We start from the raw sequence: 127,858 nt of genomic DNA, 5'->3' as shown, positions 1-127,858 counted from the left end.
TTCTACCCAGGTCCTATCAAATTGAATATTAAAACATATAGCGCTGTTTTTAGATGCTTTCATTTTCTTTAGATACATGGAAATACATGACATTTTGACAGCTATGTACAGTATTTGAGAATAACTCAAATTTATTCAACCATTAGTGTGTGTCTGAATGTTCATGCCACAGTGAGTTGAGTCCCAGAGCACCCACAATTCCATGTGCTACTGATATGCAAAGATTGGGTTTCTTTTCTATCACCTATAAGCCAGTGTTAATCCTCCATAATTAAAATGGCTACAGTTTAACATCTGGGATTATGGTTGTTCAATTGTATGGGATATAACTCTATCAATACCAAGTACAGAACAGCAGTGATTGCTGAAATGCAAACAGTTCATTTGAAAGGGATTTAGGGAGGAAGGGGTAGAGGCGAAAAAGGTTATTTAAGTACTATACGCTTAATAGAAACAGTCTGCTGAAAAAGTACAGGAATGCCAATGTCACAAAACACAATGCCGCTTTCTGAAGGTATGCAAACATCTAAACGCTCAGGATTTATGACCTTCACTGATTGTGTACTGAATGGAAATTGTTAGCTAGGAGGCATTCTGTGTTGTTCTTTCAATGGTCGTTTGTACAGAAAACTGCTATAATAAAGGCCCTTCGAGTGCGCAGAAGAAGAGCCCCATAAAAGTGGCTTCACATTACTTGACGGAAAGGGGCAGTGGGTCCATGGGTAAGTAAGCAATCGATATTAAAATTGATCCAGTCTGGAATTAATTGGAGGAAGGAGCTGGAAGTGGAGAAGCACTGCCGGTGATAGAGGGATCAGAAAAATGAAAGAGTAAATACAAGGGTTTATGGTAATTGGGCAGTAAACGGCAGAAGGTGACAGACTCGTTGACACGTTGCTGCACATTACATACATGCAGGTCCTGGCATTAACGACGAAAAACAGACACGCTAAGCAAACGTACGTAAAAGTAAATAAAGAAATAAATCCACGGTATCCTTTGATCTGTTTAACGACCCGTTGTATACACGATCCCTCCACTCCTCAGAGTTCATCTGGGGATAGAAGCCAGGCCGGCTGTCTCTGGCATTAAACGCTCCGGGCGGATAGTTATGCATTATATACTTACTGCTGCGCCGCAGAGCATTGTATCATTTATTATGTACAGCGATCTGCCATGAAGAAGTGATGGCGGGAAAAAGGCTTCTAGTAATGTGTTAAAAACTGGTTTGACGCAGACCCCAGGAGAACCCCCGCGCCGGCGAGAGGAAGAGCAGTCCTTACGGGCAGCGCAACCCCATTTCAACCGACAGGCCTCATCATATATTTATGGATGATATGAGACAGCCAAGGGCAGGGAGACTGACTGTAACTTACAGCGCACCGTGGACCCGATCCAAATCGTTCATCACACAAATCTGCGCCCGCACCGTTCGTCTTCGCTATGCTTCCGTAGGGTCACGGATACAGAATGACGCAGCGCAATTAACCCTTAGGCTCCTCGCTTTTGTACTCCTGTAGCTGGATGCCTGCAGATGCCTGACTCACTGTTTATCTTCTCCGTCCGCTCTGCAGCCTGCATCACCATTACTGAAGGTATAAAATGCTAATAAAAGACTATCCTTGCTCTGTGCCTGAGAGCTGCAGGGTCTGCTGTCTTTTTCAACCTTTAAATGAGCAACACCCAAATAACCAGATGAGATGAATTCACTGTGTAATCCGCTGCTCTAATTAAGTGCAGAGTAACAATGAAAGCCGGCATGGCCTCTGTCTTTCCAGGACCAGGGTTGCAGACTCCTGCTCTGAGCAGATCTTAAGGTCATTTTTCACACGGTTAGTTATGCAGAACTGAAACAAAGTAAAATGTAGCGGCTGATTATATCTGTTTCCCAACAGCAAAGCAGGCCACCGGATAGGTGAATTATGAGGGTGATGTCAAAGCCCCATATCTGCAGGCATGCAGGACCGTGAAATGGAGGAATGGTTGGAGATTATAGTGTGCGTGTGAGTGTATGTGTGCGTGTGTGTGTTTACAGTATGTGTGTGTGTGTGTGTGTGTGTGTGTGTAGGGGGGCTGGATGGATGAGTGAAGAAACAAATGTGCATTACTGCTCCAGACGGTCATAAATAATAGGCCATTCTGGAATGGATGCGGAATGGCCTTACCTGCCCTCTCTCCCACTCAGACCCACACAGCTAATTTTGCTAATGTAGCCGGCTCTGGAGCTGCAGCCATCATAATGGAGCAAGCGAGCCTCTTGGCACCATCTGGCCCGTGCTGAGCTTTTGTTGAAATTAGATTTCTTGAAGAAACGGGCAAGGCCTTTTCCTGGCAAGTAAAAGGATGAATTACCCAGGTTCATTTAAGTTGAAGTCATGACACCCATCAGCTGCTTTCACATATTTTTACATGTGCACACATGCACACACACACATACACACATGCACGCAGACACACGCACGCAGACACACACACACATGCACACACACATTTAAGCAACTGTTACAGAGGTTAAAAAGTACAGGCCAGGTGAACAAGGGCAGACCTGCGCAGAGCTACCTCAAGCAGGGGCATTGCTCCAGTCTGATGACGTAGTCAACTTTGAGTGGATGCAGGGAGTGTGGAGCCGTATGGGGTGAGCAAGGGAGGAGGGGGCTGCTAATGATGTAATATTGAGCACTGGGCGGATTGAGGTAGGGTGGGGGTGGGGATTCAGAGGGTCCCAGCAGACTAGAGGGAGGGTTTATTCAGGAACTGCAGTTTATCTGCAATGCATCAGCAAACCTCTCTCTCTCTCTTTCTCTCTCTCTCTCGCTCTCCGTCTCTTACTGTCTCGCTACATTAACAAGCCCTCCCCTCTCTCCCTCTCCTTCTGCCCCAGGCTCTCTGTCTTTACTTATCTTACTTCAGTATCACAAATGCAAAATGTTCAAATGGCCATTTCAACAGGAAAAGCAGAAGCAACAACAGAGAGAGAGAGACAAAGGCAAAAATCATTCTGGGTGTTTGTAGAACGTTCCCAAAATTTAAATGGCCAAATATGTCCAGTTCTCACGAATAAACCGATTCTAGTTTTTCATCCTGAGAGTTAGCAAACAAGCACAGTATCCTGGAAGACTTGATAATCCACACAGACCTTAGGTTCTGCATGTGAAATACTACTTATATGCTGTGGTAGGCATTTTCTTCCCATCTGCCTCTAATTAAATGATATCTCTTCTTCGGTGTTTTACAGCACTCCTCTGAGTCATAGCCCTGGACATTGAAGTGAGGTGAGCAGCAGAATAGAGCATCAGTCTGAATCTAGCCATAGGAAAGTGTCACATTCCTAGAGACCAGAAAGCAGGTTTAGATATCTCTAGATAGATATGCGCTTTGAAACTGATCCAGGATTCATTCAGTGATTTATTAATGCAGATCGTAGTCAGCATCTTGCAACAGTCTCTGGCTTTAGCTGAGAAGCGAATCAATCTGCAGTTTCCCCTCATAATGAAGGGAAACCTTTTACGAGCAATTTAAGGTCATTATTTCATCCATTTTCGTGGCTTTTGCCATTACGGCCGCTAAAGCACGTTATCTTGACAAAACGATGATCTCGCCCATACGTGTGCAAAAGCAGTTAGCTTTAATCCGGCTGGAGAATTCTGCGCACTGCCTTTCTTCTGAGGGCTTAACAAAAATGACAGCTTTAAAGACCCATTTACTGACACTGCAGTTCACCCAGCTGCTGTACTCAATGGAGGGATTGTACATTTACAAAGGCAATGACATTTCATCACTGCAGCCCATCAAGGGTACCCTTATCAATCATCGCTAAAATCACCATTTAGCTCGCTTTACGCCGCCCCGGCTCAATGCACACCTAATGTAAATGGCCTGCTTCAACCCGCCCGATTCAGAAGGACAGATCACGCGTCCCTCCAGAGTTAATGTGCAGCCGCCATTATAAAGTATCTCTGATGGCGGCTCGGTTGGACGCTTTCCAAGCAGCAGCTGGGAATGACAGAGCTTCAGGATCACCGAGGGACAGCAAGGATGAGATCAAGAGGGAGGCACGTGCTTCGGGTGAAACGTTATGTGGCGCAAATATTTAAGAATTTAAGATTCGAGGTGACATTTTTTAGCTCAGCACATCACTGCGCCTCCACACAGCGTCTGTTTGACAGTAAAAGTGGAATGGAACTCCAGCAGATACATCATAGCACAGGTATCATAGCACTGAAGACTCATCTCTTCAGGCTGCACCTCTCCCCACCCCTCCCTAGCCTATAGTTCAGCTCATTGTACCTAGCTAGGATAATTTGATTATGTTAGTGTATCTGGCAGGATTGTTTTTGTATGATTAGGTGTGATTCCAGTGCTAGTTTGTACTTTGTACTTGGTAGGATTCTTGCTGCTGAACAAGCTTACTCTACAGGGTTGGAGTCCTGATCGATGTGGTCACTTCTGGCACTACGATCCTTACTTCACTCTAGTGTTTCTTTTGCGCCTCTACATCATGAAACCTATGCACTTGTTGTACGTCGCTCTGGATAAGAGCGTCTGCTAAATGCCTATAATGTAATGTAATGTAATGTATGGTCAAGCCTCATAAAGGTTTACTGGAGGCTTTCTGTGCTATTGTTGGTATGATGTTCGCCATCCATTATACAGCGCAATTTTAAAAACAAAAAGAAAATGTACAGAATATATCATCTTGCCTTTTACTTTACTAGGTGTACAATCAATACAGACACACGCATGCATACAGAGACACACACACATGCTATAAGACTAGAGGTCCCCTGCCCATTCATGAATTTTTCAGCTTATACCCTCAAGACAGCCAGCCCCTCCCCACCCCCCACCCCTCACTCCCATCCCTTCCTAAGCCCAGCCCCCGGCTGTCTTTCCGTCTACTGCACACTCATCCGCTCTTTCTTTTTTCTTGGCCAGTCCATGCTGATCAGCAAGCTGACATCATTGTTTTTCCTGCAGACTCACCCTCATACACATTAGCGTCTGTAAATCACGGCTGGCTGAAACCTTTATGGCTCCAGCGGCGCTCTGCACCAAAGCTTCTCGCCAAACGCCTTTGAGCAGAACGGAAAAGTGAAAAAGCAAAAACACAGGTGCCACTTTAGTATGCGCAACCTTGACTGGCGAAGACAGACTGTCAAATATGTGTGCCTGAATCCAAGGGATAGTGACACTGCTTAATTGAACGTTAAAAAGTTTTTTTTTCCCTCCATTATATTATGCAAAATTGCATGTTAAAAAATTGCTGAAATGTTGAAAAATTGTTTAAATGTTTTTAAAGCAGTTTTGAGGGTACTGGGGGACCAGACACGACCAAGATGATTAGGCAGATTTTCCAGACATAATGCAAAAATGCTTAGTCATCCATTGTCCTGATCAACAAATCCTATGTTTACCTCCTTGATAAAGTATTTGAAAAAATTAGCAAACGTATGCCCTTAAAATGTGTTTGTAGATTCTTGTGGCACCAAACTTTGTACAATAATACATCACCGATAGTGTTCTTCTACATATTTTTTCTGGGTCCTCAAATATGAGAAAGAACAATAACAATTTTGGCCAATTACATAAAGGTCTATATACTAAAAATGCAATCTTCTGCAATACTGCATAGCACCTGTTTTACGGTACCTTGGCACATGCTGACATGCTAAGATGAAAGGATACATAACACTGGCACCCTGTATATACTGCTAAATATTAAGTCATATTTTTCTTGTTGGGTCAATCAATCAAGAATCCTCAGGTGCCACTGGTAACCATGAAGTATATTTTATAAAATATACCAACGAATAAACACATACTATACTGAGGTAAAGTAATAACATGTGATATAGCTGTTCAGGGACTAGCCCACGTCATCAGTGTGAGACGGCTCCTTCCCTCACAGAGTAACTGAGAGACTGCAGCACCACTTTGCTTCAGACCTGCAGAAACACACGGCTTGCATGAGCAAGAGGGCCGTAATTGCATTGTCTGCAGGGGGTGCCTGGCCAGAGGAGGGTGAGGGGTTATACTTTCCTATCGACTGGACCTGTCAAGCAGCAAGCTGCATATAGGGGGAATGTGCTGCCTTTTTCTCTTGTCCACATATGGGGGCAGTCATACAAGCCTCTGTGGTAACCTATTTATGATTTTAAAAGCTGATGGTCAATTCTATTTTTTTTCTTCTAGTTTTAACTACATGCCATGTATGTAATTAATAAAGAATTTAGGCTACTTAATTTTTCAAACAAGTATTACAATTTATTACTAGATCTATTTTCTTTAACTTTATTTGGTTGCACCTACTTCAATGACATGCAAGGGTGGATATAACAGAATCAACACCACGATTCAATATAAGTTCCATTGACATCATAAGGAAGTCCCTCTCTGCAGGAGAATGTAGCCAATTATGTAAAAGTATGATTTAACAAGGCAAGACATTTCCCTCTGAAGTAGTCCATACCTCTCCCTTTCTTGTGTCTCACAGGACAGTTCACACCCCTACATATTGTAAAGACCGATCCCGTCAGACACACCCCGTTTCTCTATCTACACGGTTACTCTGCAGATTGACTTTGGGAAATTAAAAATGCAACTTTAAGTGCTCAAACTCCTGAGTGATATTACGCATAGCTGAGAGATCTTATGCCTTCTTTGGGTTTGAATAGTTAATGCGGCATCTCATTCCTCATGTTTTACAACCACCTTTAATAGCTCAATCCAACCTCCTCCATGAGAGCCCTGGTGGAGGCAGTAAGGGACATAAATCACATTCATTTTGCTTGGAGATGCATCTGGTCTGTAATTGTTCTGTCCAGTGAATCATGGTTTCCACAATTTGGAGGAAGAGCATCGCATATTATTTAGGACTGGACAAGCAAGCAATGCCCTGGTTTAAAATAGTGTAAAAATGGATCTTATGTTTCATTAATGACACAAGTGCATGGACACTCACATACAGGAAACAAAAATATGAAAAATAATATACTTTTTGGGGATGCAGCTAGCTCCCTTGAAACCCTTGATGTAAAAAGACAGGTGCATATTCATATTTGCCACTGAGGATGTCTGTATGTAAGCCAAGCCAATTAGTAAGTGACTGGAAATTAAGAAGTCTCATACAAATTGTGTTAGCTGCAAAATCTCTCAGACTCGAATTTGGTTAGTCTGGTTCAAAGAACCCCTGGAAAAAGTTTACATGACTTTTCTTCATGAGATTTTGTCACATAGAGCCCTCACAGCAGAACTGTTGCTGGGTCATGCCAAATGGGACGACGAGGCTAAACAACAGACTCGGCGATTTTCCATTGAGTGCGCCTCGAGACTGTTCCTCTCCTTTTTCATTAGAAGGGCGGGCACGTATAGCCTATTAAAGGAAGGTTATAAGAACAGCAGCAGAAGGCCAATACACTGCGGACCTCCCTGCAGCATTGACGATCCGGAGGAGGTGCGGTGTTTATCGTTTAAGGATTATGAAATGTGCACCAAAAATAGCTATAGCCACAGATTTACCTTCAGATATGGTTTGGTTTAACGTAGACATAGCAGCCAGTCGCAGACCTTACTTTATAATTATGTCATTTGAAGCGCAATCCTCACAATTTCTTTCAGTAGCTTGTAAGCACATCTGTTTCTCTATAAAGCAGAATTTACACACAGACCCGTTTCACAGCGCGAGGCAGAGAAATTATGTAACCGTAAGAATACGTTGAGCTGTAGTTGCTTTTTAGGAATTGACGCGGTAACGTTAACAAACAATTGAGGTACTTTGGATTGATTCTTGCTGTAGAAAGCTGTAGCCAGTTAGTGTCCTCTGTATTTTTCACTTGAAGCTAAATAGTCAGGTTGGAGATCTACAATGCCCCCTGCTGGACACACTTTCACCTCTGTGCTTCACATAGGAGTGAAATGATGTCGAACGAAGTTTTCTACAGTGACAACCTCGACTAAAATGGCTAACATTTTCTCTGTAAAAACGCAGCCTACCTCTCATTATGGCGCATTAGTAATGGAGGTCAAGAAATACGAAAATGACACTGCAGGCTGCTGTCCCCTCTCTGACATTTAGCTAAACTTAACACATTCTTACATCGACCTGCTGCAGGAAATAACCTTGGTACAATACGTGAAGACCAAGAAGGCAGATGAAGGAGTGCGTGGTGTTGCAAGTGTAACCAATTCAGGAGTTTAAACCCCAGCCTACTACAGCCACTACTTGACCATAGGACTGCATAAAAACAGGAACAGCTGCTCGTAATCTGCGAGATAAGGAGCAGGTGCTCCAGTTGTTATGCAGCAATTTTGTAGTCTAGGGGTTTAAACTTTTCCTAAATTGTTTGGAATTGCCCCGTGGACATTTCGATTTTCAAACTTATGTGCGAAACTTGTTATTTGTGGTGCTGAAACGTGCTGGTAGCCTATTTACTTCAGCAAGAACAGAAACTATTCTTTTGTCAGGGGAGATAGAGTGAGAAACAAGATTTCCTAAATTGTTTGGAATTGCCCCGTAGAAATGTCTGTTTGCAAACGTATTAGCGGAACCTGTTATTTGTTGTGTTGAAACGCGAGGGTAGCCTGTTTATTTCAGCGGCGGTCACTATTCTTTTACCAGGGGAGATTTGGTAAGAAACATAAATACATAAAATTTAGCCAGTTTGCATTCTGTAATCTCAACAGAAGATTGTTTTTGTCCCTGGGGATTTCTTGGCCTACTTTTCTCTGGTTATAACGGTTTCATCACGACACCACGGGAACCTGAATAAAAGCTGTCTAGGTTCCCTAGCCATAAACTCCGTACTTCCATTGTTCGTGACTATAAAACATTACGGAGAGCATCAACGCACTGATTCAACATCAAAAAAGCGCAACAACCTGTTGCTATATAACTGCCCATAGTATATTTCAAGAAATGCAACTTGTATATTATCGCTTAAATCGTTTAAGTGCTAAATGTGCAAAGCTATCATGCTGCAGATATTGGGCTATGTCTTATTGGCAGCACTATTAATGTGTATCATTCAGACTCCAACATTTTTATGATAGTTGTAATGCTGAAAGACTGCAGTCATATTCCCTGCTTCCTTGTAGTTTATTACACCCTTGTCGAGGCTGATAGGCTGGCTGGTCTTTTTAAGCCTGCAGTGCTGAAATTTGAATGGCTGCCTGTTGCCTCCATCCCCATTTCTTCCAATACAATGAGGATACAGTCTGATTGTGTCATTGCTGCAACTACTGTCCAGTGCAGATGCAGAAACACATCCATTCAATAGAGTGAGCCCTGGAGTGCACTCATCTGGCTATTCACTGCAAAGATAAAAAGGCTATACAGCTGGTGTGCTGTTACTTGTGTAACCACATGTCACTGTGGGCTGTGTGCCAGTAAGTTTGTTAGTGTGCCAATCTCTTACCCCAAGTTCTTAGTATATGCATGTTTCAAGCAAAGTTCTTTCCCACTGAAAACGTTTTCCCTCAAATGTACTCTGCTACAAAGCACTTATATTTTAATAATCAGCCCACTAATACTGATATTACTGCTGGTTTTCTCTTCTGCCCAATAATGTCCCTGATTGCCCTGAGATTACAATCACCTGGTGCGTCAGGTTTAAATCAGTTCCTGAGTAGAAGGGTGGAATGAAAACCAGCAGTACTAGGCTACTGGCCTTGAGGGCCACAATTGAGTACCCCTGATTTAAGCATGTACATTTGAAATTTACAATACATTTGAATTTGCAATGATGCATTAATCAGCTCCCTGCTGCTTGCCCTATAAAAAACTTTGCTGCGGTGAGTCTCAGTTCCACTGCAGAGGAGTAGGACGTGGCTGAAGGGAATATGAGAAAGAATCTTTGTATCTGCTGATGGAGTTAGTGGTGATGTTGCCATGTTCCACTGATACTATACGAGTTACAAGCTACATTGGGATAGAACTGCTTGATAAATGCACATTGCTGAGGCTCCAATGCATGCCCCTGGCCTGGATTAGCATGTTTCAAATATTGCAGTACAATCAGGGACTACAGACAGTAAGGATTACTTCTCAAGCAGAAGTGGCAATGATGGTCATATCTGTTTCTGATTTTCATGCCCACCTCTGGCCTTAATCACTTAACTAGCCCTAACAATTATACCATCTGATATTTTAGCTAAATTTATTTGTACATGCATGAATAACAGCCAAAGACTTGTTTCCCTATATGAAACATTTTACTATGATCAAATCTGAGTGACCAAGTGGTTGGACAGTATATTAGCTCATTTAGCCAGGGTATTTGGCAGGGAAAAAAACCTGTATACACACCGGCCCTCCAGGACCAGAATTTCCCACCCCTGCTCTTAAGAGTGGGTGGGGGGTTCATATCAATTTCCCTTGGATCCCACCTTGTTTCCGTTTTTCCATGTAAAATTCCAGAAAGTGAACTAACAGGTTAACCGAAATAACGCCCCACTAAGCTGTTAAATGACCTCATACATATGATTTTGCATTTAAATGATAGTATTCATGATATTTACCTTGTTTTCCATCCATTTTAAATGGGTTTTCAGGTGTTTTCAATGGTACCAATGGCTTCAAATTAGAGTTTAGGGCTCAAATTAGGGTTCAGCTAGGGTTAGGGTTAGGAAAACGGTAAGTCTGAGGGTTGAGGCAAGTTTACGGTTGTGTTCAGCAGCTTGAAGAAAGGTTGGGACATGAGTTTTATTGATTTTGAATGAACCAAAAAAAATTTCTAGTAGCATGTGTACCCATGACCATACAAAATGTCTAATACATGCATGTTTTTCTTAGGGAGAACATTTTTCTTTTTTAAATGACCTCATACATATGATTTTGCATTTAAATGATAGTATTCATGATATTTACCTTGTTTTCCATCCATTTTAAATGGGTTTTCAGGTGTTTTCAATGGTACCAATGGCTTCAAATTAGAGTTTAGGGCTCAAATTAGGGTTCAGCTAGGGTTAGGGTTAGGAAAACGGTAAGTCTGAGGGTTGAGGCAAGTTTACAGTTGTGTTCAGCAAGTTGAAGAAAGGTTGGGACATGAGTTTTATTGATTTTGAATGAAGCAAAAAAAATATCTAACAGCATGTGTACCCATGACCATACAAAATGTCTAATACATGCATGTTTTTCTTAGGGAGAACATTTTTCTTTTTTAAATGACCTCATACATATGATTTTGCATTTAAATGATAGTATTCATGATATTTACCTTGTTTTCCATCCATTTTAAATGGGTTTTCAGGTGTTTTCAATGGTACCAATGGCTTCAAATTAGAGTTAAGGGCTCAAATTAGGGTTCAGCTAGGGTTAGGGTTAGGAAAACGGTAAGTCTGAGGGTTGAGGCAAGTTTACGGTTGTGTTCAGCAGCTTGAAGAAAGGTTGGGACATGAGTTTTATTGATTTTGAATGAACCAAAAAAAATTTCTAGTAGCATGTGTACCCATGACCATACAAAATGTCTAATACATGCATGTTTTTCTTAGGGAGAACATTTTTCTTTTTTAAATGACCTCATACATATGATTTTGCATTTAAATGATAGTATTCATGATATTTACCTTGTTTTCCATCCATTTTAAATGGGTTTTCAGGTGTTTTCAATGGTACCAATGGCTTCAAATTAGAGTTTAGGGCTCAAATTAGGGTTCAGCTAGGGTTAGGGTTAGGAAAACGGTAAGTCTGAGGGTTGAGGCAAGTTTACAGTTGTGTTCAGCAAGTTGAAGAAAGGTTGGGACATGAGTTTTATTGATTTTGAATGAAGCAAAAAAAATATCTAACAGCATGTGTACCCATGACCATACAAAATGTCTAATACATGCATGTTTTTCTTAGGGAGAACATTTTTCTTTTTTAAATGACCTCATACATATGATTTTGCATTTAAATGATAGTATTCATGATATTTACCTTGTTTTCCATCCATTTTAAATGGGTTTTCAGGTGTTTTCAATGGTACCAATGGCTTCAAATTAGAGTTTAGGGCTCAAATTAGGGTTCAGCTAGGGTTAGGGTTAGGAAAACGGTAAGTCTGAGGGTTGAGGCAAGTTTACGGTTGTGTTCAGCAGCTTGAAGAAAGGTTGGGACATGAGTTTTATTGATTTTGAATGAACCAAAAAAAATTTCTAGTAGCATGTGTACCCATGACCATACAAAATGTCTAATACATGCATGTTTTTCTTAGGGAGAACATTTTTCTTTTTAAATGACCTCATACATATGATTTTGCATTTAAATGATAGTATTCATGATATTTACCTTGTTTTCCATCCATTTTAAATGGGTTTTCAGGTGTTTTCAATGGTACCAATGGCTTCAAATTAGAGTTTAGGGCTCAAATTAGGGTTCAGCTAGGGTTAGGGTTAGGAAAACGGTAAGTCTGAGGGTTGAGGCAAGTTTACAGTTGTGTTCAGCAAGTTGAAGAAAGGTTGGGACATGAGTTTTATTGATTTTGAATGAAGCAAAAAAAATATCTAACAGCATGTGTACCCATGACCATACAAAATGTCTAATACATGCATGTTTTTCTTAGGGAGAACATTTTTCTTTTTTAAATGACCTCATACATATGATTTTGCATTTAAATGATAGTATTCATGATATTTACCTTGTTTTCCATCCATTTTAAATGGGTTTTCAGGTGTTTTCAATGGTACCAATGGCTTCAAATTAGAGTTTAGGGCTCAAATTAGGGTTCAGCTAGGGTTAGGAAAACGGTAAGTCTGAGGGTTGAGGCAAGTTTACGGTTGTGTTCAGCAGCTTGAAGAAAGGTTGGGACATGAGTTTTATTGATTTTGAATGAAGCAAAAAAAATGTCTAGCAGCATGTGTACCCATGACCATACAAAATGTCTAATACATGCATGTTTTTCTTAGGGAGAACATTTTTCTTTTTTAAATGACCTCATACATATGATTTTGCATTTAAATGATAGTATTCATGATATTTACCTTGTTTTCCATCCATTTTAAATGGGTTTTCAGGTGTTTTCAATGGTACCAATGGCTTCAAATTAGAGTTAAGGGCTCAAATTAGGGTTCAACTAGGGTTAGGGTTAGGAAAACGGTAAGTCTGAGGGTTGATGCAAGTTTACGGTTGTGTTCAGCAGCTTGAAGAAAGGTTGGGACATGAGTTTTATTGATTTTGAATGAAGCAAAAAAAATGTCTAGTAGCATGTGTACCCATGACCATACAAAATGTCTAATACATGCATGTTTTTCTTAGGGAGAACATTTTTCTTTTTTAAATGACCTCATACATATGATTTTGCATTTAAATGATAGTATTCATGATATTTACCTTGTTTTCCATCCATTTTAAATGGGTTTTCAGGTGTTTTCAATGGTACCAATGGCTTCAAATTAGAGTTTAGGGCTCAAATTAGGGTTCAGCTAGGGTTAGGGTTAGGAAAACGGTAAGTCTGAGGGTTGAGGCAAGTTTACGGTTGTGTTCAGCAGCTTGAAGAAAGGTTGGGACATGAGTTTTATTGATTTTGAATGAAGCAAAAAAATGTCTAGCAGCATGTGTACCCATGACCATACAAAATGTCTAATACATGCATGTTTTTCTTAGGGAGAACATTTTTCTTTTTTAAATGACCTCATACATATGATTTTGCATTTACATTATAGTATTCATGATATTTACCTTGTTTTCCATCCATTTTAAATGGGTTTTCAGGTGTTTTCAATGGTACCAATGGCTTCAAATTAGAGTTTATGTCATGGTCCTGTGTTCCTGTCTGTGTTTCCCTTGTTGGGCCGCCAGATGGCGGCACTTCTGTTTTGTGTCCTGCTCCCCTCCTGTTAATTGTATGATTGTTTCAATTGTCTCGTTATCCCATCATGGTTCCCACCTGTGTCTTGTTATCCCCTCCTTCTGGTTTGATTGTTTTTTGAGTTCACCTGTGTCTTGTTACCCCTTGTCTATTTAAGTTCTCTGTTCCCTTGACTCGGGTGCTGGTTCCTTGCGTGTGTTCTGCCTTGTGTTTGTTACCTGACATACATGTACCTGCCTGCTTGTGTTTGTTTCCCGACTGTATGTACCTGCTTGTTCCCTTGTGCTCTGCCTTCCCGTGTTCTGCCCCGCCTGTGTTTTTGAGTTCTTGTTGTTTTCTGTTTCGTTAGATTATTTTTTGAGTTTGTGTTTCACCTGCCTGTATTTTGTTCCTGACTTGTGTTTTTGTCCTTCCCTTGTGCTCTGCCTTCCCGTGTTCTGCCCTGTCTGTGTTTTTGAGTTCCTGTTTTCTGTTTCATTAGATTATTTTTTGAGTTTGTGTTTTAGCCCATTGTGGCCTTGTCTGTTCCTTGTTTGTTCACCTTGTGTTAGTAAAGTCTTTGTTAATTTTCCCTTTTGAGTTTGTGTTTTTTTTCCCTCTGCGTTTGGGTCCCCCCTACCCGGACCGTCACAGAAGGAACCAGCCCGTGTGGGACCCAGCAGAGGTGTTTTTTTTTTTTTTTTTTTTTTTGTGTTTGTTTATCATGCCACCGGGGTGGTGGAGTGACCCGGAGGACTCGCCACCCAGCGACTGGGAGTCCCTCGCCCTTGAGCTTCCCAGTGCCCGGGGTGGGCGGTCACGGAGGCGCCGTGGTCGGGCTGCCTCCCGGTCGGCCAGACCTCCAGCTGCCCAGCCAGCGGTTCCCGGCCCTGCGTCATTCGAAGGGACTCGACTGGCGATCTTTCCAGGGCCCGGCCCGCGGGGGTCCCGCCGGTCCCGTCCAGCTGCCCAGCCTGGTTCCCTACGGCTGTGGTCTGTGCTCCTGTCCCCTGCCCAGCCCAGTCGGCAGGGCCTTCACGGCCTGCTCCACCCCAAGTCCAGGAAGGGCCTTCACGGCCTGCTCTGCTCCAAGTCCCGGAGGGGCCTTCACGGCCTGCTCTGCCTCAAGTCCCGGAGCGGCCTTCACGGCCTGCTCTGCCTCAAGTCCCGGAGCGGCCCTCACGGCCTGCTCTGCCTCAAGTCCCGGAGCGGCCCTCACGGCCTGCTCTGCCTCAAGTCCCGGAGCGGCCTTCACGGCCTGCTCTGCCTCAAGCCCCGGAGCGGCCTTCATGGCCTGCTCTGCCTCAAGCCCCGGAGCGGCCTTCACGGCCTGCTCTGCCTCAAGCCCCGGAGCGGCCTTCACGGCCTGCTCTGCCTCAAGCCCCGGAGCGGCCTTCACGGCCTGCTCTGCCTCAAGCCCCGGAGCGGCCTTCACGGCCTGCTCTGCCTCAAGTCCCGGAGCGGCCTTCACGGCCTGCTCTGCCTCAAGTCCCGGAGCGGCCTTCACGGCCTGCTCTGCCTCAAGTCCCGGAGCGGCCCCCAGAGCCACCTGGAGCCCCGGAGAGGCTCCCAGATCCGCCTCGAGCCCCGGAGAGGCTCCCAGATCCGCCTCGAGCCCCGGAGAGGCTCCCAGATCCGCCTCGAGCCCTGGAGAGGCTCCCAGATCCGCCTCGAGCCCCGGAGAGGCTCCCAGATCCGCCTCGAGCCCCGGAGAGGCACCCAGAGCCGCCTCGAGCTCCGGAGAGGCCCCCAGAGCCGCCTCGAGCTCTGGAGAGCCCCCCAGAGCCGCCTCGAGCTCCGGAGAGGCCCCCAGAGCCGCCTCGAGCCCCGGAGAGGCCCCCAGAGCCGCCTCGAGCCCCGGAGAGGCCCCCAGAGCCGCCTCGAGCCCCGGAGAGGCCCCCAGAGCCGCCTCCAGCCCCGGAGAGGCTCCCAGAGCCGCCTCCAGCCCCGGAGGTCCCGCCTGCTCTGACCCTTCCGCGGAGGCCGCCTGCTACACCCAAGTTTCGGGCTTTACTTGTGCCTCGAGCCCCGGGGGGGCCTCCGGAGCCGCCTCAAGCCCCAAGGGGGCCTCCGCAGCTGCCTCGAGTCCCGGGGGGGCCTCCGGAGCCGTCCAGAGCTCCGGAGAGGCTTCCGGAGCCGTCCAGAGCTCCGGAGAGGCTTCCAGAGCCGTCCAGAGCCCCGGAGAGGACAACGGTCCCTTCTGTTGTCCCGCAGGGGCCGCCGCAGACTGCTCTGGCCGCCCCGCAGGCTAAGCCACCTGCCTTGCCCCCTAGCGTTCGTGCTCCCCCTGGCGTTCATGCTCCCCCTGGCGTTCGTGCTCCCCCTGGCGTTCGTGCTCCCCCTAGTGTTCTCGCGCCCCCCAGTGTCCGTTCTTTCCCTAGTGTTCTCGCTCCCCCTAGTGTCCACACCTTGCCCCCTGGCGTTCGTGCTCCCCCTGGCGTTCGTGCTCCACCTGGCGTTCGTGCTCCCCCTGGCGTTCGTGCTCCCCCTGGCGTTCGTGCTCCCCCTGGCGTTCGTGCTCCCCCTGGCGTTCGTGCTTCCCCTAGTGTTCTCACGCCCCCCAGTGTCCGTTTTCCCTCTAGTGTTCCCCCGTCCTCCAGGGTTCGTCCTTCCCCTGGTGTCGTCGCTCCCCCGAGTGGTCGTCACTCCCCCGGTGTCCGTGCTCCCCCCAGTGGTCGTCCCTCCCCCGGTCTCGTCGCTCCCCCTGGTGTCCATTCTCCCTTTGGTGTCTGTCCTCCCAACCGTGTGTCCGTGTGTTCCCCGGCCCCCCTGTCTAATTGTCTGCCCGCCTGTTTGTCTGTTAGTCTACCCGTATGTGTGTCAGCCAGTTTGTTGGCCTGTTTGTCTGCCCCCCAGGCCGTCAGCCCATCGGCCAACGTGTTTGCCCGCCTGTCTGCCTGTCTGTCTGTGTGCCAGTCCGCGTGTGTTTTGTCTTGTTTGCCTGTGTGTCAGTCCCTATGTCAGTTGTTGGGTTCCCCCCTCGCCTTCCCTGTCTGCCTGTCCCTTTGTGTGTCCATCGGTGTCGCCGTGTGCCTCCCCGCCTGCTTGTCCCTGTGTCTGTCTTTTTAGGTCTCCCTATTGTGCCAGTATCTGGCAGTCTGTTTCCCCCTCAGTCTTGTCCAACCCAGTCCAGTGTTGTCGTGCCCCGTCTCGTTGCTGTCCTGTGTCCACCTCGCCCCAGTCCAGTCCTGTATGTCTGCCTTGCCTCTGTCCAAGTCCCCCCTGGTTTCCTGAGTTCCCCCTGGTTTCCTGAGTCCCCCTGTCGCCCGAGTACGGGCCCTGAGTTTCCCCCGAGTCGCCCGATGTGCGGGCCCTGAGTTTCCCCCGAGTCGCCCGATGTGCGGGCCCTGAGTTTCCCCCGTGTCGCCCGAGTGCGGGCCAGCCCTGAATTTCCCCGTGTCGCCCGATGTGCGGGCCCTGAGTCTCCCCCGTGTCGCCCGATGTGCGGGCCCTGAGTCTCCCCCGTGTCGCCCGATGTTCGGGCCCTGAGTCTCCCCCGTGTCGCCCGATGTGCGGGCCCTGAGTTTCCCCCGTGTCGCCCGATGTGCGGACCCTGAATTTCCCCGTGTCGCCCGGGTTCTGCCCAGCCCTGAGTCTCCCCGTGTTGCCCGGGTCCTGCCCAGTCCCGAGTCCTGCTCCCCCGTCTGAGTCCAGTCCCGAGTCCTGCGTCCCGTTCTAGTCCTGAGTCCCGTCCTGTTCCTGTCCAGTCCTGTTTCTGCCCTGAGTCCTGTGTCCAGTCCTGTTCCTGTCCAGTCCTGTTCCTGTCGAGTCCTGTTTCCAGCCCCGAGTCCCTCTCCAGCCCCGAGTCCCTCTCCAGCCCCGAGATCCCTTCCTGTCCACTCCAGCCCCGAGTCTTGTCTTGTTCCGTTCCTGTCCAGTCCAGCCCCGAGTCTTGTCTTGTTCCGTTCCTGTCCAGTCCAGCCCCGAGTCTTGTCTTGTTCCGTTCCTGTCCTGTTCCTGCCCCAGTTCTGTGTCCAGTCCCTGTTCCTGTCTGAGTCCTGTTCCCTCGTCAGAGTCCGGTCCAGAGTCTTGTTCATGTGTTCTGTCCCTGTTCTTGTCTTGTCCAGTCCTGAATCCGGTCTCCAGCCCCACCCTCTGTTGACTCCCTCCCCGGGTCGGCCTCCTGGGACGTCAGGAGCCGTCCCTTGGGGGGGGGGTACTGTCATGGTCCTGTGTTCCTGTCTGTGTTTCCCTTGTTGGGCCGCCAGATGGCGGCACTTCTGTTTTGTGTCCTGCTCCCCTCCTGTTAATTGTATGATTGTTTCAATTGTCTCGTTATCCCATCATGGTTCCCACCTGTGTCTTGTTATCCCCTCCTTCTGGTTTGATTGTTTTTTGAGTTCACCTGTGTCTTGTTACCCCTTGTCTATTTAAGTTCTCTGTTCCCTTGACTCGGGTGCTGGTTCCTTGCGTGTGTTCTGCCTTGTGTTTGTTACCTGACATACATGTACCTGCCTGCTTGTGTTTGTTTCCCGACTGTATGTACCTGCTTGTTCCCTTGTGCTCTGCCTTCCCGTGTTCTGCCCCGCCTGTGTTTTTGAGTTCTTGTTGTTTTCTGTTTCGTTAGATTATTTTTTGAGTTTGTGTTTCACCTGCCTGTATTTTGTTCCTGACTTGTGTTTTTGTCCTTCCCTTGTGCTCTGCCTTCCCGTGTTCTGCCCTGTCTGTGTTTTTGAGTTCCTGTTTTCTGTTTCATTAGATTATTTTTTGAGTTTGTGTTTTAGCCCATTGTGGCCTTGTCTGTTCCTTGTTTGTTCACCTTGTGTTAGTAAAGTCTTTGTTAATTTTCCCTTTTGAGTTTGTGTTTTTTTTCCCTCTGCGTTTGGGTCCCCCCTACCCGGACCGTCACAGTTTAGGGCTCAAATTAGGGTTCAGCTAGGGTTAGGGTTAGGAAAACGGTAAGTCTGAGGGTTGAGGCAAGTTTACGGTTGTGTTCAGCAGCTTGAAGAAAGGTTGGGACATGAGTTTTATTGATTTTGAATGAACCAAAAAAAATGTCTAGCAGCATGTGTACCCATGACCATACAAAATGTCTAATACATGCATGTTTTTCTTAGGGAGAACATTTTTCTTTTTTTAAATGACCTCATACATATGATTTTGCATTTAAATGATAGTATTCATGATATTTACCTTGTTTTCCATCCATTTTAAATGGGTTTTCAGGTGTTTTCAATTGTACCAATGGCTTCAAATTAGAGTTTAGGGCTCAAATTAGGGTTCAGCTAGGGTTAGGGTTAGGAAAACGGTAAGTCTGAGGGCTGAGGCAAGTTTACGGTTGTGTTCAGCAGCTTGAAGAAAGGTTGGGCCATGAGTTTTATTGATTTTGAATGAAGCAAAAAAAATGTCTAGCAGCATGTGTACCCATGACCATACAAAATGTCTAATACATGCATGTTTTTCTTAGGGAGAACATTTTTCTTTTTTAAATGACCTCATACATATGATTTTGCATTTAAATTATAGTATTCATGATATTTACCTTGTTTTCCATCCATTTTAAATGGGTTTTCAGGTGTTTTCAATGGTACCAATGGCTTCAAATTAGAGTTTAGGGCTCAAATTAGGGTTCAGCTAGGGTTAGGGTTAGGAAAACGGTAAGTCTGAGGGTTGAGGCAAGTTTACGGTTGTGTTCAGCAGCTTGAAGAAAGGTTGGGACATGAGTTTTATTGATTTTGAATGAAGCAAAAATAATGTCTAACAGCATGTTTACCCATGACCATACAAAATGTCTAATACATGCATGTTTTTCTTAGGGAGAACATTTTTCTTTTTTAAATGACCTCATACATATGATTTTGCATTTAAATGATAGTATTCATGATATTTACCTTGTTTTCCATCCATTTTAAATGGGTTTTCAGGTGTTTTCAATGGTACCAATGGCTTCAAATTAGAGTTTAGGGCTCAAATTAGGGTTCAGCTAGGGTTAGGGTTAGGAAAACGGTAAGTCTGAGGGTTGAGGCAAGTTTACGGTTGTGTTCAGCAGCTTGAAGAAAGGTTGGGACATGAGTTTTATTGATTTTGAATTAAGCAAAAATAATGTCTAACAGCATGTGTACCCATGACCATACAAAATGTCTAATACATGCATGTTTTTCTTAGGGAGAACATTTTTCTTTTTTAAATGACCTCATACATATGATTTTGCATTTAAATTATAGTATTCATGATATTTACCTTGTTTTCCATCCATTTTAAATGGGTTTTCAGGTGTTTTCAATGGTACCAATGGCTTCAAATTAGAGTTTAGGGCTCAAATTAGGGTTCAGCTAGGGTTAGGGTTAGGAAAACGGTAAGTCTGAGGGTTGAGGCAAGTTTACGGTTGTGTTCAGCAGCTTGAAGAAAGGTTGGGACATGAGTTTTATTGATTTTGAATGAAGCAAAAATAATGTCTAACAGCATGTGTACCCATGACCATACAAAATGTCTAATACATGCATGTTTTTCTTAGGGAGAACATTTTTCTTTTTTAAATGACCTCATACATATGATTTTGCATTTAAATTATAGTATTCATGATATTTACCTTGTTTTCCATCCATTTTAAATGGGTTTTCAGGTGTTTTCAATGGTACCAATGGCTTCAAATTAGAGTTTAGGGCTCAAATTAGGGTTCAGCTAGGGTTAGGGTTAGGAAAACGGTAAGTCTGAGGGTTGAGGCAAGTTTACGGTTGTGTTCAGCAGCTTGAAGAAAGGTTGGGACATGAGTTTTATTGATTTTGAATGAAGCAAAAAAAATGTCTAGCAGCATGTGTACCCATGACCATACAAAATGTCTAATACATGCATGTTTTTCTTAGGGAGAACATTTTTCTTTTTTAAATGACCTCATACATATGATTTTGCATTTAAATTATAGTATTCATGATATTTACCTTGTTTTCCATCCATTTTAAATGGGTTTTCAGGTGTTTTCAATGGTACCAATGGCTTCAAATGAGAGTTTAGGGCTCAAATTAGGGTTCAGCTAGGGTTAGGGTTAGGAAAACGGTAAGTCTGAGGGTTGAGGCAAGTTTACGGTTGTGTTCAGCAGCTTGAAGAAAGGTTGGGACATGAGTTTTATTGATTTTGAATGAACCAAAAAAAATTTCTAGCAGCATGTGTACCCATGACCATACAAAATGTCTAATACATGCATGTTTTTCTTAGGGAGAACATTTTTCTTTTTTAAATGACCTCATACATATGATTTTGCATTTACATTATAGTATTAATGATATTTACCTTGTTTTCCATCCATTTTAAATGGGTTTTCAGGTGTTTTCAATGGTACCAATGGCTTCAAATTAGAGTTTAGGGCTCAAATTAGGGTTCAGCTAGGGTTAGGGTTAGGAAAACGGTAAGTCTGAGGGTTGAGGCAAGTTTACAGTTGTGTTCAGCAAGTTGAAGAAAGGTTGGGACATGAGTTTTATTGATTTTGAATGAAGCAAAAAAAATATCTAACCGCATGTGTACCCATGACCATACAAAATGTCTAATACATGCATGTTTTTCTTAGGGAGAACATTTTTCTTTTTTAAATGACCTCATACATATGATTTTGCATTTAAATGATAGTATTCATGATATTTACCTTGTTTTCCATCCATTTTAAATGGGTTTTCAGGTGTTTTCAATGGTACCAATGGCTTCAAATTAGAGTTTAGGGCTCAAATTAGGGTTCAGCTAGGGTTAGGGTTAGGAAAACGGTAAGTCTGAGGGTTGAGGCAAGTTTACGGTTGTGTTCAGCAGCTTGAAGAAAGGTTGGGACATGAGTTTTATTGATTTTGAATGAAGCAAAAAAAATGTCTAGCAGCATGTGTACCCATGACCATACAAAATGTCTAATACATGCATGTTTTTCTTAGGGAGAACATTTTTCTTTTTTAAATGACCTCATACATATGATTTTGCATTTAAATGATAGTATTCATGATATTTACCTTGTTTTCCATCCATTTTAAATGGGTTTTCAGGTGTTTTCAATGGTACCAATGGCTTCAAATTAGAGTTTAGGGCTCAAATTAGGGTTCAGCTAGGGTTAGGGTTAGGAAAACGGTAAGTCTGAGGGTTGAGGCAAGTTTACGGTTGTGTTCAGCAGCTTGAAGAAAGGTTGGGACATGAGTTTTATTGATTTTGAATGAAGCAAAAAAAATGTCTAGCAGCATGTGTACCCATGACCATACAAATTGTCTAATACATGCATGTTTTTCTTAGGGAGAACATTTTTCTTTTTTAAATGACCTCATACATATGATTTTGCATTTAAATGATAGTATTCATGATATTTACCTTGTTTTCCATCCATTTTAAATGGGTTTTCAGGTGTTTTCAATGGTACCAATGGCTTCAAATTAGAGTTTAGGGCTCAAATTAGGGTTCAGCTAGGGTTAGGAAAACGGTAAGTCTGAGGGTTGAGGCAAGTTTACGGTTGTGTTCAGCAGCTTGAAGAAAGGTTGGGACATGAGTTTTATTGATTTTGAATGAAGCAAAAAAAAATGTCTAGCAGCATGTGTACCCATGACCATACAAATTGTCTAATACATGCATGTTTTTCTTAGGGAGAACATTTTTCTTTTTTAAATGACCTCATACATATGATTTTGCATTTAAATGATAGTATTCATGATATTTACCTTGTTTTCCATCCATTTTAAATGGGTTTTCAGGTGTTTTCAATGGTACCAATGGCTTCAAATTAGAGTTTAGGGCTCAAATTAGGGTTCAGCTAGGGTTAGGGTTAGGAAAACGGTAAGTCTGAGGGTTGAGGCAAGTTTACGGTTGTGTTCAGCAGCTTGAAGAAAGGTTGGGACATGAGTTTTATTGATTTTGAATGAAGCAAAAAAATGTCTAGCAGCATGTGTACCCATGACCATACAAAATGTCTAATACATGCATGTTTTTCTTAGGGAGAACATTTTTCTTTTTAAATGACCTCATACATATGATTTTGCATTTACATTATAGTATTCATGATATTTACCTTGTTTTACATCCATTTTAAATGGGTTTTCAGGTGTTTTCAATGGTACCAATGGCTTGAAATTAGAGTTTAGGGCTCAAATTAGGGTTCAGCTAGGGTTAGGGTTAGGAAAACGGTAAGTCTGAGGGTTGAGGCAAGTTTACGGTTGTGTTCAGCAGCTTGAAGAAAGGTTGGGACATGAGTTTTATTGATTTTGAATGAACCAAAAAAAAATGTCTAGCAGCATGTGTACCCATGACCATACAAAATGTCTAATACATGCATGTTTTTCTTAGGGAGAACATTTTTCTTTTTTAAATGACCTCATACATATGATTTTGCATTTAAATGATAGTATTCATGATATTTACCTTGTTTTCCATCCATTTTAAATGGGTTTTCTGGTGTTTTCAATGGTACCAATGGCTTCAAATTAGAGTTTAGGGCTCAAATTAGGGTTCAGCTAGGGTTAGGGTTAGGAAAACGGTAAGTCTGAGGGTTGAGGCAAGTTTACGGTTGTGTTCAGCAGCTTGAAGAAAGGTTGGGACATGAGTTTTATTGATTTTGAATGAACCAAAAAAAATGTCTAGCAGCATGTGTACCCATGACCATACAAAATGTCTAATACATGCATGTTTTTCTTAGGGAGAACATTTTTCTTTTTTAAATGACCTCATACATATGATTTTGCATTTAAATTATAGTATTCATGATATTTACCTTGTTTTCCATCCATTTTAAATGGGTTTTCAGGTGTTTTCAATGGTACCAATGGCTTCAAATTAGAGTTTAGGGCTCAAATTAGGGTTCAGCTAGGGTTAGGGTTAGGAAAACGGTAAGTCTGAGGGTTGAGGCAAGTTTACGGTTGTGTTCAGCAGCTTGAAGAAAGGTTGGGACATGAGTTTTATTGATTTTGAATGAAGCAAAAAAATGTCTAGCAGCATGTGTACCCATGACCATACAAAATGTCTAATACATGCATGTTTTTCTTAGGGAGAACATTTTTCTTTTTTAAATGACCTCATACATATGATTTTGCATTTACATTATAGTATTCATGATATTTACCTTGTTTTCCATCCATTTTAAATGGGTTTTCAGGTGTTTTCAATGGTACCAATGGCTTCAAATTAGAGTTTAGGGCTCAAATTAGGGTTCAGCTAGGGTTAGGGTTAGGAAAACGGTAAGTCTGAGGGTTGAGGCAAGTTTACGGTTGTGTTCAGCAGCTTGAAGAAAGGTTGGGACATGAGTTTTATTGATTTTGAATGAACCAAAAAAAATGTCTAGCAGCATGTGTACCCATGACCATACAAAATGTCTAATACATGCATGTTTTTCTTAGGGAGAACATTTTTCTTTTTTAAATGACCTCATACATATGATTTTGCATTTAAATGATAGTATTCATGATATTTACCTTGTTTTCCATCCATTTTAAATGGGTTTTCAGGTGTTTTCAATTGTACCAATGGCTTCAAATTAGAGTTTAGGGCTCAAATTAGGGTTCAGCTAGGGTTAGGGTTAGGAAAACGGTAAGTCTGAGGGCTGAGGCAAGTTTACGGTTGTGTTCAGCAGCTTGAAGAAAGGTTGGGCCATGAGTTTTATTGATTTTGAATGAAGCAAAAAAAATGTCTAGCAGCATGTGTACCCATGACCATACAAAATGTCTAATACATGCATGTTTTTCTTAGGGAGAACATTTTTCTTTTTTAAATGACCTCATACATATGATTTTGCATTTAAATGATAGTATTCATGATATTTACCTTGTTTTCCATCCATTTTAAATGGGTTTTCAGGTGTTTTCAATGGTACCAATGGCTTCAAATTAGAGTTTAGGGCTCAAATTAGGGTTCAGCTAGGGTTAGGGTTAGGAAAACGGTAAGTCTGAGGGTTGATGCAAGTTTACGGTTGTGTTCAGCAGCTTGAAGAAAGGTTGGGACATGAGTTTTATTGATTTTGAATGAACCAAAAAAAATGTCTAGCAGCATGTGTACCCATGACCATACAAAATGTCTAATACATGCATGTTTTTCTTAGGGAGAACATTTTTCTTTTTAAATGACCTCATACATATGATTTTGCATTTAAATTATAGTATTCATGATATTTACCTTGTTTTCCATCCATTTTAAATGGGTTTTCAGGTGTTTTCAATGGTACCAATGGCTTCAAATTAGAGTTTAGGGCTCAAATTAGGGTTCAGCTAGGGTTAGGGTTAGGAAAACGGTAAGTCTGAGGGTTGAGGCAAGTTTACGGTTGTGTTCAGCAGCTTGAAGAAAGGTTGGGACATGAGTTTTATTGATTTTGAATGAAGCAAAAATAATGTCTAACAGCATGTGTACCCATGACCATACAAAATGTCTAATACATGCATGTTTTTCTTAGGGAGAACATTTTTCTTTTTTAAATGACCTCATACATATGATTTTGCATTTAAATGATAGTATTCATGATATTTACCTTGTTTTCCATCCATTTTAAATGGGTTTTCAGGTGTTTTCAATGGTACCAATGGCTTCAAATTAGAGTTTAGGGCTCAAATTAGGGTTCAGCTAGGGTTAGGGTTAGGAAAACGGTAAGTCTGAGGGTTGAGGCAAGTTTACGGTTGTGTTCAGCAGCTTGAAGAAAGGTTGGGACATGAGTTTTATTGATTTTGAATGAAGCAAAAATAATGTCTAACAGCATGTGTACCCATGACCATACAAAATGTCTAATACATGCATGTTTTTCTTAGGGAGAACATTTTTCTTTTTTAAATGACCTCATACATATGATTTTGCATTTAAATTATAGTATTCATGATATTTACCTTGTTTTCCATCCATTTTAAATGGGTTTTCAGGTGTTTTCAATGGTACCAATGGCTTCAAATTAGAGTTTAGGGCTCAAATTAGGGTTCAGCTAGGGTTAGGGTTAGGAAAACGGTAAGTCTGAGGGTTGAGGCAAGTTTACGGTTGTGTTCAGCAGCTTGAAGAAAGGTTGGGACATGAGTTTTATTGATTTTGAATGAAGCAAAAATAATGTCTAACAGCATGTGTACCCATGACCATACAAAATGTCTAATACATGCATGTTTTTCTTAGGGAGAACATTTTTCTTTTTTAAATGACCTCATACATATGATTTTGCATTTAAATGATAGTATTCATGATATTTACCTTGTTTTCCATCCATTTTAAATGGGTTTTCAGGTGTTTTCAATGGTACCAATGGCTTCAAATTAGAGTTTAGGGCTCAAATTAGGGTTCAGCTAGGGTTTGGGTTAGGAAAACGGTAAGTCTGAGGGTTGAGGCAAGTTTACGGTTGTGTTCAGCAGCTTGAAGAAAGGTTGGGACATGAGTTTTATTGATTTTGAATGAAGCAAAAAAATGTCTAGCAGCATGTGTACCCATGACCATACAAAATGTCTAATACATGCATGTTTTTCTTAGGGAGAACATTTTTCTTTTTTAAATGACCTCATACATATGATTTTGCATTTACATTATAGTATTCATGATATTTACCTTGTTTTACATCCATTTTAAATGGGTTTTCAGGTGTTTTCAATGGTACCAATGGCTTGAAATTAGAGTTTAGGGCTCAAATTAAGGTTCAGCTAGGGTTAGGGTTAGGAAAACGGTAAGTCTGAGGGTTGAGGCAAGTTTACGGTTGTGTTCAGCAGCTTGAAGAAAGGTTGGGACATGAGTTTTATTGATTTTGAATGAAGCAAAAAAAAATGTCTAGCAGCATGTGTACCCATGACCATACAAAATGTCTAATACATGCATGTTTTTCTTAGGGAGAACATTTTTCTTTTTTAAATGACCTTATACATATGATTTTGCATTTAAATGATAGTATTCATGATATTTACCTTGTTTTCCATCCATTTTAAATGGGTTTTCTGGTGTTTTCAATGGTACCAATGGCTTCAAATTAGAGTTTAGGGCTCAAATTAGGGTTCAGCTAGGGTTAGGGTTAGGAAAACGGTAAGTCTGAGGGTTGAGGCAAGTTTACGGTTGTGTTCAGCAGCTTGAAGAAAGGTTGGGACATGAGTTGTATTGATTTTGAATGAACCAAAAAAAATGTCTAGCAGCATGTGTACCCATGACCATACAAAATGTCTAATACATGCATGTTTTTCTTAGGGAGAACATTTTTCTTTTTTAAATGACCTCATACATATGATTTTGCATTTAAATTATAGTATTCATGATATTTACCTTGTTTTCCATCCATTTAAAATGGGTTTTCAGGTGTTTTCAATGGTACCAATGGCTTCAAATTAGAGTTTAGGGCTCAAATTAGGGTTCAGCTAGGGTTAGGGTTAGGAAAACGGTAAGTCTGAGGGTTGAGGCAAGTTTACGGTTGTGTTCAGCAGCTTGAAGAAAGGTTGGGACATGAGTTTTATTGATTTTGAATGAACCAAAAAAATGTCTAGCAGCATGTGTACCCATGACCATACAAAATGTCTAATACATGCATGTTTTTCTTAGGGAGAACATTTTTCTTTTTAAATGACCTCATACATATGATTTTGCATTTACATTATAGTATTCATGATATTTACCTTGTTTTCCATCCATTTTAAATGGGTTTTCAGGTGTTTTCAATGGTACCAATGGCTTCAAATTAGAGTTTAGGGCTCAAATTAGGGTTCAGCTAGGGTTAGGGTTAGGAAAACGGTAAGTCTGAGGGTTGAGGCAAGTTTACGGTTGTGTTCAGCAGCTTGAAGAAAGGTTGGGACATGAGTTTTATTGATTTTGAATGAACCAAAAAAAATGTCTAGCAGCATGTGTACCCATGACCATACAAAATGTCTAATACATGCATGTTTTTCTTAGGGAGAACATTTTTCTTTTTTAAATGACCTCATACATATGATTTTGCATTTAAATGATAGTATTCATGATATTTACCTTGTTTTCCATCCATTTTAAATGGGTTTTCAGGTGTTTTCAATTTTACCAATGGCTTCAAATTAGAGTTTAGGGCTCAAATTAGGGTTCAGCTAGGGTTAGGGTTAGGAAAACGGTAAGTCTGAGGGCTGAGGCAAGTTTACGGTTGTGTTCAGCAGCTTGAAGAAAGGTTGGGCCATGAGTTTCATTGATTTTGAATGAAGCAAAAAAAATGTCTAGCAGCATGTGTACCCATGACCATACAAAATGTCTAATACATGCATGTTTTTCTTAGGGAGAACATTTTTCTTTTTTAAATGACCTCATACATATGATTTTGCATTTAAATGATAGTATTCATGATATTTACCTTGTTTTCCATCCATTTTAAATGGGTTTTCAGGTGTTTTCAATGGTACCAATGGCTTCAAATTAGAGTTTAGGGCTCAAATTAGGGTTCAGCTAGGGTTAGGGTTAGGAAAACGGTAAGTCTGAGGGTTGATGCAAGTTTACGGTTGTGTTCAGCAGCTTGAAGAAAGGTTGGGACATGAGTTTTATTGATTTTGAATGAACCAAAAAAAATGTCTAGCAGCATGTGTACCCATGACCATACAAAATGTCTAATACATGCATGTTTTTCTTAGGGAGAACATTTTTCTTTTTTAAATGACCTCATACATATGATTTTGCATTTAAATTATAGTATTCATGATATTTACCTTGTTTTCCATCCATTTTAAATGGGTTTTCAGGTGTTTTCAATGGTACCAATGGCTTCAAATGAGAGTTTAGGGCTCAAATTAGGGTTCAGCTAGGGTTAGGGTTAGGAAAACGGTAAGTCTGAGGGTTGAGGCAAGTTTACGGTTGTGTTCAGCAGCTTGAAGAAAGGTTGGGACATGAGTTTTATTGATTTTGAATGAAGCAAAAATAATGTCTAACAGCATGTGTACCCATGACCATACAAAATGTCTAATACATGCATGTTTTTCTTAGGGAGAACATTTTTCTTTTTTAAATGACCTCATACGTATGATTTTGCATTTAAATTATAGTATTCATGATATTTACCTTGTTTTCCATCCATTTTAAATGGGTTTTCAGGTGTTTTCAATGGTACCAATGGCTTCAAATTAGAGTTTAGGGCTCAAATTAGGGTTCAGCTAGGGTTAGGGTTAGGAAAACGGTAAGTCTGAGGGTTGAGGCAAGTTTACGGTTGTGTTCAGCAGCTTGAAGAAAGGTTGGGACATGAGTTTTATTGATTTTGAATGAAGCAAAAAAAATGTCTAGCAGCATGTGTACCCATGACCATACAAAATGTCTAATACATGCATGTTTTTCTTAGGGAGAACATTTTTCTTTTTTAAATGACCTCATACATATGATTTTGCATTTAAATTATAGTATTCATGATATTTACCTTGTTTTCCATCCATTTTAAATGGGTTTTCAGGTGTTTTCAATGGTACCAATGGCTTCAAATTAGAGTTTAGGGCTCAAATTAGGGTTCAGCTAGGGTTAGGGTTAGGAAAACGGTAAGTCTGAGGGTTGAGGCAAGTTTACGGTTGTGTTCAGCAGCTTGAAGAAAGGTTGGGACATGAGTTTTATTGATTTTGAATGAAGCAAAAATAATGTCTAACAGCATGTGTACCCATGACCATACAAAATGTCTAATACATGCTTGTTTTTCTTAGGGAGAACATTTTTCTTTTTTAAATGACCTCATACATATGATTTTGCATTTAAATTATAGTATTCATGATATTTACCTTGTTTTCCATCCATTTTAAATGGGTTTTCAGGTGTTTTCAATGGTACCAATGGCTTCAAATTAGAGTTTAGGGCTCAAATTAGGGTTCAGCTAGGGTTAGGGTTAGGAAAACGGTAAGTCTGAGGGTTGAGGCAAGTTTACGGTTGTGTTCAGCAGCTTGAAGAAAGGTTGGGACATGAGTTTTATTGATTTTGAATGAAGCAAAAATAATGTCTAACAGCATGTGTACCCATGACCATACAAAATGTCTAATACATGCATGTTTTTCTTAGGGAGAACATTTTTCTTTTTTAAATGACCTCATACATATGATTTTGCATTTAAATTATAGTATTCATGATATTTACCTTGTTTTCCATCCATTTTAAATGGGTTTTCAGGTGTTTTCAATGGTACCAATGGCTTCAAATTAGAGTTTAGGGCTCAAATTAGGGTTCAGCTAGGGTTAGGGTTAGGAAAACGGTAAGTCTGAGGGTTGAGGCAAGTTTACGGTTGTGTTCAGCAGCTTGAAGAAAGGTTGGGACATGAGTTTTATTGATTTTGAATGAACCAAAAAAAATGTCTAGCAGCATGTGTACCCATGACCATACAAAATGTCTAATACATGCATGTTTTTCTTAGGGAGAACATTTTTCTTTTTTAAATGACCTCATACATATGATTTTGCATTTAAATGATAGTATTCATGATATTTACCTTGTTTTCCATCCATTTTAAATGGGTTTTCAGGTGTTTTCAATGGTACCAATGGCTTCAAATTAGAGTTTAGGGCTCAAATTAGGGTTCAGCTAGGGTTAGGGTTAGGAAAACGGTAAGTCTGAGGGTTGAGGCAAGTTTACGGTTGTGTTCAGCAGCTTGAAGAAAGGTTGGGACATGAGTTTTATTGATTTTGAATGAACCAAAAAAAATGTCTAACAGCATGTGTACCCATGACCATACAAAATGTCTAATACATGCATGTTTTTCTTAGGGAGAACATTTTTCTTTTTTAAATGACCTCATACATATGATTTTGCATTTAAATTATAGTATTCATGATATTTACCTTGTTTTCCATCCATTTTAAATGGGTTTTCAGGTGTTTTCAATGGTACCAATGGCTTCAAATTAGAGTTTAGGGCTCAAATTAGGGTTCAGCTAGGGTTAGGGTTAGGAAAACGGTAAGTCTGAGGGTTGAGGCAAGTTTACGGTTGTGTTCAGCAGCTTGAAGAAAGGTTGGGACATGAGTTTTATTGATTTTGAATGAAGCAAAAATAATGTCTAGCAGCATGTGTACCCATGACCATACAAAATGTCTAATACATGCATGTTTTTCTTAGGGAGAACATTTTTCTTTTTTAAATGACCTCATACATATGATTTTGCATTTAAATGATAGTATTCATGATATTTACCTTGTTTTCCATCCATTTTAAATGGGTTTTCAGGTGTTTTCAATGGTACCAATGGCTTCAAATTAGAGTTAAGGGCTCAAATTAGGGTTCAGCTAGGGTTAGGGTTAGGAAAACGGTAAGTCTGAGGGTTGAGGCAAGTTTACGGTTGTGTTCAGCAGCTTGAAGAAAGGTTGGGACATGAGTTTTATTGATTTTGAATGAAGCAAAAATAATGTCTAACAGCATGTGTACCCATGACCATACAAAATGTCTAATACATGCATGTTTTTCTTAGGGAGAACATTTTTCTTTTTTAAATGACCTCATACATATGATTTTGCATTTAAATTATAGTATTCATGATATTTACCTTGTTTTCCATCCATTTTAAATGGGTTTTCAGGTGTTTTCAATGGTACCAATGGCTTCAAATTAGAGTTTAGGGCTCAAATTAGGGTTCAGCTAGGGTTAGGGTTAGGAAAACGGTAAGTCTGAGGGTTGAGGCAAGTTTACGGTTGTGTTCAGCAGCTTGAAGAAAGGTTGGGACATGAGTTTTATTGATTTTGAATGAAGCAAAAATAATGTCTAACAGCATGTGTACCCATGACCATACAAAATGTCTAATACATGCATGTTTTTCTTAGGGAGAACATTTTTCTTTTTAAATGACCTCATACATATGATTTTGCATTTAAATTATAGTATTCATGATATTTACCTTGTTTTCCATCCATTTTAAATGGGTTTTCAGGTGTTTTCAATGGTACCAATGGCTTCAAATTAGAGTTTAGGGCTCAAATTAGGGTTCAGCTAGGGTTAGGGTTAGGAAAACGGTAAGTCTGAGGGTTGAGGCAAGTTTACGGTTGTGTTCAGCAGCTTGAAGAAAGGTTGGGACATGAGTTTTATTGATTTTGAATGAAGCAAAAATAATGTCTAACAGCATGTGTACCCATGACCATACAAAATGTCTAATACATGCATGTTTTTCTTAGGGAGAACATTTTTCTTTTTTAAATGACCTCATACATATGATTTTGCATTTAAATTATAGTATTCATGATATTTACCTTGTTTTCCATCCATTTTAAATGGGTTTTCAGGTGTTTTCAATGGTACCAATGGCTTCAAATGAGAGTTTAGGGCTCAAATTAGGGTTCAGCTAGGGTTAGGGTTAGGAAAACGGTAAGTCTGAGGGTTGAGGCAAGTTTACGGTTGTGTTCAGCAGCTTGAAGAAAGGTTGGGACATGAGTTTTATTGATTTTGAATGAACCAAAAAAAATGTCTAGCAGCATGTGTACCCATGACCATACAAAATGTCTAATACATGCATGTTTTTCTTAGGGAGAACATTTTTCTTTTTTAAATGACCTCATACATATGATTTTGCATTTACATTATAGTATTAATGATATTTACCTTGTTTTCCATCCATTTTAAATGGGTTTTCAGGTGTTTTCAATGGTACCAATGGCTTCAAATTAGAGTTTAGGGCTCAAATTAGGGTTCAGCTAGGGTTAGGGTTAGGAAAACGGTAAGTCTGAGGGTTGAGGCAAGTTTACGGTTGTGTTCAGCAGCTTGAAGAAAGGTTGGGACATGAGTTTTGTTGATTTTGAATGAACCAAAAAAAAATGTCTAGCAGCATGTGTACCCATGACCATACAAAATGTCTAATACATGCATGTTTTTCTTAGGGAGAACATTTTTCTTTTTTAAATGACCTCATACATATGATTTTGCATTTAAATTATAGTATTCATGATATTTACCTTGTTTTCCATCCATTTTAAATGGGTTTTCAGGTGTTTTCAATGGTACCAATGGCTTCAAATTAGAGTTTAGGGCTCAAATTAGGGTTCAGCTAGGGTTAGGGTTAGGAAAACGGTAAGTCTGAGGGTTGAGGCAAGTTTATGGTTGTGTTCAGCAGCTTGAAGAAAGGTTGGGACATGAGTTTTATTGATTTTGAATGAAGCAAAAAAAAATGTCTAGTAGCATGTGTACCCATGACCATACAAAATGTTTAATACATGCATGTTTTTCTTAGGGAGAACATTTTTCTTTTTTAATGACCTGCTGCAAAATCAATCAAGTTGGGCATCTGTCCTTTGTTCAGTTTGTGTTGTTTAGCTTTAAGGATGCTCTTGTTTATTGGTAATATACAGGAGTTGGCTGGAAATTACAGATTGTCTGTTGCTTGCAGCCATGATGCTAGTTTTATTGTCCAGTCCAGGATTACAGTGAATCTTTTTAATTATAGCAAAGGGAATACACAGAGCCAGCCTGATGAGATAATACACATCTCTCTCCTTTCTCTTTAGCAGTCATAATCTATCCCTCCTTCTCTACCCTCTCTTCTACTTTCAGTTTAATCATCCATATCTTACACACAGTCAGCCATTGTTAATTTTCCAGGGATAAATGCAGACTGTGATGCAACATAGTGATTCAGAATGTGCATGCACTAACCTCTGTACTGTGAGTGAAACAGCTGAAAATATGACAATTAATCTTTATTTGTACAGGGTAGGTTGACTGAGCACACATGCTATTTTACAGCAACGCCCTTTTAACACTGAGAAAAGCCCCTGGCTAGAATTCAAACCCAGGACCTTCTTGCTGTGAGGTGACAGTGCTATCCACTGCACCATTTTAGTAATAACATACTTGCTGTACTATTCAAACAAAAGGCCAAAACTCCGCTGATCATAGACTGAATATCCTGTATTGTCCTCCCTAACAGTGTTGATTAGATTATGTTCACTAGAGATCACTGAGTACCCACAGCAACTGAAGAATGGAAAGATAATTGAATACTTAATAGATCTGTTGCTTATTTTAAATGCATGTCCAATATTGAAGCAAATATAATTTTCTTTTCCTCAATCTTATTTGGATCATCCCCCCCCCCCCCCCCCCACTAGCTGAATATGTTAAAGCTTGCTATTTTGCCACACAAATTATTGTCAAAAATGTGATCTTCAATGCAGAAAAAAAATGTCGAAAGTGATTCAGAGGGTATATTTGAGTTGTAGATTTTTCTCAGTTACTTTTATGTTGGTATCTTCACTGAAACAAGTTTGTCTTTCTTCCATTCCCAGAGCACAGCCAACGCCCAATTTCCGCAGCACTGCGCTCTCTCCCTCTCTTCACTCCAAATCTACCCTGCACTCGTCTTTGTAATGCTTCCCTTCCTCACCCTCCCTCTCTCCCTCTCTGCCTGCACTGAGTAGGAGGAGGAGGAGGAGGAGGGTGGAAGGATGAGGAGATGTGTCCTCATCAGTGACGTCTGTCAGCAACTGCACTGCACCTAGCCACCCACCTGGGCACCAGCACAAACATAACCACAGACAGACAGACGCACCCATGCACGCACACGCACGCACACACCCACACACACACACAAATCTAGCTACAGTACACCCACGGACCAACCAAAACACATTAATTTAAACTGCAGACCTTAGATAACCTTGCCACCGTACAAGATGTGTGTGTATATCCTGCTGCGTGCAGTGCCCACACACAGTCAGGTCAATGACAGTTGAATATATAATAACCTTATCCGACCTTGCAGCCATTTTCACAATCCCACAATTTTCTACTTGCAAAGTAAAACCAAACGCTTGATATATTGAGCAGTTTATAAAAAGAAACAATACAGTGCATGATTCACAAGTGATGCAGCCCCCTGTACAAATTTGACCTACCACCAATCACGCAGGTTTAATAACCAACTTGTCAAACACAAAAATGGCTAGGCACCACAGGAGACCAAATTTAATTTTGAACTGCTGAGCAGGACAAAATCGTCAAGGGTAGAGAATGTATCAGAGAGGAGATTTAATGAAATGATTGCGATAAACAGCCTATACAGTCTGCTTAAGAAATAATTCATACTAAAAGTACAGCAAAGATTATGAAATATGTCAGCTGGAAAATAAGCCTACAATTAGTGCTCAAAGCCTGTAAAGACCAGATATAGCTATAGCCTACATAGAGGTTCAGGCCTTTTCAAAGAAAAACGGAATACGATCAAAGTTGGAGTAAATATTTAGATTCTTCTCAGCGAGGTCACACTGCTGTTATAAATGAAGCAGCTGCCTACAACGAATCGCAATTTCCCCATGTTTTGGCCTACCCTGTTACTGTAGGTAGGCTATTGATACAAATATTACTAGCCGCGTTCAGCAAATTGCGATGAAGACACTAAACGATAATGCAATTTGAATTTGCATATTTACATTTTTTAAACGCCGTCCACCTTCAGACTGAGGTGGGTACTGGGTCGAACTGCCGACTAATGCAAAACAGCAGCCAAGGACGATTTTAAAGAGTGAGACAAAGGCAGTATAATCTATGTCTCATACAGCACTGCAGCATTCCCTCCATCAGCATTTCAGACAAAAAGCGTCTGCATTTCCTCCTCGTGACATGATTTAATGCTACTGTACCATATTGAGCCATTGGCTTCAGTGTATAATTTCTGAAAGCGACTCGGCGCTGCGGCCAAATGCATTCATCCAGAAAACAGTGCGGTACGTTCGGACGATATCGATGCAGTCTAATGGACACAATGCCGTTCTCCAGAATAGCATCCAACTGATATTGCTACTGTTGTGCCACATTAGTCGCCTATACGTATGAAAGGATTTCGGGGATTCAATTTAGAACTTTTGGAAGTGACAACAAATAGGCTACATGAAGCAGCCTGCACTGTCAGTTAGAATCAGGATTAAAATAGCTGTAGCGCTCATGTAAACCCAATGAAAACAATCGTTAACCAAATTTTAAGATAATCTTTTAATAGTAGGCTAGGCTACCGTCCAGTTAAATATATTTGGCTACCACTAGGAAGCAATTTGACTACATAGTTCAATAGTCATAATGCCGTTTGCATGCACGATAAAGACTGTCCATTTTCAGACATTTCCCCGAAGGAGTTATTTTACTAGGGCAACAGACACCTCGAAGAAGTTGTAGCTGCCCGAACCTTCAAGAAAGTGGATATCTTCTCTAGCACTAATGCAGTGCAACCTAGTGGTCGCACAGCGCCATTGGCACGTCCAATGGCATTTTTGAATAACCCCCTCAGCGTCAGAAAAAAGCGATTTGCTTTGTTGATCAAGGCTGAATTTAATCATTTAATTTTTTCATAAATATGTGTATGTCTCCTGGTTGTAATTGTAAAAGCATGCACACATTTTTGGCCAGGGGTGTAGCATGAAATTCTGGGCCATGGAAAAATGCAAGACCACCTTCCCCTTTTAAGTCTAGGGCTTTTAAGACCCCCCCCCCCCCCTCGCCCCACCCCATCCATCCTCCCTGCCTGAGCCCGGGGTAATCAATTCTGCTATTTCACCCACTGTGACGCCCTTGCTTGCTTGTGGCCCAAGAATGAGTATTTAGAATTTGGCCAGCACTGATCTCCATTGTCATTGAAAGATAAAACCTTTTTTTATTTTAAAAGAAGCGACTCAGAAATTAAGTAGGAACAGATTGCTTTACATGTATAATTGTGAGTAGAAATTATCATATTGATGAGCTAAAACGAGTCATAATAATGATTAAAGAAATGAAACAATAGCACCATCTCATGGAAGTAGTTTCCGGTCTAAAAAACCACCAATACCTGTCACTCAAGATTTGCCATTTATTTTGGGGAGGTAATTTTGCATAATTCATCAGTTGAAGCAAAGAATAAGGGTGAGATAGGGTGCCAGTTAAGCAGTCAGGATAAATGGACGGACATAAGAAAACTTGAGGATAAGACCAGGCCATATGTTAAACCTGGTCTTGAGCACTCCAAAGGTTTGCTTCCATGTGACATCTAACGTCTTAGATCTGCTGAATTAGATGTCCTGCCAATAATTACAGAAATCACACAGTTTTGATGATCTTATGGAAGGATCTCCACAAATGTTATTTTTACTGAAAATGAATCTGAGATGCTATTCAATCAAAACAGTACCTCTAACATAGTTATTTTCAGAGGTAATGCTTTTATTAAATAAGGTCTCAGACACATTTCTTTTGAACAATTTAAATTCCAGAGCCTAAACCTACAGTGCATTCAACAGCTCATTCTGTGTAGTTCAACTGTCATTCAATACATGGACTTCTTTTTGTTCTTCTTGTTGACTCACTGTGAAGAAGTATGACAAATACAATTCATCACACTTTATTTGACTGAGGGAGAACAGCACTGCACTGAAGTGTATATAATAGCTCTATTTTAACTTCCCAAGTGGTGATCAGAACAATGAGTGCCTATTTAGAGCTGGTGAAAAAAATGTGGTTTCCTTACCAACATGAAGTCTGAATAAAATGCATTTTAAAAAGTGTGGAATTACGATGTTAACATACTGTTTGGCACTATTTTAGAAAAATAGGTTTCACAAAATGCTCAGTTTTTTTATCTGCCACGCACAGTGGTGGGATGGATGTCACACAAGTCCTTCCACTGTTCGGCCACTCTCCTGTGGGGCAGCAAGACATTGTGGGAAAGAGGATGTTCTCCATCACCTTCCGTGGACACCTCCCAGTAGTATAACCCTTTAATTAAGAACAAGGTGTGGTGGGAGTAGGAGTAGTATGCAGCATCCAAGTTACCTGTAAGGATCAATTCATTTTGTTCACTTTAGTATACAGTATCTCATGGAACCTGCTTTCATAAATTAAAAATCTAAAAGAAAGAAATGCATGCAGCAATTGCAACAATAGCACCATCTCATAGAAAACTGCGTGAAATCTACATTACTTTCGAAACAGTAAAAACAAATTTTACACAGATACAATTATTTTCCTTTGCATGATTTATAAAAAAAAATATATCAAGTATCAAGGTGTAGAGAAGAAGGAATACAAACTATAAATAGATTAAAAAATATTCTGTTGACCTTTTGGATGATCATTCAAAACAAGGGCGGGAAAAACATCCTCTAAACTTTCAGGGAATCCTTGCTGCACTTGATGACTTGACACATTGTATCCCCACACCTAAAACAAAGTATGCAAAAAAAGGTCTGAGTCTTTTGGGCTGGGCTGCTTCCATGCAAGCATTTCTCTTGCAGCATTAATAAAACATTTACCATCCTGAGCAAACGGGCTGGTGTAATGTAAGCCTTTTATCACAGAGGCTGAAATTAAATGAAAACTTTCACAGGCATGCTAATTGCGTATTAATGGTGATGCTTTTCCCCTCTGAAAGAACTTAATGGTGGTAATAGCGGATCAAGGCATCTCTGTGGTTGCAGGAATAGAAAGTTTTCTGCATGGACTTAGCAAATAGAAATAGTCAGAGCTGTTGGAGGGCTTAGCATCAGGCACAGTGGAACTTGATTCTTGAAACCTGCACCATGGAGAGAGTGATTGGCTTCCTTCTTTTGGCTAAAGGAAGCATTGACATGTTGTACAGAAAATCTATCTCTGCCAGAAGATGATAGAATGAGGCTCAAGTCACAAAGAGATTACAGCATAGTTTGTTAACACATGTCCAGTTTGTTAAACCTTGTCCTGATATATTTCTTGGTGACCTGCATTGGCTGCTCAATCACAGTTCTGATCATGGCCACGAATGCCTGCTTGTACTTCATTTGAAGTGGGCCTGGAGGGTGATGCCATAATTAACTTCCAGGGCCGAAAACAGCAAAATGTTCCCGTTTCACTTGCATAATCACTGCTCTCAAGAGGGTGGCAAAATTCAGTCGTGAGCCTGATCAGCAATTGGTGCTAATCCCATTGTAAGTCGTTCCTTAAGTTCTCTGAATGAATACGTAAGTTGCATGCATATAAGCCTCTGATTATGCTTTCTATTTCATGGCTACACTAGTGATTCTGAAGCCCAATATCTTCAATATGACCTGATATAACTTTAGGCGGGTTGTGTATATAGGGGAATTTGGCTTCTTCATTTGAGACACCAGTGAAAGCACTGACCTGGGCACCCTTGAAAAAGTAGACAAGGCCAAGTTGCCATAAAAATGCCGCGGTGTCCAGGGGGCCGGCAATGCCTGGGAAGCCATCAGAGATGCGCCTTGGGTACGCCAGGCCCTCGGCATCCTGGGAAAAAGTCTGGTCGGCGCCGTTGTCATAGCGCCAGTATTGAATGCCTACAAAAAGCGCAATGAGAAAGCCTTTATTATCTCAGAGATATGATTAATGTGCCTGCTTAGAATAGTAGAAAATAATACTCCTCTGTGTGGGAAGGCCAGCATTCAAAACTCGAGAATGGTTATAGCTACGGCTGAGGAGTATTTTCAGGACATGCAGGTTGGTTAGGATTGTACTATTATACATTATTATGGGGTCATTTCCAGAACACAAGAAAGCCCCCAAGAATCCCAGTGCAAGCGACTCTAATACTCTTGCTGCTCTTATATATATTTGCTTTGGTCTGTGTGTGCTTTTCGAAGGTTACCTTTAAAGAAGTAGGTCCTGTCCATGTCGGTGGTCCAGACGTGGAGGAAGGCATCTATGCCAGCAGGCAGCCCCCTCCAGCCCTGCTCCAGGCCCCGAGGGTCTCCTCGACGAGGTCGCCCCCGGCGATTCTCGTACAGCCAGTACTGACTGCCGCGCAGGAAATAAGTGTTGAACCAGATCACCGGCTCCCCCTGCTGTGCCTCAGGCCCTTTCCTCACCCAGTCGAACACAGTGTCGAAGGGGCCCTCACACTGCCCTGACAAACAAATATAAAACTGAAGCCAGGGCAGTACTGATAAACAAACAGAGCTCATGTTCTCAGTTACAATTACAGTATCTGCTCCCTCTTGCCATTATTTTCTTATGTAACACATATGATATACATGTACATGATGTAGTATATATTACATGTACAGTAACACTAAAATCTGGAAATTCTATTATAAATTGGCTTTTTTCATATTGCTAAAAATTCAATGCAATCTCAGAAAATGAGGCTTAAATAATGCTGTAAAATTTTATGCATGAGTGTAATTTGAAGAAATGAAATCAATAACGGCCATTATCAATGGCTAGGATGATCATTTTGCAGATGAAATTAAATCTGGTTTATATTCACTGAGTAGCAGCATGATACAAGACTGGGGCTGACCTCCATGGTATATCCTCAAGAGACCCAACAGAAAAGGTTTCAGTAAAATGTTTTTGACGTAACACAGATGTCTTGGATGATGTGTTGCAGTGAAAACATTATTTTAATTTTTTTTATTGAATGTCCCTTGTAGTGCAGGTTTCAGCTTAGTAGAATATATAGTTCTTTATTAAGATCAGACACTCATGTCCCCTACAGGGCACAAAAATCAATTGGCAGGCTTTAGGAGGATAATGCTTACCATACAGCTCCTGGATGGCTCTCTTGTCCTGCCAGTCTAGTTCCAGAGTGCCCCCGGCGGTGGGGTATAGAGGGTTCATGACTGAGTCCGGAGACGGCGAGTGGGGCAGTCCTAGGACGTGTCCTATCTCATGCAGTGCCACCTGCAATATGGTACACATCTACATGTCATTATTAATATTACCCAGGAGGCATAGATACATGGCATGTGCTAGCAAAGGAACAGCCATACTTTTCAGCAGCACTGTGGGAGATGCTGAATGCTCCATCTGTGCTTGTGTCCACTGACATGCGCTGATGTGCTGTGCGTGTATGTGTGTGCACCTGCAGCAGATTAACTCCGTGGTCAGACGGGGGGATGCTAAAGGGCTCATCGTCATCCAGGTGTATCTCTCCCGGCTGGTAGGTGTGTGCCAGCTCCCCACCGGGCCCATCAAATGACCAGGGGCAGCCAAAGTGACGCCCTACAGAGTGGCAGACACATACAAGCACAAGCAAATGTCAGCGCTGTCTGTACACTGCTTCACCGAGCGAGCGACTACAGGTGGCCAGTAGAATTCCAATTACTTTGATGAAGAACGCATGAAACATGCAGGGCAAAAATCATTTACAGTATTCTGAAATATTAACGCCATATATTAAAATACAACTGTATGACACTATGGTATCTTTCCAAATATAGACCATATTGAAATGTCTGGGGAGGAAGGAAAGTGAACGTGCATGGAAGGTTAAATGCTATGAAGCATGCATTTGAGCCGGTGGTGTTCACTCCTGGTCCTGGAGAACCGCAGGGTCTTTCGTTATTACTCAGCACTTGAACAGCACAGCAATTAATCAAGTAAAGCAGTTGATTATGCAGTTAATTTAGGTCACCTGGTTTCATGGATCTGAATCAGTTGCTGATCTTAAGGGAAAAACAAAAACCAGCAGACTCTGTGGCTCTCTGGGACCAGGATTGAGTATCACTGCAGCAAAAAGAAAAATGCATCCATATAAAGCAGGTTTTGTTTTAGCCCAGAAATAAGACACCTGCTTCTACTTAAGATCTTGATTAAATACTATGATTAGTTAAGTTGAATCTAGAATTAATTTTTTTGTGCAAGTTAAATGTTACATAACTGCTCTAATTTTTTTTGGCATTTGGGAATTTTCTGCTTCAAACAAAACCTAACATGTCCCTGTCCAATATTTAAAAATTGTATAGCATGTTCATGGTAGTGTGTAATGGACCTGAATTTAACACATGAAAGTGGCTTGTAAAGCTGTCAATCGTCATCTGTGAGCTTAGATGACTAAGGTGGTACAAATGGGATAATTGTTAGGAAAGTGGCTTGACAAAGAGTCTATCGTGACCTCAAACTAGCGGAGGACTGCAGTACCATGTGAGAAAACAAAGGGAGACAAACTGGTGGCCCTATTTATGAATGATTCTGAGCTCTCCACTGAATTGCTTCACCGTGGGATATGTATTACAAATGGAGCCTTTTTCAACAGAGAATACATGGGAAGCGGCACCTGCATTTTCAGCTGGAGCAAAAAAAAAATTGGCTTGTGACTGGGATTCTGGGATCTAATTCCTAAGATCAACACCTTTGCAGTCAAACATCTCATACGTAATAAAGGAAAGAAGACACAAATGGAGACTAATCTTCTAAAATAAGTGCTAGCCACATGCCTCATTGTCTAATAATTGCCTACACCATAATTCAGCTGTGCTTTGTATCAAAGCTAGCGGTAGGGTTTTTGTGCAGTACCTGTGCCGAATCCCAGGCGGATGTCAATCTCGGTCCCCGGGGAGCTGGAGTCCTCCTGGAAGGTCAGCGGGGTCACCTCGGCCCAGCGTCGGAAGGCCAGAGCGACGACCCGTCTCTGCTGCCGGGCGGGAAGGCGGGCGCTGTAGCCCTCGGCGAGCAAGCGCCACCTAAGGCTCTTTTTGGCGAATGCCATCCCCGGCATGGGACCCCGAGCCCCGTCGGGCCCCCGCGAGCGCTTGCACCTGTGCGCTCCGGAGCCCAGGACCGGGTCCGTCTCTAGACCACGGGCCGCTGCTCTCTTGTCAGCTCCGGCCTGGTGATGGAGTGCATACGGAGCTCGAAGGTCAGGGTAGGATGGCGGCGTGCCCTTGAGCATACGGAGAGGAAACAGGCCCTTGCACTGAGTGCTTTCTGATGAAGCCCTTCCTTCGATCGCTTCTATTTCACGACGTGAAGGACTTGGAATGAAAGGGCTGCCGTTCCGATCCCCAGTGATTGGGTTTCCAAGGCGTTCCTGAGATTTGAATTCAGATATGAATGTGTGCTCAAGCTTCGGTCTCTGAAATTAAAAGAGCAAAGAGCAGAGTCATGTGGCAGTCCAGACGCCATAGCAACAGACACTCATTTGCAACCTGAGCACAAATTTGTACAAGGAATGAGCCACATATAATTTAAGATACATATATACATCATGAATACCGATCAGGTATGCCAAGAGAGAACATTTGATAAATACAACACAGACATTAAGGGTCAATTGAGGTGTGCTTAGCTGCAGATTTAAATCTGTAGACCATTGAACTGCATTACAACTGGAACAATTATTTGAAGCTGTGGAACAACGATTATTTGGTCCAGTTGTAATGCAGTTCTGTGGTCTAGAGGTGTAAACCTGGTCTTTAAACTCCAGCTAAGCAGACACAAATTGACCCCAAAGGTAATGGTACATATTAAAGTTTGATTCATTACCAGGCCTGAACCCGTCCTAGGGGTAGATATATACCCCCTAGTGGTGATGGGGTAGAAGGCAGACAGAACCATCAGCAGAGATGATACAGCCGGCCGCATCTCTCTGAAGCTCTACGCTGTTACCCACTATCCTGGCTGTCTCTCCCCTGAGATGGGCCTTGAATACTGGGAGAAGAGCTGGTCTTTATGCCCTACCATCCTGGCAGGGTCTGCACCTGTACACCTGTTTCTGTCACCCTTGTACAGGCAAACACCTGGTCATTGCCTCTAAGACAAGACAACTATCTCCCTCGTGCTGAGGCCAGCCATTGTTGTTCTCCACTCTGGCAAAGAAGGAGCATTACTCATCTTTCGATCTGTATATTTCATTTTCTAATCATCATAAAGGGCGTCCTGTTGCCGAATGCGATGGAGGAAGAGCCCCTAATGAGCCATGCTTTTCTCTCCAGGAGCTTTTAATAAAATTGTATTCTCTGAGTGATGCAATCCGATCTAAATGAGACCGATGAGCAGGGGGGTGGAAGGGCTAGTGCTAATCAGACCTTGACCGGAAAAAAAATAATGGACACCTGCCTTACACTGGACTGACTCATTCACTTAAGCCATCTTTTTTTTGTGTCAGACAGACTAGTCCAACATCTGCACACTGGATAGGCAGAGCAACAGGAGAACAGGAGACAATAAGGCTAGAGAAGGAGCACTGAACTGGAAAAGAGGCACACACGTCCCAACTCATTGCAGTAATGACTGGCACACAGCTTTAAGCTGCTTTAGATTTTAATTTTGAAGTCAGTTTCAAGAAAAAAAAAAAACCATTTTGACTGAAGTTTGAAGCACTGACTGAAGTTAGAAGGATTTTCAAGAAAAGTTTCAGTCCGTGCTACGGGTAGATTGTTCACTTTTAAGTCCTCTCGTTGACTTACAGTAGAAAATAATGTATTCATCACGTACAACTTCCACAAAAAGATGTTACATTATTCCCTCTCGCATGTACTGTAATGACATGATTTGAACACATGATGGCATTAGTGTGATTCACCTTTTTCCCCAGCCGAAAGGCTTTGCTTGAAACGAATCACTGCGTCATGCTTTAGACAGCTGGGCGAATTGTTAACTTAAAATTACTTTTAATGACTAACCATTATCGACAAATGAAGACAAATGACTTCTAGCAATAAATTCTGTTGCCCATCAGACATATCATTAATAGTAAGATAGTCTTCATATACCCAGTTTGACTAGAAATTTGCCAAAAGAGATGGGCTAATTATATGGACCATTTCAATTTTAAATATATGTTCACACACAAGGGATTAAGAATGATGACAGCTAAAGGAAAAATGTGTGAGGTTTAACACATTCATGATTCAACCGTCGAAGAGAACATCAGGGATTGTGAGTTAACAACTGTACTGTAAATTAGATGACTGGGTAGAGTGCATCCCAAATTCAAAATAACAGTGCTTTCAAATAAAGTATATGTATTAAGTATATGAACTGGCTTAGACGATATACAATATAATATAAAAAAGTACCTTCAATTATTTATTTGTACTCCCTCTTTGCAACCTTGCTGGCTCAATACAAGGCTGCCATCAGTAAGTTATGCTAATAACAGTGGACACATGCTTGTGTGAGGCAGATAATGATTCTTTCATGCACCAAGATCTATTGCAAAACATGTAAAACTAATCTCCAATGTCAACCCATTGTGAATATACAAATTGGCTTCTCCAGCACTGTACACTATTTTAGTCTATGCCAGTCTGCATGATGGCAGACATTTAGCACAAACATGATGCTTTCATGTCTCTCTTCTCTAACTATATCTGCCTAATTGACTTTTTTCCCCCACCAAAAAATGCTCTTGCAACAATCTCCCTCTAAGGCAGGCTAAGCTGGGACAGTCCCTATGGGAATAGATCACTTGTGTTTGGGAGGTGGCCTCTTTTACACAGATCTAGCGATTTCCACATCCTTCCCACTCCAGAGTCTAGATTAAAGTTCCCCTGGGCACACTCTGCATAGGCTGGAAGAAGCACTCACCAGTCAGGGGGGATGCACATGGCGTCTGCCCCCGAGTAAATGGTCAACTCTGAAACTAAATCTCCAAACACAACTATCCAGAGAATGTAATTAAGAGCACCAGCTGAATGAACATTGCAAGGTGCTCATGGGAAACCACATGACAGACGATATGAGGTAGACTCTAATGCTCTGCAGCGGTTTGCCTGTCAGAGGACATCAGTGACGCCAGAGGAACAAAAGGCAAATTAGAGCAACAGACCAGCCACACACTTTAACAGCTGCAGAGTGCTATGCAGGAGAGGGGGGAGGGCCATTATGAGGCTTTACAATAACACCCAAAAATAAAACGCATTGTCCCTAATATGAGTGCAGGCTCTGCTAACATGCAACAAAATGTTAAAATTCAGTAGGCTACAATGAAGAATGTTTATAACTTTATATATTTCATAGGTACATTTTTTAAATAAAAGAAAACATATTATATTCAATTATTAAATGTACAACAAAAGGTTAAAATATTAGCTATTACACAAAGAGGCATATTTTCATACTACTGTGCGTGCTGTAATTAAAATGCTTTTTGTAAATGTTATCTATTTAAAAAATAAAGAAGTGGTATGCAATCACTTTTACATTTTATTGCACAAAGGAACAAAAAACACAAAGGTTTTGGCTGGAGACTTCTTCAGTCTATCTTTCATACAGTTCGTTATATAGCGTCCACCGGTTTTGAGACCCCTTAAAACCCAGCTCGGGTCTTGTTATAAAGTCAATACAGTCGTTGCTTTGTGGTTTTATTTTGTCAATACAATAAGCTGCAGTGATGTAACGACAAAGTCACCTTGAAGTCATCGGCGCCCTCAAGTGGTAACAATAACAGCAATAAATATAGAAAATGAATACAAAGTTCAGAAGCTCTTTTATGAGCAAAGACGGGTGGGAACTTGTTTCCATACATTAAAATATAGCCTAACTACACGGTTGAACTGTAGCCTACTTAGCACGCATTGTCTAACAGAATCAATATCTAATTGGCAATTTCCCCCACCATACACTCCAGGACATGCTTTGTGTTGGAGAGCTAGCTGCCCTTAAATGGTTCAAAATCTTCCAGCACATGGATTGCCATGCATGCATTTTAATTAAAGTACATTAGTTTGAATAGTGTTCGACTACAAATCCGATTCAATGGATCAATTTACCAATTAAAACAGAACTTTGCCTAGAAATTTTATGTGCGTCTGCTTTGATCTCCTCCTCTTCCCAATTCGCCATTTACTGTATCGACAGTCCTCTATAGCAACGTAGAGAAGTTAGTAGCGGGACTATTGAGCTCCAAATGCTTCAGTACACAGCCAGCGCCAAATAGTTTCACAGAGCTCAATCGTATTGCACACTTTGCTCCCACCCCTCCCCCTTCTGTTAGTCATCATGGCGGAACTGTAATGTCCAGGACGAGAAAACTGTACCACCCGCCCCTGGAGTTCATTTATTTATTTATTTATTTATTTTTATCACAAACCTCTCTACAATGACCAGGTGGATTCCAACTAAAAAAGAGAAATATGGAGTGGGTAAGTAAGGAGGGCCATGTTGCAGTTTTGTAGTCGTTAGCTATGATTTATTATTATCATATCGTACTCCCTCCTCACTCCTAGCTAACTAGCTATGCTACCTAATAAACTCTATAGAACTGTTCAAAGTTAGGAAGTTGAAAGTGTAGCTACCTGTCCCCGTTGGTTGTGTGTTACAGACGGGTACTTTTGACAGTTTTGTGGAAAATACATTGATTGTGCGTTCTGTTTAGGAACAGCATTAGCAGGATGACTTGTGCGAGTGTTTGGGATATGATGGGAAAGCGATGTGCCGTTTGTTTGGGAAAGTTGTATCGTACCAAATAAACTTTTTTGTTTACTTTGCAACATCGTATTTCCATTTTCCAAAGTTAGTTAGTTTACTAAACACAGAACATTGAATCGTGTTAGGAGAAAGAAAAACGTGTTATGATGAGGCTACATACCAATGTGCAGATTAGCTACGTGGGTTTGCGAAGTTGCGTGGAGTGTGGTCAAATAACACACCCATAAGGTAAATGCAGCCATAAAAACGGACGGGCGCACCTAGCCGTTTTGTCTGTCAGTTTACAACAAACAGCATTGCCTGGCTACATGTCAAAGAGTAAGTTGCATTATTGTTCCTGCACTAAGTAGTAGCAATTCTAAACCGTTGACTCTGAAAAGGACCAAGAGAGGGTGGAATTCCAATGCAAATGTAACTAAATAGGCGTCATTCCAAATTGCCAGATTTGTTTAAGCTGAATCTACAGTGCAAACACTAAAGTACCATTGCTGTAGGCTGGTGTGTTATGCAAGTATACCACTACAAAAAAAACCTTTAACACATTGTGCGAAGGTAATGAAGTTTAAATGTGAATACTTTGCCAGAGTGAACGACTGTGGATTTCACAAACCACACACTATGTCATGAAGAGATTAGACTACAGTAACTAATACTACTAAATTGAAAAAAGCATAATAAAAATAAAAGTTATGGCATGTTTTATATCATAACTCATTACTTGGATCAGATATTGTGCACATACTGCAGTGAAAGCTACTTTTTACATGTCAGTGGTACTAACACATTCAGTAAATGAGGTGATTGGAATGTTACAATGCAAAGTGTGGAATGCAAAATTGCAGCCACATATTTTATTACATTTTACAGTCGTAGAAGGCCTATGGAATTTGCTGGTCAGTTTCACTTTTTGTTTAGGCTTAAATTATGTGAGCTGTAGGTCAGGCATTGGGGGGACTCAATGCAGCTCTGCCTTGTGTGGGCAACTGGACAAAACTAGCAAGCTTCTGTGGAATTCTTTACTTGTGTTTATATGCATCATGATCCAGGTATGGACAGAAGTCAGGCTTGCAGGTTTTTTTTCTTTTCCGAAGCAACTGTATTTGTGTCCTATTTTGAGTAATCAAAAGACTCCTAAGAGGCCACTGATTTATTTTCTTAAAGCCTGGATAAAAAGAAAAAGCCCTGTTAAAGCATAGGCGTACAATAACTGTCGCATCACAACGTGCCTTGAATGGGTTAAGGTGTAGATTTGTTTATTTTTTGGCTGTGTTTCATTTCAAGTTCATCACAGGGGAATGGAATAGGCCCTAATACACAATTATTTGAACATTCTTTTTTTACCTGAAATATTCAATACTAAGTGTTATTTTAGAGTACCTCTTACCCCTGGGTGGTAAATAATTCCTGTCATATATTGGTCCCCTTATTTAGGACTTGCTAAAGGACTGATGGGAGTTTGAGTCAAAAGTGCTGACTGTGTTTATTCCTTCATTTTCTGTTAACTGTTCACTGAGATTACATCTGACCAACTGCACTATGACAGAAAATGTGGTTCATTACCCAACACCGGTGTGTACAAGCATTTCTCTCTCTCTCTCTCACACACACATACACACACACACACACTCATATGTGCTTCTGCTTGGCAGCCAACAGACTGTGCAACTATAAAACCTGCAATTAATTTTTTTATTGGCCTGTGATTCCTTTTGCCTCTTCTAAATATATTTGGACCCCACATACAACCAGCAGAACTGGCTCGTGACTGATACTTCCAGGCCAAAATGATGAGAGCAGGGCAGACAGAGAGGCCAGTGACAAGCCTATGAGGAAGTACTGTGCAAACTGACGTGCAGTCTGCCAGGCAGTGATGTCACAGGTTAAGGTGAACAATAGGCAGAGTGAGGCAAACCCACCAGCGGTGACTTGGCGAAAGCAGAGCTGTCTGTCCCTCCGACAGACAGAGGCACTTCTGCATCTCGACACACTCGTCATTATTGCAGCCACAGAGCCGAGCCTCTGTTACCAGGCGCATGCCCAGTCCAGGGAGCAGTGGGGCCCTGAAACAGTCCATTGTCAGTGCCTGCAAGTGGCATGGGAGATGGCTGCTCTTTACTTTTTTGTATGGCCTTAATAAAGGGCATTGTTTTCTGGGCGGGGAGAAAAAGGCAACTTGGCCTTTATTGGTTTTTGGCAGAAGTGTGGAGTGCAGATGAGGATGCAGGTTCCAAAGCCCCGCCCCCTCCTGCAGTAAGTCAAAATGGGCAAACCCTTCAGTGCATTCTTTTTTTTATATCTTCCCTTCTTGTATTTAAAGGGGCCCAATGGCTTAGTGTCACTGTGTAGAGCTATACAGCTATAGCTTTGCGGTTAATCGTGCAGGCTAATGCCTCACTGAAGCTTAAGTTGAAACTGATTTAAAAGATTTTTGGCAGTGCAGTGAGCATTTGAAGAAGAGCCAAAGGTTGGGAAGTGTTGAAGTGTTAAATACTGTCCCCAGAGCTATTGCAAGGTAGATTTGTAAAAGCCTTGTCTGTCCAACCAGATGCTTTCGCTGAGTTTTAATCGCTTTGGGAATCACCCTAGCTGCCTTGAAGTTAATTTTTTGACACCCAACTTTGCACATAATGGACAACACTCTTGTCTCATGAATATAGTATCTGCATATTTTATATTGACTAAAAATAGTTCAGTTCCATAATGAAGTCTCCGGCTCATTTTTCAAACAATGGCGAAGGACGCCGAGAGCACAGCAGTATCGCTGGCGGAACTCCAATCCTTTTATTTGCATGAGTGAAGTGGGTATTCTGAGAACTTGTGTGCTTTGCAGAGAGCGTCCCCTTTTTTTAAAAAATGTCGTACTGTCTTGGAGGCGTTGGACGCAGCGTGTAACAAACAGACAGATGCGAGGCGTTCAGAAAATGTGCAGCTTAACGCAGTGCCGCCGAAGGCGTCGGAATTCTCCCGTCTCACTTCCTGCACCCTAAAACCATTTCTGGCGCAGTGTGATAAACCACTCACTCTGTAGAGATAAAGGCCTACAGCTTTGTAAGTATCAGTGGTCCACAAAGTTTTTTTGGACGTGTAGCCTACCTCTAAACATGACCTACAGTACCAATTTTGTATGGGAGGCGTAAATATGGAAATTCTGGGCTGATGTCAATACTGTTTGGCAGTGGCCATCTTAGCTGATTTTTTACATTATAGCCACTGTTACCCAGTTTATGCATGCTTGGAAGGAGTAGATGAGCTCAGGCATCAACTTGCAAAGGAATACTTTGAACAAAATCTATTCATATAGGAAAACTTTGCAACTTGTTTACTGTATTCTTTAGCAGAGAGTCTAGAGTAGGAATGTCATGGTATGAGTTTTTGATGGTATGATAACTGCTCTAAAAATAGTGAGGTAACCACGGTGTCACAGTTTCAAAAAATAATATAAATGCACTGCTATAAGTAAATGGAATTCATTAAAATTACCCTGTTTATGCTATCACCCTTTAAATCATATGCCCCATCATTTCCTGGATATTGAGAACAAATTTGTGTATTCACAGATTTATACATTCAACTGGGAATTGAATTGGCATGGCTCAGTTATCCTAATTGCTACTGCAGCACTGTTAATTTTAGTATGCAAGTTTGTCACGATTTGTTATTTGACTCATGTCTCAAGGATTCAGGATTCAGAGCATCAGAAATAAGAGGCATCAGCAGAAATATCTCTGCTTAATTAAAAAACTGCCTGCCGAAATATATGTAGCCTATGGAAATTCATCCAAGAGCCGTTTGACTGCAGCCTAATTGTGACTACTGCTAATTTAAGCATGCAGTGTTATTTCTGTTTTGTTAAACAATTGTGTACGCGTAATCAAACACGTAGTATTAACTAGTGTTTATCGTATTATGTCAAATACCGTGTTATTAGGCCAGCATGGTTATCAGGCTGGCAAAAATGTTGTTGGTATGATATGCAGCAATTCTGGTATAGCCTACATGGTATACTGTTAACCCAGTAGGCTATACTGTGACAGTCTAAAAATCTACTGAATCTCTGCAAAGCTTTGTTTGTGAGTTTGGCTGGTAAAAAATAGATTAAAAATCGATGAGAAGTGAAAGAAGTTCAGATCTCTATGACTAGACTTCTTTCTGAGCTTGACATTTTAATTTAATTTACAGCATCAACAACAAATCTAATGTATTAGCTATCACTTCTGTTGTGTCATATAAGTCTGTCACATACGCCATTATCTTATTGTCAGGCAATACCTATAATTTCATTTGAAGCTGTTATTGTAATACCACACGCACAATTAACAAAATTAGGATGAATTAATGTGAACGACCTTAGCAGGACTGTTTTGTAAGGCTGAACATTATGGTGTCTGGATAAGTGAGTAGGCGAATCTGTGTCCAGTTTTTTGTGCCTTGTCGAGTCGCATCTTATCCCAGTTGTGTGGTGTGCAGCAGATTGGTGTAGAAGTACACCCCCAGGACAAGTCACAAATCTATTACAATGCCATTACCCACAGTCCCTTTTTATGTAATGGGCCTGAGGCACCATTTTTAAAACCTCTGGTACAGTATGATGCAACTGGCGCTTGAACTCACAACCCTCTGGGGTTTAGAACAGTCACTGTAAGCACAATGTCTTTATAGGCTACACGTAAGTACATGTACTTATGAGAAGTCATATAGTAGCCTAGATTGAAAAGAAAGATTGATTAAGAGTCCACAAATGATTTAATGAAGACTTAACAGTCAATAGATAAACCAATGAAGGAATTATATTTGACTTAAAATCCACTGGCGACATTGCATAGATAACTTTGCTTCGGCGCTAGCCTACATTATTGAATAATTAGTTCTGTACTTCCCAAGATTTTGATGCAAACCATCAAACTAGCCTATGTTTTATAGCAGCAAAGTCTCACCTTATTAATACAGTATATGTCATAAAAGTCATCGGGCGGTACACCTCTCAATTCAAGCTTTATTGGGTTCAGGTTCAATTTAATGAAATATCTTTTTTTTCTTGTGATGTGTCTCTGTGAATATGAATTTCTCACACAATGGTAAAACTATGAGTTGAAAGTCACGTATGTCTGCTTCTGTGAATTGTAAATGGGACACATGGATCTTAAAGCATTTACTTCCCCCTGTATTGTAGAGTGAGTGGTAATAACCAAAGCCAGTCCAAGCCTGCAGTGAAATTCTGAAATTCTCTGGCAGCTAGGATTATCATGAAGCAAGTCAGGACAGGGGTTTGCACACTGGGCTTCTGAAGACGGGGGCGGGGGGGTTGGGGGAGGTGGAGGAGTGGAACGCACTCGGAGATGATGCAGAGGCAGGCGTCCTGTACCGTGGCTCAGACTACCACACATGATTTTTGGAAAAGAAGGAAAGAATGGGGGCGTGGGGGGCCAGAATTGGCTGGATTTTTTTTTTATCCGGGAAGACCCACTGGTTCACAAAAGGGGAGAAAGGCTTTTGCATCCCGGACAAACCGCTGAGCGTGCTAACTAGAGTATGGTTTTAACTGCCTCTGTGGCTGATAGTTAGAATCTCCTGGTGTCTTTCATAGCCTCCCACTTGATGACTAAATGCTGGATTCCCTGATCCACCCAAATCAAACCCCATGGTCCAATTACACCAACCAGCACTTCACCAGAGGGTGCTAATGAGCTATGAAGTATTCTGAGTGAAAAGAAGACCGTAGTTCAGCTGTGAAGCTAATCACAATGTGTTTCGCCTCAGATGTCATTTTTGACAGTCATCCATACTTGACATAGCCTTCTGTCGTATTTATTTTTAAATACCACAATTTCCAGGGTTGTGTGAAAACTTGAGTTTAGTGTCACGTCGCTCATGGAAAAAGAGATAAATAGCCCAAGTGCGATTTCATTGTTTGGAGCGTTTGCCAGTTATTTTCGCGATGAAGCCTTCGTTGCACTTTTCCAGGCCGCATCCAGCTGAAACAATATCATCAAAAGGGCTTGACAGCCTCTCCCCTTCCTCCGCTGAGGCGTTTCAGCCAACAATGCGGGCCTTATCTGATGGAAGTGGAGGCTCCGTTTATTAAAACCCAGTGCGAAAATTAAACTGTATCTGAGTGAATGTCACAAAACGCAACCCATCCAAAAATACTGTCAGAACAATTTCACACTTTTTTTCTTATTTTTAGGGGGGGGGGGGGGGGGGGGCGGGGGGGAACTGTTGTTTAGGCTGTCCAGTAGGTCTGTCTTCTGGCGAGATTGTTGGATGGGAAAGCAAAAAGGAAAGAGCTGATAGGTTGATTCACACAGAAATATATCACTGCACAATGTAACATTACGTCCCTTCTCTTTCTGTCTGGCTGGCCTCCTTCGCCAGTTTTGCTGTGTTTGTCTCGCTATTTTATTGTGTCGAATTTAATATCTACAGTCTCCCACTTACTCTTACTGAATCTCACTTTCTATCTTTCATTTTTTTTCCACTTTCTTTTTCTGCAGCTTACATTTGTTTCAGTGTGCCGTATTGGACTCAAATGTAACATTGCCTCGCAATACCATCGCATGCAACTGTTAGTGTTCTAAAACAAGCGTGCATTTTAAATGAATGGAAATTGTAATTATACTAATTATTACTGTAAAATGTATGTTGTTAACAGCTCGCGAATGAAATTTTGTGCAAATGACTATTTCTCTTTCTCTCTCTTTCTGTCTTTTTCTAGCGGTATATAATTATGATGCCAGAGGACAGCAAGAGCTGTGTCTGCAGGTGGGGGACACGGTGCACATACTGGAGACGTTTGAGGGTGAGCCTGAACCTCAAGCGGGCCTAGACTCGTCGGTGTGCTCCCGCTCCGAGCAGGCTGCTACACGTTCAGGCAAAAAAAAAGAAGAAGAAAAGAACGTAGCGCATTCTGGACCTATTCCGTAATATTTAACCCAGAGCTGCAGAGAAGCCGCGATGCGCTTTGTGGTGCATCGGCAAAAAATGTCGAACGTGATTTTTTTCAAATTCAATAACTGTGATATTTATGGCTGGGCCTCTCTCATCCCGTCTTTCTGTCTCTCTGTCATTTACCCAGGGTGGTACAGAGGATACACGTTACGGAACAAATCACAAAAGGTGCGGTCAACAATATGACTCCTCTTGCGGTTCTGTTGATATATAAGAAATGATTGCTAGCTGAGATTTTGTCTGTTCTCTCCCATAGGGAATTTTCCCGGCTTCCTACATCCACCTGAAAGAGGCTAAAGTCGAAGGGACAGGGTAAGTCAGCAGCACAACAGAGTTCTTACACTGCATTAAATTGGCTGACTCCCTGAATCCCTCAGCGAACTGTTAAATGTTCAGAAAAAGCAAGGCGGAGGCTAGGTGTGCTGCACTAGCAGCTCTACATTTGAACGTTTTTGTGGAAAGTTAATAAATCCAGGAATGCTCCCATGTAATCATGTTGTAAAAAAACTATCGATCCGCTGGAGAGCTGCTTGTAGAGAACGTACTCAACCCCAGGTAAATCTGGCAGACCATTTGTTTGGCATCCCAGGCCGTGATGGTGTGTCAGGACAGTTTAGGTGGTCCTAACGCTCTCCTGCTCCCTCTATCCTCCAAATGCCCCTTGAAGCCAGCAGGAGATTGTTATCCCAGCGGATCTTCCCCTGGTAATGGAACTGGGCGCCACCCTCAGGGAATGGGCACAGATATGGCACAAGCTGTATGTGGTAAGCAGGCAGCTCTTGCATTTTTCCCCTTTTTGTTTTTTGTTATTTATCCCTCTGTGCTTTAAATGATCACATAATGTATTAACCAAGCAATTAACTTCACAGGCATAATAAAAAGGCCTGAAAAGGCTAGTTAAAACAGATGGTTTACAATATACAGGCCCACATTTGAGCGCACAAACATGTAAGATATTTGCGTTTGCGTGTCTTTGTTACAGAGCAACAAGACCACCCTGTTCCGGAGCGTTCAGCAGATGGCTTACAGCCTGATAGAGTATCGATCACAGATAGTGTCCGGGACGCTGCCAAAAGATGACCTGGTGGAGCTCAGGAAGAAAGTCACGGCTAAAATTGATTATGGAAACCGGTCAGAGACTTAAGATTTCTTTCATATTGTTCTCAAGAGCCTTCGGATTTGTGCATTGTCCTATGTCGTAATATTTCCTTGGCAGCCAACGGCTTCTTTGATGTTTTTCGTGCGGCCCTTCTTGCATTAAAAATGGCTTTATCATATCCTTATGAACCGCTGTTGAGGCTGAATAACGCTGGATTTTGTGAAGGATCCTGGGTCTGGACCTGGTGGTGCGGGATGAAGCGGGGAACACGCTGGATCCGGATTTCACCAGCACCGTCAGTCTGTACCGCGCTCACGAGACGGCGTCCCGCAGCGTCGACGAGAGGATACAGGAGGAGAAGGTGAAGGAAGTGGTCATCGGCGTCCGTCCCACGCATTTGTAGTCCGCCACGGTCCCTCTAATCCCCCCCCCCCCCAGGCCAGTAGCTGTTACACTGCCCCTGCCGGTTGATTTAAAGCCCCTTTTGAGTCAACCTCCCTGCTGTTTATTGAGATTGAACGATAAGGCTTCGCTTCATATGGGTCTGGTTTTCTTAAGGTGGAGTAGCCTAATCTGGCCCCCTTAAATGGATTTCTTATGAAAAAAGCTTCTAAAGCCTTCAAAAACTGAAAACCACTCACATTGGTTATAACAGTGTGTGATATATAGCTCTGAAATGTGACACTACAGGGGATTGCCAATATGAAACACAAAACACCACCAATCAGGACTGTCATCAACAGAGGCATTTATTAGCTTGAAGGGCCCCTTAAGTGGAAGCAGATCGTTGGGTTCTTTATCATAACCATGGAAATCGCATTTATATCTGTGTAACTGGCTGTGTCTGTTGGGTACTAAGCCTTTATATACATACTGAACAGATAAAGCATTCAACATCACTTTATCACTGGCAAATTAAATATCAATGGTGTTCTCATTATCTGTGCATTTTGAAAAATTTGAAAAACATAATGACTATTTCCAAGTAATGTTCTTATACAAGGGCAGAACCAACACGAGCCCCTGGTGTTTTAGTATTGAAGAAAGCAGATTAAAGATACAGATTTGCACAGTCAACCTTTGTTTTCCTAATTTCTTTTAATACTGACTAGTCAGTCACATTGAAGAATGTAAAGCAGTCGGCAGTCGTGAAAGAACATTTATGCACCACCGTTTCCTGTTTACGCAATGCCAGTATAACATTATGGACATTGTGTGCGCAGCCAAAGCCCCGCACCCCCCCCCCCCCGCCCAGCCAAGACCATTTCTTAGCTACCTTATTGAAGGCAATGGAACAGAACATTGAAGCACTGTAATGAATACTTATCACCCAGGAACTGTCATATAAGGCCAGTGAGAACTGAGAAGCAACATAGCTGATTGTTACCGCTCTCCACCCTACCACAGACCCGGCTCCAGAACTTGGAGATGAGGCGACAGTCCCTCTTCAGCACGGTCCACACCTACAGCCTCTTCATGAACCTGAAGAACTTTGTGTGCAACATCGGAGAGGACGCCGAGCTGCTCATGTCCCTCTATGACCCCGACCAGTCAGATTTCATCAGGTCAGCGGTCGCCCGCTTTCTCCATGGTTACAGCCACCCACAATAGAGAAGTGCAGAGAAGGCTGCGGGTGCTGTAGACGTGATTGTGTAGTGCTGAACCTATAGAAGGCCTAGGGTTGAACGTGCTATAAAATAGAAAGTCTGAGTTACTGGACCGTCAGGGCAAAAGTTTGGAGATATATTACAGTGCCTTACTGTTGGCATGCCTATTGCGCCAGAGAAAATGTAGCCAATTTGTCATTACCGGCCAGAGTTTGACCGTGTGGCGTGTTGCAGTGAGAACTTCCTGGTACGATGGGGCAGCACGGGCATGCCCAAGGAAATCGAGAAGCTGAACAACCTGCCGGCTCTCTTCACGGTAAACTCCCCGTGAGACGTGGTCACTCCTTTCTTAGTACTTCCTTCCCCTTTCTACTTTCTTATCAGCTGTGCTCATTCGCCCTGCTGATGTGCTTACTGAAAACATTAGCTATATTTTTACTTCCTCTTATGAACTTCCCATTTTGGTTATTTTGGTTTGGTTGTCATTACCTTAGTATTATAGGTGGTAAATCCACCTAGAACAATGAATGATTTTGTTAGCTGTTATTACTTGCTCAGTGTACTGTATGTACACGGCGGCGGTGTCTCGGGAACTGGGCCTGTCATGCAGGGATTGCAGGCTCAGTTCTGAGGTAGGGCATTGCCGTTGTTCCCTTTGCGCAAGGTATTTATCTGGAATTTTTAAAAAATGTGGACATTTGCATGTCGCCCTCATCAAATAAAGCATCTGCTCAACAAATAGTGTGTGATAGTAATTGCAATCGTGCATGTAGTAGCTCAGCCGATTGATTGTATGGATTTCTGCGGTCAAGGTCATCTCTTGTCCTTGACCTCCGTCCTTCCTCTCCTCGCAGGACCTGAGCAGCAGCGATCTGATCAGGCCGCGGGTGTTCCTGGTGTGTCAGATAATCCGGGTGGGGTGCATGGAGCTGAAGGAGGGCAAGAAGCACACGGGCGGTTTGAGGAGACCCTTCGGAGTGGCGGGTGAGGGTTCGGGGTCTGCGACGGGGAGGCGCGCCCGTGAAAGGGTGTCGCCTCCCGCTCGGACGCGGCGGCGGCGTCGAGCCACAATGTCCTCCGCGATGGAAATGAGCGGCGCAGACGACGCAGCTTCGGTGGTTCCCCGGGAAGGCGTCGCGCTAAGCGGCGCAAATCATTCTAATTTACGCGGCCTCTTACCCGTTATCCCCCTCGAATCGCACCATAAGTTCCGCGACGATATTGTCTGGCAAATCCCTCGCAGTGAAACTATAAATAACGAACGGATTGAAAGTGAATAAACAAATTTAGAAGAGAATCCCGCTGCTAAACTGTCTCTGGCGACCCGTGAAAGCACAAACCCCCTGCGCCCTGTAAAAGAAACGACTGGAAAGGTAATTAATTGCTCCCGTGTTTCGGGAGGAGGATTGAATTTCTTTGCTGGATGAGGAGTGGTCATTACTTGTGCCACCTGCACAGGGAGTAAATGGGCTGAATCCAAGATAGGGGAAGTGAGCAAGGCTCGCCCCTCCCCCATCCACCTCCTCTCAATTTCTTTCTCTCTCGCTCGCTCTCTTTCTCTCTTTCTCTCTCTCTCTCTCTCCCCCTCTCCCCCTCTCCCCCTGTCTTTTCGCACCCTCAGTGCAACGACGGTCAAATGCTTTATTAGCATGAAATACAATCCAGTAAATACTGCTGAAGCATAGAAATTTATGACAGAAAGATATACAGTCATAATCTAAAATAAGCACAACATTAAGAATCATATGTGTAGTCAGGGGAGGAAAAAAGACTAGAGGACTACAGTATGGAAATTTTGTAGCCATTTTTTCTTGAATGTTGCATCGGTTACTGTCTCTTAGTCTCTGTTTCTCTCACTCTTTCTCTTGCTCTCTCTTGCTCTGTATCCCTCTCTCAGTGCAATTACATTCAGAGTGTGTTATTGGCATAGATGTGCTCATATGTGAATTCTACTGAAGCATAGACATTTGTGACAGAAAGACCTGCAGTAATAACAGGAAATGTCTAGTTGGTTCTCAAGCAGATTCTCACATGCAGTTACTTGTGAAAAAAAGTATTATAGTTTCAAGGCCTGCAGTCTGGAAATAGCCCATGTCCTTTTTCAACTGGGCCATCAGTCACCAGTGTCTCTCTCTCGCGCTCGCTCTGTCCCTCACTCATCCTTGCTCAGAATGAACTCCGAAAGGCAGGAAACAAAAGGGGGAAAGCTTTTGTCCCCTGAGATTGGATCTACCTTGATATCTGGGCCCAAGGTCATGTGCGCCGTGTGAGAAATCGGCCCTTTTGTCTTTTATTCATCTCCTGTCCCCCCGCCACATAGTCCCTGGCAGGCGGCGCGACAAGGCCCATAACAACAGCTGGCACACAAAGGGCATTATGGGTCCTCTGTTTCTCGATCGGAGCCGCGGGCCCTCGCGTGTGAGGGAGCCAAGGCTGGGAAACGTGACACCGCGGGCCGTCAGCGTCACACATGGCGGCCTGGCTGTGCACTTCGAGCCAGTGTTAACAACTTCAAGTGGCCATATAAAAACAAACACACACACACAAAAAAAAGAACCAAAATGGCGGGGACCCCTTTCAGAGGGTCACGGTTTCATCTGATTCCTGCTGTTTTCTCTCTGCAGTAATGGATATCACAGACATCGCGCACGGGAAATCGGACGACGAGGACAAGCAGCACTTCATCCCCTTTCAGCAGTGAGTCACGTGACCTGGGCCGCCGGTCGAGGCGGCGGTATTAGAGATCGGCTGTGAATTAGACACCCTTACGCACGTCTCCCCCGTAGCTGGACGCCTCGAGGAGTGCGAAGCGTATTCGGCTGCGGGCCTCCGCGGGACCGCCAGTTCTGCTTTTGGCGAGATGCGCGGCGCCAATATTACTGTTGGGTCACACATGACCGAGGGACGGGCTTCCTGTGAACCTCGTCTGAGTGCTTCATGACACGATCGAAAACGCTGCAACTAGCACTATGCCTGACAGAGAAAAATGTTTCTAGCTGAACCCGTCCTCGTATCTGCCTGATTTGACACGTTCAGGACTACATTTCTGGTCTGCATAGAAAGAGCAAAATGGTCACAGCCTATCTTACACCTTCAGCCTGGAGGAGCAGCTCAGTCTGTTGAAATAGTTTGAATATTTGCCTTTTCCATGGAGTACAGTCCTTGGTTCCAGACCTCCATTTCTTTCTCATTCCTTTTCCAGTCTGCATTTTTCATAAACATCCTTCTGTGCCTTTCATCCTTCCCCGCAATGTTTTTCCACTTTCGCTCTTTGCCCTACATCTCTTTCCATCTTCCACTCTTTTTTCCCCTGCAATCTTTCACATTCTAACCACTCACTTCTTCCCCCACTTCTCATTTTTTTCATTCCTTTTTCACTCTCAATTTCATTTCAGTTTCCTTCAGTTCTCGATTGAAATGCTTTATTGGCGTGACATATTTTACAATGTTTTGCCGAATACTCCCCCCTCTCTTTCTCTCTTTCCCTCCCTCTCTTTCTCTCTCGACCTCTCTGCCTCGCTCACTCTTTCTTCCCCTCTTTCTCTCTCAGAATTGCAATGGAGACTTATATACGTCAGAGGCAGCTGATCATGTCCCCGCTGATCCCGTCTAGGGTCATCGGGGAGAACGAGCCACTCACCGCCGTCTTCAACAAGGTCATCGCCACCCGTGAGGTCAACCACAAGGGTCAAGGTGAGGATAGCGCTAGCGCAGACAGTAACCACGTCCTGACATTAGCGCCTCCCTAGCAACTGGACAGCAAGAGCTGTGTCATGTGAGTGACATGTGCTGACTAGCCTAGGTCTTTGTCTGTCCAATGTCACATCCGTGATTGCATTCTCTGTTTATCTGCCTGTTTTTTTTCATGTTGGCTATTCCCATATCTGCTCCCCTGACCCTTGCTTAACTCGTGTGACCACGCCCGCAGGACTGTTCGTGACCCTGAAGCTGCTCCCGGGGGATCTGGCCCAGGTCCAGAAGGACTACCCGCACTTTGTGGACCGAAGCACGCCCATCGTCAGGAAAATGGGATTCCCCGAGATCATCCTCCCAGGTTCTTTTGTTATGGAAGTTGTAGAGTGTGTTTTTCTCTCTACCCTCGCAGAAAAGGGGGGGTGGGTCGGGGGTTCCGTTGCCCGCGGAGACGGATAGCTCGCGTGCGAGACGCTCGGAATCCCGGGCGAGATGCGAACTCGAAAGGCCTTTTGGTGTCTGTCTTCCTTCAGGAAACGTGAGGAACGACATATATGTGACGCTGCTGCAGGGAGAATTCGATCGAGGGAAAAAGAAGACGCCCAAAAATGTGGAGGTGATGATGAGTGTGCTGGATGATGAAGGCACACCAATGGAGGTAATAAATCAAGTTTAAACTCAGACCAAATGGCTTTAATCAAGTTAAATCATAATAAATAATAAATAATAAATAAATAATAAATAATAAATCCTCTTTCCTTCAACCTCTCACCCCATGTAATACTCTCTCTGCTGTTGTAACAGAGGTTCTCTACAATGTGGCAATTGTATCCTTTGATAAATGTATCGCCCTTTTGCAAAATCTGTATTATAGTCTCCCCTTCAATTAAGATTTTTACAACCAGACGAATGTAGTTGAGTTGATAAGATTTTTATCGCGATGTAAGGATGGTGGAATACGTTGCTAAAAAAAAAAAACTGCATATCTGGGAGAAAAATCTAATTCTTATCAGCAGGATTTTGTAATGCGATTGTCCGCTCTGCTCCTCTGAAAGCTCAGATAAGGATTTACATGTGACTGAAATCTAAACACAATCTTTGTCATGGTACCCAACCTTCTCCCCCGTTGCAGAAAGCAATATTCCCTGGAGCTGGCAATGACGGAATCACGGAGTATAAGTCCGTCATCTACTACCAGGTCAAACAGCCCTGCTGGAATGAAACGGTCAAGGTACGAGGTGCTGTTCTACTGGGCACGCTCAAGGACAGGGACCAGCCTGCTGTCAGCTACTGAAACGCTGGTTTATAATGGATAGTATAAAATCGTTTTAAAATGGGAGGGTATGTATTCATGAAATAAAATAGAATCAAAAATGTACTCTTCTCTAGATTGTATTATTCCTTTAATCTGTTTCTAGTGGTCATGTGTTCCAGTGCATTGCACAGTTTAGGCATTTAGCGGGTACTCTTATCCGGAACGACTTGGACAGCGTTGTTTTATTTATTTATTTTACACGCAATCAATTTATATAGCTGGATATTTACTGAAGCAATTCAGATTAAGTGCCTTGCTCAAGGGTAGAAACGGCAGTGCTCCACCTGGGAATTGATTCCACAGCCTTGGATTTGCAGGCCCTGTTCCCTAACCGTCGTGCTACGCTGCCAGCCGAATGAGTGACCCTCGTTTCTTTCTTTGCTCGGGTCTCTTCCTGTCTCCGTCCCTCTCTTGCTCCGCCCCCCCACGCAGGTGGCCATTCCCATCGAAGACGTGGGCCGCTGCCACCTCAGGTTGATGTTTCGCCACAGGTCTTCCCAGGACTGTGAGTATTCCCCTGCCCCCCAAAGCGTGCCCCGCCCCGTGCCTTCCCATGCCGTCCATCCCTTATAAAACCTGCTGGTGGCGCTCCTGGGGCGGCGTGCGGCGACCGCCCTGACACGCCCTTTTGTGTCTTCCAGCCAGGGACAAATCGGAGAAGCCCTTCGGCATGGCGTTCGTGCGCCTGATGAAGTCCGACGGGACCACGCTGCGGGACGGGAAGCACGACCTGATCGTCTACAAGGTGAGACGCGGAGCGGTGCGCGTGAGGTCAGGGTGCGGCCCTCGGCCCCATCAGGGTGCGGTCCTCGGCCCCATCAGGGTGTGGCCCTCAGCCCAGATTAGGCTAGCGTGTGTCAGCAGTGAGAAATCGGGCGTCAAGGCTGCGGGAAGTTAGAAGCAGATAGATGACTCATCTTAGCCTCCTGCTCCGCCGTCATGCTAACAATGCTTTGCACTCCTGGCCCTGTAACCTGTCATGAGGTGCACTGAACTGAGCGTCTTGAATTCCTGATAACAACTCCATGAATGGGGAGTAGAATCTCTAAGATGTAGATTTGTGAGCTTTATGTAACATGTCTGGTTTATAATGGTCTAAAACATAGCCTTTAACTGTTTTCTTGGCTCAAAATGTTTTTGTGTGAATAATCGTTGATACATCTAATGAGCTGTGTCTCCAGTATGTCTGCATGTTATGTGGCTTTTGCCGTGGGGCTGGATAACTGTTAGGGTGTATTTCAGGTCGACGTGAAGAAGACGGAGGACGCTAAAACCTATCTGACCTTGCCTGGGTCATGGGCAGAGGTGGAGGAGAAGGAGAAGCAGACGGGGAAGGCTTTCCACCATTCGGGCGTGATCCCCGTAACCAAAGACAGCTTTCAGATCGCCACTCTCACCTGCTCCACAAAGCTCACTCAGAACGGTAAAAGTCTAGCCTCACCCCTTGTGCATACCATCCAGTGCATTTGTAGTTCACATAACACCTTTGATGATACACCTTTGCTTGATATGCATGGATATAAAAACATGGAAATGTGGGCCAAACTTTGCCACGTGTACCTAGAGACAAACACACACGCACACCAAAAATACGGGCCTGCTCATGCAGATGCACATATTCACAAACACACATGCACACATGCATTGATGCATACACACACTCACACATATGCACATATGCCCAGGCATGCACGCATGCTCGCTTGCACGCAACAAGCACAACCCCCAGGCGCGCACATCAACTTGCTCATGCACACGCACCCATGTAAACACCTGCACCAATACATACAGTAAGCAGTGTTTGTGTTGGTCACATACACCATACATAAACCATACGCCATTCACAAAAAAAACTTGTCGAGCCATGCGAACAGTGAGAGGCTATGTAAGCAATGTTTGTGGTGGTCACACGTCAAACACAAACAGGATGTGGCTGCGCACATTGCATATTTCCAAACACACAGATGTACACAACTGACTTGTCATTGCTGCGATGTGTTGCATTGTTCTTCCCTTAATTGAGACCGTGTGAACATGCGTTAGGCGAGCGTACTTAGATCCATAGTTCAGTTCCAATGTAAACTGTAATAAAGCACGCCGTCAGCAAGGACGAGCGTGGGCATTACACTGGTCTGTGACGCACGGGGTCTGTGGAATGCTTTTTGCTGATGGGTTTCTGAAAGTTCTTTTTGATGCTCTTTTTTGATGTGGCGTGCGACAGTCGATCTGCTGGGCCTACTGAACTGGAGATCCAACCCCGGCGAGCTGGACCAGAACCTGCAGCGACTAATGGAGGTGGAGGGAGGGGAGATTGTGAAGGTGAGGCAGGAGTTTAGCAGGGGGGGAGTTGAACAGGGTTGCCAAGGTGTGGGGGGTTTGAATCCGCATCAGCAAGGCGAGACAGGTGAGGGTGATTTGAATCAGCCCTGTGTCCCTGCTTCCTGTGCTGAACTGTGCTCAACCTCTTCCTTGCATTTTCAGTTCCTTCAGGACACCCTCGATGCCCTCTTCAACATCATGATGGAGACCTCTGAAAAGGACACCTATGACACCCTGGTCTTCAATGCCCTGGTGAGCCCTCAAGCGCTAGGGAACTATATAACCCAGCACCATGGCAGCAGATTGCATCATAAACATGGTTGGGTGTTTGTCACGGTGTCACAGATTCCTTTATTTTCACAATTTATTTGGTAGTTCTGTGACCTTTTTCCCCCCAATTTCTGTGATTTAAAAAATCTAACTAAAATATGAATGAACCTTTACAAATTTTACCCAAATGAATGAAAAGACAATTCCATTCATTTCTAAGATGAGCTAAGCGCAAATGCTGATGGAATCCAAGCCTAAGAGTAATATGAGAGAGCATTTCCAGATACGTTGCAGATGCACCGTAAGCCTTCCTTCCGTCTGTTGCTACGTTTCGACCGCATGGTCACGTGAAGGGCACTTCAGCCTCACACCTGCGCCCCTCGCCCCTTCTGACAGGTGTTCATCATCTCGCTGATCGGCGACATCAAGTTTCAGCACTTCAACCCAGTCCTGGAGACGTACATCTACAAGCACTTCAGTGCCACGCTGGCGTACACGTGAGTCTCTCTCTCTCCTCCCCCTGCACTCGGACACAAGAGCCTCTCGCACGAGCGAGACGTTGCCCTCCCCCCCCTCACTCAGTTTCCCTGTCTCCCACTCCCACCCACTTCGCTTCTGAAGATGCTTTCCTCTCGAGTTCAAATGCTCCATTGGCATGGAATAAAATGCAGGAATTGTTGCCAAAGCACTTATGTTTGCAGTACACTGTATAATGACTGCTCAGAATTTCAGCTGGTGCCTTTCATGATATGATACTAAAAACAACAGTATTTCAAGGTGGGCAGGATATGAATTTTTAACTGCTTTCTTTTCAGATAACGAATGGCCTTTGTCTCTCTCGCCGGTGCATTGTGGGTCACGGTCCCTTAGGCTATAACAGACAGCCGTGTTTTTGGCTTCCAGTGAAATGCAGCTCCTGTACTCCCCAAGGAGAATGGGCAGTTGTTTTTTGATGTGTATCGCATTAGGAAAAGTTGAGGAGAACAGAGTGACTGTTTGGAAGAAGTTTGCTCCCGTGTGGCTGTGCTTGTCACGCGTGTGAAGGTGCAGAGCTGTTTCAGCCTGCTGAAGTTGACAGCGTGCGCACCGCGACTGTCCTCTGTGGACAGTCATGCCTGCCTGTGTTGGCTAGCATCTGGCTATTGCTTTTTGTCAGGGTATTTCTCAGGGTTCTATCGCTTACCACGGTCAGGCATTCCACCACGCTACACTGTCTGTTTAATGCCCAGTAGAGCTTGAGTTTGAAAGTCTGTCTCTCTCTCCCTCTGTCTCTCTTTGCAATTTTCAGTTTTTAAATAAACTGGCTTTATTGGCAGGACAGATAGCACTTATGTTGCCAAGCTTCCATTGATATAAATATGTGGAGGATGATTTAGAAAGTAAGACCTTCCTTTTGCTCACACACTGTCTTTCTCTCTATCAGGAAGTTGACCAAGGTGCTGAATTATTATGTGGGACACGCTGAAGACTCCGCCCTGACAGAGAGGCTGTATTCTGCCCTCAAAGCCCTCAAGTACCTCTTCAGGTTCATAGTCCAGTCCCGGGTTCTGTATCTGAGGTCAGCCTCCTCTTCGTGCGTCTCGCAGCATGATTGGCTGCTTACTCGGGCGTGGTCCACAAGGGCTGTTCTAAACTGTTCCCGACCCCTGTTTTACAGATTCTATGGAAACAGCGAGGATGGCGATGCATTCTTTAACTCCATAAGGACGCTCTTCCTGTCCTTCAACACTTTGATGGACAGGCCGCTGGACGAAGGGGTCAAGATTAAAGTGAGCCCGGAGTTCTATGAAAAGGAGTGGGCGGTGAAAAGACAGGGGAGGTGTAGAACTGTGAATCCATGGGGAAAAGACCCAGAGGATTTCTGAAGCATGATTGGGATGGAAGCTACTTTAAGAGCTTCTCATCATAACAAGTGTTTTTATGCTGCCTTGACCTTTCTCTGTCACTCAATGATTTATGGGACATGTTTTTCTGTTACAGGGAGCAATTTTGAAATACCTCCCCACCATCATCAATGATATCCAGCATGTCTTTGATCCCGTGGAGCTCAGGTATTCTAGACATGGGCTCTAGAGGAACGATAGCCGACTTTCCGGTGGAGTCGTTGCAAATGTTTAGCTCTGCCGTTCTTCATCAATGCTTTTACTTTCGATGCATTTATGGTTCACCAGCTCTTTTCCTCTCCCCTCCTCTCCTGTTTGTTTTTTTCAGTGTTCTTTTAACTAAGTTCATTGAGAGTATCCCTGACTCTCAGCTTGTGAGACAGAAGCTGGGCTGCATGTGCAAGATGGTGGAGAGTGACCTTTTCAAGCAGCCAGGTGGGCAATTAAGAATTCAGTCACCTCTTCCCTGACCTCCGTCACATTGTCTCCCATCTGCTGAACTTCTCACTTTGAGGGTTTTTTTGGGTGCTAAGCTCATGTTTAGCCGGTTCTTCATCTGACTACCGCTGTGAAGGCGAGAGATGGAAGACACCATTCTGTTAGAGCTTTTTCCCATGAATAGAAATTGGTTAGCATTCTTTTTTCTTGCAAGTGACAGTTCACCCATAATTGATTGTAATGTAAATTTTTGCCCATCAGTAATGATGCGCTATTCAGGTTGAACATGCTGAAATGACATTGATATTATGTTACGAGATAGCACATAATTTCAAAAAGATAATCACAGTGTTGGCAGTGTGACCTAAATTGAAAGTTGGCCGTGTTCAGCATACCTTCCTGAGCTACTATTAAAATATATTATATACAAGTCCATATTCCAAATGAACCACTTAGAATGGCTGAGCGGAAGGTACTGGCACGCAATTTCAGTCATGTTACCTGCAGACATCCAGACTCCCATTGTTTTTGTATGAAGATGCTAATGATGTTAGCCATTGGCGGGTGCTGGTTTGTATGGGCAAATTTCTTTGGAGTTTCTTTGGATGCAGAATACGTCATATTGAAATGAGCAGAAATGTAAATTGGTTTTGGGTGTACAATAATTGTGTTACACAGCTGGATCTGTTTCAGTTTTTAATTTGGACGTCAATAAGATGATTCCATGACCACCAATGATTTTATGGTCTTAAGGCAGTTGGGATATTGGTGCTACTTCATGAATCAATAGGACAAATGTATAGCATTGTAACTGTGGTGTACCTTGTCTTTTGAATGACATTGGTCCTTTGCAATTTGGAGTGGCTTTGCACCCCACATTGCGATTGGCAAAAAAGTTCTTTATATACTTCCCAAACTACTCAGATGCATTTCCTACCTTTCTGGCATTCTGTAAATGTTATCTTTCATGGTGGAGAACTCTGGCTTTCTGATATCCTTGCATGCTTTATCACAGCCCATTGTGCCAGTGGAGTCGTCAAATGTATTGCTGTCAAAATTGCAAATTGCCTTTGAACGTCTGTAGCGTCTAAATGGAGCAGCACTGAGCTTTTACGTGCTCTGATGGAAGAATGCAGTCGTCTATAATTTTCGCACATTGTTTCACTGGTTGCACTTAACCTGTACCTCAACACTCCGTGAACAATGCGGCAGGAGTATGCTCTCGCTACTGCCGTAATCATTTGGGTGCCTGCTACAGTAACCTGGTAACTCAATACCTCTGTGGATTTTGTAAAATGTGAACCGTCTGGAAACTTTTACGAATTACAGAAAGAATTGTTTCTGATTGTTTCATCAAGCCTTTGCATAATATTGTAAGTTAGCTGTACCCACCATGAAGGTTCACTGTCCCATGATTGCATCCAACCACTTAAAAAATGCATTTGTGATGCTCCTAGCCCAGAACACCTTCACAACTGTCACATGTTGAATCGCAGCTAAACTGATTCTCTCCAACCACCACCTAGACTGTCGTGATGTCCTTCTACCCCTGCTGACTGACCAGCTGAGTGGTCAACTGGATGACCACTCCAACAAGCCTGATTATGAAGCCTGTGTCCAGCTGCTCAGCACTCTTCTGGACAACCTGGATCGAAAGGATGTGGTGAGTTTCACTGTACCATACACCACAGCCTGACAACATGCCACTGAAAACCACAGCATTACACATGCATGCACACATACATATATACATCCGTCCATACAAACACACATACATACATTTAAATGCCAAAGTATTGGGACAGTGGCCCAATTTCTGTTGTTTTTCCTGTATCAGGTGATTAGTGTAGGAATCACAACCCTTTTCATACATAGTTCCCCCATTATATGTATATAGTTACGTGGTTATATTAATGTATGTATATATATGCACATACATACACACACTATGTTGTCCAGACATATTTGTTATACAACTGAAATCTGAACTTCCCTATAACCTGAATTTCACTTTTGTATCTTTTTTTTGTATCTAGGAATGTGTCCGTAATAAAAGTGACATGAGAATTTAAATTGATATTACAGTACTGTTGTGTTTGAATTGTATGCATGTACATTGTAGTGCACATTTGTTGATTGTGTGCCACAGTCTTTCCAGTGAGCAGCAGGTTTTATCCTTTACAGTGGAGTCTTGCTGTGATGTGACATTTCCAAACAGATTAATGGAGTAGAAACATATATAACTGTCTTATTAAACCAGTATGTACCCAGTTGGGCATATTGGGTTTAAAAACTAATGACCGGTTTTGGTCGGTCAGACGTTCCATTCTGCTATTCGGGTCTGTGTCTGTGTCTCTTTGACTCTTCCTCTGCCTTTGTGCCTGCCCAGGGCCCCACCAGAGGACACGTGCAGATGATCATCGAACGTCTCCTTCGCCGGGTCAACCGGACGGTCATCAGCATGAGCCGGAGCTCCCCTCTCATTGTACGCCGCCCCGACAGCTGTCTCGACTCCGTTTCCATTCCGTAAAGCGCCTGGAGCTCGTCCGTTTAGCGCCCTGTCTAGACGCGGTTCAGACGTGGGGTGACGCTCGCCACGCGGTGCTTCGATCTGTGCGTCTTTGTAAGGTTTCTGTGTAACGGACGGGCTCTCTCTCCTCCGGCAGGGTCACTATCTGGCCTGCATGACAGCCATTCTGAAACAGATGGACAACGCGCACTACACTCACTATATCAGCACCTTCAAAACCAGACAGGACATCATTGTAAGTCGCGCGGCGTTGCCCTTCCCATGACCACCGTTAATCTGCGCAATCACAGACGGAGAAATCATCCCGCGGCCCGGGGCAGCGCCATATCTCATTGAGCGTGCCTCCCTCTGATAAATTCATCATTGATGTGACACTGGCTTCAAATGACAAAATTTTCACTGATGCAATTTGTCAGTGTCTGTCATGTCAGTGTATATTTCAGCAGATATATAAATACTTGCAAAATGGTGACTAAATCCTGACAATCCTGATATGGTTGTAGAACATATGTATATATATATATATATATATTTATATATATATATATATATACATGTACGCACACCATTTTAATGAGTTAAAAAGCAAAACTTCACCTCATACAATATGGAGTCAAGTAGCAAGAGTTATGTGCACATACCTCAAATCTCTCCCTCCTTCCCTTCTTCTCCTTCTCTCTCCCTTTATCTCTCCATCTCTGTCTCTCTCTCAATTTCTCTCGCTGTTTCTCTCCGCCCCCTCTCCCTCCCTGCAGGACTTCCTGATGGAGACATTCATCATGTTTAAGGACCTGATGGGGAACATTTTTCCCTCTGATTGGATGATCATGAACCTCCTGCAGATGCAGGTGTTCCTGCGGGCCATCAACCAGTACTCCGATGTTCTCAACAAATACTTCCTGGACCAGGCACATTTTCAGCTGCAGGTCAGTATCTAGTATGTAAACAAGGTTAAAACAATGAATCCTAGCCAGTCCACTGTCCCTCAGTGCTTTATGTTTTACCCTCTTGCCCCACCAGTTGTGGAACAACTACTTCCACCTTACTGTGGCGTTCCTAACCCACAAGTTATTGCAGCTGGAATCGTTCTCCCAAGAGAAACGCAACAAGATCATCAACAAGTAAGGCTATTCCAAAAACAGTATGTCACGACACTCACACAGCAAACCCAGCAGAGTATGTTCCAGAATATTCCGTACATCGTTGGAATCTACTGATCTAATGACAGATGGGACCTGGCATTGCTTAGTTTTGTTTGTTTAATTGTCTAAACCAAAGAACATTACAATACTATTCAAGCCTTGTATATCGTAAGAAGTAGACCTGACTATATGTGTATGTCTGGCAATTTGGGCGTTATCAGTTGGCGGTCTTTTCACAGATACGGAGACATGAGAAAGGCCATTGGCTTTAAGATCCGGGACATGTGGTACAACCTTGGTAAGACACTCCCGCCAGGCCTCTCAGTGTGCGTGAGACATAAGTTATATATTGAAGCAGGTTGGGTATATCAACCATTCAGCCACATTTCCAAAGCTGTTAACTGCCAGCGTGTCATCAATTCAAATAAAAAGGGCAGTTATCCCTAAGGGCTGTAGGTTGCCGAGGCATAAAAACACTTAATAACTAGATAGACAATTGGTATGTAGTTTGTCACACAACATAGAATGTACAAGCCAACGATCAATAAAAAAGGCCCATAGGAAATCGTGCACCAGGCATCATTCAGGGAGAGTAGGAGCCTAAGATAAATGTGATAGTGAGTGTGGTAGGGGTTTCAGTGGCAGGCAGAGGCTCTAGCTGGAGTTTTAGCCTCAGGCAGTAAAGTGACCTTCCACTGCTTGGTTCTGCACCTTGGTCAACAGGGATACCGACCAAAGGGTAGATTTCAAATGATAGATGAAGGATATGGGTGTGACCAGTGTTAACACCGAGAGTGTATAGGAAGTGTTCCAGGCTGTACAGCAATGTTTTGAGTTTCTTTACAGATATAGCCCATTGGTTTACACTTTGGTTGTGATAATTTTTCTGACTGTGATTATGCTATGTATGATTTATAAAGTGAATTTGCATTCTGTTCACAAATTAAAATGATCCACTGTAGAAGGGACAGGCTGAGTGTAGGCCCATGTAAGCATAGCATAGCTGGAGTGAAGCCCTCTCCTCCCTTCCTTTCCCCAGGGCCTCATAAGATGAAGTTCATCCCCTCCATGGTGGGGCCCATTCTGCAGGCCACCCTGGTCCCCGAGCCGGACCTGAGGAAAGCCATAATCCCCATCTTCTTTGACATGATGCAGTGCGAGCACAACTTCAGCCCCGACCACACCTTCCAGATGGTGAGCTCTCTGGCATTATCTCCACAGGCGGCACATAGTGCTTATTATTTACAGTCAGCAGTAGCCCAAGGCCTATTCCGAACAGTGTCACAAGAAGGACAGAACACTTTATTTCGCCACAGTCACACACACACACACACACACACACACACCCACACACGCACACACGCATGCACACACACGCACACAAACACACACACGTATGCACATTTACATATGCGCTTCAAAGAGCTTCTGGTTGTGTTGAGAAATGGTCAGACCCCTGTGTTGCCATAACAGTGTATGTGTGTGTTCATGTACACATGCGTGCGTTTGCAGTTTGAAAATGAACTGATTACCAAGCTGGATCAGGAGGTGGAGGGAGGCCGGGGAGACGAGCAGTACAAGATCCTGCTGGAGAAAACGTGAGTCTGCCTCCACCCAGGAGTCTGTGTGTCCCTGTTCTGACTCCCTCACTCTAATTGAGATGCATCACCTTCAAGCAGAACTCCCTCACTCTTATAATGAGTGTTTTCTTTCCCAGTGTCCTATGCTCTAATAGAGAGCTCTGTGTCCCTGTATCCCTGGCTCTGATAGAGAGCTCTGTGTCCCTGGCTCTGATAGAGAGAGCTCTGTGTCCCTGGCTCTGATAGAGAGAGATCTGTGTCCCTGGCTCTGATAGAGAGCTCTGTGTCCCTGGCTCTGATAGAGAGCTCTGTGTCCCAGGCTCTGATAGAGAGCTCTGTGTCCCTGGCTCTGATAGAGAGCTCTGTGTCCCTGGCTCTGATAGAGAGCTCTGTGTCCCTGTGTCCCTGGCTCTGATAGAGAGCTCTGTGTCCCTGGCTCTGATAGAGAGAGCTCTGTGTCCCTGTGTCCCTGGCTCTGATAGAGAGCTCTGTGTCCCTGGCTCTGATAGAGAGCTCTGTGTCCCTGTGTCCCTGGCTCTGATAGAGAGCTCTGTGTCCCTGGCTCTGATAGAGAGCTCTGTGTCCCTGTGTCCCTGGCTCTGATAGAGAGCTCTGTGTCCCTGGCTCTGATAGAGAGAGCTCTGTGTCCCTGTGTCCCTGGCTCTGATAGAGAGCTCTGTGTCCCTGGCTCTGATAGAGAGCTCTGTGTCCCTGTATCCCTGGCTCTGATAGAGAGCTCTGTGTCCCTGGCTCTGATAGAGAGAGCTCTGTGTCCCCGGCTCTGATAGAGAGAGCTCTGTGTCCCTGGCTCTGGTAGAGAGCTCTGTGTCCCAGGCTCTGATAGAGAGAGCTTTGTGTCCCTGGCTCTGATAGAGAGCTCTGTGTCCCTGGCTCTGATAGAGAGAGCTCTGTGTCCCTGTGTCCCTGGCTCTGATAGAGAGCTCTGTGTCCCTGGCTCTGATAGAGAGCTCTGTGTCCCTGTGTCCCTGGCTCTGATAGAGAGCTCTGTGTCCCTGGCTCTGATAGAGAGCTCTGTGTCCCTGTGTCCCTGGCTCTGATAGAGAGCTCTGTGTCCCTGGCTCTGATAGAGAGAGCTCTGTGTCCCTGTGTCCCTGGCTCTGATAGAGAGCTCTGTGTCCCTGGCTCTGATAGAGAGCTCTGTGTCCCTGTATCCCTGGCTCTGATAGAGAGCTCTGTGTCCCTGGCTCTGATAGAGAGAGCTCTGTGTCCCCGGCTCTGATAGAGAGAGCTCTGTGTCCCTGGCTCTGGTAGAGAGCTCTGTGTCCCAGGCTCTGATAGAGAGAGCTTTGTGTCCCTGGCTCTGATAGAGAGAGCTCTGTGTCCCAGGCTCTGACAGAGAGAGCTCTGTGTCCCAGGCTCTGATAGAGAGAGCTCTGTGTCCCAGGCTCTGACAGAGAGAGCTCTGTGTCCCAGGCTCTGATAGAGAGAGCTCTGTGTCCCTGGCTCTGATAGAGAGCTCTGTGTCCCAGGCTCTGATAGAGAGAGCTCTGTGTCCCTGGCTCTGATAGAGAGAGCTCTGTGTCCCTGTGTCTCTGGCTCTGATAGAGAGAGCTCTGTGTCCCTGTGTCCCTGGCTCTGATAGAGAGAGCTCTGTGTCCCTGTGTCCCTGGCTCTGATAGAGAGCTCTGTGTCCCAGGCTCTGATAGAGAGAGCTCTGTGTCCCTGGCTCTGATAGAGAGCTCTGTGTCCCTGTATCCCTGGCTCTGATAGAGAGAGAGCTCTGTGTCCCTGGCTCTGACAGAGAGAGCTCTGTGTCCCTGGCTCTGATAGAGAGAGATCTGTGTCCCTGTGTCCCAGGCTCTGGTAGAGAGAGCTCTGTGTCCCAGGCTCTGATAGAGAGAGCTCTGTGTCCCAGGCTCTGATAGAGAGAGCTCTGTGTCCCAGGCTCTGACAGAGAGAGCTCTGTGTCCCAGGCTCTGATAGAGAGAGATCTGTGTCCCTGGCTCTGATAGAGAGCTCTGTGTCCCTGTGTCCCTGGCTCTGATAGAGAGAGCTCTGTGTCCCTGGCTCTGATAGAGAGAGATCTGTGTCCCTGTGTCCCTGGCTCTGACAGAGAGAGCTCTGTGTCCCTGTGTCCCTGGCTCTGACAGAGAGAGCTCTGTGTCCCTGGCTCTGATAGAGAGAGATCTGTGTCCCTGGCTCTGATAGAGAGAGCTCTGTGTCCCTGTGTCCCTGGCTGTAATAGAGAGAGCTCTGTGTCCCTGGCTGTAATAGAGAGAGCTCTGTGTCCCTGGCTCTGATAGAGAGAGATCTGTGTCCCTGGCTCTGATAGAGAGAGCTCTGTGTCCCTGGCTCTGATAGAGAGAGCTCTGTGTCCCAGGCTCTGATAGAGAGCTCTGTGTCCCTGTGTCCCTGGCTCTGATAGAGAGAGCTCTGTGTCCCAGGCTCTGGTAGAGAGAGCTCTGTGTCCCTGTGTCCCTGGCTCTGACAGAGAGAGCTCTGTGTCCCTGGCTCTGATAGAGAGCTCTGTGTCCCTGGCTCTGATAGAGAGAGCTCTGTGTCCCTGTGTCTCTGGCTCTGATAGAGAGCTCTGTGTCCCTGGCTCTGATAGAGAGCTCTGTGTCCCTGTGTCCCTGGCTCTGATAGAGAGAGCTCTGTGTCCCTGTGTCCCTGGCTCTGATAGAGAGAGCTCTGTGTCCCTGTGTCCCTGGCTCTGATAGAGAGAGCTCTGTGTCCCTGTGTCCCTGGTTCTGACAGAGAGAGCTCTGCGTCGTTTGCAGGTTGCTGGAGCACTGCAGAAGGCACCGGTACCTGGTCCATTCTGGGGAGTCCCTGGCCTTGCTGCTCAGCAGCCTGCTGGAGAACCTGCTGGCCTATCGCACCATCACCCTCGACGAGAGCCCGGAGCACCGCATGAGCTGCACCGTCAACGTGCTGGTGAGTCCCCCCCCCCCCTCCCCCCCCGCACTCTCTCACAGTCTCAGAGGAGTCATTTCCGGCTGCCTAATCTGCCCTTCATCAGACTGGTCACGGCGCGTCGGTAAGTAAGGTGGACCCCTGAGTGAGAGGGCTCAGTTTATCCTGATTTGAATGCTGTTTACCGCCGGCAGGGAAATGCTGCAATCATAAAGTCATTGCAAGTACGTACCGGCCCTTCTCCTGCTTCACGATGAACATAATCGCGCAGTTTTGGCGTCGTGCCTTGCCGTTCATGCGGCTTTGATGGCGCTCTATAAAGCATTTCTGGCTTGGCTTAGAGCGTGGTTGTGTTGATTTTTTGTTTCCAGAACTTTTACAAGGAAAAGAAAAGGGAGGACATCTACATTCGGTGAGGCGTGATTCATCAATTGTGTGAAATTGTGTTCCTGTAATTGACAGTTACTGGATGAACTGAGTTTGCCTGACCCCCCTCTGTTCGCATCACGTGTCTGTGTCTTGCAGGTACCTGTACAAGCTACGGGATTTGCACCTGGACTGTGAAAACTACACGGAGGCAGCCTACACGCTGCTGCTGCACGCTGAGCTGCTGGAGGTGTGTACTGTGGGGGAGCCCTACGTAGGCCTTAGTCTGTCTGCACGTTGTAGCAAGCTGTTCTACCACAGCCAAAGGAAGTGAAGTGTCATCAATGATGGGTTATGATTTTGTTTGTGTACTTCGATTGCATACACCAGTTTACTGAACGACTAGAAGCATTTATCTCAGCACCTGGACTGCATTATAGACATAGGCAAGATTTTGTAAATGTTATGAGAAAAACATGTCGTGGCGTTTCTTTGGTTTGTAATTGGCCGACCGTTCTCACGTTCTCCCCCTAGTGGTCGGACAAGCCTTGCGCGCCCCACCTCATCCCCCGCGACGGCTCGCACATCTGGACGCAGCAGGAGCTGAAAATGAGGCTCTTCCAGGAGATCATGTGCTACCTGGACAAGGGCAAGGTGAGCCGCCCGCCGACGCCGCCAGCTTTCTCCCTCGCCCGCCTCTCTCGGGGTTGCCGTGGCGAGGCCACGCCCCCCTCTCCCCCCTGCTGGCTGCTTGACGTGAGCACAGCGGCGTTCGTCGTCGTCTTCACCCCCAGCGCATGCCGAGAATCGCTGAAAGCCGTCTGCGCCCCCCCCCCCCCCCTTTAACGTGTAACATTCCTGTCGCTGCTGGGAGCCCCATGACTGAGCTGTCTCTCCGCGGGCGTGCTGGTTTCAGATGTGGGAGAAAGCCATCGAGATGAGCAAGCAGCTGGCGAAGATGCACGAAAACCAGATGTTCGACTTTATGGAGCTCAGCCAGCTACTGGTAAGGACGCGCGTCTCCATCTGCCACTGAGGTGCCACACTGGCACGGGTTGGAGGGTGGGCGTGCGCTACGCTGGCGTCTCAGCGTCGTTTATCTTGATTTTGAGTCGGCACAGGAGCGGCGTGAGTCACGCGTGCCCGCTGTTTGTTTCAGCGAAAAAGTTTGCTAGACCACCACCTCATCGACCACGTATCTGCGTGCGTCGCCTGTTGTCCGTGGTGTCCGAGGCTGAATAAGAACAGCCCTGCAGCCTCCCCATGTGCCGACTTGGTTCTGTTAATTAGCGATTGTGCGACACCCAGATAGCAGCCGTTGGTCACAGTTTTTTTTGGGTCGGGGTCGTTTGATTGGGCGAGCCAGTTCCGGCTGTTTGATGTATGCCCGCCCGGTGACCGTACCGAAAACCCTGTGTTCTCAGAAACAGCAGGCCGAGTTTTATGAGAACATCATGCACGCCATGCGACCCCAGCCTGAGTACTTTGCGGTCGGGTACTACGGCCATGGATTTCCCTCCTTCCTCAGGGTGAGTCTTTCTTGCTCGCTCTCTCTGTCCCTACATCTCTCTCTCTCTCCCTCCCTCCCTCTCTATCGCCTGTCTCTTACTTTCTCTCCCTCTCTCTCTCGCCTGTCTCTTACTCTCTCTCCCCCTTTCCCTCCCTCGCTCTCTCTCTCTCTCTATTTGATATGTATTGGCTATGAAATAGGTTTTTGTTGCAGTGATACATGTAGGTTACATGAATCCTTAAGTGGCTGAGGCAGTGTGCAGATAAAAGGTTATACTGGAGTGATGTAGCGATATTTTTAAATGAGACTTCTAAAGCAATAGCAGCCATCTGTTTCAGAAGGCTATCAGTTATCTGAACGCAGCGTAGATCCTGTCAAAACAAATGGACTTTCAGTGTACCCAGCAAACCGCTGAAAGTGACTGGAGGGGGTTTCGTTTCCAACCGTGTAGCTGTTGATTGCTGAAGGTTCTCGAACACAGCAAAGCTTTTCTTGATTGTCTCATTGCATTTCCATTGCTTGAACGGTTTCAGAACAAAGTGTTCATTTACCGCGGCAAAGAGTACGAGTGGCTGGAGGACTTCAGCCTGAAGCTGCTCTCTCAGTTCCCGATGGCGGTTAGAATGACCAGCACAGCGCCCCCTGGGGACGACATCTTGAACTCCCAGGGACAGCGTATCCTTTTGTCGTGTGGCATGTTCGCCTGTTATTCCCCTGTTCAGTCCACACGCACACTCCATTGCTACTAGTGGCTTCTGGAAAAAAAAGAACATTGACAACTTCTTGCGCGCAAGCACATATTCATACTGATGTGAAGTGCTGCTACTTGAATTAAAATGGTACAGCAGGCCAGGGTGCCTGTGGTTACATTAAGTTGTTAGATTCTCATTTGATATTGAAGGCAGAATTACTGTGTGACAAATTGGTAGCATTAATATTAAGTATCTGAATGGACATAATGCGCAATTATCGGTCGACATCTCAATGGCCAGCCTCTTGGAGCAGGCTGGTTCCATTTAGCCAAAGCTTTCTTTGAATTTAACATTCAAATGCTTACCGAATGTTCCATAGAACCCAGAATTAATTTCAAGCTCCAGTTAGAATGTGTTGTAAATGATAAAGCAAAGTATTAATCAGCGTTTGAGATAAAAGCACTGCTGCCTGTGATATCGACTGTGTATAAATGAATATATAGGGAGCGACAGAGCTGTGGGTAAAGTGCGGAGATTATCTTTCTGCCGTTTGGGGTCCGGGTGATTTTAGATAAAGTTGTAGTTTGCATTTAAAATCAGCCCTGATGGGCGTATAGCAGCGGACCAGTACAATCATGCAATCGGTCCTCAGCTACACCCCACAGATATCCAGTGCTTCACTGTCAAACCGGTCCTCACTTTACCAAAAAAGTTCAAGGACAAGGGAGTCCCAGAGCAAATTCTGAAGTAAGGCACTTCGTGTATATTTTTGCATATCAATTGTTTGTTTAGCAGATGCTCGTGTCCAAAATTATGCATATGTCATTCACTGTTCATATATACATAAAAATGATACGTGTGTGTGTGTGTGTCTGTGTATAAGATTGCAAAGGAAGACACAAGGGCCATACAGTATTTTAGGGGATAAATCGTGTGCTTACAGAGTCAGTTTTGTAGTCTTTATTTGTTGCCCCATCTATTCTAGTTACTACAGAACTAATGAGGTGGATCAGTTCCAGTACTCCAGACCCTTCCGGAAAGGAGAAAAGGACCCAGATAATGAGTTTGCTGTGAGTAACATCTCCGGAGTTTATCGTGGTTCACAATCTTACAGAGATCAGGCAGATGCTTTTTGAGCCAAGGAGGCTGAAGAGTCATCCATTATCGCCTGTTACGCTTACCTTTGGTTAACCTTCTGTGCTGGAAGGAGCTTTTTGTTTGTAGTTTTTCATCCTGATGATTTCTCAAAGACTGCAGGGTTTCCGTCTCTGCCAAATAATAGCAATTGAAATTGTTCAGGAATCCAGCCGGGATACAGAAATTGACTCGGAGCCTCTTCAGATTTTTTTTGTTTCTGAAAGGTCGTTTCTTTGTCGTTTTTCATGTTCATCCCCCCCGCAGACCATGTGGATCGAGAGAACCACCTACACGACGGCCTACCGCTTCCCCGGGATCCTCAAGTGGTTCGAAGTGAAGTTCAGCTCCGTTGTGAGTCTCTGTTTCGGGTGGCTCGCGACTGACACCTTCCCTTTTGATTCACGTTCGTCTGCACCTGAAACCGCTTTCATGTATGAAGGGTCGGCAGCTTGAGCGGTTTTTAGAAAACGCTGCATTCTGTGGTAGGAAGCTGCGGTCGTCTACACCGTTCTGCTACCACTTCCTCTCTCCTCCACAGTCACCATGTTAGTTACGTTTCCCCATCTGCCTGAAAGCCCAGATTCACGTGACCTGCTGTTCTTTCGCTTGCTAATCTAAGATAAGACTAAGATAAGAAAAGAGTGCTAAGATAAGAAATCCCGCAGACTAGCACACACACCTGGGCCACGCAGTGTGGAAACCGAAGTCTGACGCACGATGGTTTAATTACGGCAGGTGAACTTTGGGTTGGGACACGCGTCCTTCTGATTGCGCAGGATTGATGGGCTAATTTGAACGCTTGATTAGGCCGCAGGATGTTGACAGGCTTTTGAACGCCGACGCGCGGGCGGGCGTCACGGGCCGTAACGTTGAGCTCGCGTACCCGCAGGAGGAGATCAGCCCCCTGGCGAACGCCGTGGAGACCATGGAGATGGCCAATGAGAAGCTGAGCAACCTGGTGCAGCAGCAGGCCTGCGACCGGTCTCTGCCTGTCCACCCCCTCTCGATGATGCTCAACGGCATCGTCGACCCTGCCGTCATGGGAGGCTTCTCCAACTACGAGAAGGTCAGGTGACCCCAAGGGCTGCCCTTCTGTGGCTACACAACTTTGTTCATCCCTTTACCTTTGTGTTCAGTCAGTCCTGGGTTGCATAACTATTTGGAATACATTAACCCTTTAGATGCAAGTAAAATTCCAGAAGATTCCAGACTTAAAATTATCAGACAAAATCTGTTTTATATGATTGTTCATCTCAGGTAGGGAATGGTTTTGTTGAAAATTCAGGGATCTGCAGGCCTTCTTTTAAATATGCCCAGCATTTAGAAAGTATAAATTATTGTATTATAAATATTTTTTTTCACCTGTAGTCCTGTGGACATTTTAACATTCATATATTCTTGCTAAATATTGCTCTTGTGTGAAGAGTCAGACATCAGAGTTGCTGCTTAAGAAAAAATGTATTTCAAACTTCAGATCTTTCTGCATATCGAGAGTCAACAGATATGTAGTGGATCACCATTTACATTACTAGTACTGCAGTACTACCATTTACAGTACTAGCAATGTTAGAGATTCTGTGTAAATTATATGTGGCAAAATATATGCCCAGGTTTACAGAAATACATTTCTCCGTTTATTACTATTGTGCACTAAACATTTGAAACCTGCTTCCCTGAATCTAACAAATAAATATTTTTAGAAAATGTCAGTGGGATTTATTTGAAGATTATTATAATAGGATCTCTAAATGTCTTGGGAAACACCGTAGCATTTTTGTTTACTTTCTCACATCTGTGAAGATTTAGAAACTTCTTCAGATTTTCCGATTTCCACTCTAAGTGAAAATGTCGCCTGTTAAAAGAAATATAAACACATTTAAAAAATATAAACCAACACAGCAATGCAAATATGTCCCAGGTGTGCATGATTTGAAAACGGTGGCAGGAAGTGATATCGCCATGATTATAAAACAGTCTCAGCTTGTGTTGGTGAAAAAAAAGAAACATTGCTGAAGCACTCCTACTTCAAATATAAATATGTATAAAATTATACATAGAAATGATATTACATTTATATATGTACAAGTTGTGAACCAATGATATAATACGGTGTAGGACCACAATGTGTGGCCAGTACAGCTTGTGTGTGACATGACATCGGAGGTCACCATCAGGAATGGCCATGTGGGTATAAGGTTAATGAAAGTGTGGGAGGTAGCTAAGAGCAGATGTCTATGAAAATAACATGAACACTTCAGGCTTGTTCAGTGTGAATAGAGATAGATGGAGATGGTATTTAATTGCCAGAATGAATGCATGTTTTTTGAAAATCTGTGCAACTGAATTAAGGTGGATTTGATAGATATGATAGATATGAAGATGCTCATCATTAATATAATTAATATGATGTGCTATTTTTATAATCTCTCATGGGAGTGACTTAACAGGAACATCATTTTTTTATTCTAAAGATGAGTAATAAAAGGCTTTAAAATATCAGATATTTAGTGACAGAAATATGTCAAAAATTTATGTCCAAAAAAAAAATCTGTTTGTGTTTGCAGGCATTCTTCACAGACACCTACATACAACAACACCCGGAAGATTCAGGGCGCATTGAGGTCCTCAAGCATCTCATTGCCCTGCAGGTTAGTTTTGTGGAAGCCCCTCTGCTCGCTACACTCGGTGCTGTATCCTGTTCACTCCCTAAATGGCCCTCTGTCCCTCAGATCCCCCTCCTGGCCGACGGGATACAGATCCACGGCGAGAAGTCGACCGAACAGCTGAAGCCCCTGCACAACCGCCTGGTCACCTGCTTTCAGGACCTGAAGGAGAAGGTGGAGAAGCATTATGGAGTCATCACTCTGGTCAGTCTATCTCTCTTGGTTATCTATAGCCTCACTGTCAGTGGATGCAGGGCCCTTTGAGTCCTCCCATCAAACTCCCAGTCGACATTATCAGCGAGTTTGGCTATCACGTGCGCAACACCCTGGATCAATTTCTTTTCATTTTGATCGTTCTGTGCTGAGATTCCAGCAGACATGTAATGCCATTGCTTTCTGTGTGTGTGTGTGTCTCTTTGTGTGTGTGTGTGTGTGTGTGTGTGTCTCTTTGTGTGTGTGTGTGTGTGTGTGTCTCTTTGTGTGTGTGTGTGTGTGTGTGTGTGTCTCTTTCTGTGTGTGTGTGTGTGTGTGTCTCTGCGTGTGTGTGTGTTTGTGCATGCACATTTGTGCGTGTGTGTGTGTGTGTCTCTTTGTGTGTGTGTGTGTGTGTGTGTGTGTGTGTGTCTCTTTGTGTGTGTGTGTGTGCATGCTTGTGTTGTGCGCCCCAGCCCTGTTCCCTGACGGAGAGGAAGAAGAGTCGTGTCGGCTCGGTGGTGATGCCCTACATCCTCTCCTCCACCCTGCGGCGCATGTCCACCGTCTCCCTCCTCTCCACCGCCTCCTCCAGCCTCTCCAGCGGCTCGGGCTCTTCAGAGGGCGCCCCCTCCCGGCCCTGCTCCCAGGAGTCAGTTTGTCCCTTATGTTCGCCTCCCCGCTGAGCCTTACACTGTAACTGTTTCCACGGGAAACCTCCCTGCTCACCCCTCTGTGTCTCTGTCTTATGTTCACACTAGCCCCCCTCCATCCTAATCTCTACCATTGCGGATTATGTCTTGATGATTCCCCTTTCCCCTCTGTTGCTCATTCACTGCTCTTCCCCTCTGTTCCCAGTTCCCTTTTGTCCCGAGTCAGTGACCGCCGGGCCTCGGTCCTGTCCCGCTCCGAAGAGGACAACCGGATTGGCCGCAAGAACCGAAAGGAATGGAGCGTGAGCAAGTCTCAAGTTCTGGTGGAGAGGCCGCTGGACACAGACGAGGTGATCTCAAAGCGCAGCTGTTGCTTCATATTCTTTTCATTGTGATTACAACTGTACTGGTAGCATCATGGGAAAATTGCACGGATGTGGCTGCCATGTTGTTTCCATTAATAGTAATAGGAAGCATTTTGTTGTGGCTAAAGAGTTCACTGGCTTTAGGTAGCTCATATTAATCTTGCTGTGCTTGAGAGCTCCATTTTGACTGGGGGAAAAGCCGTTGTAAGGTACTCATCTGTGTCCCATTGCTCATTGTTTCAGACTCCACCAGAGAAGCAGCAGAGACCAAAGAGCCTGCAGTTTGGGGACAGGCGTCTCACCCTGTCCCTCTTCCAGGGTGCGTCCTCTCAGCTCAGCTTGTCCAACCCTCTCAGCCCTCTGCCCGCCTCCCCAAACACTCCTCGAAGCTCCAGTACGTACTCCGGCCCAGTGCACAGCTGTGATACGAATTATAATAATGATGTAATATGGCAGTGTGGTGTAACATTAGAGGTTAAGAAATCGATAGGTTTCATTCCCAGGTAAGGCACTACACTTATACCCTTGAGCAAAGTGTACTTAGACTTGAAGTAAACTTCTGCATTGCAGTAAACCAAAATAAACATTTTCAGTAAACTTGGTGGAACAGGTAAATTTTTATGACATTTTCCTTTTTCCTGAACTTTTTATTTTTTGCCAACTGTTTTTCTTGTCAGTGTCTTGGGAAGCACCCTAGAGTTTTTGTTTACTTTCTCACATTTGTGAGGATTCACGCAGTATTTTGAAACTATTCACATTAAAAACGGCTACAGATTTGCAACTATAAAGAGTGGAAATGTACTTGTTAAAAGAAATAGACACATTTTTAAAATGCAAACAAACGCCGCACCACAATGTCCCAGATGTGTGAGATTCAGGAAACAGTGATATGAATTGATGCCACCATGATTATAAAGCAGTCTCTGCTTGTGTTGGTAATGAAACATTACATAAACACGAGTACTTCAAATATAAAAATGTATTTAATTAAATGTAATTATATAAAAATATATGTACAGGTAGTCAACAAATAATGCAATATGGTGTAGGACCTCACTGTGTGGCTGGGTTGCCAGATTGAGAATTAGTAAAACTATACAACATGCACTGCTGGAAGTGTAATTGCAAATGAGGTTGGCTGCTGTGGGGGCTGGGGGTGTGGTCCCCCTGGGCATTGTCACACCGGGGAACAATTGAAATGCCAATTCATTAGAAACGAATGCAAAAGTTCTTCCATCGGTTCGTCTGACTGGACATTACATTGTCCGATCAGGAATACACACCAGACCTGTATAAACAATATGACCAAACATTTTGGTCAAAAACCATACATATGGCAACCCTATGGCCAGTACAGCTTGTATGGTACTTGACCTAGAGACTGCCAGCACCGGAGGAATGGCCATGTGGGTACAGAGCGAATGAAAGTGTGGGAGGTTGCCGAGGTTGCGATGTCAATAAAAATTGCACGTTCACCTCAGGATCACCTAGTCCTGCACTTTAGAGATAAAATGTTAAGGAGAATACTGAAGTGCCAGAATGAATTACCTCTGGTGAGTAATCCTCTCATTTCCTTCCTCAGGCTATACATCTCTTCCAAGTGACAACGACGTGACTACTGACCCCCCAGGGCCCCCCCCGCCCATGCCGCCGAAGAAGCACCCCCACGACGGCGACAGCCCCAGGAACTCTGTGGCGGTAAGGAAAGGGATGGAGCGACTGATGCTCTCATTTCTTTTTTGTTCAGAGTTTAAAGTAGCAAGGTGCTTGGGGAAGGAGGCAGGTGTGAATTTGTTGTCTGAAAGGTGCGTTCTCCCCCCCCCCCCCCCCCCCGCTCTCTCTCTGCAGTTCGTGCCCCCACTGCCAATGAAAGTGGACAGCAGGCCGCCCCCACCCCCTCCCAAAACCCGCAAATCAATGTTCCCTTCATATGATCACAGCGCTCAGTGAGAGAACCACCCCAACACCACAGCTCTCCCCCCTGAACCCCACTCTGAGTATGATAAGAATAGAGAGGTGGGTGCTTTGGGTCAGTTTGAATGATGGTGAGTGATTTTTTTCTGAATTTGAGAGGACAGTTATGCGTGTTCGCTGTCAAAAGTGACAGATTTTTGGCGTTGCATTCCGATCTAGCCATTTTTTTTAAAGCTTGTGTAGAAAATAAAATGCTAGCGCATTTAAACTGATGATTTAAATATATTGTATATATTGTTGTATAAATTGTGTGTATTACTACTGGGAAAGGGTACGACCAAAGGTTTCCTTTGCGGTTTTTTAGTGTGTGTTGAAATTTGATGAAACTGTCATTGAGTCAGTAGTTTCGCTGTGTGTTTGGGGCATTCTGTGTTAAAACAACAGGTGTTCAAATACTGAATTAGCACATTTTCCATCAGTGTTGTTTGTGCTGTATAGAAGACTGTAATTATACAACAGAGGTGTTGAATATTTGTTTTGTAATGAACATCTCCACAGTTCACGGAGCTCTTGCAATATAAATCGTATCACAATCGCAGTATATTGAAACAAGTTTACTGAAACAAATTTTTAACTAAAGAACTCTTTTGATGTCATTCATGAAGTTCATAAATCCAGTAATATTTGTCTAGTGATACAATTTCATATTGTTCTGTATGTGCTTGTCCAGTGTACATTTCAGACAAATACGTATGCAGCCCCAGACATACTGGTTTAGAGCTGTATGCGTATTTATTCAAAATAGCATATTGTTCTCTCTTGAAATGACTTGATATCATCAAAAAGTTTCATTTTCAGCTCCAAAAACATTAACTATGCATTATGTGAGGGTAATGAATGCACACTCAAGATTTCAGTGCTGCTTTAATTACCTCATCAATTAAATCAGCTTATTGAGACATGCACTGGATGGCTATAATGTAAATGTGATTTTTATTTTTTTGGTTTGTTTCTAATGAACAAATGACTGTATCTTTAGCAATTTCCTGCTTCTTTTGGAGGAAATGAGCTCCCCGTTTATTGTTTATTTGTGACAGAGTAAGGTACACCGCACGGAACAGTGGCTCACGCTTGTGTTTTTCAAAAATGAAACATTCATCGTGGTACATCAGGTGGTTGTTAAATTTCGTCATCTGTTGATTATCTGCTGCCTGCTTTAACTTATTTCCTTGGCGATCACATTTATTCAGCCGTGTACATTAGAGTTTACAGCAATGAACAAATTTATTACATTGAGACGAATAACAAAAGGTCTAATTATATTTTAACAATGTTTTCTTTTAAATAAAGTTGATCTAATGCGTTCTTTTGCAGATAATGAAATATTTTTGTATGCCTGCTCCATGCAGTTTATTTCTACATTTCTTTTTATGTCATATTTTAGAGAAAACTAAATATGGGCTGCCATTGTGATTTTCAGTATTGTAGAATTTGAATTTTCAGGGACCAAGACAAGCTTTTTGTTTGTTTTTTTTTTTCATGCAAGTTAAACAATCATGGTACTGTAAAAGAAACTGTAAGAAATCTGTACAGGGGTGTAAGGTAATGTTAGCATGACATGTCAGACACTGAACTTTTTTTAAAATCAAATTGTAAATCTAACCAAACAAAAATAAATGTTTCAACAAGTGAAATGGTGCTTTGATGGTGCTCTTGCACAGGACTTTCCAGTATGAAGATACCTGTGAAAGAGCCGTTTTATGCTACCAGTTGAGTACAAGTGAGTACAAACAGTAGGTACTATATATTGAAGATATTGGGAAAAATTGTGTTTAGTTACTTCAGAAATAAGTTACCTCAAGCAAACCGCATTGTACAAATACACACATAAACACATAGGTGTTCTATGGACATGTGTGAATTACATTTGGAGTCATCTGTTCTTTTTCATTTTAACGTGCCCAAATTAAATTTACTGGTGCAATGTCCTATCTTTGTTTCAACACAAAAAAAATCTATGTTAATCTTAAATCGTAACAATATACATTGCGTGTGCAAACATTAGATATCATTTTTCATCAAGTGCTTTGGGCGGTGAAATTTAATTGCTACGTTTATAGCTACCTGCTGCTCCCATATTCTGTACCATGGCCAATATTTAAAACCTGCAATAAAAACCAGCGGAAGAACATCCATCTCATAAAATATAACAAGTTCTATCTTAGAAAGCACCATGCCATCTTAATTATAATGATAGAGTATGTTTACCGTTGGAATTGTCCCTAAAGTAAAGCCAGCACTCATTGAACTGTACACATTTCATTGCTGAATTAGATTAGCTAATATTCCTTATCTTACATGTTTGCAAGTTGTGTTTGGATACTCATTTCCGGATTAATTAGCAATGTAAAAATAATTGATGTAAAGGGTACTATTTTCTACTATCTATTCTGACAGCAAAAAATAATTGCCAGCACAAGTCTTGTGGTTCTCATGTATAGAACAGTGAACATAAAGTCCTTGATAGAACCCCAAGTAGCCCTCTTAGGCCACTTTGTGTCAGTGCCGCAGAATCTTCACACGGCCGGCAGGGTTTCACGATGCCGTTTCAGAATAAGCGAGCGCAGTTTTTCCCAGAAAAGCCTTTGGGCTATGGGGTTGCTTCCTGGCCAGTCCAGACAGGACTTCTTGCAGAGCTCCCTACGCAGGCGCTGGTGCTGGGACAGCCTGCTGGAGGGGATTTTCTCCAGGAAGACGAAGATGAGCACGTCCCTGTTGTCTGAGAAGAGCTGCATGTGGGCCATGCTCATCTCCAGCTTGCACCATTCGCTCTTCAGGAAGTGGCTGGAGATGATGCACAGGGTTTTGCGGCTGCGCTGGATGCTGCTTTCCACGTTGTCCAGGATGGTGCTCCCTAGGTCCCAGTCGCGGTCGGACACGCACAGCTTCATGTAGGGAGGCCCAGCATTGTCCTCCAGGTGTGGGATGAGCTCATGGAGGACCCACTGGAAGTCCCTCTCACTATAGGCCACAAAAGCATCAAAAGCAAATCTGGCATGGTTCATCCAGACCTCCCTGTTTTTTCTCTTGGATAGCATGATATACCATTGGTAGTATATCTTCCAGCGATACATGTACAACAGGCTAACCACTCCTACAATTGCTACAAGCCCCAATGAGGCAGAGAGGATGTACCAGGTGTATGGAGGTATGCACACAGGTTTGAAATCCATCAGCCTTAGGTCCCGGATTTTAATCGGCAGATGACATAGGACATTCTTGTTTACTGATGGGTTCTTCAAGGAGCCAAGCCACGCTGAAACCCAAACAAGGTCGCAATCACAAGTGAAAAAGTTGCTGCTCAAATCTACATGAATATTGGAAGGGAAGTTGAAGAGACCCTCTGGTAAGGTTAACAGATGGTTGTTGCTGAGATCGATGTGCACCAGGTTCTTGTTATATTTGAAGAGGTCCACCGGTATGGTCTGTAACATGTTGCCATTTAAATTTAACAGCTTAATGGCCTTAAGTGGATCAAAGGTCCCAGAGGGGAGGTCCTTTATGCTACAATGTGTCACATTCAAGGACTGGAGATCGCTGAGGGCCATGAATGCATCGCGGTTTACCAAAATAATCTGAGTTTCGCTTAATACCATCTCGTGCAGCTTAGAGATTCCAGAAAAGGCTAAGGCATCCAACAGGTTTATTTGTGATTTGTAAATCTCGAGGATGGTCAGAGGACACAGCTTCAGGTTGTCAAACGTGGTCCTCCTAATGTCATCAAATTTAATATCGTACAGTCCCAAGTACTCAAGTCTTGAGTTCCTGAGGTCAAAAAACACTGTGTCTAAAGTGATGACTTGGATAGGGCCAATTCTTAGGGATTTGAGGTTAGGGAGCTCGTAGAAGGCCAGGGATCCAACCTGCAGCATAGCGTAGTGCTGCATAATCTGAAGGTGCTCCAGGGACAACATGTACGTGAATGTGTTTGTTCCCACTTCGTGCAGCCAGCCATAGCACAGGTCCAGGAAAAATATTGAAGTGAAGTCAGAGAACATCCATTGGTTTATGCTCTGAATGTGATTTCCACTTAGAAGTAGAGTTCGTACATTTGTGGGTATTCCTTTTGGTAGCTGTTGGGAGATATGCAAACTTCATTGTCATTTTAATTTGTATCACATTCAATTTGGAAGACTTTTTAAAATGTTATTATGTTTTGAACATTCAGACCTTGGATCTATCTACCTGTGGTGTTTTTGTGACATGTATTGAGTCTGTCAAAATGCTTATCTGGGTCTAGGGTGGGGTGGTATTATACTGGTCTAAACATAAATACCAGTATGACACAGTGCCATATCGTGGGTAACAAAAAGTGTTTCCTTAAACAAATTTTGTTCTACTTTTGTCATGGTACATTAATTAATACACAAGACTGAAGTAAAACTGAAGCCTAGAAATCTGCATTTTGTGTGGCATTGCATTAGCCTATTTTATTGTGCCTGGCAAGCAAGTAATGTTCTAGCTAATCTGTCAGCTAAAGAGGACTGCTACTGCCACTTGACTTGCACATCCCTGCTGCCAATTCTACATTAGACAGGGCTTTCAGTGCTAGTGGTAATGTGGTGACATGCCGCCAGTCAGTACTCAAACCTGAAGCTGTGAACAGACTGGTGTTCCTTTCACGTACAGTAACCTTTGAAGAGTGAAAGTGAACTTCATGCAGACTGGTTGATAACATAAAGAAGTTAAGAGATATGGATCAATTGCTTGTAGAATTTAGATGAAAATTTTGAACTGAAAAGTAAGTTGAAAAAAGAAAATGCTGGGATTATAAAATGCTGAAAAATATATTTTGTACTAATCTCTGTGTATCTTTTCCATTTTTATTTAAATTATTATTGGATCAGGACATTTATTGGACATGTTTGTGTTATCTTTGCTGCAGGAGTTTAAAAAATAGTGTGATATCACATTGTTATCATGATAACAGTGCAAAATATTGTGATATGAATTTTAAGCCATATCACACACCCCTACCCGAGTCAGCTTGGCACCCTCACAGTTGAGTGTGTCACTGTTGCGGAAGTAGAAGCAGATTCCGTCCCGGCTGTGGTTAGTGTTGTATCCCGTGCAGTTGTAAAAGTCCTCAGGGTCTGGGCACTCATCTATGTAATGGATGACAGGGGTGTCTACAACAGAAGAGGTTGTTGTAAGTCTAGTAGTGGTCAGAGGAGGCTTGGTTGGGTAGACTATAGGGCCAGCAGTAGCTGTAGGTGCTTCACCAGAAGTTGTAGTTGTAGGAATTGTTGCAGTTGTAGGAATTGTTGCAGTTGTAGGAATTGTTGCAGTTTCAGGATGTGTCGTTTCTAGTGGAGGCGTGGTAGTGTATTGCTCTGTCGTTACATGTGACGTGGTGCTCATTGGTTCGACTCGGTCCTGGTGGATAGCCCTTTCACGTCGTCCGTGGCGTAAGCGTTGCTCACCGTACTGTTGAAGAAAAAGTGAAGTCCGTGGAGGGAACTCTCTTGGCTGGGATTTGATCAGCCGTTTGTCCACACCAACTGTACAGTGAATGTGGGTCCCTCTCAGAATGATGGTGAGCATCCACAGGACGAGCATTGTTCTCCCGCACAGTAATCTGTCAGGTGAAAACAATAGTCACAAAACATGTATGTCCTGTATCTGTTAAATATTCTAACTGGAATTCATAGCCATTTAAATACATTTCTTTAAACAGACAAATAAATCTGTATTTAGTTCTCTCTAAGGAGTATGTCCAATCCTGCTGAATGGGGCTATGTGACTAGTATTGCCAAAGAAACTAAATTGCAGATAGTTATATTTTTGTTCCATACTAATCAGACTTATTGTACTAATTAACTTTTCAAGGGCTAACACAAATTATTTTGATTAGATTTCCCATATTAAAACGATGTACAGTTAAAGCTGAGCAATTTTCTTGAGTATTGAGTAAATCTAAAGCCCCACAGTAGTAGTGGCTTAACGTACACATTTGTATCATTCATGAGTAATGTGCTTATATATGACTGAAAACAAGAAATGTTACTCAAAGAAATGCATTATATATGCATTGCATAATGGCATCCAAGGTGATCATTTTTTTTAAAGATAAATATCCATTTGAAGATTTACTGATGTAGTCCAGGTTAAATGATTTCAAGGGTATGAGAAACTGCTGCTCAGAACTGTGCCTGCCAACTTTAGGTCATGAATTCAGCCTTTTAACCTTTACATGACATTTTGCATTAACCTTTGTCTCTCCAATGCAAAATATGTCGTTTTTGTTTCCTTACGTATACAGCTTGGTATACAAGTTGTTTGGTTTGTGACAGTTTTTCTGGAGAAAGGTAAATTTAATCAGCTCAAAATAATTTATAAATAATCCTTATTATTGAAGTCCTATATCCTCCAGTATGCCAATATTTGTTGAGCAAATAGTACTCATCTCAGTGCTTCTGTCACTGTATGCCCCTGATCCCTTAATATATTGTACTGCATATAGTATTAGAAAGGCAATATAATGCACACATGATTTTAATTATTTGATGAATAAGCCTTTCTTTGCTGTTATTAATTTCACTTGTAATTTATCAAATGTAAAAATGGGAAGATTCAAACCCAAACCCTTACCAGACAGGAGATCCAGGAACCCGTTATCTTTCCGTGAGCCTTCTCTGGTGGAGTAAACTGTAAATTCCCTGGAGCTGTTCTGCTTCTGAGCTCATTTATGACCAGGCCTTATTGACTAAATGAACGCCCACATCTCTCAGAGTTTCTTAACATCCGTACAATGCATCACGTTTTATGTACCACAAAGGAAGTGTCAGTGCATTGGCCATAAATGTAAGACTGATTTACCTTGAATGCCGCAAAAAGATGTGGAGAGGCTGCTGTATATCCCCTATTGTAATACAAATCAATTATTACCTTTCATGAACTTGTGTAGTATCAAAGAGAACTCTCGAATGAATTTTGTTGAAGGCAAGGCTTTCTGCGAGCAGTTTCTTTCAAAGTATGAGATACTGAACATGCATAAGGATGAGGCATGAGCTCCAGATACTGCTGGTAGCCTCCTACCAGTCTTCTGTGCAATCATGAGTTCTTTCAGCTGTGGTGTATAATCAGGTGTAATCAGGTGTGATGGTACTTGGCCGTTTGTACTCTGCATGTTATGAGAAGAATGTCTGCTTTGTCTTATTATTTGGATTGTTTTGAGTAAATGTAGAGAATAGAAATATAATTAGGGCAGCTAGCCAGTTTTAAGGAGGAAAAGCCATGTACAAGGTTGCAGGTGAAATGGACATTCAGAAAAAGGAAGGGAATTCATTGTGAAAGCAATTTGTTTCCAAACATCCATATGCACACAATATAATAATGATTAGGCACACCAGTAATACATTTGTTTTATTCATGCATAAAGCAGATTCACAGGAAGACATTAATAACGTTCAATATGCAGGGATGTCCATAATGACCCAGTGGGGCTTTTTTGCAGGACTCCCAATTTTGCATGTTTATGCAACCATCACAGCAATTTAAATGTATTCAGATAGATATGATTGAACATACAGTGTTAATGAAGAAACAAGAAAAAAAAAAAAAAAGTAATTAAAGGGGGATCCTACATACTACAAACACACAAAAGAGTATGCTTAATACAAATGCATTTATAACATAATATATATCATTAATCTTGTAAATAAGACTTGATGCCAATGGCAGGGTCTAGCAGTTCATATACTAGTGTATGTTAAATGGGGAACAGCAGTCATTTATCCATGTTTATTAAATTAATCACAAATCAGCTTCACTGCCTTCATTTTCCAAAAGTACTGTGCCATTTTAATGTGTGTAAACATGAAATTTAGTAAGAGTATTTAGTTCACATAAAGGGCAATTTCATCATAGTTAATGATAATGCCATATTGCATAAATCCACAAATTAAATTGCTTAATAAAAATGACATATGTACAGTTTTAAGAGAATCTCGACAAATGGCTTTACGTGGGTGTTGCACATGAAACACGTTCTGTCATACTTGGATTAATTTGTTCAGGTTACATTTATTTCGCCATATTTCATAACAAGTGCAAGTAAGAATATAAAGTAGATTTTAATTTCTGGCTGGATGTAATTCAGTTGCACCTCGAGCTGAGACGTATTTGTGTTTCAAGTATATTTCCTTCTGTGAAGCTTTTTTTTAAATTCATGATTGTCAAAACCAACTAACTGCTAAGTTTTTAATCATGCTATCCCAACAGTGGAGAGGGTAAATAACCAAACCTGGGGTCCCAAACAGTGAAGGCCTTACCGGGCCTAACCTCAGTGTCCTGGGGTGGCATTTGTGTCTGGCTTCTTCTCTGGAACTTTGAGGCAGGAGAGACAGGGGTACTCATCCAGGAAGAGGTTGAACATATGGAGGAGTTCCTTCCATAAGGTCTTTTTTCCATAGATCAGCACCAGGGAACTCATGGCTGTGTAGATTGAGGAGAAGAGGACGGTAAGCGGTAAGACGTTCTGGTTCTGGACTGTGTTCACGTAGTGCACATAGAGGTCCACGACCAGGAAGCAGATGAAGATCGCAATCAGTCCCAGGCTCATGCGGATCACACGCATCTCAGCGCCCAGCTTGGGCGTGTGGAACCCGTTGGTGCTAGCTTTCATGTGGCGTAGGTGAATGGCTAAGTGGACACTGATGGAGATGCTGCTCTTCACCATGATCAGACCGGGGATGATGTCAGACATGAGCAGGTAGTATGCCATGTACGCTACACCTTGGCTGCCCTTTGGCCTCAGGATGCCACAGTCGTAGGTATCCACGTTGCTGTGGAGGTGGTCGAAGGCAGCCATCATTGGCATGCAGCTGCCGAACCCGCACAGATAGATGACCACGACCACAGTTGTGACATGCTTCAGGATAGCTTCCTGTATCTTGGTGTAGCAGTGGATGGGCTCAACCACCAGCTTTGTGCTGTAGTAAAATGCCAGGAATGCCGTGAGCCACACGATACAGAACTTCAGGCTGTAGATTATCACCAGCAGAGTGGACAGCACATGATCTTCCAGGATGCAGTAGGTGTCCATCTTGTCCAGGGATATAAAAAAGTAGGAGACAACCTGGTGAGTGGTGCTGCCCAGAGCGAATGCTGTGATGATGGTCTCACAGGGGAGCCAGTGCCCGTTCTCCCTGTAATGCCGCAGGCTTACCAGCACTATGTAGACATTGAAGAATATTGTGAACACGGCAACCACACCGATCAGTACCCAGATGACCGTCCTGTCTCCACTCAGCAACATGGTGCCTTAGTCCTTTCCCTTTTCACAAGATGTGTTATTGTAAGATATCAGAGTGTTTTGGAGACAAGAAGATTCAACTATGCAAAAAAAAGTCAGATTACGCAAGATAAGTTGATGTCAATACATACGAATCAGAGAGCTGACTTGCATCATTAAAAACAGTGATTTTAGACAAAAATGCACTTGCGGAAGTAGCAGTAAAGATTACTAATTGCGCTGAGATGGTCCAGTGGGTGGAACTTTAAAGTGACCATACATTTCAGACTCCAGAGATCTGTCATTGCTTCTTATGTACTCTTTACATGTAGTGTTACATGTAATGTTGCAAGTCCGCATGTACTGTACATCTTGGACAGAACATAAATCAGTTTAACATTCCAAATGTTGAACTGTTTTACACTACATACTGGTGCTCGCAGTCCACAATGAGTCCACTGTGTTTATCTTTCTTTTACTTCAGGGTATCCTATTTGAGCCTTGAACCATTTTTTCTGTCTTGTTCTGATGCCTGTGAAATAGAGGAAATTATGTACAATATTAACTTGTCAGATCTTGTCAGATAGCTATTAGTTGTTCTGTCATCTAGTGTTCAACAGCTCATTGAGTCCAACAGAAAAGAAAAAAAAAAAACGTTAGATTTCACTTTTATTTCCTTGAAGAATAACTCTCAACTGGAGGTGATCCATTATTTCCTTCATAAAAGCCAGATATTTTCATATCTGAACAAGTCAATAAAACATTTCAGGTGTCTGTCAACACCTGGAATACATTTTAGAATAATAGGATTCTGATATTATTTGAACTGAAGCCTTGGAATACACTCAAGATAACAAAACATTTTGACCTGAAAAGAAGCGAGGCCGAGCAGTTTGACTACTGAAATTAGTGAAGCAGTATTCCAGGTATGGTAGTAATTATAGGTCCTTTTTTCAGATCAAAGATGTTTACGGGTGTAATGTCTTGCATTTAGCTCTTGCTGTTGAAAATGAGTTCAATATGCAGAAAAAAACATTAATTAAATTAAAACAGAACTTTCCTGGTCATCAGAATGAATAAAATTCAAGTTAAAGGCAAAGGCAAAAAAGGTTTAAAACAGACCGTTTTTGCTCATGGAGAATGACACTTGCGGCTGAGGATGGTCCCTTTGATCAAGTGAAGCGTCCAACCATAGATAAAGGATAAGGGCTGTCGGAAAAGCCGGAACAATCCACTTTATTCTGGTGAGCATTTGCATAGACCGTGCATTATAGGTGTGTTTGGGGGGGGGGGGGGGGGGGGGCGGTGGGGGTTGTGCGGACAGGGCGAACAACCACCTGGCTCAGCTCTGGTGGGATTTGCTTCGGGATATCTGTTTGGCTAAATCGCAGTACATTCAAATGTCCTTCCTGACGCTACCACATGAGATTTACAAACCATTTCTCCACAAAAACCATAGGAGGTGACTCAGCAAGAGCTTCTCCTACTTTCAAATGTCCCTTCACATGTTTTCAGGTGGGTTGTGCAAAAACATGGAACAGAAATAATTGGGTTATTTTTGTCCTCAAATGACAAGGCCTTGGGCAACACATTCTTCTTAATACTGCTTAATACTGCTCTTGCAATAATTTGTCGAATCCTGGCCTGGGCCTTTCTCTGTGGAGTTTGCATGTTCTCCCTGTGTCTGTGTGGGTTTCCTCCCACAGTCCAAAGACATGCAAGCAATGCAGGTAGGCTAATTGGAGTATCTGAATTGCCCATGTGGGTGAGTGACTGGTGAGTGAATGGTGCATGTGCCCTGCGATAGATTGACGACCTGCCCAGGGTGTATTTCTGCCTCTTGCCTAATGCACACTGGGATAGGCTCCCAGATATATATAATGCTGTAATGCTTTGTATTTGTAGTGCTTTTTAAAAAATATATATATATTACATTATAATATGAAGAAATATTTTTTTATTTCTTATTTTAGCAAAAACGGATTGCCAGTTCTTTGGCATGGGTGCTAGCCAAGTCCAATGTGCACACAAGGACAGCACAGAGGGATCAGCTGCTCTGCATCAAAAACGCACGTAACATCGAAGCAGGATCTTGCCATCATTGTGGATGCTTTTTCTGATGGATTTCATGGCTGTATCTATAGTAACAGAGATGTGGGTGCTTTGCACATGGTACCCTTTGAGCTGGCAGTTCTGTTTAAAATCACGTATGAAAAAGTAGTCGAGGGCCACTAATTCAAACCAACAGCAGTTTAAACTGCTTAAAGAAAGACTGAACACTGCTGACACGCTGGGTCAAAAGCTCTGGCAAGCTGTTTGTGCAGCTTGCCAGAGGTAAAGGAAAAAAGGCTTATCCGCCAACTACCAAGCAAAAAAAGGAAATGTGACTGTGAGCTGACATTGCAAAATGACACGGCTCTAATCTTTCCTCTTCCCAGCCGGTGCTTTTAATTACTTACTTTAACTGAATCACAGGTGGAACTGCATCAATTTGTCATGATTTCGACACCGTTAAACCACAGTTTCATTGCGGGTGCAGCGCATATTATGAACAAAATTTTCTTCTGCATACTTCCGTACGCTTCATGTTGTCTGTACTCTTACATGCAGTCTGCGTCTTTACTATACATTTCATTTTACGACTTGTTCATAAAAATCTTCAACCTTTACTCTCGCAATTCCGGATAACTACTAATGTATGCCTGCAGAATCTTCCCTGGTTAGAGTTTGAATAGACAATCTGAGGAAAGTTTCGACCACTTTTCAAAGCGGCCACATTAGTCACAGACCTTTGTCATCCCTAATGCTTCAAGCCCAGTTCATTTTAACACTCTAGCGCAGTGGTAATTAACTGCAGAGTATGGCCCATCTGCAGTTCATTTTTAATATGAGATCAAACATCAATTTTAAAACTAAAGCCCTTCTAAAATATATAACTTTAAAATAAATACATCTAAAAGACCAAATCTGGGTTCCATTGAATAATGTAGACTTTTTTTATTTGTATATTTCTTTTTTATTGATTAATTATCCTCCAAAGAAGAAATTATACATTCAAATCAAATGTAGGCTAGTTTATTAGTTATCTCCAATACTCAAAATGCCAAAGTATGGCTTGGTAAGCTGAGCCCTTTAAATATGTTAATTTAATGAAATCCAAACATCCAAAGAGCAAACAATGGAAAAAAAAAAAAATAAAATAAAAAATATAAACATAGAAATGAATAAAATAGTAAATGACAGAATCAGCAACAACATAATTAAGGCCCAGTCTACTGTCCTTGAGAATAATAAACGGGACAAACTATTCTTCAGGGTTAGATGTTCAGCCATGGATTCCACTGTGGTTAAACCAACTGATTTGACTGTTCAGGGACCTTCTGCTGTTATTGAAACCAGTGGTGGGTGGGTGAGTGCATTTACATTTTGCCTTTGCCCCAATATAACCCAGATTACACAATACTATTAGATCTTAAATTGATAGTAAAAGTATTGCAAGCTTCATATAATCTGAATATGAATTTATGGCAACAAAAATAACAAAGAAGGCCTTGTAGTGGACCTTGAAATTTCAGCCCTTTGAGAAAACTGGCCAGGAGTAGGCGGCACCTATACTTGGCCACGATGAATTCTCCTTGTTGAAGTAGAGTTGGAAGAGATATTTTGCTATATTTTAACGATCTAAGCGCACAGTCTAAAGCGTATGGCGCTAGTGCATTTAGGGCGTGTTCAAATCCACTTTTGCTAGTTTAACGGCGGATAATCTAAGTGCAAAGTACTTAGTCTCTTAATTAATCGTAGGTGTGTTTTGGGCGTAACATGAAATAAACCAATCAGAGTGTCATCTCCCATTCCCTTTAAAAGCCAGGTGCACTTGCACCTTTGCGGATTGCTATTATGATGGCGAATTTGCCAAATAGTAGGAAAGCACGCTTCTCTGCGGAGATAAATATTATGACTAACCATTATGTATTTCTTTTAAATATTATACGTTGTGCACCTGCCTATGTAGGCACATACTACTATCTTAATAATGCGCCCTTAAAATAACAGTAAAATACTGCACCATTGACTTAAGACCAGGTTTTTGTTGGTCAATTGCCCAATCGCTTTCCACTGCCTCGAGATAGCAATGCGCCAACAATGCGCCTAACACCTCATTTTAAGACCACCACGCCCATGGGCGCTCAGATGGGCGCAAGTACATTTGCTATTTAAACAACGTGGGCGCTGGACGGGAAAATAACAACTGCGTCGGTCTGAAACTAGCAAAGGCACTTGTGTTGCGCCGGGTGTAAGATAGAGCCCATTGACTCAGAACACAAATATTAGCTCAGGATATTTGTGTACTCAAATTTATGTAGTCATAGATTTTGCAAAGAGATTCATTATTGTTTGTAGTGTTCTTGCTATTATTTTTCATCACAATAATTTATCATCCCCAATCATTGCATTATTTTTAATGTCCCCCCCATAATTGGTAAAACAAACAATGCAGTTATCATGCAGAAGTTCACATTTAAAGGTCCAGGAGACGCATATTCCATTGTGTTCAAGTTTATGTGGTATTCTCAGTGGATACAGGGATATCACCCTTTGGCTATGCTACTGATAAAAAGCATACTACTTCAACAGTTCTTATGATGATACTGTGAAGTTTTCAAACTAATCCTGCTACAGGGGTTGCATTAATGTAGGATTCAGTGTTTTTCAAGAAGAAAAAAAAAAAGCAGGATGTTTGCTGTGTGCAGTGTCCTGAAAGTGCAACTGTAGGCCTATCTCATGATGTTCCATTCAGTTTCGTGCTGAGAGGTGTGAAAAATTGTACATTTCAACTGGGAAACTGGCTTGCATAAACTTACCAAATGAAAATGCACACACAAAACAAAATGAAAACAAAATAACCCCAACACCAACCAGATCACTCCTTTTTGGACATTGGCATGCTTATGCAATACGAATAGCATGACAGTGTCATAAACAATTCCTCATTTAGAGTAGAAGCTTTACCATAAAATTAATTTTCAGTGCAGATCAATTACTGTATCTCTTACCAGCCACCTTCTTTTGCTCATCATAATGTATCTGACTGAGATTGACTAGCTAAATTTGATTAAATAACCTGTATCTAGCCTATAACTATCTTTCTTGACAATTATGTATGTGCTGTGGGGTGTGCGATTGACGATTGCAATCACGGACTGGGTTGCAGCCAAGGTAGCTCACTAGGGGTGCTGTTGAGCATGTGTCTGACACCCAAAGCATAATATTTGGCAACCCTGTGTATTCATTCAGTTAGCTACTGAATGGCTTCTGAACACTGCCAATCTGTTGGCTAGCTTGCAATAACACCATCTTAGACTTGCTAGTTGTTTCTTGGTATAACTCTAAGGTATAACAGAGCTACATTTTGTAACTAGCTATCCAGGTAGCTAATGATATCTATCACCATGCTGTCCATTAGCAAGCTGGCAGTGTACCACCAAAACACTACTACTTTTTTAAAGCTTCTACAGGGAATAGCGGCCTAAGCCTTATGACATTATGGAAAAACTGTCTGCAGCGTTGATAGAACAATGTGAATATGATTTTATATAATGTTATTAAATTAAACTACTGAAATGCAAGTGTGTAAAAGAGAAGTATGGTAACTGACATACCTTGCTGCACCCGAACGGTGTCCTTGTTATATTCCTCCAGAACCATGTATAAGCTTATCTTATTATAAACCAAGCAAGTGGGTCCAAAAGCTTAAGGATGGTGTATTTGTCCAGGCCAACTGAATCATTCATTCCCCTTGTTCCCACTCTCATAATTACTTTTCAGGTTCATGTAAACATTTACATTAACATGTTACATTTTATGTACAACACTGCACTAGAACCAAAAAAGATCTCTCTCTGGATAATGAAAGCCAATTACACAAAAAAGTATGTTTCTTTCCAGAGACTAATACAGAGACTAATACTAAACTTCCCCCATCAGCATTTGTACAGCATGTCCTCACCACACATACAGGCAGGATTTGAACCAATCATATTGCAGTCATAATACTATAATGCATTGCTACATTGTTGCATAGTTACCCAATACATTAGTGTTACAGCTTTTTGCCCCACTTGAGGTTGCTGCCTTCCATAAAAACAACACTCTGCAAAAGGGTCTTCATACAAATTTAGAAAATATGTTACAAACCTTTATTAAATGGTTTAAAAAAACTAGAAATTAATATCAATTAGTATCTATAAATTTACAAAATAGACACTGAGGATACAATCATTCACAATATATACAGTATTAAAATATGTTCTAAGCACACACACACACGCGCATGCACACACACATGCACACGCGCACGCACACACACCACACACACACGCATGCACACTACAATATTGAGTTACACTGTTGACACTGTAAAATATTAACCCAGATTTACACCATTTTATATGAGCTGATCACAGATTAGCCGTTGAGCGACACTCCAGTGCAGGCCTTCAAAGACTAAACCCCAGCACCCAGTTTGTGGGTCTTGCACATTATGGGCTCCCAAAACCGTGACCGCTGCATGTTGTTCAGTTCCGCCAGTTCTATACGGGGTATCCGTATCTGCTGTCGTATTTTAGCGGCGCTGCCTGGCTGCTGGTGGGCGGTGCGGTCCTGCTCCTGTTCGATTGGACGCTGCCGCGCTCGGACCCTATCCATTTCGCGTTCCTCACCGAGCTGTATATTCCGGGGTGGGCACGATACCCCATGACCGAGCGGAAGCTGGAGTTCCGGCTGCCAGGCCTGCTCTCCGGGGCCGGGGCATCTTCCCTGTGAGAGGAGGCAGGGGAGGGTGAGAAGGAGCGGAGGGGCAAGTAAGGGCTAGCGCTATCGGGCCTCTTATCTTTCTATGCTGACCGTCACAATTCTTTTCTTTTCATTTTGACTCAAGCTTTTGGCACTCACATCTTTCGATAGTATCTATCGATATTGACTCAGATATGCTTATTCAACAGCACGTTCTATTTGAGATAAAGGCACCCGCAAGAATTTTCGCCTAAACAAAATGGAGTTTCGGCCGTATTCCAGGAACATGGCAATTTCTCACCTGATCTCATTGGCCACCTCCTTCTGATAGCGTCGCTTGTGGCAGAGGCAAACCAGAAGCCAGATGAGGAGCAGGAGGAGGAGCAACAGCAGCAGCGCGCCAATCACAGCACCCACGATCACTGCAGTTTTGTTGGTGGCTACAGTCGGGGGGGGGGGGGAAGAATGCTTCAGCTCACATTTCAGCACTCTTAGCAGAATGTTCACTGACAACACGGTAGCTTGTACATGGGATTTCATAAATGCATACATTTTTTATCAGGCTGAGGTAGATTCCCTATTCAACTTGAACTTACGTTGAACTGCTTGCAGGGTGTATCGACAGCTCTGCTGGCCCACTGCATTCTTCACCTCACACAAGTAGTTTCCCTTGTAGCTTTCAGAGTGATTCGTGAACAGGAGCTCTCCAGTCAGAGGGTCTAGAGGTGACACCGAGAGGAAGGCTTGTTTATTCCACCATCAGGTGACTATTGGTTGAATTCAGTCAAAGAGTAAACAAGAGATTACATTACATAGCACATGTGGTCATTTGTAGAAAATACAACGTTTGTTATGGTCTGTGGTGTGCTTCTCAGCCAAAATACACATTTTGGGCCCTAATTCAGAGGAGCAGGGTGCTCTCTGTACGATTCTCCCTGTTCGACACTCTGAAACCTGTAAGAGCAAAGCTAAATCTTTCAGCTCAATGCCTTTGAAAAAGTTTTTTTCTTCCCTTTAATCCCCACTTTTGAATCACAGGTTTTTACCTCTCATGTTACCACTACAGCCGATTGCCACTGGGCTTGTAGTTTGAAGAAAATAATGCCGCGATAGCTGGATGAAGCCAGCTTCCTGACATAATCCCACCTGCTGCCGTAGACTCCCAGCGGCTCGCTGCTTTTGGGGTATTTGATTTTATTTTACAGGATACGATTGAATTATTTCTTAATACGTATACAGCCATAGCCTCATATTATAATCCATAAATTACATAAATATTGATATTAAAAATGCAAAAAAAAAAAGAAAAAAAAGACTTATTTTCATAGTGGTCCTCATTCATGTTTTTGGGGCACCCTCTGTGCATTTGTGCACAGGGCTGGGTTAGTTTCAGACTCAGGCTGGGTTATTTTCAGACTCACTCTGGGTTGCGACTGGTGGAATGGCCCCTCCGCTCTCTCTTTTCCAAGTGTAGCTGATGGGGATGGATCCCTGAGACGACTTGCAGCGCAAGGAGACCGGGCCCCCGATCTCCTCACCTCCCTCCACCCAGCACTTGGGCACTGATGGGGGCACTAAAAGCAAGAGAGACAGAAGACATCAAATTAAATGACCTCACATCATCACGTACCATTATTATTATCTATAAACTGTAAGGAAGGCAATTAAGTGTTCTCATTTATATTTAATGATAAATATCTGGATTTTTTTTTTTTTCCTGAAATGCAGATTAATTACGGTTTCCTGCTTTCACCTTCATAATATTTCATTTCCAGTAGAGCATATTTGCACTGCCAGATAAGAGGAAGCACAATGAGAATAATAAATAAGCAGTGCGGAATATCACTCCAATCTATACGCACTTGCAATATGTGGTTGGTGGAACGTTTGTGTCAAGCACCTCTCCCTGTTCCAGGCCAATTCAATAAATGGACATCAATCCCCTTTTCAATGCTTATTTCATAATTGAACGCTTACAGCATTACCTTACATGGCTTTGGCTATTGTGTTCCAAGCCAATGAGTATTCAGCATAAGTATAAGCATTTGGCATTGGCACAATACAACACTGGACAGTAGTGGATTTTTTCCATTTTTAGAAGATTCTCTGAGTCTTGTGTAACATATACAGAAGTGAGGTTATGCAAGCGAAATCAGGTTCTATGGATGCAGTGCATTCCTCTCTGTTCAGTGTGTTACACACATGCTGTTATACACATGCTGTGATTACACAGAAGGCATAGAAGATTATTCAAGCCTACAGTAGCACCATGCCAGTCCAGGATTATTTTTCCCCACTTGGCATACTGCCTCCAACTGCTTTTCCATTTATTTCAGTACAAGGCTTCTTTGGAGAATAAAAATCAATCCAGTTGAGAGGCTACTAGCGTGTCAGTTTCATAAAGTTGCATGAATAACTTTTCCGTATTATCCATTTTAAGGAGTCGTCTTTAAATGAAAACATCAATTAAAATTAAAAAGATTATCTGCGTTTCAAAGGGCAACTGGGACATTCTCTGAAAAGTACACAAATACCAAAAAGAAGGAACAGCTTAGCTGACAGTTACTTAAGTGTAAATCCATATCAATCACCATTAATCACTGCGTGGCCACATTACATTTCATACAATTAGTTTGGGTTCTTAAGTTTTCAAAATGATCATTTTATTGTCACATCCTACAGAATGCAAGTTTGATGTGCTCTTTAATACACATTGCCAGCAGGAAAATGGTCAGCAATATTTCCTAATAAGTACAATGTGAGTTCAGATGTGTATATAATTGTATGTTGATTAATACAGAAAATCAAAATGGCAGTTAAGCTCAAGGATGCCCCTGCCAGTGTAGGGGGTAGATATGAAATGAATCTGGGGTGGGTTTCTGAGATGCCCATACACAGACTGTTTCCCTGAAGTCACCATCAATTTTCCTCTTTGTTGTACTTATATCAACAAAGCTTAGACCTTAGAACCTCACCTAACCTCGCTAAGAACTGGAATTTACTTTCTGTTGAGGGGCTTGTCACTTCCAATTTAAGGGTCCTAAGGGCTCATTTTTATTGCAGCCAAAGGCTACTTTTTGACTTGAGTTATTGCTTCTTAGTACTTTCAACAAAAACACCCTTGCGATTTACGGTCATATATATTCACCACAGATGACTTGGAATGACTATGAAAACTACATGGAATAATAATAATAATAATAATAATAATAATAATAATAATAATAATAATAAAATAACAATACTGATTGCAAGTTCTTTTCAATCACTGCATAAGTTCATTAATGAAGGTATAAGAACATATGTGGAGCTCATGCTAATTGGAGGGAGTGGCAAATGAGAGAAAAAGAAAAACAGGAATGTCAAGAAAATAAAATGGGAGCGAGTGAATACAAAAGCTTCACATTCCTAAAAGGTGAGGGATGCAGTAACTGAAAAAGGAGTGTGGCAGGGAGGGCCAAACCGAAACTATTCAGGGGGGGTAAGATGGCTCACCCATCACAACAAGCGTGACCTTCCGCATGTCAACGCCCGGAGCCTTCTTCACTTTGCACTGGTAAGTGCCCGTGTCGGATACCAGCAGGCCAGATATGGAGATGGAGGCGTCTCCCAGGCTGGGGTCGCCCGTGATGAAGTCCAGCCTCTTCATTAGGCTGGGAGGGCCGTGGAGGTACTTCTTCTGGCCCGTGTAAGATAAGATCTGACAGACAGGAACAGCGTTCAGGGCTCTGACATCAGAGAGATGTTAATGGCCCTAACACATATCTTCCGAACAGGCTTTTCCTGCCGTCGTTGCGACACCTCGTCTGAGCATCCTGTGAAACCTGCTTCCGACAAGCAGAATAAACTCGAACACATTTTAAAGGTTACAGCATAGAGCATAGCTCTCAGGAAAAAAACTCACACAAATAAAAAAAACCCGCCTGAACAAATGCCAAAAGGCTTCATTTTGCCCACCAAAAAAAGGGAGCCCTCGCCAAATGTCATCAACACGTCCTTTAAACCCTCAACCGCTCTCCCTCCCCGCGCCCCAGCCTCTCACCGGCATGTCTTTCTGGGTCATGTCAGGGCTGACCATGGTCCACTCGATGTCCAGCTCTCCCGTATCAGAAGCACCCGATATGAACGTGCAGCCCAGGTTCACCTTTTCGTCCAAGGCCTTTTGAATGGTCTGAGGCCCCGAGGAGGTCACCTGCATGGCCCCAGTGATACCTGCAGGTTTGGAGGCAAAGGAATGCTGACCATGCATATTATGGAATGCATATTCCCCCCCACCCCCCCTCCCCCATTCACGTTCTTGTATACTCACATGTCATACGTTGCTGGAGCAGGTGCCTGACCTCTCCCCCTCAAATACTTGTGTTAAGAATCAGCTCAGCCCTGGGGCCAGGGTGTAGCCAACAGGGATTCCTTTTGTCATCCCACACCCACTTCCCCAGCTTCGACCGGCACATACATTTTCAGATGGCACTGACTCGCAGATACCTTATTAGAGGTAGCCACACATTCAGACTGTGCCCCCTCGAACAGAGTAACTGGGGCTGCCACTCCTGAAACCAAGCCGAACGCATGTGTCCACAGTGGAGGCCCTCAGGGCAGATATTTCCTTTTGTGGTACACATCCCTGTCAAACTTACATAACCCGACTGCCTCTCTCAACAAGTGGGGACTGCCATTTCTGCCACTGTCACACTGTTCCTCTCAAACTAAAATAAATGAATGCATGCAAAAAAGGTATAAAAGTCAATGTGTACAGATGAATGAAAATGACAGTCTGTGGCTATTGTCTGAAAAAATGTGGAAAGGGCCGTTGCCACCTACCCCAGATTTTCTGGGTTGAAACATGACAGCTGCCACTGCCGAGGTTTGTTTATATGCTCGTTACCATAGCTCCATTGTGAAAGTACATGCCACCCACCTTACTGCTGTCAGTTTAGATTTGCTGTGGTGTGCTAATAATTCAAAAGCAGAGCAGAAATGTTACCTTTTGTGCAACAGCCGGCTACACGCATACACACACGCGTATGATGTGTGTGTGTGTGTGTTTGTGTGTGTGAGTGGGTGCGCATGTCATTACATTACATGCATGTGTGTGCACATGATGCCAGAGACCAAACAGTGTTACCATTTTCTCTGAAATTTGGTCTGTTCCAATGGTAAGACTTTAATTCTAGCATGAAGACTCACCTGCCCTCAGGAAGACTGTTATTACGCAGACCACAGTCCACAGTGTTCTGGAGCCCATGCTGGGCCTGTTCATGCTAAGGCCTTTTGAAAACCTGTTTGAGACAGACCAGTAGATGATACGCAGTTAGGTTCACACGGCAGGCAGAGGCTTATGATGCCATTGAACATCTTTGATAAAAACACCTCTACAGACCATATTAAGGCTTATCCTTCTTGAACATGTCGTAATCTGCTGGTTGAACTAAAAGCCAACTTGCTGCCTTTTAGCTGTATGCATTGATACACTTCGATGACTAGAGTTATCATTAGGTGTAGCGATTAGCTACACTCATGGATCTGACACTGTTCTGCCTGATAGGAAGTTATATGACATGAACTGTATCAATGCCTTTCTGTAGTGCATCATTCTGATTTGTTTTGACATGTTATGAAAATCACATTCATCAAGTAAAAACTGATTCTGCTGCCCATGTACAGCCATACATGAGAAGTAAATTTCCTTGTTTTGATTGCCATGGTCTCTGTGAGATGGCATATTGTGCCGCAAACAGAGTCATCTCACTCAATATTCCTGGTTTCAGCCAGATTCCATGTCTCATCTGACATCCCTTTCACCCACATGGTGGAAGATGCAATGGGAGAAGAAGAAAAAAAAAAAACATACATTGTCACCGCCTTGTATGACTTCTTGCTGTCGCATATAATGTCACTATATTTTCTTCTTGGTTGCGGTCTATGTTCAGAGAAACTTATTTAGTTTACACATTATCCATTCATTTGATATTTTTGACAGATAGATTATGCGCCTTGCTAAAGGGTATTTCTGGTAGGCTAGCTAGAATTGTATTTCAGGCATTCAGGCCAGGAACAGTCTGGACAGAACTAATGTTTCTTAACCACTACACCACATTGCTGCCAGTACAAGCACATACCTCAGCAGCTCCTGTTGCCCGATGATTAAGTCATGCTGTTATCATTTCTAGGGGCATACGCAAATGGTAAAATAAGCAAGGAACTATGTAAGACTGCATAGAAAAGCAGTCTTTAAAGGATGAAAAAAAGAATCACCTCATTTATCTGTTTAGGAAGGTACAAAGGCACAAGCATTAAATAAGTTGAAAATCATTTAGGTGCCTGAGAGCGATTTACTGTAATAAAATGACTGAAATTAGCATTCCTTTCATGTAAAAGTTCCTTTAGCGTTAGCCTGTATTGGCAGCTGCAATGACACACCAGTGAGTGTTTTGTGGAACACAAAACAAAAGCTCCTTTAGGAAAACTCCACAAATGATATACTGTCACATGCACATGTAGAACCTGAAAACAAAATGTTTCTGTAATATTTGAAAGGCAGCATTGAAGTGAAAATATTCAGTCCATAGAGAAATGAAAAAAGAAAAGAGAACAGGTGCCATGTAAAATAAATGACAACCTTCCACCCTTCACCAAAGATAAAAAACAGTGCCTATTTCTTGTCATAGTATTTAACCCTTTGTCTAACCTGGAATTTAAACATCTAACAAAGTTGCAGTAGTTATAGAATAGCCTGTATTTATTTATGAGGGCCTGTGTAAAACTATTGGATCTTTTCAAAACATACCATATTCTAGAATGTAGTGACTAAAATAACAGTTTCAAGAATGTAAATTAACCAGAGACAGCACTATGCAATTCAAGCAGAGGTGCTTTCAGGGAACCATCCTGAAATCTCCATACCCTAACCCCCTTCAGCTCACTGAAAGACATTCTTTGGTACAGAAATACAGCAAACCCATCATTTAAAATCCAATTTACCTGACTGTAGGACAATAATCCACAGTTAAAGCCATCCGTAAGGCTCCTGACAGGGAAATGACTGAGATAAATATTATCCTGTCTCTTACACTCCTTTTGTCCCCTCCCTCCGTTTCCCTCCCTCTTCCTGAACACCGAAACAGGTGTGTCTCTACAGGTCACGCCCTCTTTATTTTTCTTTCGCCATGTCGCTCCGGTGATATAGATCAAAGGTCACTTTCGTATGCTGCCTTTGGCTTTATACCACAGGCATTTATCAACCATTCTACGACAGCCAGAAATACACTAATTTTTTATTTGATAAGACAGTAAGATTTGAGTTCCCTTTTGACAATGCACAATTAAGTAAGTGCTTTTGATTGAACAGCGGAAGGGTACAATTACATTCCTTGAACATTTCCACTGGATTCCTGCAGCAAAATATATCAGTGGTACCATATGAATGTGTTGAGTGAATGAAAAACAAAAACAAAACAAACACAAAAAAAACCAAGAACAAATGAAAAAACAAACAAAAAAAAAACTTCTCTTCATAATACATCCAAAAGTTGAATAAATTCAAAAAAATCTAAACCTAAAAGCTACACAATGCGCCGCATTCCCGAAACATGTATACTATCACATTTGATCGTAAACGTGTAAGAACTTGTCAGCATTCATCTTTTTTTTTTTCTTATCTCTATTTGCTCATGGCTGTTTCCTTATGCTAATAACATGAACAGGATTGAGCATAAAATTTACACAGTCAACATTCATCATCTCATACACATGGGATATGCACAAAAACAAAGGCCTGCACATATGTCATGAATCCCATTTTGGTTTTTCATAGGAACATTTTTGAAGAAATAAAGGTAAGAATAATACAAGTTTTGTGAATGAGGCCCAATATGTTTGCTATTTCACAGTGCACCATTTCAATACAGTAGGTGTAATTCCACAGGTGGAATGCCACAGCATTGATGAGGTTTCCTTGGCAACTTACACTAATAGCAGTAGCAGGGCAGCAACATATTTCAGGGGTAGGTCTTCTGACACAACAAAACTCAACAAACAGGTCATGCAAGAAAATGGATTACTATGAGACAAAGAGAGAAAGAGAGGGTGAGAAACAGAGAGAGATAGAGAGAAAGAGACAGAGTGAGAGACAGAGACAGACAGAGAGAGACCAAGAGAGACCGAGCGAGAGAAATGATAGGAAATGGAAACACAGGGGATTGGGGGGGCATGCTTTTAATACTGGGATATTGCCAATCATGTGGAGGTAAAGCTTTGCACTTTCCTCCCTACAGAGAATGGCTTAACCCACCGTAATTTCTTTCAATTCTAATGAACTGTATTACCATGCCAGTTCACAGGGTTGCATTACAAACCCACAAAATGACACATTCTAAAAGCTAATATTGCTGACCCTTATTTTAACTAATGTTCAACTAAAATGAACAAAATTTATGAACAAATACCAAGTACTAATTACTAATACTAAATAAACAGACACGTACAACTCATACTTTTCTCTCCTGCCCGCACAAAGATCACTAAACTATTCTCTCTTTCACCTTCACTTTCCCACCTCATATCTAACATTTCTTTTTATCCAGCATGGTGACAACCACTCCTGCATCTTGAGTCACCTTCTCAGTAAGCAGACACTGCTGGGTTTACCCAGGACCTATTAGCTTTGTGCAGATAAACAGCACACATGCGCATGTGCGATTACATACACACACACACACACACACGTACGCACACACCTCATACACACCTTGTCTTACTCTATCGTTGTCGCAAATTCAACATAGAAGATTGATCCGCGTGGAACTGATAAGATACTCAATATGCATCATAAGCAAATTCAGCTTCTACGTTGCACACAAGGTGCTTCATGGATTACGTGTGCTTCTATAAACATCATGGTGAAGACTGAGGGAACTGAGAAAAAAATGAAAAGGGAGAACCAGGCTTAAAGAGGTTCAGAGCGATGCTTTAGCAGCAGCACAGCAGGCACATGCTGCATTTATTCAGAGTAATGAGACTGTGATGCATCTCCCACAACAGAGACCGCAGCTGATGCCTATTTCTCAGAGTCAACTTATTTGCCTGTAATATGAATAAAGGATCACAGAAGCAGCAAAATATTTTAGAAGATGACAGATGTTGATTTTTAAAATTTTTGCTCATGTGGTGTGATTATGAAAGATGAAGGTAGGGTGGAGCCATATATTGATTTCAGAAGATAAGAGGACGGGAGCAGACAGGCATTGTGAACATAATACCCAGGTATTTGTTTGTTTATATATGGTTTATGGAACAAGAAAAACCAAACAGGACAATTTTAGGAATTTATAAATCAGGCCTCTACAAATATTTTCAGTCCCAAAAAGAAAAGAAATATCCAGAAAAAAAGGATGTCTGAGCAGACTAGGGAAGGCACAGGGAGGCTTTTGGGGTTGATTAGTGCAGCTGTATTTCCTGTCAGATGATCGTGCCCCAAGGGCCCTGCTTGGCAGCAACATATTGCATCCCAGTTAAGGGAATCACAGAAGCATCATTTAAAAAACAACAATAATTTTAACAATGCACATATTAATCATTTAATAAAATGTTTCATACAATGTTGCGTGATTACGGCCAAAGCTAAATAAAATCCACAGTGTTGATACTGGCTTATTCTCCTGGCCCGCTTACGTTTGGCAAGCAGGGCATGGGACAGAATGATAAGCAGGGTGTGTGTTTGGCCCTTGAGGCCAGTATTACTGCTGGGTCACATTTCTACTTGGCAGTTAATTGAATGATTAATGTCACTGAGAGTCCACTCACAAGGTGTCCCATATTTAAATCACTCCCTGATTACATTTACATTCAATTTTAGTCACTTAGCAGATGCTCTTATCCACAGAGCCACAGCTTCAGAGGGGCAAGATTGAAAACCAGAAGTGCTGCTGGCCTTGAGGGCCACATTTGAGTGCCTGTGTTATAGGCTGTGATGGTAGACTTCAGGAAGAGACTCACAGGAACCACGGAGGGCTCCATAATTGTGTGGTTAATAAAGTCACATTCTCCCATGCCTACCTGTTGATGATGTGTTAAAGATCAAATCATCAGCATAGGTCTTTTAAAACTCTGTATCGGAGGTGTTCAATTGTATTCGAAATGAGGCAGTGTGGATGCAGGTTTTTGTTTTAGTGTTTAATACAGTACCCAATTAAACTAAATGTGGTCCTCAACCAAGACCTTGATAAATAGAATTAGGAATTATAGTGCTGGGCCAAAACAAAAACATTCACCTCCAACAGGCCTTTTTGGATAAGACTGGACCCCCCATGCTCTTTATCAGGGGTTTGCAACCCTGGTCATGGAGAACCATAGGCTCTGCTGATTTTCCTTGTTACTCTGCACTTAGATTTAGAACAGTTGATTACATAGTTAACTCACTCCACCTGGTTTCTTGGGTCTGACTTTCTGATTTTAGGCTGAAAACAAAACCCAGCACAGCTTGTAGCTCTCCAGGACCACAGTTGCAGAACCCTGAAATAACTAATTGTTTACTGAAACAAAAGTTGAACAGTTAATTAAGCCTAACTGAGAGACCTGTGTTGAATAAACTTATCGATGCCACACTATGGCTTTGTAAAATATAGACATGTCCAGTTGTCTGTTCACAAAGCTGTGTAAAGCTTTGTGAATTAAGACGTTAGCGGCTACGTGCATCACACTACTACGAATTATTGTGGCTGCACTAATGGAAACATATAGTCGTTGCAGGTGATGGACGTTATTATTTAAAAAAAAGAAAACATTTATCCACAGAATAGTTTAGCTGCGACAGTGTATTTTATATTGAGAAGCAGCCCACCTGTCCGCGCTCTACTTCCTGACGCTCGCAGCGGCAAACCTGTCATCCCCAGGAAAGGTCTCCGTACGTCTGGTTAGGCTAATTGAAAGTTACGGTACAGCGCCGCAACTGAATTCTCCACAATGAGACCGACTCCTCCGAGTCAGGACAGTCACAGTCGATAATCAGCCCTGTTCGTGCATTTCAACACTGTTCAAACAAGCTGCATTATCACGCTTTTTTCTTGGTCGTCAATTATTCAAATCATCAAGAGAGTTAATTATTTCCAAACATTTTGGAATTTAGTTGTGGCGTGAACTGTAATACAGCTGTTTAACCACTGGAGGGGCATAGAGAAGCTGCTTGGCACAATCGTATTTCATTGGCACTTAAGACAATTGGTCAACGTTCTAATTATATGAAAAACAAGACGTGAAGAACACAGTATTGCCTAGTCCTAAATAATTATCTTCGTTGTGTTTGCAAAATATACATATGTTTCTCGTATTTCTATTAAATGAATTTATTCGAAAATAAAAACGCAAAGACGTCACGAGAGAGCAGAATAGAATGCAGCTTGCTAGCTAGGTGCATCTTTATGGGATAAATTTATTAGGTAAGCTGTTGAAAAAAACTGTTGAAATCAGATGTAAAGCAGCAAGCGACTTCCATCATTTTCATAATGCCAATGATACGCATTGTCAAAAATGATAAATTTCTCTACATACACTTTTATCTCAGTAGGCCAGGAATGACTTCCTTCTATCTATATATTTAAATATTTCTCATATATATGAGAAAACCAGTTTGCTTATCTATTTCTCTGGCAAAGTATCTTGATTGTTTCTGAGAGCTCTGGGTAGGTTCTAACACAAGATCATAATTTCAGAAGGCTAGAAAATGTATTTTTTTATTGTATTTTATTCATTTATTTAAAAGGGACAAGTATGGATAACATTTGCAGAAGCATTGCCATATGCCCCACATGTATATCCAAAGCTAATTTACAACATTAGTCCCTTAATGGGCATTATGAAAAATAACAATTACATCACAAAATCCAATGAATCAAAACAAGATCAAGATATTTATGAAGTCTATGAAATTAAACAAAATGTAATCATCATGACAGAAAGCACAACAGCAGCAATAGAGAGACATACACATACTGCACTAGTGACATAAATGAGTACAGTTTTGACCCCTCTTCACCTGGGACTTGGCAGATGTTGTGAAACCCTGGAGATCCATAATTTGCTTTAGACCTCCTAGTCAAAAAAAATAAAAAATAAAAAACAACATTTAAATGAAGTTCAAATGTAATTATGGTGTCATAATTCTCCATAATTAAGTAAATAGGAAAACCAGAAAAATGTATCTCCAAAATGATCCACAAAAGTTTATTGCCAGATCTGAAAAATTACTTTTTAATACTTAAACATTTTAGAAATTATTTTTGGAATGGAATTGAAATTATCTTTTGAATGGGAAAGCATCTGCACTTATGGAAAACTGGTGACTTACAAGATAGGATATAATTATATTGCAACGTTTGTTTTAAGAGGTGCTTTGGGGAAGGGAAATTAATATTTTTAAAAAATATATTCAAACTTTATGTAGGCCTGGAATACGATACACAGTGAGTACACCCCTCAACAAAGCAGACTCAATTGCCTACTGATGAAGAAACAGACATTCACCTGGGTAACCTTTCTCCTGGAGTGCAGTGAGTGGGGACAGAAGCTCTGGCACCTGTCTTGGATAACTAATTAAGATAAGCTCCTATACAAACCCATTCCATTAAAAATATGATGTGTGCAGAGTCAATGCTTCAAGGCGGAACATTATTAATCATCACTCTAGCAAGCAGGTAGAGGTGGAGTCATTGCAGGCCAGTTCTGTTTAGGCCTTGCTGTTTTCCGAAGTAAGACCGATATGCGTAAATATACCGTATCTTGCTGTTGGTATGATGGAAAGCGGTGCAAAGCCTTAGGGGATTGGTTACATTACTGAGACGCTCAGCTGATTACTCTCAAGGATTGTGTTGCCGTGGTGATAAGAATTCTCTGCCTGAACCATTTCTATATTTGAGCCTCAGACAAATGAATTTGTTCCAATGTTCCTAATCACTGAAATACCCAGCTCCCTCTCCCAGTGTAGTTTGCATTCTTTGTTCTACCAATTAACAAAAAAATAAATGAACACTGATTGCACTTGCCTGGTCACCATATTGGCTTTTATCAAGGCCATGGATTCAGTTAGATGGTGTTTACAGTAATGCTGACCTACTAACATGTACACATTCAAAGGTCGCTAATGGTCATCAGACCAATATTGGCTTTTCTTGGCAGTCGACATTGTAGTGACGAAAATGAAGATTTGTTGACATCTACACCTACAAGGCTATCATTAGTACATGGTTAGCAACCCTGTAAAATAATAGATATTTATAATCACAGTTATCATGCCTGGAGTGACCTACAAGCCATCTGGACTTATTAATAGAGCTGTTGAGGTAAAGTATGCTATTGAGGGGCACCATAGCAGCATCCAACTCCAGGCAGAATCCTCGGAACATCATACCACCCCAAACATGGTAACGATAGAAATGCTCGTGCATCGCAATCAGTCCAACACCCCAACAATCCCCAAAAAAATAGTGCAATTTTCAGGACCTGGTGACAGACCCGTCTTATGTGTTTATATATTGTTATGATGAGGCTAAAAACAATTATGCATACGACTCTTTAACAGCACACACCGTAGGGAGAGACGAGAGATGGGAGTTGGGACAGAAGAGGAGTGGACTCCGGCCAAGATGCTTAATTAGTTGGGCCTCGGGCCGGTTTTGAATTATGCGCCATCGATCGGTGGGGAGTGAGTTTGATCGCTCCCCAGCTCTAAATCGGGGATGGGAACTCTTTTAAAGTGACACCGTGTAACTGCAGTCATTGAAACGCACCTCCTCTCTGAAATGCTGATCCCCTACAAATGTTTCCCTTCATACCCGCTGTCTCAAGGTGCTGCAGTGCTTGGTGTGACATGCTAGTGTACACACACACACACACACACACGGAAACACACAGGCGTGCACACACCATCACACACACTTATGCATGCAGGCAGAAACGTGGCGTTGTTTGTTGGAGCCAGTGGCTTCTTTCGATGCGTGAAATTAGTCCTCCCTTCACAAGCCCTCGCGTTTACCCGCACAGCCGGGCCCTGTTCATGTAGATTGTTGCGATCTCTTCAGATTTCTAAATCAATGAATTATGAAGAAGAAAAATTATAATTTGTTCATTGTTCTGAAGACAGCCGGCCATGGGTGCTAGTGCATTAAGGCACGTCTCATCCATCTGAATGTGTGGATGGGAAACTGCATATTTGTATATTCATGTTTTAAAGAACTACATAAACATGGCACGACATAACACAATAAAATATTGTCAAATTACCTATTATGTTTACCTGTATTGTCATGAGTGAATGTGTAATCACTCCCCCCCCCCCCCCACCCCCCCTTGGATCTAAGATAAGCTCCTCCCACAAGAGGCCAATGGCCACACCTGAAGTGCCAAGTTGTACCACCTGACAAGAGGATGTGTCTGTGGTGGAAAGTGACTCGATCTCACTGTCACCCAAGAGGCCCAGTGGTAGAAATTCCATCTATCTTTGTTACCTCTGTAGGGGACCCTTCACAATAACATTGGGTGGTAGGCATACCACCTGAACAGAGGTCCGAATTGTCAGGCAACAACAGAATAGTTGGGGATGGCATCTAATAAATGAATAAATAACCAGGAAGGAAGCGAAAAGCTGAAGTCTGTCAGAGGATACACAGAAATAGCACCAGGAGTGTGAGTCATGATGTGTCAAAGTCAGTACTGAGCTTATATATGTGTAAATTCATCACACAGATGAGCAGCGAGGCAGTTCGTCACCCACGTCTGCGATTTTCGTGCATGGAAAACAGGACCTGTTCAAAGCAAGTCACCCTAAATTTGGGGACTTCAAGGGATGCTTTCTAAAGGCATTAATCAATGTAACGATAAAAAACAGAAGTGTGCTTTGAACTGTAATTCCACCATGATATGGGATTAACAGGAGAGTGCTTGTGTATTGGCATGAACCGCTTACTTTAATTGCTAAGTAAATTGGAGACTTTGTCTTAAATTTATAGCCTATATGCACAGTCGGAGTATCAGCCAAGTTGTTTCACCTCTTTAAAGGTGTTTTTTTTCTCTCTCCCTTGTTCTTTCTCTCTCTCACTTGCTCTTTTCTTCTTGTCCTTTCTCTCTCTCTCCACTCTCTCACTTCCTCCACTGGCTCTCAGAAGCCTGTGAAATAAAAGAACCACAAAAGGCTTTCATATTATTTCAGCATGACACTAGCCCCTCTCCCTGTAGTTGAGAATCTGTCACCTTGTCTATTTTTTTTTCACCTAAAAATAATAACTGCTGTGAAGCATTGTGCCCACGACCATCTCTGTCATCTATTCTATGGTGTGTCTGCACTGCCCAAACAGAGAGAAGGGCTCACAAAGAACACGCCTTTTTCATGAATTTCATCATTACATCATCATCGTCCTTTTTGTGCAAATCAGTCTCCATGGACACATGACCCTAATTCACCTGGTTCCTTATAATTTGTACAAAACACATGCTTAGATTTTATTGCTGAACAACCTGTGACTACATGTGATGATCCCCTTTTTATGTGACTCTCTGCATCTATTGAACATTAATGGTGTTAATGTGTATACGGGGCACATTCTAAAACTTCTACTTTAGAATTATTTCATGTATAGTGCCCCTCCTATATTGCTAAATACTTCTTAAAAGTTCCAGTACCACACATCCATTGCTTTTCACTATTTCTCCCTCCTTGTTCTTTGTATCCCAGATACAAATAGTATCGTAACAGCAAGAGATACAATGGTTTAGGGCAGTGGTGTCAAACTCGTTGCCATGGAGGGCCGTGTGTATGCAGGTTTTCATTCCAGCCTCAGATCTTGATTATATAATTAGTTAAATTATTTGCTGAATTAGGGATGCAGGTTTGTGCACAATGGTGACCCGACGTCTATGGTGACCCGCATTGTCTAAATAAAAATTTTCTTATATTCTGTGCTTCAATGCAGTTAAACGCATATGGCTGAATTAGTAATTGGACTCAATTAAGGCAGCATTAATTGGTTGGAATGAAAACCTGCATACACACGGCCCACCATGGCAACGAGTTTGACACCACTGGTTTAGGGTTTCGTTTGATGCAATTGCCTCTATGACAGGAGGTTCTGTTGACCAGATAAAAATTCTTGCAAGGTTCTGACAGTAAGGGGCAACAGAGTGTCATTATTCCTTATAAGGAGACCTTCCATTATACTGCATTGATGTCTATAGAGAAAGTATAGTTGACGTCAGTTGACGCTGTGGTGCATTTAAGGGTGACGCGTCATCTTTAGAGGAACACTTAGCTCTGTTGGTTAGTTCTCCTCAAGATTCTAAAACTCCACACATCACTTTGTTCAGATGTTACAGAGCTCTCTCCTCTCCCCCCCTAGATAATAGGGAGAAGGTGTTGATTGGTTATGAAGGTACAAATGTATCTGCCAACCAAATGATTGACAAATTGCGAAAAATCAGTCAAAGCACTATCGAAGCTCATTTCGCAACATATAGGCCTACTGTATTCACTTAAAATTAATTTACATTTTAGCGTTTTTATCAATGTGCCTGACAAATATGCCTTGGTAAACTTCTAGTGTTAAATAAGTTTTAAATGATCTGTTTGGCTTGGTATTTTGCTATTCATTAATTTATTCATTTTTCTTAATTATATAATGAACAGAACAAATACAAAATGCTAAATGTGCCCTATGTGGTTTGAGAGTATTTATTTTATATCATCTAATGCGTCTTTGAAATCAGCAGCAATCACAATGAAAAAGAGGGCTTTCTTGCTATACTTACCTTGCTCTGTCAGCCCAGTACAAAGAGCGGTCTGGATGCCTCTGTACAGTCCTTCATTGTGGTATTTCAGGGTCAATGTCCGCTGCTGGATGGAACTTGTATAATCAGGAAATACACATAGCTGGAGTTTCAGGGATTTCAGGGATAAAACAAGATTAAGATAGATATGACCATTTCCTGGCAGAGCAAGGAGGACTGCTCTATTTCCTGTGGCTGGAAAGCTGAAAGGGAAGATGCATTATAGCTACGCCTATTCTCTGGACAAAGAGCATACATGAAGCATTACTGAGTGGAAGGTACCATGATACTTGCATAGCCAGTGAAAAGTGTTCCGGAGTAATGTTCTAGAATGGTTCCATGGCCCAAAATAATTCTATCTCTAAGGCCATCCCCCATCTAGAACGTAGTGACAGTGAGGCTAGAATGGGATTAACAGCCTGTTCCTGCAACCCCAGTCTGAAAAACAACTGTACAATTACCTGGCAGATCCTTGAAGGTTACAATACATGGACTGTTTTGTGACCTTGGTTGCATACAGATATGAAATATGTTTAGCTTATAAAAATACTAATGCGTTTTATTGTGTGTAGTCCCATGATACAAAATAGTTTTCAAACTAGAATATTTTAGCTGAATGTATCAAACAACAAAATGAAAGATATCACAAAGTATTTTTTCGAGAAACAAGCAAATAAAACACAGAATACGAAAGCAAGTTTCTGTTCATTAATTAGAATTTGGCTTTGCCAACTGGGATATATATATATATATATATAAATAATTTAGTCATTTAAATCATCTCTAGCATGGACAACTGTGTTTTCAAGAAAACACAGCTTTTGCACATTAGAAATGCTTTCATATTAAAAAGGCATTTTACACATACTAATGTCACTGTGGAAGAAAAAGTAATTTAAGTAAAAGTAAACTGTCATTTTTGTGTGTATTTGAAAATCTTCATTGTAATAACAAATAGTGCATTTTTATCATGCACCTTAATTATCATGAAAGTCATTTTTATTGCTCACCACACTAGCGCACTGTGGGAAACTCATCATCATTTAACTTCATTACAAGCTAACAGATGCTCAAAGACATACCTAGTCTGCTTCGAGGCACAGACATCTTATTTTTAAGGTTTTTCTATTGGAAATGCCTGAGAAATCAGTTCATTTGTAAAACTACAACAGTGTGTGATACAAATGTAAAATAACTATAAAATATAACGTTTTTGAGAGCAAACATTGCACTTTTAACTTATCAGTTTAAAGCACACTATATAATGTGCAAGCAGTGAGTTCGCATGATGCACTTGAAACCCTTATGAAGCTTTTTATTAAATTCCAGATGTAATATTGTCAGAGGTAATTTGAAAGAAAATGTAGGTAAAAATAACATAATAACCTTTCATGTGGCAATGAAAGAGCTGAACTTTTGAACAATAGCAAATAATGCAATCTGGATTATGGGGTGTTTAACACAGTTGCAAATGGATGTGCTTTTACATTACATTACATTCATTTGGCAGACGCTTTTATCCAAAGCGACGTACAAAAAGTGCATTTCATGGTCATAGACAACTGCTAAACACAGGTTCAGTAAGGTACAATACTTATTTTGTACAGCTAGTTCTAGCCAAGAACACCGTTCACACAGTGAACACTATACTGACCTAACCTCTACAAAACAAACTAGGCAGAAGAATAAGCTACAGTATTAGGACAAATACAAATTACGAAAAAGTGCTGGGATGGGGCAACATGTAACAAGTGACATGAAAGGGGGGGGTTCCCATGGTGTGCTGTGTCCGTCTCAGTGTTTTGACTGAGACTGTAGCCCAGGCTGGCCAATTAATAAATGCACATTCAGCTACTAAACATGACATGCAAAGTGTGATGTCAGACTGTCTCTTTAAGCGAACTAGAGTGATATCATCGCACACATTGCCCGGGCAAACTCCTGCTATCTTCCTTGGAAAATTCTGCTTTCATACATTATGCAGCGTGACTCAAACTATTCTTTCCTCGGAGGTCAACTGTGAAAGCCTGTGTGCCCGAGGAGGGCAACCTTCTGTTCCACCATTTGAACAGTAATTGGCGCAGACAAGCAAATGCCAGTTTTCATGTGCCACATCACTCTTCAGGACCCCTGCATTCCAAAATAAAAGCCCTTGTGAATTTGCAGAAGACAGTAATGTACAGTATCTATTCACATTCTGACACAAGAGCCAAAACAAGAATAAGCTGAGTGTGCATTATGTAAATGATCATGCCTGTTAATCGTGCAAAACAAAAATAAGTTTGAGGGCCCTCCTCATGTGGCGCACCCCATCAAAGTAATTATTTTTGGTGCAGTGATGTGCCCTGTGAGCCTATTTGGTTTGGACCTTGTCAGTACGGTTAAGGCCAGGGGTCCTACGCGGTGGGATATAATTATCAATAGCATCTTCCGATAGGGTTAGTTTCAGTCTGCAGGGTATCCCTTGCCTCAATAGCAACTTCCTTGGCTAATTGGGTGCATCAGTTTGCAGTCCTTAGACTGGTGGATTGTGATGTATAAGCTAAGCAGATTTGCCTCACCGCACTTGTTTTGGCACACAGGTGTGCTAGTGTACACACGCCTGATTTGATAGAGGGTGCTGCAGAGAGGGGTCAGGCTGACAGCTGGACTATATTCTAACATACACTGTGTGGATGTGTGTGCACACGTGTGTGTGTGCCTGTACTATACTGTCCACAGGCACAGTAAGTGAGAAGCTTACTCTTAGAGTCTGCGTAAAAGGCTATCACTCAGTGGTTGAAAGGTTGTCACTCAATGTAAAAATGAGCATATAAATACGACTGAAAAATGTCAACATTTGGCTTGACAGAAGCCATTATTTATTCTTGTGCTTTGGCAACATAATACATTTTTCTCTAATAGCGTAGGCTTTGGCAGTACAGTATGTTAGTATTTTTCTTTAATAGCACAACATTGCCCACAAGAGAGTACTTCGTTCTTAAAAGTTCTGGCTGAGGTGATTGCTGAGAGGTCTGAGAGTGGCATTGTTTGCTTTGCACTTTGCTGGATCTAAGTGAGAAAAGAAAATAAAATCCATAAAGAAATAAAGGATTTTTATAGATACTTTTCTTTCCATTCATATCGCATGCATGGTAGATATGGATGGAGAGCAAATGGAAACGTCCTTTGAGAACAGGTGGTCTATTTTTGCTGTCTTTCAGGATACACGGCTGCAGGCGATTTTCCTTCCCCTTCATTTTCAACTTCACAGAATTTTTATTTCCATCTGGCATCTCACCTTTGGAACTGAGCGAGCTTTCTTTGCAGTGAGAAAGCATACAGATTTGAGCGGCATCGCCGTGCGTCAGGTAAAAACGGCTTTTCTGATCACGAATGTGTTAAATGAAACCGCAGTCTCTTCGGTTCTCGCCACACAGTGCCCCGATCGATCCGTTCTGTGGTGGCCGCAGCCCAGAAAATACAACGGACAGCATCCTGTTGATCTTGCACAATTGCTGCTTGACCATGTTTCTGGGGCAGAGGTGCAATTACAGCCACAGCGGGTGCCTGGAAGTAGAACTAGGCTACCTCTCTCTCTCTTCCAGGTAGTGTGCTGTACGGCTCTAGCTAGATAATAAAGAAATAAGTAAAATAAAAAAAGAAATGAAGAAACGGTACATACCTGGGAGGCAAATAGGCTGGATTCATCTTGCTAAAATGGGACTTCAAATTTTCTAAGATTCAAGCGTAAATGGGGATAGCTGATTAACACAAGCAAACTAAAAGGTAAAGCGGTGCTATCATGCTGTGGAGTGAAAGTACCCCGCTCCCATGTTGCGACATGGCAACAACAAGCACACCGTTCGTGAAATATGTTTAACGCCCCCAACCTGTGGTTCCCTGGATATGGTTCCTCGGCTTGCCTTGATTTGAATTTATGGTCTTGGAGGTTAGTATACCCCAGGCAGCAGCAGGCTGCTGGCTTGTGTAAAAAATAAACTACCTCATTTTGAGTTGTGCGGCAATGACCTTAGCAGGACCAACTGAAGCTCCAAACCATCAGCCAAATATTGATCAAGGTGACTCATGCCGGTAATGCAATTTCTCCCGCTGCATACACGGCAAAATCAGAAAGGTGCCTGAGGAAAAAAATATTAATTGAAGCGTTTTGTCTGATCTCGGTAAGAGCGATGCTATTTCCCCTTTTGATATTTTATACGTAAACAAGTGTTCAATGCATATATCTCAACTCACTGGTCATTGACACAAAAGACTGTCCGGTCTGTTATGAAACGGACTTTGCAGAGTTATCGCTTGCTTGTTAAATGGTGATAAAGCTTCCCTATGCTTGATGAATCTGAGCGGGGAGGATAGAGTGGACATGCTCGGAGACTGCCCTGAGGAGCGATGACACACGATAAATAATGCAAGCGTAATTAGGCGCATGCGGTTCACAGCAAGCGAAGTGAATGAAAAGGCACGGCCACAAACAAAGCCTCCTCTCCTTTTCAAAGAGCTTGTCAGAAGAGTTTTTTTTAAAAAGGGACTGAAAGGATGATTTTTTTTTAAAAAGAAGAGTATCAGTACCTTACTGACATCAGTGGGCAGATAAGATGGAACGCATCCTTTCCCCCCCCTACAGTTCCTCGAGGCGCGAAGTGCTTCACAGCTAGTGCCGGAGTCAGAGAATTGTAGCTCAAATTTATAACAGGCACCAAAGAAACACTGCGCAATGTTTTCCGATTTTAAAAACTGTGGACCTTTGAAGAAGGGAACTATACTTAAAAAACATTTGTTTGAGTCGAAAAGTGGAGAGCTTCTGTGAGAAAGGTTATAAATAGATTACATTTTGTCGTACGATGAACAACGACCAGAACCCTGTGGCTCTTCTTTGCTGCAGGCGCTGTGGTGGCCGAGGGCCAGTCAGGTCAAGCAGGATCCAGGCTACAGTCTATGTGTCGTGCTGCATTTACAGTTGACTGGCTTCTAAATATTTGCATATTCCTGTATACGTAACGCATATAGTGAGATTTTGTTTTCTGTGGACCCCAAGTAATGAAAATGAAATGTTTCATAATGTTTCCCACAATGATTATGCCATTTTACTGAATACACAGTATGCTTTCCATGAGGAACAGTATGAAAGTTAATCCTTCAGCCTCCACTTGATAAAGTACTCTCCCCGTGTATTTGTCCAGTGTCGCTTTGTGCATATTTACCCTGAGCCTGTATTGACTCTGTCATAAGAGACTGCTAATCTTTCTTCTCTATTTGGTTTCTAAAGCTTATCGAAAGTATGACACACTTAAATCCACCTGTTTACTGTTCATCAACATTGCCCCCCCCCATTCACATACAAGTACTCGGCTAGAGGTACCTGCCTCAGATTTTCATATTGGGGCATCATGGTCTTCCTGTTTGTTTAGATCCCATTATTTATTTAGCCCGACTGCTGCTTTCAGTACAGCTGGAGCTTGGCCAGGTACAGTGCCCACATTCTAGGAGAAGGCTGAGGAAGCTGCTATATCTGCTGTAGCATCCTTGCAGAATGAATGCAATCACAACCAGTGGGATGTGTCCTGTTGCATGAAATGCTTTTGTCACATTCAAAAACCACTTCCTGCCCCCGCCCCCCCCTCACATACACACCATTCACATCATCTTGACAGGGGTGGAGAAGTGGGTGGCAGAGGACTGTGTGAGAGATCAAAGATATGGTATTTGTTCTGTTTATTTATGTTTCTAAAATGATTCATATGCATCTCGGAATTGATTGAATGTCCACTTGTTGTTTTATTTAACCAGAAAAGATTATGTTAGAGCTTTGAGTTTTCTTCTGTATTCAATCTTCAGCCCTCTTGAGACAGAGCAGAGTGAAAACATAATTTGTTCCATCACTTTTAGCGGGGAAAATTGGAAAAAGGCCTCTTGCGATTTGAATTTTTTAACAACCGTTCTATAAAGAGGAGGCCATCTGCAAGGTTTCATCCAAATGGATTGCTTTTTGGTTGACTGGCCTGATTTGCCCCTTGCCAGCTAGAGAGGCATGTTATTTTCCAAAGACAGAAGGTTTGATTTTGACAGGTTGACAATAAGTAAGTCACAAGTTGCATTGTGTATTGGATTGTTCCCTGCTTGGCTGTTAGCCTTGGCAGCAAGCAAGATTTTGTTGCCATTTTATACAAAAAGGTGCATTATGTTTATTTGGTGTATCCCTGACTTAGTTCAAAGCACGGTGATACCTTAAAAAGACTTACTCAATCAGTTCCGGTTGTATTTTCAGCTTACCATTTTATGACAGGAGGATAGGGGGAACTTAAGAGCAATTTCCCTACCTTTGAATCTGAAACAGAGACTCTGTCATATTATATTGCAATCGTAACCTTTCCTTTCACACAGAGCTTTCTGATGCCTGTAACATCAATTGCAACAAAAATGTTTTCTGCATGAAAAAGCCAATTTACATATAAAAGGCATATACTTTGTACATCTGGAAATACAGTATGCACTTAGTAATGATGTGAAAGCAAACACTTTCACCCATAGGTGTCACAGAAACTAAACAATTCAGTCTTACAGCTTTGTCCTACATTTCCTTTGTAATATTATTGGCTCAGAAGGATAAGAAGAAGAAGAAGAAGAAGAAGAAAAAGAATACAAAATATCCCAAACTTAGAGTATTATTGTGTGGGTGGACTCATTTGTGTCCAAATGATATCAGAGGATGCAGTAGTGGATGGTATTTGGTGGATGTGTTGGAGAAGAGCAGAGAATGTTGATCCTCCTCTTTGGTTGCTGTCCAAGGTTCCCACTGTTGCCCAAAAGCCTAGTGTTCCTTCTGGACCTTGGCCAGAGTTGGCTTGGTCTGCAGACAGACACAAACCTTGTGAGTAATCAGCCCCAGTTTTGCACTACCATGCTGGATCCGTTAGGAATAAGAGAGAATTGGTGGACCAACCACATTACCTCAGCATGAGGACAGCAAAGTATGTCTTTCTAATTGCTCTATGATTCTGTCCTATTTAGGAAACCACCACCGAACAGGCTGTATTTCATTAAATTCTTAGAATTGACGGCTATGTAATCTGAGCCACCTAATTATTGATCACAGTGTTAGCTGAAATTTTATGGGAACATAATCACTTGGAAAGCACTTTATCTTTTTCCTAAATATGCTGCCTTTCAATTTGTTGAATGTTCAGAGTTTTGACAAGCTATTCCTTTTTTGCAATATTTATATCCAACTTATTTTTCATAAGTTCCGCTTGATTACCTGATACGGTCAATAAATTATTTTATAGTTTGTCCCACATTGGCTTAATTCAGGCCTGGCCAACCCTGTTCCTGGAAACCTACCATCCTGTGGGTTTTCTTTTCAACCCTAACTTGTTCTGTTAAATTGCTATTTTGGGCAGAGTAAGGGTAATGTTTGTATTAAGGGTAGGCACAATAAGCTCAGGCTTCAGCCTATACCTTTTTTTTTTGGTGCAGAGAATATTATGTTTTGATTTTGGTTTGTTTTGATACAATGACTTTTTACCATTATTTTACCATTTTCTTTCATAAATGTATGGTAAAATTGTTGTTAAGACTGAAAAAAAAGAAAACTAACTAACTAACTAATTTGACACACCTGATTCTACTAATTAGCAGCGCAAAGAGATCTCTGGCTGTTGAATGAGGTGTGCTTTATTAGGGTTGGTGTGAAAACCTACAGGAAGGTAGATCTCCTGGAACAGGGTTGAGCAGCTCTGGCTGAATGATTTTTGTGGGTTGTTTTATATTCCTTCTGAAATATGTCCTCTGTGAAATATCGTGGGGCATCCCGATAATGTACGGCTCTATAAAATGTAAAGATTTGACTGATTTAGGTGTCGTTTATTGCCTTCATCGACAGCTATAAAAAGCGGCTTGCTATGTTTTTAAGGAAGGCCTCAACCGATGCAGACATTTTGTGCTTTGTCTCTTGTCGCACCAAAACCGTCATGTCTGTCTGTAGCCTCTCAATCTATCTCGGCTTGAACACCCCTTTCACCTGATACAATATAACAGGTGAGGTGTCACAACCTTTACATTCTGAACACCGTAAAACCTTTTGGTTGATACAATCAGCTCAGGTGACTGTAGCAGAAAAGCACCAAATTATAGCAAAGTCCTGGACTCTCATGGTGGCAAGCAATATTCCAAGCTACATCCTCAATCATTGTGTGTGCATTGTTATGTTATGAGAAAAACGGAAGAAACGAGGAGAAAATGGATAATAAAAGGAAATCAAACGTTTGTTCATATTACAATGAGAGTGGATGGAAGAAATGATAATAATCCGTCAGTTCTTAAAAAATGTATTGTATTAATGTCAGATTTGACAGCTTCAAAGTAGTAGTTATTGCAATTGCCTGCTTGTTATTGGTTCGCAGTTGTGCCTTGTGTCATTTTTTTCAAATTAAAAGTCTGCAAACCATTGTACGCAAGTGCTGCAAGATTCAGATACTCATTCAAATACTATTTCTAGACTTGATTTTACATCAAAAATAAAACACATCCACTTAAACTTCAGGCACTGCTGTTCATTGAAACCCTTAAAGACCTTTTTTTATTTCTACTTTTTTACTTTTCACTTTTAATAAGCTGAAAAAAATATAAATACAACAGATGAATAGCTTTGTTCTTGAGGCAATCTAAATCTAAAATCAATTTTAAATAAAAACCTTTTACTATTTCGTGTATGTGATGTCCCATCACACCAGATAAATAAAAAAATATGAATAAAACTTGAAAAGTGTCAGAGTCATAACTTTTCTGATATATTACAATAGAAAATCCTTGATTGCAGGACAGGGTCGGCCCTAGGATTTTGGTGGCCCTAAGCAAATCTGTTCGAGCGGGGACGGGGGGTGGGGGGGGTGGGGGATTGTTGCTGTCCGTGCAGACCGTGTCACGCCCCCCCCCCCCAGCGGTTGTGGCCCTAAACAACCGCATAGACCGTTTATGCCACGGGCCGGCCCTGTTGCACAACGTACAATAGGTTTTTACATTACATTTCCTCCTCTTGACCTCCCAGTTCCTCCTGTTACGCTGAATGACCGTGCGGGATAGCCGTAAGTGCAGTAATATTTTCAGCAGTACTCTGACGGGGTCTTATACAGGGTCCAAATCATATAAAATACATTCTTTTCAACTGTAAAATGTACTCAGTCAGAGTTGATTTAACAATGACTGTTTCGTTGGCACGTGCGGGGACTCAAGCAGACAGCACCGCTTCACACGTAGCTGAATCTGTGCATGCCATCGCACCCCAGCGGCTGCGCGAGGTCGGGACCTCAGGACAGGTGTGCTTACAGGCTGAGTGCGGCAGCCCCGTGGGATCTGCCGGAGAGATCCGAGCGCGCCGGGGAAGCTCTAATTATATTGTCTCTCCTGACGGGATGTCCTCTCAAACCCAGCTTCTCTTTCAGGTGCTGCCAACACCCCCGCCTTCACCCCCCTCCTACCTCTCCTCCAGCTCTGATCTGCAGTCCTAAACTTGCCCGCGCCGCGCTGGAACCCCCTCAGCCGCTAACGACGAGCGCTCACTTCCAAGCCCCGGGAGCCTGGCGCAGATGGAAGTTTGTGTATTGTTCTCCTAAGCCCGCCCTGGCGACGGCATGCGCGAGGGACTGCCATCCTGCGATTAGAGCGCCGGTCCTCGTGTGCAACAATGGCAATGTGTGCACGGTTCAGCGGTGGCTCGAGCCTCTGTTCTCTTCTGCTGTTCAGTTAAGAGGCAAACACTTAGCTCTGCGCATGTGTGTGCATATCTGTGCTTTTGCGCGCATGTATTCACGGCTTCGTTGGCAAAACCATATGAAGCAGTGTACTGCGTAGCTTCTGGCACAAGTTAGCTGACTCTCAGAGGATCTTTGATCTCAGGTGATCCAAAGATAATGGCAAAGGGAAGAACTTGCATAAGTGAAAATGAAAGTTACCTAGGAGTTCTCTAACAATCAAGAAGGAAAGTAAGGCAAAATAGGAATCCTAAAATGATCTTTAGTAATGTCTTGAGTGGTAATCTAATACAGGATGCCTCATTGTGCAGCATAATGACCAGACAGTCACTCTTAGCCACTCGTATTTTGAGGAAGAAGATTAAATAAGAATGGTCTATTCTCAGAAAAAAAAAAAAAATCTTTGAAAGGGCTCGGAGATGAAAGGGGCAAGATAAAGACCTTTTAATTAATGTTCCCACGCTTATCCCCTGCTGTGTCACTATTACTGTGAGGCTCGGAGGGGCAGTGACTGGTGGGAGGAACCCTGTTCCCGAGAGCAGTCGGCTGCACAATCCCTGATTACAGAAAAAGAAACAGAAAGGAAGAATCGGGCTCTTCACAGTAGGCAGGGCATTTGATGGGGGCACTGATTCAAGATGCAGTGGCCCCTTAAAAGATTAATATACTTGTGCATGGCAGTGTCAGGGCCTTTACTGTCACCGTCTGCTTTAAAAAAAAAATTAATTACCAGCCAGACAAAGTTCTTCTCTGAGGGTGTGCATCCTTGGAGATGATTGACTTCACATTCTATTAGCTTCTGCATGGCAGCACGATTAACTGCAGTCTCAAGGCCGGTGAGCACATTAGAGAACTACAAGTGCATATGTAAGGAGGGGTTGTAGTCAGGTAGCACGGAAGATAAACGTACTTATGCATTGAATATTTTCCTGCCGCGATGATACGCCAAGAGTGAAGCTTTAAGGAATATGCTTGCCCCGCATTCCACGCATGTTGATTTCTGAGAGATGGCTCTGAACTGACGAACGGTATCTTTATAACGGTGCCAGCGCAAATCCCCCTGGGGATCTCACTGAATTCGGTTTAATCTCTGAAAGCGGTCCTACAGCACATCTGTGTCTTTCGCGTCTCTTGTTCATTGACCTTTCGAGGTATAACTGGGCCGAACAACTTGACTCCATACAGGAGCTGAGTACGCATCCACTAAATATTTCATGGTGTGGGTCTGGCTGACTAAACTGCAGTCTCTTCATACCCACGGACCATAAGAGGGCAGCTATTTAAGTAAATGCTGTGGGAATTGTGGAGTACCATTGACCTCAGCGTTCGAGCACGGGAATATGAACCGGCTCCCCTCTTAATGATCCATGTCATGCGCGTTAG

The 127,858-nt window shown here is 42.6% G+C and overlaps 4 protein-coding genes across 6 annotated transcripts; 1 reads left to right on the top strand and 3 right to left on the bottom strand.

Annotated features, from left to right (window-relative positions):
* Positions 1-36,850: 36,850 nt before the first annotated feature.
* LOC118206620 (matrix metalloproteinase-21-like) lies at positions 36,851-47,006 on the bottom strand. Its single transcript, XM_035379505.1, has 8 exons — positions 46,807-47,006; positions 41,790-42,348; positions 40,357-40,496; positions 40,034-40,175; positions 39,139-39,396; positions 38,658-38,830; positions 37,619-37,718; positions 36,851-37,331 (listed from the first exon to the last, which is right to left on the bottom strand). The coding sequence occupies exons 2-8, from the start codon at positions 42,163-42,165 to the stop codon at positions 37,135-37,137; spliced, it is 1,386 nt and encodes a 461-aa protein (XP_035235396.1). The 5' UTR covers positions 42,166-42,348; positions 46,807-47,006; the 3' UTR covers positions 36,851-37,134.
* Positions 46,203-84,983, top strand: dock5 (dedicator of cytokinesis 5). Of its 2 annotated transcripts, none has more exons than XM_035379503.1 (51): positions 46,203-46,360; positions 53,359-53,442; positions 53,719-53,759; positions 53,848-53,903; positions 54,259-54,355; positions 54,574-54,722; positions 54,916-55,051; positions 56,098-56,255; positions 56,532-56,613; positions 57,152-57,281; positions 58,922-58,994; positions 59,911-59,990; positions 60,226-60,351; positions 60,524-60,648; positions 61,123-61,221; positions 61,738-61,810; positions 61,947-62,050; positions 62,548-62,728; positions 63,527-63,624; positions 63,787-63,876; positions 64,291-64,391; positions 65,318-65,452; positions 65,552-65,663; positions 65,875-65,945; positions 66,106-66,212; positions 67,742-67,878; positions 68,605-68,700; positions 68,882-68,980; positions 69,501-69,671; positions 69,766-69,866; positions 70,127-70,185; positions 70,927-71,081; positions 71,400-71,485; positions 74,209-74,365; positions 74,716-74,756; positions 74,870-74,960; positions 75,245-75,364; positions 75,627-75,716; positions 76,135-76,239; positions 76,754-76,895; positions 77,578-77,659; positions 77,898-77,982; positions 78,314-78,400; positions 78,939-79,115; positions 80,614-80,697; positions 80,779-80,916; positions 81,381-81,556; positions 81,763-81,907; positions 82,166-82,316; positions 83,505-83,620; positions 83,771-84,983. In XM_035379503.1, the coding sequence occupies exons 1-51, from the start codon at positions 46,318-46,320 to the stop codon at positions 83,870-83,872; spliced, it is 5,544 nt and encodes a 1,847-aa protein (XP_035235394.1). In that variant the 5' UTR covers positions 46,203-46,317; the 3' UTR covers positions 83,873-84,983. The 2 variants fall into 2 exon arrangements, with proteins under 2 accessions (XP_035235394.1, XP_035235393.1); XM_035379502.1 differs by having other exon boundaries at positions 46,318-46,360; positions 59,848-59,990.
* Positions 84,984-92,180: 7,197 nt separating this feature from the next.
* Positions 92,181-93,155, bottom strand: LOC118206512 (taste receptor type 2 member 39). Its single transcript, XM_035379302.1, has one exon. The coding sequence runs from the start codon at positions 93,153-93,155 to the stop codon at positions 92,181-92,183; it is 975 nt and encodes a 324-aa protein (XP_035235193.1).
* Positions 93,156-98,873: 5,718 nt separating this feature from the next.
* Positions 98,874-110,939, bottom strand: vsig8b (V-set and immunoglobulin domain containing 8b). Of its 2 annotated transcripts, none has more exons than XM_035435777.1 (8): positions 110,761-110,939; positions 105,111-105,202; positions 103,966-104,135; positions 103,419-103,623; positions 101,345-101,497; positions 100,520-100,642; positions 100,225-100,363; positions 98,874-99,947 (listed from the first exon to the last, which is right to left on the bottom strand). In XM_035435777.1, the coding sequence occupies exons 2-8, from the start codon at positions 105,181-105,183 to the stop codon at positions 99,722-99,724; spliced, it is 1,089 nt and encodes a 362-aa protein (XP_035291668.1). In that variant the 5' UTR covers positions 105,184-105,202; positions 110,761-110,939; the 3' UTR covers positions 98,874-99,721. The 2 variants fall into 2 exon arrangements, with proteins under 2 accessions (XP_035291668.1, XP_035291666.1); XM_035435775.1 differs by lacking the exon at positions 110,761-110,939 and adding an exon at positions 106,905-106,959.
* Between the last annotated feature and the right edge of the window lie 16,919 nt (positions 110,940-127,858).

The sequence above is a fragment of the Anguilla anguilla genome, chromosome 10 (genome assembly GCF_013347855.1).
Source record: "Anguilla anguilla isolate fAngAng1 chromosome 10, fAngAng1.pri, whole genome shotgun sequence".
Lineage (NCBI taxonomy): Eukaryota > Metazoa > Chordata > Actinopteri > Anguilliformes > Anguillidae > Anguilla > Anguilla anguilla.
The sequence above is the reverse complement of the archived record's forward strand: the minus strand, read 5'-3'. Positions and strand labels throughout refer to the sequence as shown.

What these genes read in the sequence shown, in the direction of transcription:
- LOC118206620 (XM_035379505.1), bottom strand. Translation starts at nt 42,165, where the DNA reads ATGCTCAAGGGCACGCCGCCATCCTACCCTGACCTTCGAGCTCCGTAT. An exon ending in ACGGAGTTAATCTGCTGCAG is followed by an intron (nt 40,176 to 40,356) that starts GTGCACACACAT and finishes ACCATATTGCAG; the next exon opens with GTGGCACTGCATGAGATAGG. An exon ending in ACTTTTTCAAGGGTGCCCAG is followed by an intron (nt 37,719 to 38,657) that starts GTCAGTGCTTTC and finishes ACTTTGTTTTAG; the next exon opens with GTGTGGGGATACAATGTGTC.
- dock5 (XM_035379502.1), top strand. Translation starts at nt 46,318, where the DNA reads ATGACCAGGTGGATTCCAACTAAAAAAGAGAAATATGGAGTGG. An exon ending in CCACAGGTCTTCCCAGGACT is followed by an intron (nt 61,811 to 61,946) that starts GTGAGTATTCCC and finishes TGTGTCTTCCAG; the next exon opens with CCAGGGACAAATCGGAGAAG. An exon ending in GGCCGCTGGACACAGACGAG is followed by an intron (nt 81,908 to 82,165) that starts GTGATCTCAAAG and finishes TCATTGTTTCAG; the next exon opens with ACTCCACCAGAGAAGCAGCA.
- LOC118206512 (XM_035379302.1), bottom strand. Translation starts at nt 93,155, where the DNA reads ATGTTGCTGAGTGGAGACAGGACGGTCATCTGGGTACTGATCGGTGTG.
- vsig8b (XM_035435775.1), bottom strand. Translation starts at nt 106,939, where the DNA reads ATGGCTTTAACTGTGGATTATTGTCCTACAGTCAG. An exon ending in AACAGTCTTCCTGAGGGCAG is followed by an intron (nt 104,136 to 105,110) that starts GTGAGTCTTCAT and finishes CCAAACCTGCAG; the next exon opens with GTATCACTGGGGCCATGCAG. An exon ending in TCCACCAGTCGCAACCCAGA is followed by an intron (nt 100,643 to 101,344) that starts GTGAGTCTGAAA and finishes TGTCACCTCTAG; the next exon opens with ACCCTCTGACTGGAGAGCTC.